The sequence below is a fragment of the Physella acuta genome, unplaced genomic scaffold, assembly GCF_028476545.2.
Source record: "Physella acuta isolate Inbredline_101_S28 unplaced genomic scaffold, ASM2847654v3 ptg000518l, whole genome shotgun sequence".
In the NCBI taxonomy this organism is placed as follows: Eukaryota; Metazoa; Mollusca; class Gastropoda; family Physidae; genus Physella; species Physella acuta.
Genome location: NW_026732037.1, coordinates 223,324 through 367,502, shown reverse-complemented (window position 1 = coordinate 367,502; position 144,179 = coordinate 223,324). Strand labels below are relative to the sequence as shown.

The 144,179-nt window shown below is 40.1% G+C and overlaps 7 protein-coding genes and 2 long non-coding RNA genes across 11 annotated transcripts in view; 5 read left to right on the top strand and 4 right to left on the bottom strand.

The window, feature by feature from the left end:
• Positions 1-9,464, top strand: part of LOC131945000 (b(0,+)-type amino acid transporter 1) — a 16,228-nt gene extending 6,764 nt beyond the window's left edge. The window contains exons 2-13 of the mRNA XM_059305930.1: positions 2,122-2,266; positions 2,429-2,530; positions 2,695-3,003; positions 3,334-3,459; positions 3,630-3,729; positions 4,087-4,131; positions 4,427-4,550; positions 4,739-4,842; positions 5,004-5,100; positions 5,449-5,598; positions 5,936-6,104; positions 6,337-9,464. Of these exons, the coding sequence (XP_059161913.1) occupies positions 2,122-2,266; positions 2,429-2,530; positions 2,695-3,003; positions 3,334-3,459; positions 3,630-3,729; positions 4,087-4,131; positions 4,427-4,550; positions 4,739-4,842; positions 5,004-5,100; positions 5,449-5,598; positions 5,936-6,104; positions 6,337-6,392 (1,527 nt within the window). The 3' untranslated portion in view covers positions 6,393-9,464. The remainder of the gene's footprint in view (positions 1-2,121; positions 2,267-2,428; positions 2,531-2,694; positions 3,004-3,333; positions 3,460-3,629; positions 3,730-4,086; positions 4,132-4,426; positions 4,551-4,738; positions 4,843-5,003; positions 5,101-5,448; positions 5,599-5,935; positions 6,105-6,336) is intronic.
• Positions 9,465-9,918: 454 nt separating this feature from the next.
• LOC131945003 (uncharacterized) lies at positions 9,919-18,130 on the bottom strand. Its single transcript, XM_059305936.1, has 8 exons — positions 18,064-18,130; positions 14,390-14,543; positions 13,693-13,838; positions 13,059-13,219; positions 12,490-12,718; positions 12,106-12,234; positions 11,319-11,464; positions 9,919-10,546 (listed from the first exon to the last, which is right to left on the bottom strand). Exons 1-8 carry the CDS (start codon positions 18,119-18,121, stop codon positions 10,397-10,399), a joined length of 1,173 nt encoding a protein of 390 aa, XP_059161919.1. The 5' UTR covers positions 18,122-18,130; the 3' UTR covers positions 9,919-10,396.
• Positions 18,131-22,735: 4,605 nt separating this feature from the next.
• LOC131944999 (uncharacterized) lies at positions 22,736-92,819 on the top strand. Its single transcript, XM_059305929.1, has 75 exons — positions 22,736-22,845; positions 23,006-23,248; positions 24,553-24,683; positions 25,027-25,121; positions 25,498-25,660; positions 25,826-26,018; positions 26,479-26,610; positions 26,864-26,971; positions 27,582-27,711; positions 28,129-28,313; positions 29,618-29,819; positions 35,111-35,247; positions 35,895-36,022; positions 37,767-37,894; positions 38,451-38,580; positions 38,678-38,861; positions 38,942-39,087; positions 39,636-39,732; positions 40,365-40,497; positions 40,784-40,968; positions 41,537-41,720; positions 41,827-41,972; positions 42,349-42,476; positions 42,675-42,792; positions 44,926-45,062; positions 45,155-45,338; positions 45,432-45,674; positions 45,944-46,067; positions 46,322-46,506; positions 47,272-47,446; positions 47,769-47,923; positions 48,990-49,162; positions 50,475-50,648; positions 51,042-51,122; positions 52,461-52,617; positions 52,892-53,104; positions 53,387-53,662; positions 53,945-54,151; positions 58,091-58,168; positions 58,373-58,573; positions 60,109-60,239; positions 60,530-60,624; positions 61,597-61,759; positions 62,464-62,656; positions 62,989-63,120; positions 63,310-63,417; positions 64,725-64,854; positions 66,615-66,799; positions 69,174-69,375; positions 69,759-69,895; positions 70,391-70,518; positions 73,643-73,770; positions 74,167-74,480; positions 74,653-74,798; positions 74,976-75,072; positions 75,243-75,375; positions 75,600-75,784; positions 76,259-76,442; positions 76,746-76,891; positions 77,407-77,534; positions 78,156-78,273; positions 81,539-81,675; positions 81,782-81,965; positions 83,428-83,670; positions 84,197-84,320; positions 84,498-84,682; positions 85,589-85,763; positions 87,118-87,272; positions 88,400-88,512; positions 88,621-88,794; positions 89,646-89,726; positions 89,825-89,981; positions 90,593-90,805; positions 91,133-91,408; positions 92,437-92,819. Exons 2-75 carry the CDS (start codon positions 23,041-23,043, stop codon positions 92,634-92,636), a joined length of 11,754 nt encoding a protein of 3,917 aa, XP_059161912.1. The 5' UTR covers positions 22,736-22,845; positions 23,006-23,040; the 3' UTR covers positions 92,637-92,819.
• Positions 92,820-93,268: 449 nt separating this feature from the next.
• LOC131944987 (girdin) lies at positions 93,269-111,690 on the top strand. The gene is made up of 17 exons (XM_059305912.1): positions 93,269-93,939; positions 96,525-96,617; positions 96,884-97,069; positions 98,052-98,176; positions 99,403-99,508; positions 100,027-100,118; positions 100,643-100,781; positions 101,773-101,856; positions 103,212-103,379; positions 104,046-104,234; positions 105,197-105,280; positions 105,641-105,721; positions 107,242-107,301; positions 109,156-109,287; positions 110,069-110,173; positions 110,608-110,682; positions 111,341-111,690. The coding sequence occupies exons 1-17, from the start codon at positions 93,847-93,849 to the stop codon at positions 111,476-111,478; spliced, it is 1,950 nt and encodes a 649-aa protein (XP_059161895.1). The 5' UTR covers positions 93,269-93,846; the 3' UTR covers positions 111,479-111,690.
• Positions 111,691-113,500: 1,810 nt separating this feature from the next.
• On the top strand, positions 113,501-124,303 carry LOC131944989 (eukaryotic translation initiation factor 2 subunit 2). The gene is made up of 9 exons (XM_059305914.1): positions 113,501-113,656; positions 114,449-114,635; positions 115,591-115,676; positions 117,019-117,160; positions 119,160-119,233; positions 119,372-119,520; positions 120,804-120,860; positions 122,335-122,420; positions 122,921-124,303. The coding sequence occupies exons 1-9, from the start codon at positions 113,639-113,641 to the stop codon at positions 123,094-123,096; spliced, it is 975 nt and encodes a 324-aa protein (XP_059161897.1). The 5' UTR covers positions 113,501-113,638; the 3' UTR covers positions 123,097-124,303.
• Positions 124,304-125,305: 1,002 nt separating this feature from the next.
• Positions 125,306-126,461, bottom strand: LOC131944993 (uncharacterized). Its single transcript, XR_009387103.1, has 2 exons — positions 126,277-126,461; positions 125,306-125,766 (listed from the first exon to the last, which is right to left on the bottom strand). It is a non-coding gene; the product is annotated as an uncharacterized LOC131944993 (long non-coding RNA).
• Positions 126,462-126,685: 224 nt separating this feature from the next.
• On the bottom strand, positions 126,686-132,540 carry LOC131944994 (uncharacterized). The gene is made up of 2 exons (XR_009387104.1): positions 132,266-132,540; positions 126,686-127,525 (listed from the first exon to the last, which is right to left on the bottom strand). It is a non-coding gene; the product is annotated as an uncharacterized LOC131944994 (long non-coding RNA).
• Positions 132,541-133,334: 794 nt separating this feature from the next.
• On the bottom strand, positions 133,335-136,106 carry LOC131944992 (uncharacterized). Its single transcript, XM_059305920.1, has 2 exons — positions 135,998-136,106; positions 133,335-133,874 (listed from the first exon to the last, which is right to left on the bottom strand). The coding sequence occupies exon 2, from the start codon at positions 133,841-133,843 to the stop codon at positions 133,433-133,435; it is 411 nt and encodes a 136-aa protein (XP_059161903.1). The 5' UTR covers positions 133,844-133,874; positions 135,998-136,106; the 3' UTR covers positions 133,335-133,432.
• A 4,055-nt stretch (positions 136,107-140,161) lies between these two features.
• On the top strand, positions 140,162-143,242 carry LOC131944990 (uncharacterized). 3 transcript variants are annotated; one of them, XM_059305917.1, is made up of 2 exons: positions 140,162-140,271; positions 141,862-143,242. In XM_059305917.1, the coding sequence occupies exon 2, from the start codon at positions 141,867-141,869 to the stop codon at positions 142,821-142,823; it is 957 nt and encodes a 318-aa protein (XP_059161900.1). In that variant the 5' UTR covers positions 140,162-140,271; positions 141,862-141,866; the 3' UTR covers positions 142,824-143,242. The 3 variants fall into 3 exon arrangements, with proteins under 3 accessions (XP_059161900.1, XP_059161899.1, XP_059161901.1); XM_059305916.1 differs by having other exon boundaries at positions 140,172-140,275; XM_059305918.1 differs by having other exon boundaries at positions 140,172-140,296.
• Positions 143,243-144,179: the final 937 nt, after the last annotated feature.

Sequence of the window (144,179 nt, the reverse complement as noted above, 5' to 3'; positions counted from 1 at the left end):
CGTATTACTCAATGAATGGGTTGTACCTTGTGTCTGTTGTTATGGGGGAGGGGGGTAAACTTTGATGTTAGAGGAATGCTCTGTTGTATTATAAGCTGTAAAGGAAGGGTAGAACAGTAAAATAGTCTTATTTTGTGTAGTATGCTCATGGTTGCTAATCTTTAACAGGAAGAAGACTACGATTTCTTATGAGACACACCGTTATGATTTTGCATTTTATTATCAGATATGGTCTTTAAAATGTTTGGGAGGGAAAGTTTACGACTTCAATTTTTGCCACGTCATTGTTGTTTTCCTTTGCTCAGATGTCAACTCTTAGATAACCTAGCGCTGGTCTTTAGTGAGGCCTCATAGATTTCCTGGTAAACCCACTAGTCACAGTGACAAAGCATAGATTCTACTTGGCCTGATTGACAAGTCACAGTGACAAAGCATAGATTCTACTTGGCCTGATTGGCTGACACCTGATTGTGATATGTCTTACTTATGTTAGGGTGACATCGCAGTTTGGTTACATCACATTTATACCATGGTGACACATCACATATGTTATGGTGACCCATCATACTTACATCATAGTGACATCATACTTATACTTTTACCATAGTACTATATGTAAAAAAAACAACTGAAGTTTTCCAAAATTTTTAAAATATGGTCTTGAGATGTCTGTTTCCTTTTAATATACTATAACTAGCGTAAATTTGGTCAGCTGATTACTATAATTTTAATTACACTCTCTGTGTAATTCAGGTATACCTGTTCCTTTTTTATTAAATTGTTTTAAAGAATTGTTTTGTTGATTTTTACCAAAGATTTGTTAAGCGCATCATTTGATTTAGGAGAAAGTAAGATGATGATTGAAATAAAATATTTTTTAATGCATTTCCCATGTCGCAAATTTAGATAGTAATTTAGTTTGAAGTGCTTCTCCTGATAATGGAGTTTTGTCACTTGACAAGTTTTGGAAAATGACTTAATCTATCATCAGAGTTAAAACTGAGAAACAACCATTATAGTCACATGATGTCAAGTACTTTTTCTTATCGTTATTCAATACTCCTCTCTAAAAATGTTCTTTAAAAACAAATTAGACTGTTAGCACTGTAGCCTACCACTTAAAGTAACATTAGTCTTGAAACTTGAAGTTATTAGTTGTTTTTTTAATTTAAAAAAGCTTATTACATAATTTGAAATTTTAACAGTTTAAAAAAAGAGAAAAATAAATTTGCCCTTAACACATTATTTTGGAGAGGGGTTATTGTTTTAATTTTATAGTTTTATTTTTAAATTAATTTTATTGTTTTTTTAAAAAAATGTAATTTATAGATATCTACTTTAGTGTAGAATCATATTTAAAAAAAATTTCTGTAGATCTACCTCAGGGACATTTTAAAGCAATAAATAGAAAAAACTGCTGAGGCTTCTTGGTTTGCAGTTCTTCACCATAGGCAATAAGAACATTCTAAATGATGCAGTTTATATAGGTTAATATAGGTCCCTGTTTATCTAGGGTGACGAATTGTGGATGATACCACTAGATTATGCATGCCCATATTTAATGAAGCAATGTTTTATTGCATTTATTTTTACATCAGCAAGCATCTTTGGTTCTCGGTAGAGTAATACATGCAGGTTTTGACTAAAGTGGCTATAATTTATTACACACTGTGTGCTTAATAATCAAAGTGGTTATAATGTTTTACTATGTTTTTTTGTATGATTGAGGTGTCAATAAATCATAATGTTATCTTTATGAATGAGTTGGCTATGGTTGACTATGTTGCTATTGTTTATTACTGCTAGCTTTATGATTCAAGTAGTTATAATTTATTACTTTGCTAGTTTTATGATTGAATGGGTTATAAATTATTACTATTACTTTGATGATTGAAGTGGGTATCATTTATTACTGTTAGCTTTATGATTGAAGTGGGTATCATTTATTACTGTTAGCTTTATGATTGAAGTGGGTATCATTTATTACTGCTAGCTTTATGATTAAAGTGGGTATCACTTATTACTGTGTTAGCTTTATGATTGAAGTGGCTATAATTTAGTTTTGTTAGCTTGATAATAGAAGTGACTATACTTTATTACTGTGTAATTGTGTATCAACAGGGGACTGGCTCAGTCACAGAAAAAGAGCTGTTGGAGAATGCAGATGATACTGTATCAAAGGCCAGCACCAACAAAACTGCTGTTGGACTCAAGAGGGATGTGGGTCTCATCTCAGGGATAGCCCTCATCATTGGCACTATGATAGGTACACTACAACAATTCTATCTTCTGTTTTATATTAGTTTTATGTTAAAATTTTTTTAACCAATTTCAAATTAAAATTTTAAAAGATGAGTATAAACTTTCATCAGTAAACATCCATATAAAATACTGTATTTATGGATTTATTTTTATATTTTATTTCTAGGGTCTGGTATTTTTATAAGTCCAAAAGGCATGATTGAAGGATGTGGCTCAGTGGGCTTAACATTGATCTTGTGGTGTCTTTGTGGACTTTTGACCACCATGGGTATGTTTTCTTCTGGTAGCTATTAGCCTAATATTTTACTGGTAGCTTAAAAAATAAATTTCACACTTTTATTTGTGTTCTACCACAGATGCATCTTCCATCATAATAATATAAAAATATTTGCTTCAGCCAAAACCTAATCAGGGTAATATGTTATTTTGTAGGTGCTCTGTCATACGCTGAGCTTGGCACAATGATCCCAGAGTCAGGTGGCGAACACGCCTACCTTATGTACACCTTCAACAAAGACCGTAAGGGCACAAAGTCCAAATACAAGCTCTTCAGCTCTCACGGCACACGTTCGTTTGCCAGGGTGCCTGCGTTTCTGTATGACTGGGTGGCGCTGTTTATCATTCGCCCGACCATGTTTGCTATAATGGCCATGGCGCTGGGGACGTACGCTGTGAAGCCTTTTTATCCTGACTGTGACCCTCCAGTGTTGGCTGTCAAACTGGTCACTGCTGTGGCTATGTGTGAGTATAAAAACTAATCTGCACATGTTTAAAGCTATTTGGGTCAGATTTGTAATAGGTCAGTCAGTCTAATTCTTTTGCACATTGGGCATAGATCAGTAAAGGTCTTGGACATCCATACAGGCAATTGGCTGGCCTCTTGGTACCTTCAGTGGCCAAGATAATAAAGTACCTAGTTTAATTATTTAAAAACTCTATTTACTTATTATTGACTGTGTTTATATTAATAGGTATTAAGCTATTTGCATTTTTATAAACAGCAAGTTGCATACCAAGTAATTAAGAATTAGCTAAATGAACAACATTCTGTTTTTTCTGTCCTCTCATTAGGTCTAATTGCGGCTATCAACAGTATTTCAGTCAAGGCTGCCACTTTAGTCCAGAATGTGACAACCTTTACCAAACTGATTGCTCTTGCTATCATTAGCATTGGTGGTTTGGTCATGATCTTTAAAGGTAGATAACTCACCTCATTTATACACAATCTGCCACGCAAACAAAATATTTTAAAGTTTACTGATTAAAGGTTTATGATTTGTTTTGTTTGTATTATTTATTAAAGGGATTATGTATAATATCTTAGTTTTAACTCATATCTGATTATCTATTTATATAAAATTAATTAGGAAATACTGAGAACCTTGCTGAAGGATTTGAAGATACAAGGAATGATGCACAGAAAGTTGCCATAGCATTTTACAATGGACTGTGGGCTTTTGATGGCTGGTGAGTGATTCTCATAGCTAAGTCTGTAAAGAAGATTCACAAAGGTTTGATCACTCTTATATTTCTCTACTGACACTATGCTAGTGTTTGTCTCCAGAAATACACAGATAACATTGACATCTCAGTCATCTCCTATGCACTATTCCATTTTCTTAAAACATCCACATTTCTTACCTATTTGTGCCGGGTACAATCTGTTTTGATAACTTACTTGTTGTAGCAGAAGTTATTGCTGTTATATTTAACGTTTCCTGTTTGTTTGTTTTTTACATATTTTTGTCACCATGAGTTAATTTAACTGTTATAACTATTGTCCTATGATACCTGAATTAAAATGTTATTCATATCTATTTTCAGGAACAGCTTAAACTTTATAACTGAAGAGCTAAAAGATCCAACTAAGTAAGAAATGTTTCTTGAAATATTTTGCGAAAAACTGAAAGCTAATAAATCTAGTACACTTTTTGGTTTCAATACGTCCTTTCAAATTATTATAAATAATTTCACAGAAACAAAAGATTCTTAATTTTTTTACAAATTGTTTTGAAAATGTAATTCTGTATAACCATTTTTAGGATATTTTGAGGCTATAGATTCATTTAAAAAATTAAACTTTTAAAAGCAGAAAATAGTTATGATTTTAGTAATGAGAGAGAAGTGATATGTAAATCATATGAACATATGTTTTGAATGACAGGAATCTTCCACGTGCCATCATGATTGGCATTCCCCTGACAACTGTCTGCTATGTCATGGCCAACATTGGCTATTTGGCCGTCATGTCTAAAGAAGAGATCATGATTTCCCATGCTGTTGCTGTGGTGAGCTGCCTAAATTAACTGACTCAGAAAATGTAGATTTATAAATTAAAGTTAATTAGATTTGTTAATTAAAGCATTAGCTGAGTTACTTGTTGGCAGTTAATATTTATCTCATACCATCATATACCTGGTGGTAACTGAAAACAGTTTTAGACATCTGCTTCAATTATTTCTATTTACTTCAACAGACTTGGGGTGAACGGATGCTGGGTGTCATGGCCTTTTTAATTCCTATTTTTGTAGTAGCCTCAACATTTGGTTCAGCCAATGGCTGCTTGTTTTCATCTGGAAGGTAAGTTTGGACCCCGTCTTATCAGCTTTTTAACCTTTTTTTTTAATATCCACATTTCTAATTTGGGTACCTTTTTATTAATAATAATATTGTTTAAGACCTACAACTTTGCAACTTTTTAATAATTTACTTGAGGTGTTCTAATTTTCTTGTAACTTCAGACTGAGTTATTCAGCTGGCAGAGATGGACACTTCCCTAGAGTTTTATCCTTTTTACAAATTGACAGAAATACACCAATGCCTGCAGTTTTGTTTACGGTAAGGATTGTTCTTTTTCTTCGGTTGTTTATACCATTTTTTTGACATAATAAATTACGTCTTTACTCTCAGTTGACAATTTCCATGTCTAATAAAATATTGTTTCATTTCTTTCAGTTGACAATTTCCATGTTTAATAAAAATATTGTTTCATTTCTTTCAGTTGACAATTTTGATTTTTAATAAAAATATTGTTTCATTTCTTTCAGTTGACAATTTCCATGTTTAATAAAAATATTGTTTCACTTCTTTCAGTTGACAATTTCCATGTTTAATAAAAATATTGTTTCATTTCTTTCAGTTGACTATTTCCATCTTAAATAAAAAATTTTGTTTCATTTCTTTCAGTTGACAATTTCCCTGTTTTTGATCATTCCTGGAGACCTGAGTTCTCTGATTGACTTCTTCAGCTTTGCTTCCTGGCTGTTCTATGGCATCACCACTGGCTCTTTGCTGATACTTCGTGTCATTGAACCCGACACAAAGCGACCGTACAAGGTAAAAATTATACCAACATTATTTTGTTGGTTAAACATGTCAAGACAGTTACAATTAGCATTGCCATGCATACTATAATCTGGTTTATTTGGTTTGTGATTATTTTCCTAGAGCACTTTTTATCTAACTTGAGTTTAGTCCATTATACTGAGACTCGCCATTGAACAATACCTGTGGTCATCTATATATAATATTTCACAGTATTAAATAAAGTGCAAATTTGATTAATATGCATACTGACATAAAATACTTAAACTATAACTATACTGTTATTAAATAATAATTTCTCACAAGTTTTTTGAAAACTTATTTACCAACATATTTTCCTCTCTTGCAGGTGCCCCTCCCTGTACCTATCATAGTCCTCCTTGCCTCCATCTACCTAGTCATCGCCCCCATCATTCAAAATCCAGGAGTTCAGTTCTTGTATGCTGTCATCTTCATACTTGCTGGACTGGTCATATATGTGCCTTTTATCTACATGGGATTTCACTTTAAATTCATGAGTAAGTTGTTTTCATTTGATATTTGTATTTTCATTCTGGATTCTGAAGTTGTCTCCATGTGTGTTATATAATTTAAAATATGTCTAAAAATGTGTTCATACATGAATTTAATTAATTTAATTCACCTTTTCTTAAGCATCAGCTTTTATGACCTTAATTGATAAAGTCTAGTTTGAATGTTATTTTTTCATATTATATAAAATTCAAAAGATAAAATTTCTTCTTTTCACAGATTCAGTTACTAGAGTGCTTCAAAAATTATTCCGTGTGGCGCCAACTAGCTCATGAGCTCATCCCCGTGGAACAACAGTTTGTTTAACTGATCCAGTGGCCATAAGAAGTAGTGAACATTTCCCTTAACTAACTCTGTTTTACACCTCCATATCTGCCATCCTACTTATATATTTCACCACTGTTCTATAGATGTGTAAATTATTGAACTGAATCTAGGTACACTATAACAAGGCATTATCTATGTATTTTTGTGTAAAAGTAACTTGTAAGTTAAAGTTTAAGGTGTATGATGATCTCAGCATTTCATATATCCAAATTTACAAACAAAACTTTATAAAATCCAGTACAGGTTTTATTTTAATTATTGTAATTTTGTTTAAAAGTTTTTACTTTATCAGTTGTTTTACACTGAAATTTCTGCCCGGAATTAAATTTGGTTATTCTGTAAAGGTATTGATAGAATAACATGAAAGAAATTTATAAATGTTTTAATTTGTTCTACATTGACTTATTATTGATTGTTGTATTGGACAAAATGTTGTATACATTTTACTGCTGGTGCAACCCTTTTGGTTTGAGGTTAAATTTGGTTTGGAAATTTTCAACCACATAGAAATTTATTTTTACAAGAGATCCACTTTGTATTTTTACTTTTGTTTTAAATTGAATGCACAATGTCTGATCTGGTAATAGGTTTAGAAATGTGTATAGATATAACTATACAGAAGACAAATATTCCAGTTTAAATAACTGGCTTCTGTTAAAGTTGGTCAGAAAGTGAACAAATGTGTCTGGACACGGAAAAAATCATTGAGTAAAATATACTGATTGTTTTTAATGGAGGGAAAGTCTTCACAATTTTAGAAAATAATTTCTATCAAGGTGTGAAATGTTTACTTAGCGTTGTACTGAAACCACTTTAATAATTTACAACTTAGCTCAAAAGTATGTTTATATACAATGATTGCGTCAAGGCTAAGCTTTTAAATTTTCTTTTTTGTTAACTTTATTCAGTTATAACATGTTATTTCGTAAGTTATTTGATGATAGTCTACACCTTTACCACAAACAACGCAATACATTTTTCTTGAAATGACACTAGCGTGTAATTGATTCTTTTAAAAACGTCTACATTTTTACTCTGAATTATTTGCCCCCAGATTTGCCCTTCTGTGTGTTGCCCTTCAGAGGGCTGTCAAGTACTCACATTTTACAGATTTTGTAAATTTAAATTTTACAAATTAAATCTGTCTCAAGTTTAATAAAAATCAAGAAATAATCAAAATATTAGCTGTACAAACATTTTAAAAAAAATATTTGTATTCAGCCTCTAAATCATCGAAAAAAACCAACCTTTTAAATTCAAATAAATCCAGTTAATTGTTTTTAAATATATACACTTATATTTGTAAAAAAAAAAACTGCCTCTGTTCCTGTATTTAAATTAACCAAGTGACTGTCAATAATAAACCCTGTGTGTTCATTCTAAAACTTGCCCTAAAGGGTTTATATTTGAAACCATAATCTTTTGCTATTTTACCCTTACATTTTACTTAAATGTGTTCCTTTAACAAAACTTTATGAATTTACATTTATGTGATAAGATTTCTTAAACTAACAAGATGCATACATTTTTTCAAGTTGATGTTGAGGTAGGAATAACTAGGAGATGTGTCAACTGTATATATCACATTCATCATATCTATTTAATTAATTTAACTATTTAAAATATTTAATTTAAAACATATCATTAAGTTATCTGCGTCTATGATACTTCAGTTTGTTTGTTTTTGTTGAGATCAGTTATGGTCAATGTTGCTGATAAATGTTAGTGTTTGTGTTCAGTTAATTCTCATAAAATATGCTAATTTGAACAGGTCATTCATATTGCTGCAGACGTAAAGCAGCAGTCAAGCAGAACAAATTTGCTTACATCTGTTTTGATATTCATTACTTTAGTCAGTCATTAGTCAGCCAATACTTTAGTCAGTCATTAGTCCAACATTACTTTAGTCATTCATTAGTTTAGTATTTCCAATATGTAAGATAAGCTTAAAAATATCTTGATCATATTTTATTTTCTGATGTATTGTCGCCGCTTTTTATTATCTATTATTTTATTTTATAGATAGGCACATGAACATTTGTTCATATTTTTGTCTGTGGTTCATGTGTCTCAGAAAGGTTGAGGTATGTTCAAATTTTAATGTTTTGTGATGTCTGAGGTAGGCAACTATATGTTCATATTTTAGTCTATCATGTGTCTTAGGTAGGTTTAGGGTGAAAACTTCCTCGTATTTGCCTGGTGCTTGTAACTGCATGATTCCCTGTGTGTTTTATTCAAGCTTTCTTCCTGTGAACTATTTAACCATGAGAACTATTGAAATTAACATGTGCCTATCTTTGGTTTCAAACAACAGATTTCATCACTGGGATTTCATCACATTTCCTGCTTGGCCATACCTCACTGTAGGCCAGGGTTAGGTTTAAGGCAAGGGTTTAGGGATAAATGTACTTAGTATTGGCTTTTAGTTTCTCCAGAAAGTCCAGTCTAGCTGTGATGACTTATGACTGATGTGGTACCACTGTGTGGTACTGGTATTGTTATGTAGCTTGATAAGTCCATGTCAAACACATTAGCAGTGACCACAAGCTTAAAGAAAATGTGGACAATTTCCTCTTGCCTGTTAGGATTAGCACCAAATGTTTCAAATTGCCCTACCTGAATCTTGGCCAGCAGGAAATCTGAAGAAATCACGAGACAAATACTCTCAGTACATTCAGCCAATGTAAAAGCTTGCTGGTTATCCACATGCATTCTTTGATTGCCAAACTTTTCCATGATTTATTTGTCTGCCATGGTTGATGTGTACATAACCGATTTTATTTTTTATTTTTATTCTGTGCCAACTTGTTTAGCTGAAGAAATTTTTTCTTCGCTTAAGTGATGTTCTATTTAAAGCACAAATTGAACTGCATGCATCTAGTGATGGTGAGGTTATACGATTATCATGGCATTTTGATTTGCTGTGTTCATGAGGTAAAGTGTGACTACGGCACTGTTCATTTGATTTCTTTTTCATTTTGTCATCTGATGGTGTATTGGGTAAATAAAAAACATGAAATTCTCGCTCAAAATTCTTTGTTTTATTTGTTGATCTATAAGTTAGCAACGATCATACAAAAACAAGTAATTGTTTGATTTAGAAATGGGGTCATCCATAAATGACGTCACACTCGTAAGGGGGAGGGGGGATCCGTAATTTTGTGACGATGTGTGATGAAGGGGAAGGGGGGGGGGGGGGGGGGTCAGATGTTGCGACGTCACATTTTTGCATTATAAAAAGCAATGTTAGAAAACGAATTTTAGACGTTATTTCGCGATTTAGATAACTGTTTTAATAAATTGTAATAGTTTAGACAAGATTTTGGAAAAATATCGATGTTTTTAATAAATTCAACTGCAATTTTGAGGGGGGTTGTAGGTTGAGGTGTGACGTCATTTTAGGGGGGGGGGGTCTGGCTTTTTGTGACGACTTGTGACGGAGGGGAGGGGGGGAGGTAAAAATCGTCAAAAAAAGCGTGACGTCATTTATGGATGACCCCAATAACTGTTTTTTTTTGTGAAAAATGTATTGTTTAAAAGTTGATAATCTTTTAGGCAATTGATTGAATGTCCTCTATTAAAACCAGGCGTTTTTATTAAGGGTCATCCATTATGATGTCTCAGTTCTGTGGAAGAGGGTTCGGACTTTTGTGTGGCTATTTGAGAGTTTTAAAACTTAATTTTAAGTTATTGCACAATTTTAGTGTTTGGGTAGTCGGAAAAGGGGGGGGGGGGTGTCTTCATTTGTTATGGGATGTAAAAATAGTTCAAAAGCGTGACGTCAATAATGGACGACCTCTGTCATATTTTTAACACCACTCTAAGGCTTTCAAATATTGCCATCTATCAGGGGACTCAACATGTTTATAATATGTACGACACCTATCCACCACAGCCATCCGTGTCAGTATTATCACTGTATCATCGTAGTGTCAGTCTCCAACACCTGTGTTTACACCAGCGTAAAGTACACGGCACCTGGCTCGGCACGTGTGGACTCGGCGACTCGTGAGTACAGAACACACCGTGTTGTGTTGGCCGTGTGCAGCACGGACGAGAAGGCTTTACATCCCTCGACACGAAGACACAGGCGGGAACACAGCTGAAACAGGGAGATGCTTTAATTTCAAGTCTTTTTTCTTTTGTCAACTCTTGTTTCGATTTATGACGGAGAGCTCTCTAATCTTAGAGTTAAAAAGGTTATTCTAGTTGTCACAGAAAAGGACAGGAAGTTAAAGGTCACGAACATTTGCAGTCTCTTTCCCGCAAGGTACCCGCCCCTCTGAAGCATGCCCACCGTCAGTGGCGTAGCGAGGTCGGGTGTCACCCGGTGCGGCACATAATGGTGTCACCCCCCAGAGGCGTAGCGACAAATTTTCGATTTGCACCCCCCCTCAGACTTTCGATTTACACCCCCCTCAACTTTTCGATTTGCACCCCCCCTCAAACTTTCGATTTGCACACCCCCTCAAGTTTTTCTCTATATATTTTGCTATTTTTTGCCTTGGTGTCACCCCTCTAAATGGTGTCATCCGGTGCGGTCCGCACCCCCGCCCCCCCCCCCCCTCGCTACACCCCTGCCCACCGTTTTTTTTTCAGACTTTTTCCTGGGGGGGGGGGGGTAGGAGAAAATTTGCAACAAGCAATGTGACCAATATTGTGTGGTCAATACTGCGTTGCTAATATTCGTATCAAGTATGCCGTGGTCACTGTCATGTGGTCAGTTTTGTGACGTCATTTGGTCAGTTTTGTTACGTGCTGAGCAGAACTGGACTAGGCATCCTCCAGGGTCAGGACCAGATCCGTCATTGAAAAAAAATTGTGAGAGAACTACAATCTGCTTATAACTTAACGTTCACACCCTGACCTCTGACCTTTTTATCGACTGTCATCACCTCCCCCAACACAAGGCCATCCGCAGGTGCTGGGACTACGCCCCTCTCTACCAGACGATAGTTGGCGCTGTCTTTAGCACTGGGCGTCCACTGGTGTTTCTTTAGGACTGACTTCCAGTTCAGACCTGTAGGACATTCAATAGGACAGTCAGTAGGACAGTCATCAGGACAATCAGTAGGACAGTCAGTAAAACAGTCAGTAGGACAGTCATTAGGACAGTCAGTAGGACAGTCAGTAGGACAGTCAGTAGGACAGTCAGTAGGACAGTCAGTAGGACAGTCAGCAGGACAGTCGGCAGGACAGTCAGTAGGACAGTCATTAGGACAGTCAGTAGGACAGTCAGTATGACAGTAATTAGGATAGTCAGTAAGACAGTAATTAGGATAGTCAGTAAGACAGTAATTAGGATAGTCAGTACCACAGTCAACAGGACAGTCAGTAGGATAGTCAGTAGGACAGTCAGTAGGACAGTCATTAGGGCAGTCAACAGGACAGTCAGTAGGACAGTCAGTAAAACAGTCAGTAGGACAGTCAGTAGGACAGTCAGTAGGACAGTCAGTAAGACAGTCAGCAGGACAGTCAGTAGGACATTCATCAGGACATTAGACGAGGCTTAATTTCAATTTAGAGGACAATAAAAAATTAGAGCTAACATAATCGAATCATAGGAATTTATTGATCGATAATCCACAGGAGAACCCAAAAATTAATTATCTGATCGTATATAAATACCGGATTAAAAAAAAAAAAAACAACCAACATTACCGGATGCAAGGCACGCCATGTTGATGACGTCACAAGGTTTGGGTTCTGGCTCGTCGTCCTCAAAAGGTGCAACATAGTTGCGTACACATTCTTTCTCAACACCGTTCACTAGCTTTGTTTCCATGGCAACTGACGTAAACAAAAAATACACTTGGATCATTAGTTAGAAAAAAGTATGTCCTAACACAATTTAAAACAAATGAAAAAAGTACTTTCAGTTTTTCACAAACACATAACAAATAAACGATACTAAAAAAATCTTATTTTTATAACATTACTCCGTTTATTTATGTTTTTGGTAACACATTTTGGTTGACAGATACAGGGAACAGACGTGACCAATAATCTCCAAACAAATCATCCCACACAGGAAGTAGCACTGACTCTGGGGGACGACCTTCCAGCGATCTGGCAAGCAGAAGTCTGCAGCGGCCTTGACCTCAGCCTCCGTGGGGTTGGTGGTGTAGAACTGGAAGCAGGCGAAGCGGCCCCTGAACCTGGCGTCTTCCTCCTTCTGGGAACTGCCCAGCCGGATGGACCCTCTGGTGGGAAGCCGGATCCGGTTGGGGAAATCGTCATCAATGTCCTCAACCATCGCTCCGTTGTGATAAACCTGAAAGGACAAAAAACTTCATGTACCAGATTCACCCAGAGCAAGTTATTTGTGTCCGTTTATGGTCGACGTGGTAGGGCGGTAGGGCGGTAGAGCGCCAGACTGCTAGCCCAAAAGTCTTGAGATCGGATCTCCTACTCGAGCCGGTAGGATGTCCATGAGCCTGACAGATACCTGGCAATGTGACAGTAACGGCAGTTCAGAATATTATTGTCCCGTGGTTACATAAACTGGTGAACTCTACTTCACCTGCCATATTGACCGTCAAATCCAGAAAGATAAATGAACTTTTTTTACATTTTAAGATAAAAAAACAACAACTTAAGATTGGTTGACTGACCTTGACCCTGCCAGTGTCGTAGTGCCTGGACACGAGGATGTGGCTCCAGGACTCCGAGGTGAGAAGGTCCGGTAGAGCCGTGGCACCCACAGAAACCCCGTACTCGTCCCAGAAGGAAACAAAGAGCAGACCCTCCAGCACAGCCAGCTTGATCACGTTACCTGGGGGGGGGGGGGGGGGGGGAGAAGAGACCTTCGACAGTCGTCATGGCTATTTACCTTATCTTATCCAGCTAATCACGATAACCTATACAGTTCGCATTATTGCGGGCTTATTTCATTTATTAAATACAGATGTGCATGTTTAAGTTTTTCGATAAACCATCAAAGAACGACGTCAGTACAAGCTATTTTTCTTGGCATATGGCCGGAAAGACTAGAGTCACTGCCGGATCATTAAAAGTGTTTCATGGTTATTATGGCAGAGCAGCTGGTCGGGCATAGTTTCTCTTAACAGCTTAAAACTTATAATATAGCACCCCATCACTCACCTGTGTGACAGAAATAATTCAGCACCGTTCACTCACCTGTGTGACACAAATAATTCAGCACCCCATTCACTCACCTGTGTGACATAATTCAGCACCCCATCACTCACCTGTGTGACACAAATAATTCAGCATCCCATCACTCACCTGTGTGACACAAATAATTCAGCAACGTTCCTTTCGGCTCCCCCAGAGGATAAACAAAAAGTGAAAGAGCGAAGTCGGTGAAATCCAGCTTCCCATCCAGGTAAAAATCCACAAAATCTCCATCCTCACCATCCAGGGTTAGAGATCTGTGGATAAAAACAGCACCAGCCGCTAAAGATAGATGTATTAGCCATAACCTCATCTGTAAATAAGGCGAAGGTAGTGTTTTACTCACCTTTTAGGCAATTCTCGGTAGCTCTAACCTCATCTGTAGGGTAATCGCCGGTAGCCATTTTCTTACCTGCAGGCCAGTCCCTACCTGACCTGTCCCGGGTAGCATTGCCCTTACCCGTAGCCCTAACCTCACCTGTAGTGCAGCCCTGGTAATTTTGACCTCACCTGTACGACAGCTCTTGGTAGCCTTGACCTCACCTGTAGTGCATCCCCCGGTAACCTTGACCTCACCTGTAGGGCAGCCCCCGGTAACCTTGACCTCACCTGTAGGGCAGCCCCCAGTAACCTTGACCTCACCTGTAGGGCAGTCTTCTGTAACCTTGACCTCACCTGTAGGGCAGCCCCCCAGTAACCTTGACCTCACCTGTAGGGCAGTCTTCTGTAACCTTGGCCTTACCTGTATGGCAGCCCCCGGTAGCCTTGACCTCACCTATAGGGCAGCCTCCTGTAACCTTGACCTCACCTGTAGGGCAGCCCCCGGTAACCTTGAGAGAACAGGAAACACTGGTTGTTGGCGGGAAGATGCGCGTCCCTGCCAACCATGACCTCCCTGTGGACCGTGGTGTTGCCCAGTGGCCAGACGTAAGATGGCGCCCGACTCGAGGCAGTCTGCTGGGCTGTAGGAAAACATGGCAAACATCTGCATTTGGTACACATACACACACACACACTTTTCTCTACCGTGTCCTATTTGTTTATTAGTAAATCTGGTCGCTATCCTATAGGACCCTACATTTTTTTAAAGAAAACACATGTGTCATTTATAGATGAGTTCAGGCATTTTACTCCAATCCACAGGAACACAATATTTGCTACGTCAAATCTCTCAACCTTCATAAATACAACATCGTCTCTGAGCCACTTCTGATTGAACCCTAACAATTAAAATTTAGTAACGTCTTTTTACAAGCGTCTACTCATTCGTCAAACATCTTCACAAAAAGTCAGACCCCAATGACGACCCCTCCCCCCACAGGATTATTTTTCTCAATAATTTTATTGTTGACATAGTTGGGTCACAACTGGGGGTAAAGATACACTTTTGTTATAGTTTACACGTGTCTATAACATAAAATATACTATTCAGTTGAAAGATAACCCGTCCCCCGCATCACACATTGGCACAAAAGTTCCAACCACATTTCCTCCCCTGAGTGTGATTTTTTAAAATGAGAATAAAACGGATAACTTGATCTAGTTTAGAATTTAGTTTTGAATAAAATTTCTAAAACAAAATTCTCCGAGGGGTGGAAACAACTCCAACATCGCCCAGCCGTGCCTCAGCCCTGAGTTTCAAACATTTTTTAATCTGATCGTTTCGCGCTTGACCCTAATCTCACCAACAGGTGGAGTGTTCTGTAGGGGAAGTCTCAATCTCACATCACGTGACTCATTTGTTATTGTTTACCTAGCAACACATTTGGGTTATGGTGATCAGTTCAGTGACCCGTAGACTGCATCAAGGTGTGTGGGGGGGGGGGGGGGGGGGGGAGGAGGGGGCAGTTCAGTAACCCGTATTCAGCTTCAAGGCGTGTGGTTGTGTGTGTGTGTGGGGGGGGGGGTGAGGAAGACAGCTTCAATGTGTGTGGGGTTGGGGTTGGGGCAGTTCAGTAACCCGTAGACATCAAAGTGTGTGTTTGTGTAGTGGGGTGGGGAAAAGGGGGCAGCTCAGTAATCCATAGAAAGCATCAATGTGTGTGGGGAGGGGAGGAGGGAGTTCAGTAACCCGTAGACAGCACCAATGTTTGTGTGAGGAGAGAAGGGGTGGGGGCAGTTAAGTAGACAGTAGATAAGGGAGAGGTCATGTCGATCCCTGACTTATTTAAATACATATTGTTTACCTTTAAAAGCCATTAACCGGATCTGAAATTCTTTTGTAATTAAACCCTGTTATTGATAACTGAACTGATCAAAATAGAGTTCGTATTCTGCGTTTTTTTTTGACGAAGGTATCAAAATAGAGTTTGTATTTTGGAGGGGTTTTTTAACGAAGGTATCAAAATAGAGTTTGTATTTTGGAGGGTTTTTTTTTTGACGAAGGTATCAAAACTGAGTTCCTATTCTGATATTCTGCTCTGGAGATTTTTTTAACGAACAGATCAAAACACAGATTTTGTTTTGGCGTGGACTTTTCATTACAACAAACTAATCAAATCAACGTAGACATTTTGGCAGTGAAATAACGAACTGATCAAAACAGAGTTCACCCTCTTGCTTGGAGTTTTTTGTTTACGATCGTATCAAAACTGATCAGATTCTGGCTTTAAAGTTTTGGTGTAACGAACTTTCGGCGTGGTGTTTCCACAAGGTAGGAACTATAGTTATAATTTACCTGCTATTTAGGGCAGCATCAGGTTTTACATGTGCTAGTGTCATGTCAGATGTGACAATAGTGACATACATGCCATATTTTATAAGTGTCATGTCAGATGTCAACAGTGACATACATACTAGATTTAACAAGTGTCATGTCAGATAAGGCATGTATGCAGAAAGTAGTGGCATCTTGACAGTTGTGACAACTCTCAATTGTGAGTGTCAGCAATGACAGATGTATGTGTGTCAGCAATGACAGATGTATAAAAAGTGACATCTAATGACATATTTGTATTTATATCTAACACTTAAAAATACACGCACTGTCAGATTTTGTAAATTTTGTTGTAGCCCATTTAATTAAATACAAATTTTAATAGTTACGTTTTTTTAAATACATAAAACTTTACTTCAAGTCTTGAACCACTTTACCACGGGGCAGAATTCATTCGCCCCCCCCCCCCCCCCCCCCCCACACCCTGTGTGTTAACTGAACACTAAACATGTTTGTTGAGTTTCTTGTTGTCTGACTGTACAGTTGATCAACTGATCATTGTCGAATCACGTGGTAACCCTTTATAGCGGATCTTTAGTTAATCATCCACAATCTGACCGTTCAAAATTTGCCATTCCACCATATGAACGCCCACAACCCGGCCGTCCACAGTCTGATCGTCCATTTTCTGGCCGTCCACGGTCTAACCGTCCATTTTCTGGCCGTCCACGGTCCAACCGTCCAGTTTCTGGCCGTCCAGAAACTGACCGTCCATTTTCTGGCCGTCCACAGTCTGACCGTCCATTTTCTGGCCGTCCAAAGCCTGGCTGTCCCCAGTCTGGCTCAGTCGATTCTAGTCGCCATGACATGACTGCCCTACATGTCCACACTAGATCACATGTCAAGTGAACATATCTAACAGACGGCCGCATCATATGGACACCCACACACCCTGACACCCTCCACCAATGGTCCCTGTGAACACATCTAACAGACGGCCGCATCATATGGACACCCACACACCCTGACACCCTCCACCAATGGTCCCTGTGAACACATCTAACAGACGGCCGCATCATATGGACACCCACACACCCTGACACCCTCCACCAATGGTCCCTGTGAACACATCTAACAGACGGCCGCATCATATGGACACCCACACACCCTGACACCCTCCACCAATGGTCCCTGTGAACACATCTAACAGACGGCCGCATCATATGGACACCCACACACCCTGACACCCTCCACCAATGGTCCCTGTGAACATATCTAACAGACGGCCGCATCATATCGACACCCACACACCCTCCACCAATGGTCCCTGTGAACACATCTAACAGACGGCCATTAACCGCAATACGCGGACACCCACACACCCACACACCCACCAATGGTCCCAACCACCTGTGTCACATCTGACGTTATCATGTACTTTTAAACCACGCGCTAAAGTACTACCCCTGTCAATATTTACGCTTGGACTGTTCACGTTTTTTTAGCGATAAATTAACTCAAAATAATCAAGGGGACATAATCCACTCGCTCTGAGAAATTAGTCTAATAGAGGGGCGGCAACCCTGTATAATGAAATGTGTACTTTCTAGCAGGGAGAGATAACATTAGAGAACATATTTATGAACCTATCCTGAAGTCTGTTCAATATTCCAAAATTATCGTTACCGGTCAAAGCTGCTACACCAGACAATGAAAATGTAAAATAAAAAATAAAATAAAAAACATGACGTATGGAATTCAATGAATTCTACTAAACAATGACACTGATTAACTAAAGCAATTTAAAAAATGGAACTAGAACTCACAGAATAGACAAGCATAGCAGAAGTACAGCAGACATCGCATCATCACATACTGTTCCATGGCGCTTCCTTCGTGGAATGTCGCATTCCTAAGGTGGCGTGTGACGTCACAAAGACCATAAGAGGATTTACTAATGACGCGATTTTCGAGGCGGAAATATTTTTGGCACTAGATAGGGCGCATGGTTATTGTTTTAAGAAATGAACTACCCCGCATCAATTTTTGCTACTGTAAAATTCAAACAATAACATTTCATTTACTTTTACTATAAAATTCTTGTTTTTCATTTTAGGACATACTTTTACTGAATAACAAATTACTCTTGTTTTGTAAATGAAATTATGTCAGAGATGCATAAAAAGGCCCTCATTTGTTAATTAAAAATAGACCTTAGAATAATACGGGCTGCTCATAAATGACGTCATACTTATTGAAAAAGGTGGCTGGGAAAGGATCAGACTTTTAATACAAGGTGGGGGATGGGGGGGGGGGGGTAATTTTTTATACTGAATATTAGTAGTTAATTGGAATTTTCAAGACACTTTTTTGGTAAAAGTAACACAAATGATCAAAATATCCAATCTTGACCAAAATTAGTTTATGTTTTAGAAATACATTGCTGTTTCTTGAAGGGAAAAAAATGTAGTGGTGAGGGAGACGTCCTCAGAGGCGTATCCAGGTTTTCGTTGTAGGGGGAGCGAAAAGAGCAAAAAAGGCGCCAAATATTTAACACGTTCTATATACGTGTATTATATATATATATATATATATATATATATATATATATATATATATATATATATATATATATATATATATATAATTAAGCTGTATGTCGTTACTTCGCTATGATGTAAAATAAATTGAAAGTAGCCCTCTGGAGAAATAAGAAAAAACACACAATGTAGGCCGACAAAACAAAAATTGTATCAATCTAAACAAAAAAAAAAATATATGTACACACACTACAACCAAAAACAATGAACGTAACACAATCTGTTTTGTAATTCTTGTAAAAAAATTTCTTACATAATAATTCCTGGGAAATTATTTAAGACAAGTGAAAAAGGGGAAATAATCACTCTCTTAATATAAATATGTATATATCTACACATTTAATTATAAATGTCAAAACAAATCAATAATTACTTTAGATTATAATGAAATTGTTTCACACTATTCGTGTTTACAAATTTTTTTTGTCTATAATCAGAATTTAATATATCGTCATCATAAATGCTAAAGTATTACAGCATAATGAAAGTTTTTAAAATCAGAGTTGGTATAAAACCACGCTTTTCGAAATATTAGTAAAACATAAGGAATAACAGCCTACTTTTAACTAAACATCGGTCTTTTAGTTCAGATCATATATTTTAGTTAACTACTTCTTCTTTGTGTTCTTGTAAAAATAATTTTTTAACATAGTGATAGGTATGGGTACGATCACTGTATTGATCACACAACTTTTTACTGGTAATTGCAAAAACAATATTCACAGAGTTTTACGTTTAAAAAGCTAATTTTCTGGCGGCATGGTACTTTGGTACATCATTACCCGTTTTTCTACATATACTTAACAGATCAGTTCGGGTTGGGTTGGGGGAGGGGGGGGGGGGGTGGGTTCAACTTCATTCACCACTGTCCGTTCACTTTTGGTCAATTATCCAACCCGGTGTATACCTAGGTGTGACATTAATGTCGCTCTACACAATTGTGGTGGTGAAGGGGGGGGGGGAGATAACCAACTCAGAGTGAACATAGCGTCAGTTTTTAGATGACTGTTCTAAACATACATATATATTACACAAATATATATTACACAAATATATATTACAGAAATAGATTTAAATAAGTAGCAGTGGTATTATGACAATATTTTTTTACAGAGGGGTCCATGGGGGAGGGGGTTGTAACTGTTTCATATAATTTGTAATCGTAATCACTATCGCCCACACTGTAAGAATACCACTACTTCATCGTGATGACGTCAAAATTTCCCCACCACTACGCAGTTTGCTCATAAGTAAATTTAAATAGAGGTGCCACATCAGTTGTATTTGTTCCTGTATTGTAATTTTAAAAAAAATTAATCACACGATTCAAACTGTATATATAAAGTAATTGTGTGTGAAGTTTTATGTATAACATTTTCTAATTCAATTATTCGTAAGCAAATACATTATACAGTTGCCTTAAACTTAACACCCCTCTTGCCAAGTGGTACTACCGTAGAGGTTTTTTAAACATTGCAATGCATCGTAATGGTTATTTTTAGAATGGCAAACTGATGCAGCTGTTAATACGTGTTGTAAACGTAGACACTACTAAACTAGTACAATAATGCTTAATTGTTGCATGAAAAGAAATCTTGTGATTTACATAGATGTGCCGACCAAAAATGTGTTAACAAATATCATTGTTTAAAACTTTGAGTTTAAAAAGTTTCCAAAAAGGCGCCACTTTGCTGAAAATGGCCAGAGGGGGAGCGGCCGCTCCCCCTGCTCCCCCCCTGCGTACGCTACTGGACGTCCTATAAATAGAACATTTCGTTTACACTAGTTTTTATTTTTTATTTTAAAAATGTTTGTGTATTGTTGTAGTTTGTTTTGACCAAGGACGATTTTAACTGATGTTTTGTCAAAACAAGGATCTAGAAATCGATTCGATCGTCAACCAATTTAAAAAAGAGCTACTAAAAATGTATCAGAGCTTTTAAATTGAGTGTGCTTAATTAAAACGTAACTACAATGATATTACGATTTAATTGGACCTGTATAATATTTTCCTGTACACTTGATTTAATTGTCGCCCCTCCTTAAAGATTTGGGAACCGCTGGTTTGCAGATGTTCCGTGCACTTTATTTCGATGTGTGTACCTAAAATACAGTTTTTATTCTTTGTATGATAAAGAAGTAAACCGGGCTATGTGTATTCATAACAAAACTGGTAAAATGAGAAACTCTTGAATATTTAAAACAAGAATGCTTTGGCATTCGATACAGGTTTACCTAAAGATATTCGTTGTCTCACTTATTCACCAGACCACTTGTCTCCCCTAATTCACCAGACCACTTGTCTCTTCTAATTCACCAGACCACTTGTCTCCCCTAGTTGACTTAACAAATCGTCTCACTAACAATGACAGAACGAACGTCCCACCCACAAGACACAGCCCTCAACATTCTCACGTTCCATGACAGAACGTCCCACCCCACAGAACGTCCCACCCCACAGAACGTCCCACCCCACATAACGTCCCACCCCACAGAACCTCCCACCCCACCCCACAGAACGTCCCACCCAACAGAACGTCCCACCCCACAGAACGTCCCACCCAACAGAACGTCCCACCCCACAGAACGTCCCACCCAACAGAACGTCCCACCCAACAGAACGTCCCACCCCACAGAACGTCCCAACCCACAGAACGTCCCACCCAACAGAACGTCCCACCCCACAGAACGTCCCACCCAACAGAACGTCCCACCCCACAGAACGTCCCACCCAACAGAACGTCCCACCCCACAGAACGTCCCACCCCACAGAACGTCCCACCCAACAGAACGTCCCACCCCACAGAACGTCCCAACCCACAGAACGTCCCACCCAACAGAACGTCCCACCCCACAGAACGTCCCACCCAACAGAACGTCCCACCCCACAGAACGTCCCACCCAACAGAACGTCCCACCCCACAGAACGTCCCACCCCACAGAACGTCCCACCCAACAGAACGTCCCACCCCACAGAACGTCCCACCCCACAGAACGTCCCACCCAACAGAACGTCCCACCCCACAGAACGTCCCACCCAACAGAACGTCCCACCCCACAAGACACACAGCCCTCAACATTCTGACGTTCCATGACAGAACGTCCCACCCCAAAGGCTTACAGCCCTCAACATTCTGACGTTCATCTGTACAGGAATTCAAAAGACGGGATTAACTTTTTCTGTTGGCCTTTTGTTTGACGGATACTAGTGGCTTTAGGGGAGGTAACTCATAGAATATCAGAGGGAGGTAACTCAGAGAATAACAGAGGGAGGTAGCTCAGAGAATATCAGAGGGAGGTAACTCAGAGAATAACAGAGGGAGGTAGCTCAGAGAATATCAGAGGGAGGTAACTCAGAGAATATAAGAGGGAAGTAACTCATAGAATATCAGAGGGAGGTAACTCAGAGAATAACAGAGGAAAGGTAACTCAGAGAATAACACAGGGAGGTAACTCAGAGAATAACACAGGGAGGTAACTCAGAGAATAACAGAGGGGGATGGAAATCGGTCAGTCAGAGTGTGTGTGTAGTTGAGGGGGGGGGGAGGAATTGTTAAGTCAGAGGATAACAGTGGTGGGGTCATAAGGCAGTTAACAAATTAGGCCTGTTTTTAACGATTAAGCTAATTAAACTTCGTAATTACATCATAAAAAAATTAGCAATGTTGTAACATCCAGTTCATTGAATCCAACAATCGATCAGTTTTTTTCAATGTACAGGCTTATAGTGTGACAAGAACTTTAACGTGTGTACAGATAGGTGTTCTTATACCAGGTGGTGTTGCTTGTGTGAACACCTTCCTTGTGTACAAGCTAATCTTATCTAAGAGCTAACCTTATCTCTCACTAAATGACTCGATGCTTCACTCTAGCTGTTGTTCTGGTCAGCTGCGAATAGACAAACGTCGTGTAGACAACAGGTTCCATCTAGTCAGTGATTGTGGTTTTGTTTTGTTTACTAATGACACGTTAGTTAACCGAGGTCAGACATTCTTCTTCACGAATTCTGTACGTATCCTGCTGTGGTGCTTGATCAATTTACATTTTAATAAGGTTTTAATAATAATTTTGCTTTTGAATTCTTTATATAGAGTTTAATGATGGTAGCATATTTTCAGTTGAAGATTTAGTTTTCTCCTATTGATTTAAATTATCTCAATTTTTAAAGCTTGAGTTACCTGGACTTGACCAAACAGTACCGCCATGGGGTGGTCAAACATACAGGTCATTGTCCTTGCGATACTCACAGTCGTCATGGCAACGACACAGGCAGACGATTACAACGGTCTGGACGTGAACAAAGACCTCCAGGACGGCGACAAGGACTTCCTGTTTGAGACTTTCCCAGAGGGCTTCGTCTGGGCTGCGGCAACGGCAGCCTACCAGGTGGAGGGGGCTTGGGATGTGGATGGTGAGAGGCTTTGTCTGTATAGAATATCACATCAGTTATAGGGGGCTTGGTATAGGATATCACATCAGTTGTAGGGGCTTGGTATAGAATATCACATCAGTTATAGGGTTTGGTATAGGATATCACATCAGTTGTAGGGGCTTTGTATAGAATATCACATCAGTTATACGGGGCTTGGTATAGAATTTCACATCAGTTATGGGGGGCTTGGTATAGAATATCACATCAGTTATAGGGGGCTTGGTATAGAATATCACATCAGTTATAGGGGGCTTGGTATAGAATATCACATCAGTTAATGGGGGCTTGGTATGTGGATAGTGAGATGCTTTATCGGTATCGCATCAGTTATAGTGGGGCTTGGTATATGATATCGCATCAGTTATAGGGGCTTTGTATAGAATATCACATCAGTTATAAGGGGCTTGGTATAGAATATCACATCAGTTATAAGGGGCTTGGTATAGAATATCACATCAGTTATAGGGGCTTTGTATAGAATATCACATCAGTTATAAGGGGCTTGGTATAGAATATCAGATCAGTTATAGGGGGCTTGGTATAGAATATCACATCAGTTATAGGGGGCTTGGTATAGGATATCGCATCAGTTATAGGGGGCTTGGGATGTGGATGGTGAGAGGCTTTATCTGTATAGGATATCACATCAGTTATAGGGGTTTGGTATAGAATATCACATCAGTTATAGGGTTTGGTATAGGATATCACATCAGTTATAGGGGCTTGGTATAGAATATCACATTAGTTATGGGGGGGGGCTTGGTATAGAATATCACATCAGTTGTAGGGGCTTGGTATAGGATATCACATCAGTTATGGGGGGGGGGCTTGGTATAGGATATCACATCAGTTATAGGGGGCTTGGAATGTGGATGGTGAGAGGCTTTATCTGTATAGGATATCACATCAGTTATAGGGGGCTTGGTATAGAATATCACATCAGTTATAGTGGGGCTTGGTATAGAATATCACATCAGTTATAGGGGGCTTGGTATAGAATATCACATCAGTTATAGTGGGGCTTGGTATAGAATATCACATCAGTTATAGGGGGCTTGGTATAGAATATCACATCAGTTATAGGGGGCTTGGTATAGAATATCACATCAGTTATAGGGGGCTTGGTATAGAATATCACATCAGTTATAGGGGGCTTGGTATAGAATATCACACCAGTTGTAGGGGGCTTGGTAGTATAGAATATCGCACCAGTTACAGGGGGCTTGGTATAGAATATCAAATCTGGGACGTTTGATAAAATTTGACGTCTTTGATAAACCCAGGTAAAGGTCCGAGTATCTGGGACGTGTTCACCAGCGAGCCTGGACGTGTAGAGGACAAACAGACAGGACGTGTGGCCTGTGACAGCTACCACAAGTACAAGGAAGACGTTCAGATGCTCAAACAGATGGGGGTAGGTCATAATATAGGCAGCTATCCAGATTTTCAACTGAACAAAACTAACATGAAAATGACAAGAAAAGTGTTTTTAAAGTTCAAAGGTCAAAGTCAACTAACTTAAGTACATAACTTTTTTTATTCCAATAATTTAATGTAAACAAAGGATCAAAGGTCTGACCATGAACAGTCTAATTTGACGTAATCTTTTCGCGTTACCAATATATAGTTAATCTTTTAGCTTTAGATCCGCACCAATGAAGACCATTCATCATAATTCATGTTTGTACTAAAACACATGAAGTATATTGTTAATTTTTCAACCAATCATATTTGTCCTTCTATAACTCCCCCAACAGTTCACTCACTACCGTTTTTCTATTGGCTGGTCTCGTGTCATGCCAGACGGCACTAACCGCACAATCAACAGGGCGGGGCTGGACTACTATCGCAGGTAAGACAGGTACAGTTAACATGGTACAGGTGAGACAGGTACAGTTAACATGGCACAGGTAAGACAGGTACAGTTAACAGGACACAGGTAAGACAGGTACAGTTAACAGGGCACAGGTAAGACAGGTTTAGTTAACATGGCACAGGTAAGACAGGCACAGTTAACATGGCACAGGTAAGACAGGTACAGTTAACATGGCACAGGTAAGACAGGTACAGTTAACATGGCACAGGTAAGACAGGTACAGTTAACAGGACACAGGTAAGACAATTACAGTCAAGTTACCATGCAAAGCACCTAATTTTAAAATCACATCCGATGTTATAAAACGAAGCAGTTAATGTATAATCTAATTAATGCTTTTTTAAAATCACAGGCTTATCACGGAGCTGAAGCAGAACGGCATCGAACCAATGATCACACTGTACCACTGGGACCTGCCTGAAGCTCTAGAACAGAAGGGCGGCTGGCTCAACGAGGACATTGTCGGCTACTTCAGGGACTATGCTGAGCTGGTTTTCAAAGAGTTCGCTCCCTTGGTAAATGAGCACTTCGTTTATTTAGATTCAAAACACGTATATTGTAAGTTGATGATGGACCAGGTTTTAAAGTGACAATATCATTACAAAAACATATACCGTGATCTATTTGTAATGTTTAGTTTCAAAACAAAAGTAAAACAAATCTGGAGTACCTGTTTGCAGGTAAATTACTGGATCACACTGAACGAGCCGTGGGTCGTGTCGAATCACGGCTACGGTACAGGTGAGAAGGCCCCGGGCAGGTGGGGTCCTGGCACCAACGTCTACCTCGTCGCACACAACCTGATCAAGGCTCACGTCGCCGTCTACAGGCTGTACAACGACACGTATAGGGCTCAAAGTCCAGGTGGTAAAGGTGAGTCACGGGGTTCAAGGTCAAGGCGGCATAGGTGAGTCACGAGGTTCAAGGTCAAGGTGACATAGGTGAGTCACGGGGTTCAAGGTCAAGATGGCAAAATTTATTCAAGGGATTCAAGGTCAAGGTGGCAAGGGTGAGGCACGGGGTTCAAGGTTCAGTGGCAAAGGTGAGTCAAGGGTTTAAGGGCAAGTTGGTAAAGGTCAGTCAAGGGCTCAAAGGTGTCAAAGGTGAGTCACAGGGTTCACTGTCAAATTAGCAAATGTGAGTGAAGAGTGTAAAGTCGGGGTGGTAAAGGTAAGTCTCGGGGTTCAAATGGCAAGTTGGCAAAGGTGAGTCACAGGATTGAAGGTCAAGGTGGCAAAGATGATTCACAGGGTTCAAGGTCAGGTGGCAAACATGGAAGTCTGAGGCTGCTATTTATAGTCACCAGTATTAAACGTCAAACAACATTCTCCAGGTCAGATCGGCATCACACTCAACACTGACAACTACCTGCCCAAGAACAGCACGGACCCAGGGGACATTGAGGCCTCAGAGAGGGGGAGACTTTTCAACTTTGGCTGGTTCGCTCATCCCATTTTCTTGACAGGTGGGCTCAACAATAATATAATATTAAATATTCCACAATGTTTAAAATAACTTCAGTTATACTGTAAAATCGGTTCTACGTGAGTCAACTATGATTGTAAATCCTATATATGTATATATATATATATATATATATATATATATATATATATATATTTCTCCCTCACTCAACAGTATGAATTCATCATCCATACAGTTATCTAATCACCTAGTCTCTCTCTATCTGAAACTCCACTATCCTTATGTCACACCAGGCGATTACCCCGAGGTTATGAAGACAAAGATCAAAGAAAAAAGTCAAAAACTTGGTCACCCATCTCGACTTCCAACTTTCACGGATGAAGAAATTCGTCTCAACAAAGGTAATAGCAATAATAAGCACCATTTTCTCACCTCGTGATCGAAGAATTGTTTGCTGACCTCGGTATCGTGTGGCCAGCACTGAATTTATAATTAAACGTCTGTCAAACAAAATTGATTCCTAAGTCACTTTAGGCAAACATCTCTTCAATCCTACCAGCGTTTCCTATATTCCCACATAGTGTTACTTCTAGACTTTTTTCTAGGGGGGGGGCGAACACTGTTAAAAGTATATATTTTCTATTTAATTTCCATTTCGTTGGGGGGGGGGGGGGAGGTGCTGCCCCCACCCTCAAAGAGATGCCTGAAGGAAACTCTGTTCCCACATATATTTCCCACAACAACCTCCGTAATTCCCACCAGGAAAACCGGGTGCAAACCTCCATCTTACTCCACCCAAGTCTCCAACATTCTCATCACATTCCTCACCACATTCCCCACCACATTCCCCACCACATTCCCCACCACATTCCCCACCACATTCCCCACCACATTCCCCACCACATTCCCCACCACATTCCCCACCACATTTCCCGCCACATTCCCCACCACATTCCCCACCACATTTGCCACCACATTTCCCACGACATTTCCCACCACAAATCCCACCAGGCACGTCAGATTTCATTGGCTTGAACTACTACACGTCACGATACGCCACACCAGCTGACCTGCCCTTTGACCCCCCATCTTTTGAAAACGACCAGGACATCTCGCGTGAAGTGGACCCGGCATGGCCAGGGTAAGATTTGATACTTTTTACTTTGTTGTATTCTTTTATAACATTCTATTTCTGCGAGCTAGTGTTGTGTGCAAACTCCAAGTAAGAAAAGTAAATGATTTTGATCTACTGTATTGACAATATCAACCCATCATCTTGATATATTGATGAATCAATCTATTCTGGGTGTGGTTGAAATGGTGCTATTGCAAGGAATCCTAACAGTCATAAGGAACTCAAAGTATGTCTTTAGAAAATCTGTCTTAACAAAAATACCTGACGTAGTTAAAATGACAGATACACAAAGATTCCAATCTTAAGATCTAAAACACCTTATCTTTATTTTTTACATTCAAGATAAGTATATTTAGAGCGTAGACCCCCTGTAATGAAATTTGAGAATGAAGAGTTTAAACCGTATCTTCTGTTTTATCCAAGGTCAGGGTCGTTTTGGCTGTTCAGCGTACCGTTAGGGTTCCGTGGGATCTTTAACTGGATCAAAACAACGTACAACAACATCCCGGTCTACGTCACTGAGAACGGCATCTCTGACAGGAACTCGACACTGAGAGATGCTCACAGGATAACGTACTACAGGCAACATATCAACCAGATGCTCAAGGGTGAGGTCAGGTGGGGGGGGGGGGGGGTGAGGTCAGGGGTGGGGTGGGGGGGGGGGGTGAGGACAGGGTGGGGTGGGGACAGGAACTCGACACTGAGAGATGCTCACAGGATAACGTACTACAGGCAGCATATCAACCAGATGCTCAAAGGTGAGGTCAGGGGGTGGGGGGTGGGGACAGGAACTCGACACTGAGAGATGCTCACAGGATAACGTACTACAGGCAGCATATCAACCAGATGCTCAAAGGTGAGGTCAGGGGGTGGGGGGTGGGGACAGGGTGGGTGGGGTGGGGACAGGGTGGGTGGGGGTGGGGACAGGGTGGGTGGGGGGTGGGAACAGGAACTCGACACTGAGAGATGCTCACAGGATAACGTACTACAGGCAGCATATCAACCAGATGCTTAAGGGTGAGGACAGGGGGTGGGGGTGGGGTGGGGGTGGGGTGGGGACAAGCTGGGTGGGGTGGGGACAGGAACTCGACACTGAGAGATGCTCACAGGATAACATACTACAGGCAGCATATCAACCAGATGCTTAAGGGTGAGGACAGGGGGGTGGGGGGGGGGGGGTGGGGACAGTGTGGGTGGGGTGGGGACAGGGTGGGTGGGGTGGGGACAGGAACTCGACACTGAGAGATGCTCACAGGATAACGTACTACAGGCAGCATATCAACCAGATGCTTAAGGGTGAGGTCAGGGGTGGGGAGTGGGGTGGGGGGTGGGGGTGGGGGACAGGGTGGGTGGGGTGGGGACAGGAACTCGACACTGAGAGATGCTCACAGGATAACGTACTACAGGCAGCATATCAACCAGATGCTTAAGGGTGAGGACAGGGGGTGGGGGTGGGGTGGGGGTGGGGTGGGGACAAGCTGGGTGGGGTGGGGACAGGAACTCGACACTGAGAGATGCTCACAGGATAACATACTACAGGCAGCATATCAACCAGATGCTTAAGGGTGAGGACAGGGGGGTGGGGGGGGGGGGGTGGGGACAGGAACTCGACACTGAGAGATGCTCACAGGATTACGTACTACAGGCAACATATCAACCAGGAGTAGTGGTGAGGGTAGTAAGGGGGACAGGGTGTGTGTGTAGGGGGGAATGGGATGAGGGTGGGGGAGACGGGGTGGGGGTGGCAGTGTGGGTCACAGGGTTGGGGAACAGGTGTGTGAGCTCATTATTTCAAGGCTTTACTTCACCCTCTCCGCTTACACCAAAGCTAAAGATACCCTACATATCCCAGTTATTAGCTTAATTTATAGCACGTTTGTCTAGCTGTAATAAGCTTCCCTGTCGTCTGCAGCGCTGCACCAAGACGGCTGCAACATTCGAGGCTACACCGCCTGGTCTCTGATGGACAACTTCGAGTGGCAGAGTGGCTACACGGAGAAGTTCGGCCTCTATCACGTGGACTTTAACCACCCCAACAGGACTCGAACCCCCAAGGCTTCGGCACAGTTCTTCGCTAACCTCATCAGAGACAACGGCTTCAAGAAAGGTTATAGGTCAGTGTTGGGGGAGGTTATAGGTCAGTGTTGGGGGAGGTTATAGGTCAGTGTTGGGGGAGGTTATAGGTCAGTGTTGGGGGAGGTTATAGGTCATTATTGGGGTGGACATGGGGAGGTTATAGGTCAGTGTTGGGGGAGGTTATAGGTCAGTGTTGGGAGAGGTTATAGGTCAGTAGCTTGGGGTGTGGGTGTGGGGAGGTTATAGGTCAGTGTTGGGGGAGGTTATAGGTCAGTGTTGGAGAGGTTATAGGTCAGTGTTGGGGGGAGGTTATAGGTCAGTGTTGGGGGAGGTTAGAGGTCAGTGTTGGGGGTGTGGGTGTGGGGAGGTTATAGGTCATTGTTGGGGGAGGTTAGAGGTCAGAGTTGGGGGAGGTTAGAGGTCAGTGTTGGGGGTGTGGGTGTGGGGAGGTTATAGGTCATTGTTGGGGGAGGTTAGAGGTCAGAGTTGGGGGAGGTTATAGGTCATTGTTGGGGGAGGTTAGAGGTCAGAGTTGTGGGAGGTTAGAGGTCAGTGTTGGGGGAGGTTATAGGTCATTGTTGGGGGAGGTTAGAGGTCAGTGTTGGGGGAGGTTATAGGTCAGTGTTGGGGGAGGTTATAGGTCAGTGTTGGGGGAGGTTAGAGGTCAGTGTTGGGGGAGGTTAGAGGTCAGTGTTGGGGGAGGTTATAGGTCAGTGTTGGGGGTGGACATGGGGAGGTTATAGATCAGTTGGGGGGACATGGGGAGGTTATAGATCAGTTGGGGGGACATGGGGAGGTTATAGGTCAGTTGGGGGGGGGGACATGGGGAGGTTATAGGTCAGTTGGGGGGACATGGGGAGGTTATAGGTCAGTTGGGGGGGGACATGGGGAGGTTATAGGTCAGTTGGGGGGACATGGGGAGGTTATAGGTCAGTTGGGGGGACATGGGGAGGTTATAGGTCAGTTGGGGGGACATGGGGAGGTTATAGGTCAGTTGGGGGGGACATGGGGAGGTTATAGATCAGTTGGGGGGACATGGGGAGGTTATAGGTCAGTTGGGGGGACATGGGGAGGTTATAGGTCAGTTGGGGGGACATGGGGAGGTTATAGATCAGTAGTTTGGGGAGGTTATAGATCAGTTGGGGGGACATGGGGAGGTTATAGGTCAGTTGGGGGGACATGGGGAGGTTATAGATCAGTAGTTTGGGGAGGTTATAGGTGTTGGGAGTGGGGAAGTTATGGAAGAACTTGACACTAGAAGAGATCACATGTTCGCATTCTCTTTTGGATAAAAACACCCTTGAATTGGGGCCACAAGATGCGTTTAAATAATGGCTGGAGAACTATGAACTGTAAGTCAAGCCTATAATATCATTCTAGTACCATTGTTTGATTGCGGAAGTGATTATATTTTATATTTTTTTAATTAAAAAAAAAAATTAAAAAAAAATCATTTGTTTTAAACATTTAAAATAGTAATATTAATTTATTTGATGGTTTTACACAGCATCAAAGACAAGAACATCAATTGCATATACAGTAATTAAATGGAGAACATAAAATGGCATAAAAACTAGACTAAAATAAAGTGTGCAAATTCGATTTCTCTTGACTGCTTAGTATACTGTGCTCCCAAGTCAAAAGTTCACATTATAATCCCATTTCTTTTTTTCAAAGAAAAAGAGTTTTATTGACACATAAAGCAAAAATTTATAAAATATTTGACAAAATAAATGCGATATAAACCTCAAGGTTCAAAGATCACATTCTTTCATTGAGATCATAAACTCACGTACACATTCAACGATACTTACAGACTTCAGATTTATTTGATGAGCATTCAAAATTCTTTTGTATACAATATTGCTTCAACACAGACAAAAAAAATATCACAAATTGTATATGAAAATAAAACATTAAAAAAAAAATTCCTTTTTAATAAGCACTGGATTAAATTTCAACATCAGTAAATTTAAATACATGTAATTTTTTTTTTCAATCAGCTATACACACATTATTATGTACATTATAATCCCATAATGATTTTTTTTTTTTTTTTTTTAAAACTTTTATTTGCAATTAAAACAAGTACATCAACATCAAATTTTTTAACATGATTTTGAACACCAAATGAAAACGAAAGGTTTTGCAAATGTACATAATGAATATTTACATGATGTCATGTATTTGATTATAAAAAAAATTGCAAAGGATGACAGTAAAAGGGGTGGAGGTCAAAAGAAAGTGTCAGAAATCTGGGTGGGGAGAGGAAAGGAATTTTTTCAGAGAGGGTCAATTGGACAGTGCCCATATGATTACAATAGCCTTCAATAATTCGATGTTGAAGTTAGATTGACATGTAATTATTTTATTTGATGTCTATAGCTTTACAACTATGTATAACAGACTCTAGTTTTTGCTCGTCAAATGTTACACGTAAATACTTAGATGTATAAAGAGTAAATAAAAGCCTTTTAATTTTTAGTATATATTTGTAAAGTAACAATTAATAATAAACCCATTTTGTATTTTGTAGGTAGAGAAATAAGTACTGAATTTCAATATATAAAACTATTTTTTTTCGATTAAATATTGAGATTGCCTCCCTTGAGTTATACCTAAACGTACTTAACAATGCTGCTTGTTATTTTTGTTAACTAATATTAGTAATAATATATATATATATATATATACATATATATATGTATATATATATATATATGTATATATATATATATATATATATATATATATATATATATATATATATACATATATATATATATATATATACATATATATATATATATATACATATATATATATATATATATATATATATATATATATATATATATATATATATATATATATATATATACATATATATATATATATACATATATATATATATATACATATATACATATATATATATATACATATATATATATATATATACATATATATATATATATATATATGTTGGCTGGTACCAAATTGTTGATTCTTAAGTAAGCATGTTGGCTTGTACTATATTGTTTATTTTTAAGTAAAATGGTAACTTGGGTGCTTATTAAAGGGGCTAAGGTGACTAGGACTAGTTACAGAAACCCAAGGGGTTAATCTAAGATATTGGGGATGAGCAGGCCGGGGATATCTAAAATTTAATTAAAGGTTATCGGCTCACTCTGGTCATTAAGGGCTGCGAGCTCTATGCAGGTGCATGAGTGGCACGTAATGCTGGGAAGACACCCGCGGTGATTTATGTCTAAAGTTGAGTTCGGGCACGCCGCTGGACGTCCCGGTAGAATCATTACTCAGGATCTCTGTTGTGGTCAGTTGTCAGGTGTGAAACGCGGCGGGAGTACCGCGTGGTCGTGCGTTAGCTCGAGCGGTGTATGACACGATCGTTAGCCCTGAGACAACGTGAAGATCTATAGCGGTCAGTTATCGGGTGTGCAACGCATGGGTGCATAGTGACCGGTGCTATCTCGAACGTCGAGAGATGGGACGGAGCCCAACTCGGGTTCTATAGCTCTAGGGAGATGATAAGGGGGGTGAGACTAACCTATATATGAGGAAGGGCGACTATGTTGAGGTCTCTTTCTCTGACAGACACATAGGCTAGACACCATGGTCTAGGCCTCGGATGGTGGCAGCCTTGAGGGCTGGCCACTAAGGCTGGATTATTGGCCCAGCCGATGTTTTGTTGCTGTACATATGTGTTTCGTTCCAGATATTTACATGTGTGACCTGATGTTTATACATGTGGCCAATGTTGTACCAGTGGCCAAACGTTTGCCGTGTAGATATGTTCTTCGTTCCAGTGGCCATTATCTTTGTGGCCCGATGTTTGTACTAGTGACCAGATGTTTTATTCTAGTGGCTGGAAATCTTCCTGCCGTGTAGATATGTTCTTCGTTCCAGTGGCCATTATCTTTGTGGCCCGATGTTTGTACCAGTGGCCCAATGTGTTATTCCAGTGGCTGGAAACTTCCTGCCGCTTGAGTGTCGAGCTAGATTGTTGTGAGTACTGATGAGTATTCATAGATGAACTTTAACCGTGTTTGATTAGTGGAATCAGAATTAGTGATGATAACATTTACCCGTGTGATTCTGGGATTACATAACAGTGCAAGTAGTAAAGTTAGAACTAGAGACGATGTCTTTTACGTTTTTGATTTTGAGATTACATAGCAGTACAAGTGAAATTAGGACTAGGAAGAATAACTTTGACAGGTGTGATTCTGAGATTACATAAGCAGTGCAAGTATTTAAGTTAGGACTAGAGGATATGACAAGTGTGAATTCTGAGTTGTGTAAATGTAGATTTGCTATTCACACTTATATATGTGTTTTCTATGAATTAATGTCAGTTACCACGGTGACTAATTCTGCATTGAAATGTAAGTTTGATTATTTTTGTCTTTTTTACTTGTATTAGAAATTCAAGTGGTGTTTTCTTGAATATGAAAGACTGGCCAGGTCTTATTTGTATTGTGTCTTTGCTTTTAACATATAAGCCCTTGTGACGTCAAACAAAGATAAATAAATGCATATTATGTGTGTTTACTATGTCTTATTTTTAGTGTAAAATTAATGTTGTATTGGTGTAAAGTAATTAGTTTTGCTCAGGTCTCTTAGACCCCTTTGTCACCACGCAAAGGTGCACGGATGAGTCAATAAGATCACCTCTTCGGTTTAAACCCCCCTGACATTTGGTGTCAGAAGTGGGATATAAGATATCCACCTCTCGAAGAACCCCTAACATATATATATACATATATATATATATATACATATATATATATATACATATATATATATATACATATATATATATATATATATATATATATATATATATATATATATATATATATATATATATGGGATCGTAAGCATTAGACCGTTTGACACCCCTAAGTCCATCCATCTGGGATGACTCACGTCTGACTATGTGAAGACGGACAGGCATAGAACTGACCACACAGAAACATCTGTCTTTATGTGTGTTTATATATATAAAGTGTCCATTACGACTCCCGAATCTCCCCACTATCAATATATGCATGACTGTTGAATCTTCCCACCATCAATAATTCCATGACTCCAAAATCTCCCTTTTATCAATATTCCATCTCCTAAATCTCACCTTTATCAATATTTCCATCTCCTAAATCTCACCTTTATCAATATTTCCATCTCCTAAATCTCACCTTTATCAATATTTCCATCTCCAAAATCTCACCTTTATCAATATTTCCATGACTCCAAAATCTCACCTTTATCAATAGTCTATGACTCCTGAATCTCCTCCCACCAGCGGCGATGCTGCCCAGCCTACTGGCATTGTTTACATGGAAGACGAGTTCCAGGTCCTGTACGACCAGTTCCCTGACGACTTCCTGTGGGCCACCGCTACAGCATCTTACCAGGTCGAAGGGGGGTGGGATGAGGATGGTGAGTTGATACATCTGTGATGTATGACGTGTAATGTATGGGCCACCGCTACTGCATCTTACCATGTGTGATGTGTGATGTATGACGTGTAACGTATGATGTGTGATGTATTGGCCACCGATACAGCATCTTACCAGGTCGAGGGCGGCTGGAATGAGGATGGTGAGTTGATACATCTGTGATGTGTGCTGTATGATGTGTGATGTATGATGTGTGGTGTATGATGTGTGATATATAACGTGTGATGTATTGGCCACCGCTACTGCATCTTACCTTGTGTGATGTATGACGTGTGATGTATGACGTGTGATGTATGACGTGTGATGTATGACGTGTGATGTATGACAGCATCTTACCATGTGTGATGTGGGGTATATGTCGTGTGATGTGTTCTGTGTGATGTGTGATGTGTAGTATTATCGTACCTTGCATGTGGGCTATGCTAATGTTCAGTATAAATTTATACTTCTACTTTTTGGTTGCATTAAATTTAAAACAGTTTAGTCGTGTTAAAATAAAATCTGAACTGCTATAGATATCTCGCCATATTTGAATAAACTAGACTAGGAGAACCGACTGTATCATTATGACTTAAAGAGCTTGATCAAACATTGACCACTAATGACGTCATATTTTGAACTGTCCAGGCAAGGGCCCGAGTATCTGGGACACCTGGGCCCACAGCAATAAAATCTCCCACAACGAGACTGGTGACGTGGCCTGTGACAGCTACCACAAGTACAAGGAAGATGTTCAGATGCTCAAGTACCTCGGGGTAAAATATCTTTAGCTCAATCTTTGGGGTCAAATATCTTAAGCTCAATCTTTGGGGTAAAATATCTTAAGCTCAATCTTTGGGGTAAAATATCTTTAGCTCATTCTTAGTAGTGAAACATTGTTAGCTCAATTATTGGGGTCAAATAAATTTAGCAAAATCTTTTTAGTAAAACATCGTTACCTCACTCTTGGGGGGGGGGGGGGGGGGGGAATTAATTCAAGGTTTTGGGAAAACATCTCTAGCTGTGTCATTAAGGAAAAAACGTTTGGTAATTCCTAAGGATTAAAAAACCCGTTTGTAAAAATGTAAACATATCACAGACTATCATTACATCTTACAAGTAAATGACTTGATCGCAAACAACTTCGGCTGGTTGAATGAAAGAAATGTTTTAAGTAAACACAAGCCAGAATAAACCCCTGGTGTCTGCCTCTAGGTCAACCATTACCGTTTCTCCCCTGGTGTCTGCCTCTAGGTCAACCATTACCGTTTCTCCCCTGGTTTCTGCCTCTAGGTCAACCATTACCGTTTCTCCCCCTCCCCTGGTGTCTGCCTCTAGGTCAACCATTACCGTTTCTCCCCTGGTGTCTGCCTCTAGGTCAACCATTACCGTTTCTCCCCTGGTGTCTGCCTCTAGGTCAACCATTACCGTTTCTCCCCTGGTGTCTGCCTCTAGGTCAACCATTACCGTTTCTCCCCCTCCCCTGGTGTCTGCCTCTAGGTCAACCATTACCGTTTCTCCCCTGGTGCCTGCCTCTAGGTCAACCATTACCGTTTCTCCCCTGTCTAGTTGAACCATTACCGTTTCTCCCCTGGTGCCTGCCTCTAGGTCAACCATTACCGTTTCTCCCCTGGTGTGTGCCTCTAGGTCAACCATTACCGTTTCTCCCCCTCCCCTGGTGTCTGCCTCTAGGTCAACCATTACCGTTTCTCCCCTGGTGCCTGCCTCTAGTTGAACCATTACCGTTTCTCCCCTGGTGCCTGCCTCTAGGTCAACCATTACCGTTTCTCCCCCTCCCCTGGTGTCTGCCTCTAGGTCAACCATTACCGTTTCTCCCCTGGTGTCTGCCTCTAGGTCAACCATTACCGTTTCTCCCCTGTCTAGTTGAACCATTACCGTTTCTCCCCTGCTGTCTGCCTCTAGGTCAACCATTACCGTTTCTCACCTGGTGTCTGCCTCTAGGTCAACCATTACCGTTTCTCCCCTGGTGTCTGCCTCTAGGTCAACCATTACCGTTTCTCCCCTGGTTTCTGCCTCTAGGTCAACCATTACCGTTTCTCCCCCTCCCCTGGTGTCTGCCTCTAGGTCAACCATTACCGTTTCTCCCCTGGTGTCTGCCTCTAGGTCAACCATTACCGTTTCTCCCCTGGTGTCTGCCTCTAGGTCAACCATTACCGTTTCTCCCCTGGTGTCTGCCTCTAGGTCAACCATTACCGTTTCTCCCCTGGTGTCTGCCTCTAGGTCAACCATTACCGTTTCTCCCCTGGTGCCTGCCTCTAGGTCAACCATTACCGTTTCTCCCCTGGTGTCTGCCTCTAGGTCAACCATTACCGTTTCTCCCCTGGTTTCTGCCTCTAGGTCAACCATTACCGTTTCTCCCCCTCCCCTGGTGTCTGCCTCTAGGTCAACCATTACCGTTTCTCCCCTGGTGTCTGCCTCTAGGTCAACCATTACCGTTTCTCCCCTGGTGTCTGCCTCTAGGTCAACCATTACCGTTTCTCCCCTGGTGTCTGCCTCTAGGTCAACCATTACCGTTTCTCCATCTCCTGGCCCCGAGTGATGGCTGACGGCACGCCAAACACCATCAATGAGCCGGGGATCCAGTACTACAACAACCTGATTGATGAACTCATACATAACAATATTCAGTAAGTCGACAGCATGTAACATATGACGTTAGTTTACTTGAACTCATACACAACAATATTCAGTAAGTCGTTAGCATGTAACATATGACGTTAGTTTACTTGAACTCATGCACAACAATATTCAGTAAGTCGACAGCAGGTAACATATGACGTTAGTTTACTTGAACTCATGCACAACAATATTCAGTAAGTCGACAGCAGGTAACATATTACGTTTGTTTACTTGAACTCATGCACAACAATATTCAGTAAGTCGACAGCAGGTAACATATTACGTTTGTTTACTTGAACATACTCAACAATATTCAGTAAGTCGACAGTAGGTAACATATGACGTTAGTTTACTTTAACAGTCGCTTTTTAAATGTTTGTCTGGGTACATCAGCATCAGAGTTGTTTCACTCCAAAACTCAGCCTACTTAGAAAACTTCTTGTAGTTTAACAATTAAACACGAACATACTTATTTTAATTAAACTTAACTCAGCTGAAATCTGTTATTTAAACCAAGACAATCCTGATAGTCTAGCAAAGAGATACCTATTTTTGCCTGTCTAGACCTATGGTGACGCTGTATCACTGGGACCTACCACAAACCCTGCAAGACAAAGGCGGCTGGCTCAACAGCAGCCTACAGGATGATTTTGTCGAGTACAGCAGACTCTGTTTCCAACGGTTCGGAGATCGGGTAAATCCTAATTAATTTAACCCTATATGAAAGCTGCGAGACATTATTAACGCATGCTTCTTCACTTCTTACACTGACATAAACCCCACCACAACAGGTGAAGAAATGGATCACATTTAACGAGCCCCCAATTGTCACCATCCTCGGTTACGGAGATGGTATTTTCCCCCCTGGGAACTTTGACCCCGCTAGAGGAGCTTATCAGGCGGGTCACAACCTGATCCTGGCCCACGCTAAAGCCTACAGGCTCTACGAGAGGGACTTTAAGCCTACCCAGAAAGGTGAGTGATTCGCATCCTTCTTCAACTGAATGGGCACAGTGTGATAGATGATTAGTTAATTAATTAATGTCCACAATTAGGAGAGGTTGGCATCACCATCAACCAGAACTGGGCCGAACCACGTGACCCGCTGAACCTATCAGACGTGAAGGCCGCCATGACCAGCTTAAGTTTCTACAGCGATTGGTTTGGACATCCGATCTTCATCGACGGCGACTACCCGCAGGTACTACTCAAACATTTGTCTAAATACTTCATCAAAATATCGATACTAAGGTTTGTGATACGATTTTCATCAGAGGCGACTACCCGCAGGTACTACTCAAACATTTGTCTAAATACTTCATCAAAATATCGATACTAAGGTTTGTGATACGATTTTCATCAGAGGCGACTACCCGCAGGTACTACTCAAACATTTGTCTAAATACTTCATCAAAATATCGATACTAAGGTTTGTGATACGATTTTCATCAGAGGCGACTACCCATATATTTGAATACAGAAATCGAAGTTTCGATCCTAAGGTTTTTGATTCGCTTTTGGATTATTAAGAACGTCCTAGAAAATGACAAATACACATAGGTTTTGTAGCCCATATTTCAATATCGTAAGTAACCACATTTGATACAGCTTTATAAAATATTGAAAGTGTGCTTTTGTTGACAAATTCTGAAAAAAAATTGTTTTATGTTTGACAGGTAATGAAAAAAATGTGTCTTAAAAAATGTGATGAAAAAAATATGTTTCTAGATATTTGTTTCACCTTGACAGATTATGAAAGCGAGAGTTGCCGAGAGAAGCCGAGAGCAGGGCCTTAATGAGAGTCGTCTGCCAGCTTTCACCGAAGACGAAAAACAGTTAATTAAAGGTCGCGATAATTATTTTGATTAATCTGTTGACAGTTAGCTTTGTTTTTTTCACACGATAGCCTCTACTCTCCTCTAAAAAAGTACTGATGTTTGTTTACTCTTGAATACATGGCAATAGGAAGATGATTTTTGTTGGTTTGTGCTACAAAATATTTGGGTCGTATTTGGTTTTATACACTTTAAAAGTACTTTTACGCTTAATCCTGGCTAAAATTACTTGAGTACATGAAATTCACTTTTTTTTCTTTTGAGTTAGATGGTGATAGGCTGGTTTTTACTACATGATTCTCAAATAGTGTGCCATCTGTTGCTTACAGGTGTTTTGTTCTGTCCAACCATTGACCTGTTAAATCGTGCTGGCTGTTTGTATCTAAGTATTAGGGCTCACACGTTTTCTTTAAGCTTCTTCTGCTTGCAGAAGTCGTCGTTGGAAACTTTAGGATTGAAACACAGTTCTAGTTTTTACACTAGTGGCCTATGCCCCACATTACCCCCCCACTAACTCGTGTTCTAGTACCTATACCAGTGGTCGATGCCCCACTGTCCCCCCCCTCCCCCACTAACTCGTGTTCTAGTATCTACACCAGTGGTCAATGCCCCAAGATACCAATGTCCCTCATGTTGTTGTCAGGTACTGCTGACTTCCTGGGCGCCAACCTCTACACCGCGACATACGACAGCAACGACCCACAACCCGCGTCCAATCCACCAAACTACTACAACGACAAGGCCACGTCATCAGAATACGACCCCAAATGGCTCGGGTAAGCTACATTGTTAGATAAAACTCAGATTATTATTAAATGTGGATTTAATGATTGTGAAAAACAACCGCCTAAAATACAAAATTATACAATACTAATAATCTAGACGAAGATTGTTGTTTTGGCCAAAAAAATCACACACAAAAACCAACTAGCTACACACGTTTTTAATCTTTTTTTTATAAAAAGTCTATATTTATAAAAAATAAATAAAACATCACTGTTATCATCCTAACATATTTGAATCAAACCTTGTTTAGTTGACCTAATGGCATATCCGCAACAGGTCGGGATCGTTTTGGCTGAAGGTGGCGCCCTTTTCCATCCGGAAGTTGATGAACTGGTACAAGTACCACTACAACAACGTGCCGGTCTACATCACAGAGAACGGCATCAGTGACCGGAACGGCAGCCTGCACGACTGGCACAGGATCCACTACTACAGGCTCTACCTGAGTGAAGTTTTGAAAGGTGAGCTCTGTCTGGGTCCTCATTAGGGCAGGTAAGGTAGAGTTGATCTGTTTCTATGACCTCCGTAAAGTATTTAAGAAACCAGATGTACTTTAGCTGAATTGACTTTCCCGGACGTCAGTCAGATACCCAACGGTTAATGTGCTCAAGCCCTTGATCTGAACATATGAATTCCAGACTAGCAGCCGAGCGTCCTACCACTAGACACGGCATCCTCCTTATGGCCATTGAAATATTTCTTAGATACAAAACTTTAGACGGTCTACTCTGATTTCAATTTACCTGTTGCAGTAAGGCAGCTTGAAGTTGCTGCCCATATCTCTAGAGCAGGCCAGACTTTGGTAGTGTTAACAACCAATATATGACTAAAAACTGTTCTAATCGAAGCTCCTCTACTTTTTATTTCTGAGCTATCACGCTTCTGGTCCATGATGTGTTACTAGCTTTGGGTACTTTAAATCTTAACTAACACTTGAGTTCTTTATATGCCCATGCCCTACACACCCACTGTAGTCCCCGTTGATGTATCGGTAAAAAAAACCCCCACATTTTGATGACGTCATTTCAGCCATTAAATTAGACGGCTGTAACGTGAAGGGCTACACGGCCTGGTCCCTGATGGACAACCTGGAGTGGCTGTGGGCGTTTGACGAGAAGTTCGGCCTCTACCACGTCAACTTTACTGACCCGGCCAGACCCAGGACACCCAAGGCATCGGCCCAGTTTTTCAAAACACTGGTGGCGGATAATGGGTGAGGAAATGTTTTACACTATGTAGGTGTAAAGTTGTAATCTACGAGTACACGTGTTTTGTGTCGCTGCTTGTAAACAATGTACAGTTGTGCTTGTCTCCACCAGCTTCAAACACGGCTACACACAGAAAGGTGGGTGGGGCACGGCTGTGGAAATGACTGACGACTTCCTGTACGGCAAATTTCCAGAGAATTTCGCCTGGGGCATGGCCACGTCTGCTTACCAGATAGAGGGCGCGTGGGATGCTGATGGTATGATGGGGTGGGTGATGGGGTGCTGATGGTAAGTTGGGGATGTGGGGGTGGGATGCTGATGGTAAGGTGGGGGTGGGGCATGTTGATGGTAAGATGGGGGTGGGGGATGGGGATGTTGATGTTAAGAAAGAGATGGCTCTACAAGGATGGTAAATACAGGGGTAAAAATTTGATGCTTACAACACTGGGACGGGGTGGGGTGGGGGGGGGGGTCATTGTGAGGACGGTCAGAAGATGTGAAGGGTGGGATGTTAATTGTAATAAATCAGTAGGGGGGATGAAATGAAATAAGCAAGGGTATTTGAAATTTGAATGTGCCTCAGTTGGGCTGAGCTTACAGTAAACCTCCTGTTTAAACAAACACCTGGTTCAGGTAAAGGAGAGAGTATCTGGGACCGACAGAGCCACCTGGGATTGATAAAAAACAACGACACGGGTGACGTGGCTTGTGACAGCTATAACAAAATGGACGAGGACATTCAGATCATCAAAGACCTGGGGGTACGTTTTATATCAAGGTCAACGTTTAATGGAATCAATTATATATTTGTCAATATTCATATGAGAATCGACTAAATGGGAGATAAAGTTATAGGATAATAGTCTTAAAATTCAGGACATATACGTTAGGCTTTCATACAAGTAGCCATTGAGCTTTGCCTGGAAATAACTGTTTGTGATTTGAAATGCGTTTATCAGATCAGCCACTACCGCTTCTCTCTGTCCTGGGCCCGTCTCCTACCCAACGGAACTCTGCCAGCTAACCAAGCCGGAATGGATCATTACAAAACATTCATCAGGAAACTCAGAGAAATAGGTTCGTTCTCATCATATCAATAAAATTAAACTTCTATCTCAACATTTGAAGACTAGTTTAGTAATAAGAACTTCGTAAAGCTTTTATAAAATACAGAAATTTAAGAGCAAAAAAATTGTTATTGTTTCCACTCCAACAGTACACTTTCTCGATAGCTTTGGTCAGTATTTTACCAGCAGTTGAGAACATTAGTTTACCTACTTGACTTGCTCTAATTCTACAGGGGTGGAGCCTCTAGGTACCATGTACCACTTTATATCTGACAGGGATGGAGCCTCTAGTGACCATGTACCACTTTATATCTGACAGGGGTGGAGCCTCTAGTGACCATGTACCACTTTATATCTGACAGGGATGGAGCCTCTAGTGACCATGTACCACTTTATATCTGACAGGGGTGGAGCCTCTAGTCACCATGTACCACTTTATATCTGACAGGGATGGAGCCTCTAGTCACCATGTACCACTTTATATCTGACAGGGATGGAGCCTCTAGTGACCATGTACCACTTTATATCTGACAGGGGTGGAGCCTCTAGTGACCATGTACCACTTTATATCTGACAGGGGTGGAGCCTCTAGTGGCAGGGGTGGAGCCTCTAGTGACCATGTACCACTTTATATCTGACAGGGATGGAGCCTCTAGTGACCATGTACCACTTTATATCTGACAGGGATGGAGCCTCTAGTCACCATGTACCACTTTATATCTGACAGGGGTGGAGCCTCTAGTGACCATGTACCACTTTATATCTGACAGGGATGGAGCCTCTAGTGACCATGTACCACTTTATATCTGACAGGGGTGGAGCCTCTAGTCACCATGTACCACTTTATATCTGACAGGGATGGAGCCTCTAGTCACCATGTACCACTTTATATCTGACAGGGGTGGAGCCTCTAGTCACCATGTACCACTTTATATCTGACAGGGGTGGAGCCTCTAGTGACCATGTACCACTTTATATCTGACAGGGATGGAGCCTCTAGTGACCATGTACCACTTTATATCTGACAGGGGTGGAGCCTCTAGTGACAGGGGTGGAGCCTCTAGTGACCATGTACCACTTTATATCTGACAGGGGTGGAGCCTCTAGTGACCATGTACCACTTTATATCTGACAGGGATGGAGCCTCTAGTGACCATGTACCACTTTATATCTGACAGGGGTGGAGCCTCTAGTCACCATGTACCACTTTATATCTGACAGGGGTGGAGCCTCTAGTGACCATGTACCACTTTATATCTGACAGGGGTGGAGCCTCTAGTGACCATGTACCACTTTATATCTGACAGGGGTGGAGCCTCTAGTGACAGGGGTGGAGCCTCTAGTGACCATGTACCACTTTATATCTGACAGGGGTGGAGCCTCTAGTGACAGGGGTGGAGCCTCTCGTGACCATGTACCACTTTATATCTGACAGGGGTGGAGCCTCTAGTCACCATGTACCACTTTATATCTGACAGGGGTGGAGCCTCTAGTGACCATGTACCACTTTATATCTGGCAGGGGTGGAGCCTCTAGTGACAGGGGTGGAGCCTCTAGTGACCATGTACCACTTTATATCTGACAGGGGTGGAGCCTCTAGTGACAGGGGTGGAGCCTCTAGTCACCATGTACCACTTTATATCTGACAGGGGTGGAGCCTCTAGTCACCATGTACCACTTTATATCTGACAGGGGTGGAGCCTCTAGTCACCATGTACCACTTTATATCTGACAGGGGTGGAGCCTCTAGTCACCATGTACCACTTTATATCTGGCAGGGGTGGAGCATCTAGTGACAGGGGTGGAGCCTCTAGTGACCATGTACCACTTTATATCTGACAGGGGTGGAGCCTCTAGTCACCATGTACCACTTTATATCTGACAGGGGTGGAGCCTCTAGTCACCATGTATCACTTTATATCTGACAGGGGTGGAGCCTCTAGTTACCATGTACCACTTTATATCTGACAGGGGTGGAGCCTCTAGTCACCATGTACCACTTTATATCTGACAGGGGTGGAGCCTCTAGTGACCATGTTCCACTTTATATCTGACAGGGGTGGAGCCTCTAGTCACCATGTACCACTTTATATCTGACAGGGGTGGAGCCTCTAGTCACCATGTATCACTTTATATCTGACAGGGGTGGAGCCTCTAGTCACCATGTACCACTGGGACCTACCCCAAGGCCTCCAAGACAAGGGCGGCTGGTTAAACCCAGACATTGTCGGCTGGTTCAAAGATTACGCTGAGCTTTGCTATACACAGTTTGGAGACCAGGTACCAGACCGTACGAGACGGGGTGATGGGGGGATACATACGTATTATATTCAACACAATTTATTTATTTGAAATTGCTATTCTAATCTCAGGTAAAAATGTGGATAACGTTTAACGAGCCTTGGGTCTTCACCCTGTTCGGCTACGGACAAGGCAACGACGCCCCTGGCATCAAAGACATCAGGAATAACCCGTACAAGGCGTCACATTACGTCATCAAAGCCCACGCTGAAGCTTATCATTTGTATCAAGATATGTTCAAGGATACACAAACAGGTTTTGTTGTGCTATTTCTTGGATACATTTTAAAAAAAATCATGGATTTTATAAGATCTTAAAATGTAAATGTTAGTGTTTGCCATGCACCAGGTCAGGTTGGCATCACCTTGAACTGCGAGTGGTTTGAACCACGTGACGTGACCGTGGAGCAGGACATCGAGGCGTCAGACCGGAAACTCCAGTTCTGGATGGGCTGGCACGCCCACCCCATCCTGGTCAGTGGCGACTACCCGGATGTGATGAAAGCCTACGTTCTAAACGCCAGTCTTGAAGAAGGTCTGGCCACCTCCAGGCTGCCGGAGTTTACACCGGAGGAAAAACTTAGAATCAAGGGTAAGGTCAAGGTTTTTGAATTACTCGAGGAAAATTCTATATATAATTTCAAATAGTTTTATCGCATGTTATATATTATATGGGGATTTTTAATTAAAAAAATGTAACACTAGATCTTTTTTTAGAAGAAAAAAAATGTTTTTTTAAGGAAATCACTAAATGATATCGTATATTTAGCAGTTGAAAATATTGTGTATAATAAACAACGATTAGTTTACTGACGATCTTTAAAATTAAAGATCAACTTTCGACAATACACCCTTCCCCAGGCACTGCCGACTTCCTAGGGTTAAACCACTACTCAAGTAACGTGGCCTACGAATCTATTGGAGGCGAGCCTGGCTATTTCGGCGACCAGAAAGTCAGCGATTATAAGGACCCGGCATGGCAGACGTAGGCACCAAAACCCACTACAATAATCAATAAATAATAATCATAGCGTATTTGATAACCGAGTTATAATGATAGAAAGTAAATCACTGATGCAATGATTAAATGTGAAGAAAATCATTGTGTTAAAAACTATGGTCAGACAACATAAAATTAGACGTAAGCTAGGGGTTTCTGTGTTCATAATTTGGATTAGGTTTTAAAACATTTAAAAGTAATGTATGATATAAAATTTCGTTCAATCTCTTTATTATCAGCCCGTACTGGCCATATGCCTGGGTCAACCCGATTGGCCTGAGGAAAGTCCTGAACTGGATAAGAAGGGAATATGGCGACATCCCCATCTACATCACAGAAAACGGTATCAGTGACGACAACGGCACGTTAGACGACCCCCATCGTGTGCTCTATTTACAGGATTATATCAACAACGTCCTCAAAGGTACGTCTACCTGTCTAAACTGTAAGTCTACCTGGGTCGCCTATGGTATAAGTCTACCTGTGTAGCCCATAAGTCTACCTGTGTAGCCTATGGTATAAGTCTACCTGTGTAGCCTATGATATAAGTCTACCTGTGTAGCCTATGGTATAAGTCTACCTGTCTAGCCTATAAGTCTACCTGTGTAGCCTATGGTATAAGTCTACCTGTGTAGTCTATGGTATAAGTCTACCTGTGTAGCCTATGGTATAAGTCTACCTGTGTAGCCTATGGTATAAGTCTACCTGTCTAGCCTATAAGTCTACCTGTGTAGCCTATGGTATAAGTCTACCTGTGTAGCCTATGGTATAAGTCTACCTGTCTAGCCTATAAGTCTACCTGTGTAAACTATGGCATAAGTCTACCTGTGTAAACTATGGCATAAGTCTACCTGTCTAGCCTGTAAGTCTACATGTGTAGTCTATGGTATAAGTCTACCTGTGTAGCCTGTAAGTCTACCTGTGTAGTCTATGGTATAAGTCTACCTGTGTAGCCTATGGTATAACTCTACCTGGGCATTGATGTTAAACTTATGAACGATAGTTTGAGCAGAATGTCTTTGACATCAAAGAATCTGAAATATAGCTTTGAAAATGTCTACATCATTAGTTATGCCGATACTATGATATCTTATAAGTTTGTGAATATTATGAATGTACACCGATATTTTGTCCATTGGTATCTTTTACTGTGCATGAAGATTGGTCTAAGTTGTGTTATATTGGACAGCTATCGTACTGGACAAAGTGAACGTGAAAGGCTACTTCACTTGGTCACTGCTGGACAACTTCGAGTGGTCGATTGGATACTCCGTCAAGTTTGGCGTCTATCAGGTGGATTTTAACCACCCCAACAGAACACGGAGACCCAAAACATCAGCTCGCTATTTGTATGAGCTTTACAGGTGAGTCTTAGTGTCTTTACAGGTGAGTCTTAGTGTCTTTACATGTGAGTCTTAGTGTCTTTACAGGTGAGTCTTAGTGTCTTTACAGGTTAGTCTTAGTGTCTTTACAGGTGAGTCTTAGTGTCTTTACAGGTTAGTCTTAGTGTCTTTACAGATGAGTATGCGCCATCGAATAATGAACTCACGTATTACTTATGTATGTTTACATGGCAATTAACTCATAACAAATATGTCACTATACACTATAACGTAAGCGTTTTAGTTCAACTTCAACATCCCGTAATACAAATTTCCAACGACTACATCCCCCCACTCTCTCCAGACAGAACGGCTTTATAGAAGGAACCCCAACCGACCCTAAGACAAGAGCTGCACCTCTCTATGAGAATGACGTCTACTACGGCCAGTTTCCTGATGCCTTTTCTTTTGGTGTGTCAGCAGTGGGGTTTGACGTACAAGGGGAGGTCAACAACCACGGTATGTTGATAGAACTGATACATCAGTAGTCTCAGTTGTATGTTGATAGAACTGATACATCAGTAGTCTCAGTTGTATGGGTATGTTGATAGAACTGAAACATCAGTAGTCTCAGTTGTATGTTGTACGACTGAAACATCAGTAGTCTCAGTTGTATGGGTATGTTGATAGAACTGATACATCAGTAGCCTCAGTTGTATGTTGATATAACTGAAACATCAGTAGCCTCAGTTGTATGTTGATAGAACTGATACATCAGTAGACTCAGTTGTATGTTGTAAGACTGATACATCAGTAGTCTCAGTTGTATGGGTATGTTGATAGAACTGAAACAACATTAGCCTCAGTTGTATGGCTATGTTGATAGAACTGATACATCAGTAGTCTCAGTTGTATGGCTATGTTGATAGAACTGAAACATCAGTAGCCTCAGTTGTATGGGTATGTTGATAGAACTGAAACATCAGTAGTCTCAGTTGTATGTTGTACGACTGAAACATCAGTAGCCTCAGTTGTATGGGTATGTTGATATTACTGAAACATCAGTAGACTCAGTTGTATGTTGTACGACTGAAACATCAGTAGCCTCAGTTGTATGGGTATGTTGATAGAACTGAAACATCAGTAGTCTCAGTTGTATGTTGTACGACTGAAACATCAGTAGCCTCAGTTGTATGTTGATAGAACTGAAACAACAGTAGCCTCAGTTGTATGGGTATGTTGATAGAACTGAAACATCAGTAGTCTCAGTTGTATGTTGTACGACTGAAACATCAGTAGCCTCAGTTGTATGGGTATGTTGATAGAACTGAAACATCAGTAGTCTCAGTTGTATGTTGTACGACTGAAACATCAGTAGCCTCAGTTGTATGGGTATGTTGATAGAACTGATACATCAGTAGTCTCAGTTGAATGGGTATGTTGATAGAACTGATACATCAGTATATGTAGGTGCATGTTGTAAAACTCAATCGCATCTGATCCATTTTTACAATATCTTTAAACAATGATCATTAGTAAACAAAAAGTTGTTGTCTTTCAACCTGTGCCTTTGTTGTGTTAAAAGATTCACCAGGAACTGAGCAATGGTGCTGGTTAAAGCAGGACCAAACGTTTTGTTCAACAGATCGTGGGTCCAGTGTCGTGGATCTGCTCCTCAACACGACAAGTCTGGTGCCTTCAGTCTTGGACGCCAGTGCTCAGATCTCGAGGGATATAATGTCGCTCAGGAGTATCCAGGTAATGTCAGGTGTATCCAGGTAATGCCAGGTGTATCCAGGTAATGCCAGGTGTATCCAGGTAATGTAAGTTGTATCCAGGTAATGTCAGCAGTAGATAGGTAATGTCAGATGTATCCAGGTAATGTCAGGTGTATCCAGGTAATGTCAGGTAAAGCCAGGAGTATCCAGGTAATGTCAGATGTATCCAGGTAATGTCAGATGTATCCAGGTAATGTCAGGTGTATCCAGGTAATGTCAGGTAAAGCCAGGAGTATCCAGGTAATGTCAGATGTATCCAGGTAATGTCAGGTGTATCCAGGTAATGTCAGGTGTATCCAGGTAATGTCAGATGTATCCAGGTAATGTCAGGTTATCCAGGTAATGTCAGATGTATCCAGGTAATGTCAGGTGTAGCCAGGTAATGTCAGGTGTATCCAGGTAATGTCAGGTGTATCCAGGTAATGTCAGGTGTATCCAGGTAATGGGAGGAGTATCCAGGTTATGTCAGGAGTATCCATGTAATGTCAGGAATATACCGGTAATCTCAGGAGTATCCAGGTAATATCAGGAGTATCCAGGTAATTTCAGGAGTGTCCAGGTAATATCAGGAGTATCCAGGTAATGTCAGATGTATCCAGGTAATGTCAGGAATATACCGGTAATCTCAGGAGTATCCAGGTAATATAAGGAGTATCCAGGTAATGCCAGGAGTATCCAGGTAATGCCAGGAGTATCCAGGTAATGCCAGGAGTATCCAGGTAATGCCAGGAGTATCCAGGTATTGCCAGGTAATTCCATGTGTGTTCAGATAATGCTAGGATGGCCAATTAATGTCACTACAGATTATTCACCTGCAAGCGAATCTTTTTCTATTCCTACAGGCCAACCACTTTTATTCACCTACAGGCCAACCACTTTTATTTGCCTACAGGCCAACCACTTTTATTTGCCTACAGACCAACCACTTTTATTTGCCTACAGGCCAACCACTTTTATTCACCTACAGGCCAACCACTTTTATTTGCCTACAGGCCAACCACTTTTATTTTCCTACAGGCCAACCACTTTTATTTGCCTACAGGCCAACCACTTTTATTCACCTACAGGCCAACCACTTTTATTTGCCTACAGGCCAACCACTTTTATTTTTCTACAGGCCAACCACTTTTATTTGCCTACAGGCCAACCACTTTTATTTGCCTACGGGCCAACCACTTTCATTTGCCTACAGGCCAACCACTTTTATTTGCCTACAGGCCAACCACTTTTATTTGCCTACGGACCAACCACTTTTATTTACCTACAGGCCAACCACTTTTATTCACCTACAGGCCAACCACTTTTACTTCCCAATCACCTGGTCACGTGTCCTGCCAACCGGAAGTGCTGGAGGTGTAAGCCAGTCTGGCATCAACTATTACCACACGCTCATTGACCAGTTGCTGGACGCTGGTCTAGTGCCTGCTGTCGTCATCAACCAATGGGATTACCCGGCTCTCTTTCAGGTCAGTCTAGCTCAAATAAAACCACGACTGGGGTCAAGGTCAGTCTAGCGATAATTTGATATTTTGATTAACATAAACATTTATTCCTTAAAAGTCACTTATTTAAAAATTGTACACATATTCCTAACATGAAACAGTACATTTAATGCTAACGTCAAACAGTACATATAATGCTTACATCAAACAGTACATATAATGCTTACATCATACTACATATAATCCCAATATGAAACAGTACATAAAATGCTAACGTCAAACAGTACATATAATCCTACCCTGAGAGAGCCTATCATGAAACACACAAGTCTAACCCACACACAATTCAATCAAATAATTCAACACAAATACCCAGTTATCGATCTTTAGTTAAACCCAAATTTGAATATTCCCCAGAAAACCGGCTGGTGGGAGCCTGCAATGGTCGATGAATATCTTTACCTAGCCCGGGTCTGTTTCGAACAGTTTGGGACGAAGGTACTCAAACGTCCTCATGGTGCATTGCATTAGTTTAATTTAGTTAAATACGATTTGATGAAGTAGGGGACTGAACTCGAGTGCAAATAAAAAAAACCGGATTGGTCTAATTATTATTTAAGAGAACGTTAAAATATTCATATTTATAAAGAATAAACACTTAACGAACATAAAATAAAACATCAGAATTTTAACAGTAAATTATTATTACGTAAATTTTAATCATAGTTTAAAACAGATTAACATTTTTTCTATTTAAATCATAAAATAAAACCAGTAAGTATATTTTATTAGCAAATTTAAACTCTGATGTTGCAATTTTATCCAAGTGATTATCGCATCGAAGTAAATATTACATGTCTGAGGCAAAAAAGAGAAAGAAAAAAAATTACCCCCGACACACAATTTACAATGTCTATCTATCTTGCCATTTTCGCTTTACTATTACCTTGTTATCATCGGCTTATAAGTACTAATTCAGATTTACAATGATAAACATCTTTCTGATAGGTTCTTTGGTTTATCCAAAGTGGTTTACTTATACATCATACAAAACGTCTAATTACAATTTTACTTTCAACGTGAAAATGCAAATATGTGATTAAATGTCGATTCAACTGTCTGGTTTTTTTTTTGGTTTAACCCCCCCCCCCCTTCCTTCTCTTTTTCTCCCTTTGGGCGAGGTGGGTTGATGGGGTATGGTCTAATAAGTGGAGCTGAAATAAATTTAGGGAATAAAAAAATAATATTAATAATATTGTTAAAGGTGTTGGCTTTTTTTGGGGTGGGAGGGGGTGGGTGTGGGTTGAAGGGATCTAAGCTTATAACTAGAGCTGAAATAAATTTGGGAGTAAGAAAAAAAAATTATAAATATTATTAGCAATCTGGATGCTATGTTGAGTACAATGAGACACATCAAATCAAACATTCGTCCCTTTCAAACATCTATAGCCATAGCTGTCATCACGCTGTTTTTTTTTCCGAAATTTATTTTAAACAGCTAATGTAACAATAATAATTTCTTTTGTAGTTTTATACAGTTTCAAAGACATGATCATAAAACTGTATATATTATAGTAATTAAATGAATAAAGTAAAATGGCATGAAAACTGACCAAAACAGGGGATGCTACTCTGTATCCTTAGCTGTGAAGCCAAAAGTTGACATTGTGGCCAATGATGGCCAAAAAAAAAAAGACGACCGTGGGTCGCTGTAATATTCATACTGATCTATCATTCCTAAATTTTTCATAACACAAAATTGACCCATGTGCGTTCGCTGGCTTTGTAATAATTGAAAAAAATGTTTGGGTAACTCCTTATTGTTTTGTCCGACAGGTATTTTACTGGTCGACCTTTTCCCTGCCAGAAAACCTGCCGTCCCTGTTACCTGCGGGTCAGGAGCAGGACAGGTACAAGGTCTACAAAAACGTCTTGCTCGCTCACGCACGTGCATACAGGCTGTACCAGACGGAGTTTAAAGCTGACCAAAAAGGTGATGGCTCTTTGGTTGTTGTCGTTTAGGTTAACACACGTAAGTAGTATTTGTTCTGTTTGGGTTCGAGTCCATATAAACGTACTTGAGTCCATTAATTCTGATCGGAACCTGGCTTTAAATGGGAAAGTAAATGCGACTGGGGGACTATCTGCACTATACTCTCAAATGCCGAGATCCCAGGAACACGTCAACTCTACTTCACCTGATGTCAGGCACAAAATAGCATCACTTTCTTTAAAAAAGTTTTTATTCTAGCTGATCTCCCCTCCAGGTTTTGTGGGCATCTCTCTGGCCCCAATACTGGCCAGTCCAAACAATCCCAGAGACCCCAGCCACGCCAGGTCAGCCGAGCGGGTCACAGAGTACAGCTTTGGGCTTTTTGCTGACCCCATCTTTGGCAGCGGCGACTTTTCTGATGAGGTCAAGGTCACAGCTGGACAAGACTTGGTTCCACTGTCGGCGTCAGAACAAGAGCTGATTCAAGGTGGGCGTTAGCTTTCTTCATTACAACTATGGTTCTTATAACAATAGTTACTCAGTTAATGTTCAAAATTACGATTAAACTTCTTGCAAATCGTAATCGGTGACAGTGATATTTAGCTACTGATAATATAGGAAACAAAGCTAGAACCCAAATCTGCAGAAGTACAAGTTAAAGAAATCAATGAATTCGGTATAGATATATATAATTACATTTAATAATGTTCTATGGCTGTTGTATGCATTCAATACAAGATAAACAAACAGATAACTTGGTATTTTACAGGGAGCGCCGACTTCTTTGGACTCGATTACTACAACACAAAATCTGTGGGCAGAGATGCTAACGTTACAGAGGAAGGAGTACTCGCTCTGACCGATTACCCCAGCCCTAACAGATCGAATCCTCAGGGACTGAGGGCTGTACTGGGCGTCATCAGACGACGGTACAACAACATCCAGGTCATGGTCACAGGAAATGGGGTCAAGGACGAGGCTGGGGATCTGAACGATAATTTCAGGTCTGATTTCATTAGTCATCATGTGGACGAGGTACTCAAAGGTGAGTTGAATGTTTATCGAATAGCTATGGATTTTTTCCCGATTCAAACACGTACATTTCATTAAAACCAAACAAAGTACTTGCTCCAATTTTAATAGAAATTTGTTTTATTAAAAAGAATGCGAAACCTGTCGATTTAAAAAGTACAAAGACGTTCTTTAGCAATTGTTGTAAACCAATCGGATTCTTGGTTTATCGTCATCACTGTATATGTTGTTTTTTTGTCAATACTCTGAAGGCATCAAATCCCAAGAAATGTCTGATTTTTGCTCAATATTTCAGCTGTTGTTATCGACGGAAGTGACGTCAAGGCCTACACCTATCGATCACTTGCCGACAGTTTTGAGTGGACCGCTGGCTACAGGCCCAAGTTCGGCTTGTTCAAGGTCGACTTCAGCGACCCTGTAAGGTCAAGGACGGCCAGGAACTCTACTGCAACCTTTACTAAAATTGTGACAGACCGTGGAGTTTTGAGGGGTCCTGGGACATAAAATGTGACGACGGTCTTGCTAAGTCTAGGGCGGCCGTGGTACCTGAGAGACAAAAAGAGATCTCTATTTTTGTTCACCCTGTTGTAACTAACTTTCTTTCACGTTCATGTACATATACTGTTTATGTTACAAATTGTATACTCATCAGGTCGGGATGACTTACATGTATATTTTTATAAGTATTTTTAATGGTTATGTATAAAAATGTCAGTGGATGATTCTTGTTACTCTGTTTTTCGTGATTAAAAAGTATAAACACATTCTAGTCTTGAAATATTGTCTAAATTTATCTAATTTTTTTTACATGTTTTTTTCTGAATCAAAGAAATATTTATATAGGTACTTGACACGTAGGGGCCTATATCTTTTAAATTTAACATTAAAACATAAAGAGAGTATAAAAAAACTAAACAACAGGGGATCTATAGATATAAAAATTAGCTTTTAAATGCACTAAAATGAGTAAATAAAAAGTACTTGCTTTCTTTAAAGCAACCAGTAACTTAAAAACCCTACCCGAGACCGTTGTAGGCTACTACTTGACTTGTGATCTCCCCTCTGGTTATTGAACTTTTAATAATCCTTTTAATGACTAATTTAATATGTAATTAGGTTGAAAGTTAGATATATCTGAAAGTGAATGAAATCGTGTCAAAATTTAGTTGAAACAATATCCGCAAACCCGCAAACAAACAACAATTTTGAATTAAATGCAAGCTTATACCAAGTATAACAATACATTTTTAAAATAATAAAGGTCAATGCGAAAGCCACTGCTTTTCAAGGGAATTTATTAGTCATTTAAGTTTTTCCCAGTATATTTAATACTTTGTCGAATAAAGCGAACCCCGAATGTGTTGTAGTTTCATGATGAATTGCTGCGACCTAGGAAACTGTTGAGTCGTTTTGCTGCCATAAAGCCGTCCATGATAGTTTTGTCTGACTCATGTATCAACACTAACATTAATAAACCGGGAGTGATCTCCCCAAAACTTTCTCGAATATTCTTATATAAAACAACAGGGGATGGGAACTCGGGCTATAGACATGATTTTTAATCCATTTTAAATACTTACAGTTTTAGAAATAGAATAAAATCTCGTAGACAAAAGAATTGCACACCAAGTGAACGCCAAATAAAAAAGTGCATAATAGTGCGCAATATTATTAGTTCTTTAAAAATTTACATTAGTTTTTTGAGAAATCGGAAGTAGCGTAAATTACTACTTCAGGCCAACGGAAATGACTCAAAATTTAACAGAAGGTAGAGAATTAGATCTTTTACTTAAATTTCATTTATCTATCTGAAGTAGTACTCAAGTTATAGGTTTTTGAAAAATTCAAAGTAGAAAAAGTACCACTTCCGGCTATCGGAAATCGCTCAAAAGTTGAACAGGATCTACGATTTTGATAAAATACTTATATATGAAATTTCATCAACCTAGCTGTAACGGTACTCAAGTTATCGTGTTTACACACAGACACACACACACAGACACACAGACATACGGACAGAATTGCAAAGCCCAGTTTTTCAGACTGGATTACGCATAAAACCTCTTAATTTTGATAAATCTGGATTGATAATTTTTGCCCGATTAAAATAAGTCCTCTATACTTCAAATGTGATGAAGGACTGAGGTGTAATACGGTGAAAATTGTTAAAATTTCAGTTGATTTTTGTGCACGATTACAATACTTTCTCTATACTTCGTATATACGAGAAAGTAAAAAAGAAACATAATAAATATCAACAACATTCTCTTTAGTCCAAATGAACAATGTGTGGCACGTTTATTCATATTTATAAATTGAAGAGATTCTGCTTGTAGGACACAACAAATATCATGTTTAGCATGATACATCATGAATATCATGGATAGCGGTCTTTGTTTAAATAAACCAACCCACTAATGCCTGACACTGCAACATACATCATAACATAAAGCTTGGTTTTCTTGCTACTACAAGAAGTTGTGTCATAAAGTTGAAAACGGTAGGTACTTGGTGATCTTACTTTTGGTGAACTCTCCCCAGTTTAAAGTTTATCAACTTTATTTAATCCAAAATAAATTGCTGACTTGACAAGCTCTTTTCTTACCCTCGCTCCCCCCCCCCCCCCCTTTTCCCCCTTACCACAACCTTGCACTAAACAAAATCAAAGTCCAACGTAGATTAGAGATTTAGATCAACTGTCAGCCTACAAGAGAACAAAGGGTAACACATCTTACCAAACCCGAGGACAACTACTTGGTTACCTTTTGTTATTCAAATCGTTAAAAATATAAACTTTGTCTTTTAAATGAAAATTAATATTCTTGCTTGCGTCGGCGATAGTTTTATATTTAAATCAACGTTTTATTAGCAATGGATATCACGAGTTGACTTGAGCACTTCTTGACTGACAGCAAACTGACACCAGACTTTGTAACACGATAAATAAAATCTTGTAAAATACTAAAACATACTAATTTTTTTTAACCTATAAAGTCACACATAGCTTTTAAAAAATTCTGAGGTCTCTCGTACTTAAACCATGACAATACAATATCAATATTCGCATTGAATTATATTTTTAACCTATATTAAAAAAGCTTAGGTCTCTCATACTTAAACCACGACAATAAGATATCAATATTTGCATTGAATTATATTTTTAACCTATATTAAAAAAGCTTAGGTCTCTCATACTTAAACCACGACAATAAGATATCAATATTTGCATTGAATTATATTTTTAACCTATATTAAAAAAGCTTAGGTCTCTCATACTTAAACCACGACAATAAGATATCAATATTTGCATTGAATTATATTTTTAACCTATATTAAAAAAGCTTAGGTCTCTCATACTTAAACCACGACAATAAGATATCGATATTTGCATTGAATTATATTTTTAACCTATATTAAAATAGCTTAGGTCTCTCATACTTAAACCACGACAATAAGATATCAATATTTGCATTGAATTATATTTTTAACCTATATTAAAAAAGCTTAGGTCTCTCATACTTAAACCACGACAATAAGATATCAATATTTGCATTGAATTATATTTTTAACCTATATTAAAAAAGCTTAGGTCTCTCATACTTAAACCACGACAATAAGATATCAATATTTGCATTGAATTATATTTTTAACCTATATTAAAAAAGTTTAGGTCTCTCATACTTAAACCACGACAATAAGATATCAATATTTGCATTGAATTATATTTTTAACCTATATTAAAAAAGCTTAGGTCTCTCATACTTAAACCACGACAATAAGATATCAATATTTGCATTGAATTATATTTTTAACCTATATTAAAAAAGCTTAGGTCTCTCATACTTAAACCACGACAATAAGATATCAATATTTGCATTGAATTATATTTTTAACCTATATTAAAAAAGCTTAGGTCTCTCATACTTAAACCACGACAATAAGATATCAATATTTGCATTGAATTATATTTTTAACCTATATTAAAAAAGCTTAGGTCTCTCATACTTAAACCCAGGGGCGTAGCGAGGGGGGGGCGGGGGGTGCGGACCGCACCGGGTGACACCATTTAGGGGGGTGACACCAAGGCAAAAAATAGCAAAATATATAGAGAAAAACTCGAGGGGGGGTGCAAATTGAAAGTTTGAGGGGGGGGGGTGCAAATCGAAAACTCGAGGGGGGGGTGCAAATCGAAAGTTTGAGGGGGGGGGGGTGCAAATCGAAAATTTGAAAGTTTGTCCCTGGGAAGGGTCTCTATGCCTCTGGGGGGGGGGGGGGTGACACCATTAAGTGCCGCACCGGGTGACACCCGACCTCGCTACGCCACTGCTTAAACCACGACAATAAGATATCAATATTTGAAATGAATTATCTTTTATCTGACAACTGTCATTGTATTTATTTTTTGAATGCAGGACGAAGTACGCAGTGTTGTTAGTTTGATCTTCCAGCTATCAGAGCCGAGGAGATAAGACACCATTCTGTAGACAGCCAACGCTACGGAATACACTGGATAAGACAGGTGGTGTTTTCATTTTCTTTTGTTTATTTCTGAAATCTGAATTTTTAAATAATAAAACGTGTAAATTATCTGTACTGAACACAAGATTATTTGTTTTCCTCTAAATGATTGATTCTATCCTATAGTGCTGTTTAACTCAAATCCTGCTGCTAAAATATTTGTATAAATTTTGCTAATTCTACGTTTTTGTTCGCAAATTACCAGAAAACTCAGTCATGGCTGCTGTGTTCTTACTTCTCACGGTCGTCATGGCAACGGTCCAGGCTAACGATTACAACGGTCTGGACGTGAACAAAGACCTCCAGGACGGGGACAAGGACTTCCTGTTTGAGACTTTCCCAGAGGGCTTCGTCTGGGCTGCGGCAACGGCAGCCTACCAGGTGGAGGGGGCTTGGGATGTGGATGGTGAGAGGCTTTATCACATCAGTTATAGGGGCTTGGTATAGGATATCACATCAGTTATAGGGGGCTTGGTATAGAATATCATATCAGTTATAGGGGGCTTGGTATAGAATATCACATCAGTTGTAGGGGGCTTGGTATAGAATATCACATCAGTTATAGGGGGCTTGGTATAGGATATCACATCAGTTATAGGGGCTTGGTATAGGATATCACATCAGTTGTAGGGGGCTTGGTATAGAATATCACATCAGTTATAGGGGGCTTGGGATGTGAATGGTGAGAGGCTTTATCTGTATCACATCAGTTATAGGGGACTTTGTATAGAATATCACATCAGTTATAGGGGGCTTGATAAAGAATATCGCATCAGTTGTAGGGCCTTGGTATAGTATATCACATCAGTTATAGGTGGCTTGTGATGTGGATAGTAAGATGCTGTATCACATCAGTTATAGGGGCTTGGTATAGAATATCGCATCAGTTATAGGGGGCTTGGGATGTGGATGGTGAGAGGCTTTATCTGTATCACATCAGTTATACGGGGCTTGGTATAGAATATCACATCAGTTATAGGGGGCTTGTTATAGAATATCACATCAGTTGTAGGGGCTTGGTATAGAATATTACATCAGTTATAGGGGGCTTGGTATAGGATATCGCATCAGTTATAGGGGGCTTGGTATAGGATAACACATCAGTTATAGGGGGCTTGGTATAGAATATCGCATCAGTTGTAGGGGCTCGGTATAGAATATTACATCAGTTATAATAGGGGCTTGGTATAGGATATCACATCAGTTATTGGGGGCTTGGTATAGGATATCACATCAGTTATAATAGGGGCTTGGTATAGGATATCACATCAGTTATAATTAGGGCTTGGTATAGGATATCACATCAGTTATTGGGGGCTTGGTATAGGATATCACATCAGTTATAATAGGGGCTTGGTATAGGATATCACATCAGTTTGGGACTTATGATATGGATGAAGTGTTGATTTGATGACGGTCGATCACGTCGATAAGTGGGTCTTTTTTATGTCAGAAAGATTTTAACAAAACCCAGGTAAAGGTCCGAGTATCTGGGACGTTTGATAAAATCTGACGTCTTTGATAAAACCAGGTAAAGGTCAAAGTATCTAGGACGTTTGATAAAATCTGACGTCTTTGATAAACCCAGGTAAAGGACCGAGTATCTGGGACGTTTGATAAAATCTGACGTCTGAGTTTGATAAACCCAGGTAAAGGTCCAAGTATCTGGGACGTTTGATAAAATCATCTGACGTCTGAGTATGATAAACCCAGGTAAAGGTCCGAGTATCCGGGACGTTTGATAAAATCTGACGTCTTTGATAAACCCAGGTAAAGGTCCGAGTATCTGTGACGTTTGATAAAATCTGACGTCTTTGATAAACCCAGGTAAAGGTCCGAGTATCTGGGACGTTTGATAAAATCTGACGTCTTTGATAAACCCAGGTAAAGGTCCGAGTATTTGGGACGTTTGATAAAATCTGTCGTCTTTGATAAACCCAGGTAAAGGCCAGAGTATCTGGGACGTGTTCACCAGCGAGCCTGGACGTGTAGAGGACAAACAGACAGGACGTGTGGCCTGTGACAGCTACCACAAGTACAAGGAAGATGTTCAGATGCTCAAACAGATGGGGGTAGGTCCTTTTATAGGTAGCCATTTGTATTTTCAAATGTAAACAAAAATTAAATTGCCAATAAAAGTACATATCATATTTGATTTCAATACTTTAATGTAAACAAAGGATCAAAGGTCTGGCTTGACCAGTCTAATTTGACCTAATCTTTTCGCGTTGCCGATATATCGTTACGCTTTTAGCTTTAGATCCGCACCAATGAAGACCATTCATGTTTGTACTAAAGCACATGAAGTATATTGTTAATGTTTCAACCAATCATGTTTGGCCTTCTATGACTCCCCCAACAGTTCACTCACTACCGTTTTTCTATTGGCTGGTCTCGTGTCATGCCAGATGGTACTAACCGCACAATCAACAGGGCAGGGCTGGACTACTATCGCAGGTAAGACAGGTACAGTCCATCTAGGACAGGTAAGACAGGTACAGTTAACATGCCACAGGTAAGACAGGTACAGTTAACAGGGCACAGGTAAGACAGGTACAGTTAACAGGGCACAGGTAAGACAGGTACAGTTAACATGGCACAGGTAAGACAGGTACAGTTAACAGGACACAGGTAAGACAATGGAGACAAGCGAGTTGATGAGATTCCTTCCATAGTGTTGTTGACATGGAATAAAAACGTGCTCTGCTTTTTAGATTTAGACCGTAAAAAAAAAAAAAAAAAAACTTAGGCCCTAAGCCTAAAATTAATTTAGAAATTTTATATTTTTAGAATAAATGCTATAAAAGTTGCAAATCCAGAGAACTTGAAAATAATTTGTTGAGTTTAAGGCTACATTTCTATTTATTTTCATCAAGCCTAAGTTATAACCGGATGTTTCACTTTCGTAAGACAAATATTGATTGGCTGTACAGTAACTTAGTGATCGATAACTATTTGTTTACAAAACTTTGCAGATCAAGTTTTTAAATAACAATGCAAATTTAAAACCCCATGACCTAGTTTTCTATTTTTAGCTTACAATGTGTACAATAAAATTTATGTCGGCCTATCCAATAGCAGTTTGCCATTGTTTATGTCGCCATTACACGTGAAAACCAAATTGTTTTTGCTTTTTTTTTACATTTTTATTTAGTTACCGAAAATATTAAAAACATCAAATACGTCCAATCTTTAGTAAAGTCCGAAAAAAACCAGACAGACAGAATTTTATAACCATATTTATTGTAACTACGCCGTGCAAGATTTTTAAATTAATTTATGCACCTCTCAAATACCTTTGAGACTTTTCTCGCTGGTGTCCATTACAGTCAAGTTACCATGCAAAGCACCTAATTTTAAAATCACATTCGATGTTATAAAACGAAGCAGTTAATGTATAATCTAATTATTGCTTTTTTAAAATCACAGGCTTATCACGGAGCTGAAGCAGAACGGCATCGAGCCAATGATCACACTGTACCACTGGGACCTGCCTGAAGCTCTAGAACAGAAGGGCGGCTGGCTCAACGAGGACATTGTCGGCTACTTCAGGGACTATGCTGAGCTGGTTTTCAAAGAGTTCGGTCCCTTGGTAAACTCAACGCTCCTAGTTTTATTAACATTAACGAACCGACCCGCGGCATATCATACGCCGCTATTTAGTTGTTGTTTTTTCTACTTTTCAGTTATTCATAATTTGTGAATTCGACACTACCAACGCTGCCACTGAAAATATTTCTTTAAAAAAATATAAGTAGCTCGTTAAGGACGATATTCCCCCCCCCCCCTCTCCGTTAAAGTAAAATCCACTTAGTTATCCCCCCCCCCCATGCTTAAAATCGTTTCAAACTAAATTATCTGCCCCTATTAGTCGTCACTAAACCCGGCTCTGCTTGTAAACATTTAGAGTGAACCGCAGCTCACCAGACCATGTAGGGGTGGGGGTGGTAGGGAGCGCGTTTACAGCTTGTTTTCTAGCGTCTCCCAGAAGAGAATTATATATATAGATAGATTATCATGAAAATGATTGTTTTATTAAAGTAAAGATATAAAGGGCTGCGTACTAAAGCGGCTTTGCTTGTTACATTTTAAAACACTAATGTTTACAAAAAAATCTTCTCACACATTATTGAGAAGTAATTAATAAAGAAAACTAAAAATATAAAATACTTTATTTAATGAAGGTAAACAAATGTCGATTAATTCTTATTTCGGGGCACTGGGGAGTGTAAATCACCTTCTACATTTCCCTAGTTGTGCCCATAAAACCTGTGAATTACTAACGATTTCATGCAGGTGAATTACTGGATCACACTGAACGAACCGTGGGTCGTGTCGAATCACGGCTACGGTACAGGTGAGAAGGCACCGGGCAGGTGGGGTCCTGGCACCAACGTCTACATCGTCGCACACAACCTGATCAAGGCTCACGTCGCCGTCTACAGGCTGTACAACGACACGTATAGGGCTCAAAGTCCAGGTGGTAAAGGTGAGTCATGGTAAAGGTGAGTCACGGGGTTCAAGGTTAATTGGGCAAATGTGAGTCACGAGGTTCAAGGTCAAGGTGGTAAAGGTGAGTCACGGGGTTCAAGGTCAATATGGCAAAGGTGAGGCATGGGGTTCAAGGTCAAGATGGCAAAAGTGAGTCACGAGGTTCAAGTTCAAGGTGGCAAAGGTGAGTCACGGTAAAGTTGAGTCACGGGGTTCAAGGTCAATTTGGCAAATGTGAGTCACGGGGCTCAAGGTCAGGGTTATAAACGGAGTCAGGGCTTTAGCTACGATTCATAGTAGCCAGTAAGTAACCTAAGCAACTTTCTCCAGGTCAGATCGGCATCACACTCAACACTGACAACTACCTGCCCAAGAACAGCACGGACCCAGGGGACATTGAGGCCTCAGAGAGGGGGAGACTTTTCAACTTTGGCTGGTTCGCTCATCCCATTTTCTTGACAGGTGGGTTCAAGTAAATACCCCACAAGGTCTAAAATAGCTTGAGCCGTACCTGTAAAATAGGTTCCGCGTTAGTCAAATATACTGTAAATCGAATATATATCTGTCACTGAACTCTATGAATTCAGCATCCGTACAGTTATCACCTAATCTCTCTCTATCTGAAACTCCACTGTCCTTATGTCTCACCAGGCGATTACCCCGAGGTCATGAAGACAAAGATCAAAGAAAAAAGTCAAAAACTTAGTCAACCATCCCGACTTCCAACTTTCACGGATGAAGAAATTCGACTCAACAAAGGTAATATGGGAAAAATTAAACTCAGTTTTTTTAATAAATAAGTTCAGCTGTTTTTCTGACCTCGTTAAAATCTTGTCATCATTCGTAAATGAAGGTAATCAGCCCTTGACTAAATCTGTCTTTTTAAAGCTTTTTGTAACTTCATGTTTCAGTTCAAAATTTATAATTTAAAGGCTTTCCTACACAATTGATTTAAAAGTCAACTTATGGCAAACCTCCGTCCAACTCCACCAAAGTCTCCAACAGCCCCATGACACAATTGATCCCAAAGTTACTTTATGCAAACACACCTTCGACCCTACCACATATTTATATTTCCCCACCACATTCCCCACCACATTCCCCACCACATTCCCCACCACATTCCCCACCACATTCCCCACCACATTCCCACCACTTTCCCCACCACATTCCCCACCACATTCCCCACCACATTTCCCACCACATTCCCCACAACATTTCTCACCACATTCCCCACAACATTTCTCACCACATTTCCCACCACATTCCCCACCACATTCCCCACCACATTCCCCACCACATTTCCCACCACATTCTCCACCACATTTCCCACCACATTCCCCACCACATTCCCCACCACATTCCCCACCACATTTCCCACCACATTCCCCACTACATTTCTCACCACATTCCCCACCACATTTCCCACCATAAATCCCACCACATTTCCCACCACATTCCCCACCACATTCCCCACCACATTTCCCACCACATTCCCCACCACATTCCCCACCACATTCCCCACCACATTCCCCACCACATTTCCCATCACATTCCCCACCACATTTCCCATCACATTCCCCACCACATTCCCCACCACATTCCCCGCCACATTTCCCACCACATTTCCCACCACATTTCCCACCACATTTCCCACCACATTTCCAGCACATTTCTCTCCACATTCCCCACCACATTCCCCACCACATTCGCCACCACATTTCCCACCACATTCCCCACCACATTCTCCACTACATTTCCCACCACATTCCCCACCACATTTCCCACCACATTTCCCACCACATTTCCCCACCACATTTCCCACCACATTTCCAGCACATTTCCAGCACATTTCTCTCCACATTCCCCACAACATTCCCCACCACATTTCCCACCACATTCCCCACCACATTTCCCACCACATTCCCCACCACATTTCCCACCACATTTCCCACCATATTCCCCACCACATTCCCCACAACATTCCCCACAACATTCCCCACCACATTCCCCACCACATTCCCCACCACATTTCCCAAAACATTTCCCACCATACATCCCACCAGGCACGTCAGATTTTATTGGCTTGAACTACTACACGTCACGATACGCCACACCAGCTGACCTGCCCTTTGACCCCCCATCTTTTGAAAACGACCAGGACATCTCGCGAGAAGTGGACCCGGCATGGCCAGGGTAAGATCTGGCATAAATTTCTTTTTATCAACAGAGAAAATACTTTTAAAGTAACTCGTGGAATTTCTCTTAACAAATTAACCCATTCTTAACAAATTAACCCATTCTTAACAAATTAACCCATTCTTAACAAATTAACACATTCTTAACAAACTTTGGTTACGTTTTTAAAGTTGAAACATTATTGCTCCCAATTTTTGTATAACACATCGAACAAACACGTGCTGCATCAACACGGAACTAATGATTTTTTTGGCTTGCAGATTTATATGGATCCTGGCAGTGCCGGCACCAGGTTATTTTTCGCCCTAGGCAAAACTTATTAAAACGCCCCTTTTCACGCAAATTAGTTACTAAAACATATGTATAAGAAAACAATTAATCAAAAGGTACATATTAATTTATTATCAATTGCATACACGTTATAAGTACACATAAAAATCAAATTTTACTTCCCTCCTTCGTCGCAAAAAGTTTGTACTAATTCCAGCTTGCAATCGTAATCACATGCTATTGTAGTAGTTGCTGAGTCCACGAGTCTACTTTGTACTTTACAAAATAGCCCCCCCCTCCCCCGTCCCGGAAAAAAAAACACTGGAAAAAAACAACACAGTTCTTCTAGTGTTAGGCTCTAAGCAGACTTCCCAAGGTGAGTTCCAGAACGGAACTGACCTGTTTTCAGCTTGACTGTCTTTAGTTATAATTGTAAAATGTCTATAGCGTGTGATTATGTAACGATGTTTTGTTTTTGAAAAATAACAGGTTATAAAAGTTATAGATTCCAGCCTACAATTGCTATATATGAATCCTTTAGATGAGGGTGAAAAATATGAAAAAGACAATTAATTAGATGATTAAAATTTGCGATTAAGACGATTTTAGACGCATTTGTTGCACTATCTCAGTCATGATGTGTGTCTACTAACATTAAGTATTGCAATCTACAACGGCTACTTATGTATTTGTTTTTTAACCTGATAATGCTAAAAAAAAATCTACCTAACTATTTTGTTTAGAACTTCTGCTCTATATAATTTTTACAATAGCAAATAATAACTTAAAAGTTGTATTTATAAATATGTGTAAGCTGTCAACCTAAGGTGCATGAATTTGAAATGAATGTAAAGTTAAGCAACGAATTATCTCCCATTTTGAAATCCCAAGTTTTTTCAAGGGAAATAACTTTCACAAGAATAGCTATATTAACCAAGTGTAATTAAGACATTCTTAATAAAACACAATAAAACGCTCTAAATTTCATCAGGTAATAATTAAAAGAAATCTTTTATATTAGCTATGTAGTCATGTCAACAGAATATATTTTACTCATTTACTACTTAAGTGTAGGTTTTATTTTAAAGTCTAAACATTATAGCTTTATTATAACATACTTCTAGTCAATTTTGTGACATACACTTACTTGTTGGTTGCTTTTAAGAAGTTTATCGGACAAATTTTGGATCCCCTTTATGACGCTTTCAAAAAATTACTACGATAGTTTCTTATCGGCTTTACTAATTTTATTCGTATATATAATTTAAGCGCTTATTGCCAAATTAATTATAATTTGGCATTGCGGTGTTTGTGTGTAAGAATTTCGATTTAGACACTCGATTAAAAGTGTTAAAAGATTAAAAGATTAAGAGCTAAAATATTTTATACTTGAAACAAGTCCAGAATAACACATTTATAGCGTCTACTTTATTGTAATCAAATGTTTAAGAAACCAATTTTCAAACCGTGTTTTGTTTTATTCAAAGGTCAGGGTCCTTTTGGCTGTTCAGCGTACCGTTGGGGTTCCGTGGGATCTTTAACTGGATCAAAACAACGTACAACAACATCCCGGTCTACGTCACTGAGAACGGCATCTCTGACAGGAACTCGACACTGAGAGATGCTCACAGGATAACGTACTACAGGCAGCATATCAACCAGATGCTCAAAGGTGAGGTCAGGGGGGTGGGGGGGTGGGGACAGGGTGGGTGGGGGGTGGGGACAGGGTGGGTGGGGGGTGGGGACAAGGTGGGTGGGTTGGGGACAGGAACTCGACACTGAGAGATGCTCACAGGATAACTTACTACAGGCAGCATATCAACCAGATGCTGAAGGGTGAGGACAGGGGGGTGGGGGGGGGGGGGGGTGGGGACAGTGTGGGTGGGGTGGGGACAGGGTGGGTGGGGTGGGGACAGGGTGGGTGGGGTGGGGACGGGAACTCGACACTGAGAGATGCTCACAGGATAACTTACTACAGGCAGCATATCAACCAGATGCTGAAGGGTGAGGACAGGGGGGTGGGGGGGGGGTGGGGACAGTGTGGGTGGGGTGGGGACAGGGTGGGTGGGGTGGGGACAGGAACTCGACACTGAGAGATGCTCACAGGATAACGTACTACAGGCAGCATATCAACCAGATGCTCAAAGGTGAGGTCAGGGGGTGGGGGTGGGGTGGGGGTGGGGTGGGGGTGGGGTGGGGACAAGCTGGGTGGGGTGGGGACAGGAACTCGACACTGAGAGATGCTCACAGGATAACGTACTACAGGCAGCATATCAACCAGATGCTTAAGGGTGAGGTCAGGGGGTGGGGGTGGGGTGGGGACAGGGTGGGGGGGGTGGAGACAGGAACTCGACACTGAGAGATGCTCACAGGATAACGTACTACAGGCAGCATATCAACCAGATGCTTAAGGGTGAGGTCAGGGGGTGGGGACAGAATGGGTGGGGTGGGGACAGGGTGGGTGGGGTGGGGACAGAAACTCGACACTGAGAAATGCTCACAGGATAACGTACTACAGGCAACATATCAACCAGATGCTTAAGGGTGAGGTCAGGGGGTGGGGGGTGGGGTGGGGGGTGGGGACAGGGTGAGTGGGGTGGGGACAGGAACTCGACACTGAGAGATGCTCACAGGATAACGTATTACAGGCAGCATATCAACCAGATGCTTAAGGGTGAGGTCAGGGGTGGGGGTGGGGGTGAGGGGTGGGGACAGGGTGAGTGGGGTGGGGACAGGAACTCGACACTGAGAGATGCTCACAGGATAACATACTACAGGCAGCATATCAACCAGATGCTTAAGGGTGAGGTCAGGGGGTGGGGACAGAATGGGTGGGGTGGGGACAGGGTGGGTGGGGTGGGGACAGAAACTCGACACTGAGAAATGCTCACAGGATAACGTACTACAGGCAACATATCAACCAGATGCTTAAGGGTGAGGTCAGGGGGTGGGGGGTGGGGTGGGGGGTGGGGACAGGGTGAGTGGGGTGGGGACAGGAACTCGACACTGAGAGATGCTCACAGGATAACGTATTACAGGCAGCATATCAACCAGATGCTTAAGGGTGAGGTCAGGGGTGGGGGTGGGGGTGAGGGGTGGGGACAGGGTGAGTGGGGTGGGGACAGGAACTCGACACTGAGAGATGCTCACAGGATAACGTATTACAGGCAACATATCAACCAGATGCTAAAGGGTGAGGTCAGGGGGTGGGGGGTGGGGGACAGGGTGGGTGGGGTGGGGACAGTGTGGGTGGGGTGGGGACAGGTGGGGTGGGGACAGGAACTCGACACTGGGAGATGCTCACAGGATAACGTACTACAGGCAACATATCAATCAGATGCTCAATGGTGAGGACAGGGGGGGCAGGGGTAGGGCGATGGGGAATGGTGGGGTGATGGGGGATGGACACGTTAGGTTTGGGGACGGGAACTCAACACTGACAGATGCCCACAGGATCGCAATTTAGTGTGTAGCATTAGTTGCTCATAAAATCAATAAAATCTCCAACATGTTTTGGGGATCAATGTTTTTACTATGGAAAACAAATTTTCATTTTCAAATTTTCAGTGTATATACAAGCTTATATATTGGCTTTCTTATGATATCTGTTTTATTTGTTATTGAACAGTTTAAATTAATGTTTAATGACTAATTATTAATGCATTGTCATCCATAACAAACATATTTAAGGAAAATTTGGACGAAATCACTGCATTTTAAGTGGGTTGAAATTGAGTTACAAGATTTGTCACAAACCAATAAACAGACTAGGTGAACTAAATAAAAAGTTTACAAAATGTCTTAAAATCCCGAAAGTTACACTTTTAGACATGATGGTCAAGATGACAGAGGAAGTAGAGTTCTCCAGTTTCTTGCATGTCAAGACACAACATTGTTATTTCTAAACGTTACTGCGTTTAATGTGTCTACACCAAAATATTCCTTCACAAACATAGACGTAAAAATTTGTGGTCATATTTACTTGAGGTATAAGATATATTAGAGTAGCTACCAATAGCTTGAACAGAAAGTTCTGTCGTCTGCAGCGCTGCACCAAGACGGCTGCAACATTCGAGGCTACACCGCCTGGTCGCTGATGGACAACTTCGAGTGGCAGAGTGGCTACACGGAGAAGTTCGGCCTCTATCACGTGGACTTTAACCACCCCAACAGGACTCGAACCCCCAAGGCTTCGGCACAGTTCTTCGCTAACCTCATCAGAGACAACGGCTTCAAGAAAGGTTATAGGTCAGTGTTGGGGGAGGTTAGAGGTCAGTGTTGGGGGAGGTTATAGGTCAGTGTTGGGGGTGTGGGTGTGGGGAGGTTATAGGTCATTTTTGAGGGAGGGGGACATGGGGAGGTTATATGTCAGTGGTTTGGGGAGGTTATATGTCAGTGGTTTGGGGAGGTTATAGGTCATTGTTGGGGGAGGGGGGACATAAGGAGGTTATAGGTCATTGAGGTATATATTGGAGAGTTTAAACATAGTAAAACTAAGGATTAGGTCAAGAGTTGAATAGGTCAAACCAACTAAATGTATACATTTTATTTTTTTTATTTCGTTTGTTGGACATATGAAAGCTAGTGTGGGTAAATAAACATATTCTTTTAATCCCCCCCCCCCACTCTAGTGGTCAAGGTGGTCTGGCGACAGGTGTTGTGTACATGGAGAATGATTTCCAGGTCTTTTATGACCAGTTCCCTGGAGACTTTGCATGGTCAACAGCAACAGCTTCTTACCAGATAGAGGGGGCCTGGAATACTGACGGTAAGGGGTGGGGATTAGCAGAGGTAAAGGGTGGGGATTAGCAGAGGTAAGGGGTGGGGATTAGCAGATGTAATCGGTGGGGATTAGCAGAGGTAAGGGGTGGTGGTTAGCAGAGGTAAGGGGTGGTAATTAGCAGAGGTAAGGGGTGGTGATTAGCAGAGGTAAGGGGTGGTGGTTAGCAGAGGTAAGGGGTGGGGATTAGCTGAGGTAAGTAACGTGGGTTACTGTAAGTAAGAAGTATGGTGTAGTGTAATGATGTTGATGGCAGGTATTGCTCATAGTAAGGTGTCAAGCGATATTGTAATAACGAGTTGTAAAATTTGAATCAAATGTTAACCCTCATGGGCCACGAAGACCAGTGTAGTACAGTTAACCCTCATGGGCCACGAAGACCAGTGTAGTACAGTTAACCCTCATGGGCCACGAACACCAGTGTAGTACAGTTAACCCTCATGGGCCACGAAGACCAGTGTAGTACACAGATGATGTTTGCAGGCAAGGGCCCGAGCATCTGGGACACCTGGGCCCACGCAGGGAAGATTGACCACAACGAGACAGGTGACGTGGCGTGTGACAGCTACCACAAGTACAAGGAAGATGTCCAGCTTCTCAAGAACCTCGGGGTAATCTGAGTCGTCATGACGTGTAGTAATCTCGTAATTATATTTCATGGACTTTTAAAATATATTCATTGATTTTTAAAATAGGATATTCTTGCATTGTCATTTAGAATTCTCTAGTGCAGGGGTCGGCAACCTTTTGATGCGCAAGAGCCAAAAGTTACAATTTACAAAATTTCCCAGTTTTTAAAGAGCCACAACATTTTTATTTCAATATTTGGTATTCAGAGTTTATTCCAGGCATCTCTTCGGAAGAGAAAGTCTACCGCCCCCTCCCCCCCCCTTGAACGAAATGGAATTTATATAGAAAATATATACTTTTAACAGTGTCCGCCCCCCCCCCTCCGGAGATTTTAGTCCCCCCCCCCCCTTAAAATATGAAATTATATTTATTCTTATAAAAACATAGACATGTTTCGCCAGAATAATAACATTAGTAGTCAAATAATATAATTCTAGGACCATCTCAATCCACTTTAGAAGCTGTTAATTTTAATTTTATATTTTCTTTACGGATAACACCGGCTCAGAAGGTGTCTCCCATTAGCCAGGCAGGCCTCAACACGGCAAACTCCGACTAACTGGCTTGGATTCCGGTTTGAATAACTTGCATCGTTCGCTTCTGTCCTTTGGTTCTCACTAAGCTTATCTTCCATCCCACTGAACGCAGGGTAAAGTCGTACCCCACCGTCCAGTACAAATGAATTTATATAACCATTAATATTTGTGCAGTGAGCTGGAGAGGCATCTGCACGTCAAAAGAGCCGCACGCAGCTCGCGAGCCACAGGTTGCCGACCCCTGTATTAGAAGATTTGTGTAAGCTTGGGTAATGACAACGAAGTATCTCCCGTTCTTTAAACTAGAAATAAAATTTGATTTAAGGGAGACAACCTATAAATGATTTACTAAAGGCTAAACAGAAATGAAGATATGCATAAATAACTTAGTAAAATATGATGATAACTATTTTATTAGATATTTTAATATTAGTATTACTTTTATTGTAAATTTATGTGGAAAAAGTTCGTTTTTATTAAATTGCTATTTAAAATTTTTTTGTATTCAAAAATAACAAAAACCGTTAACATCATTTCAATGTTGTTCAATAAAAGCGAGAGTATTTATAATTACAGCATAGGTTAAAAAAAACTTTTAAAAATATTTTGACTCCCCATTAAAAGGGACAATAATAAACCAAAAATAAGTTGGTATTCCCGGTCAACGGAAATTACTCAAAATTTGACAGAAGGTAGAGATTTAGATCTTTTACTTACATGTGAAATTTCGTTTATCTATCCTAAATAGTACTCAAGTTAAAGGCTTTTGAAAAATTCAAAGTAGAAAAAGTACCACTTCCGGTTATCGGAAATCGCACAAAAGTTGATATGGATCTACGATTTTGATAAAATACTTATATATGAAATTTCATCAACCTAGCTGTAACGGTACTCAAGTTATCGTGTTTACACACAGACAGACAGACAGACAGACAGACAGACAGACAGACAGACAGACAGACAGACAGACAGACAGACAGACAGACAGACAGACAGACAGACAGACAGACACACACACACACACACACAGACATACGGACAAGATTGCAAAATTATGTTTTTCCGTATCAGTGAGGTGTAAAACGTCGAGATTTGTAAAAATCTCCGTCGAGATTTGTAAAAATCTCCGTCGAGATTTGTAAAAATCTCGATTTTTTTTGCACGATTACAAGACTTTCTCTATACTTCGTATATACGAGAAAGTAAAAAAAAGTATCTGTTCTAAAATATTAAAAAATGAACCGGGAGTGATCTCTGCTAAACTTTCTCGAATATTCTTATATGAAACAACAGGAGATGGCAATTCGGGATATAGACATGATTTTTAAACCATTTTAAATACTTAAACTTTTAAAAATAGAATAAAATCTCGTAGAAAAAAGAATAGCACAATAATATTTTTAATGATTTTTTAAATAAAGTAATATTAATAATAATATTTGCGCATGGAACTCGAGAGCCGCATCTTGACATAAAAAGAGCCTCATGCGGCTCGCGAGCCACAGGTTGCCGATCTCTGCTCTAGTGTAATAAATTTGAAACAAATTACACAATAAGGTTTTAAGTTAAGGAAAAGTTTGTAAAAACGGAAACGGATACGATTGTTTACTTTCTGTGGTTAGGTTAATCGTTTGACCATAGACAGCTGACCCATTACCATTTGTCCATTGACAGCTGACCCATTACCGTTTGTCCATCGACAGGTGACCCATTGCCATTTGTCCATTGACAGGTGACCTATTACCGTTTGTCCATCGACAGGTGACCCATTACCATTTGTCTATTGACAGGTGACACATTACCGCTTGTCTATTGACAGGTGAACCATTACCGTTTGTCTATTGACAGGTGACCCATTACTCTATGTCTATTGACAGGTGACACATTACCGTTTGTCTATTGACAGGTGACCCATTACCGTTTGTCTATTGACAGGTGACATATTACCGTTTGTCTATTGTCAGGTGACACATTACCGTTTGTCTATTGACAGGTGACACATTACCGTTTGTCTATTGACAGGTGACCAATTACCGTTTGTCCATTGACAGGTGACACATTACCGTTTGTCTATTGACAGGTGCACCATTACCGTTTGTCTATTGACAGGTGCACCATTACCGTTTGTCTATTGACAGGTGACACATTACCGTTTGTCTATTGACAGGTGACACATTACCGTTTGTCTATTGACAGGTGACCCATTACCGTTTGTCTATTGACTGGTGACACATTACCGTTTGTCTATTGACAGGTCACCCATTACCGTTTGTCTATTGACAGGTGACCCATTACCGTTTGTCTATTGACAGGTGACACATTACCGTTTGTCCATTGACAGGTGACCCATTACCGTTTGTCTATTGACAGGTGACACATTACCGTTTGTCTATTGACAGGTGACACTACCGTTTGTCTATTGACAGGTGACACATTACCGTTTGTCTATTGACAGGTGACACATTACCGTTTGTCTATTGACAGGTGACACTACCGTTTGTCTATTGACAGGTGACCCATTACCGTTTGTCCATTGACAGGTGACCCATTACCGTTTGTCTATTGACAGGTGACCCATTACCGTTTCTCCATCTCCTGGCCTCGCGTGATGTCTGATGGTACCCTGAACACGGTCAACGAACCAGGCATACAGTACTACAACAACGTCATTGATGAGCTTCTGGCGAATAACATACAGTAAGTCTATTCATTGCTAGTGATTCGCGTGGTGCCGTTGGTACAACTAACAATATAAAGCCTACACAAAGCTAGATAATAGCGTCAAGGTGGTGGGGTTAAATGCGAGCCACATCAGACGCCAGGCACAAGTTGCGGGTGAAGGGCATCATGTTCTTTTTTTTTTAAATTAGAAGGCATCAGCGTTCTTTGACTAAACAACTACGATTGATCAATTTTAACGAATACAAAATTGGATGACAACAAATTATATCACTGTTTATCCTATAGGCCTACAGTATAATTTTAAGGTTTAGCTATAGTTTACTAAGACAGAGAAAAAAATCACTGTTTATTCTATACAGTATTTTAAGGATTAGATATAGTTTACTAAGACAGAGAAAACATTTTGTCCAGACCTATGGTGACCTTATACCACTGGGACCTCCCCCAAGCCCTAGAAGACAAGGGCGGCTGGCTGAACAAGTCCATACAAGACGACTTCGCCGAGTACAGCAGGCTCTGCTTCCAAAGGTTTGGAGACCGAGTCAAGAAGTGGATCACATTTAACGAGCCCCCAATCGTTACCATCATGGGGTACGGGGATGGGACGAGTGCCCCCGGACACAGGGACCCGGGTAGGGGCGGCTACATTAGTGGGTACAACTTAATCGTGGCCCACGCTAAAGCATACAGACTGTATCAGCAGGAGTTTAAAGCAACTCAAAAAGGTGAGAGCTGATTCTATGCAATCTGCAGCACGTATAAATCCTTGTTTTGTTTTCATAACAGTCTTTCATGCACGCCTACACAACTTTATCAATCTATTTGAACTAAATAGTCAATAAACCATGTTTGATATCGACGTTTTACTGACCAATGAAACACGACTTTCATTCCCAGGCGAGGTTGGCATCACAATCAACCAAGGTTGGCCAGAACCGCTCGACCCACTGAGTCTGGACGACATCAAGGCGTCAGAGCGGAGCATCAGCTTCTATGGAGGCTGGTTCGCTCACCCGATATTTGTAGATGGCGACTATCCTCCGGTACTGACACCAAACTCTCTTCCACATTTGTTTTATATCGATGATAAGAAAGAAATTTCAATTGGATATTAGTAAAAAACAATAAATTGAATTTAACAGCAAGAGCGAAAAAAAATGTGCCCATTAAAAACCGATCGCTTGTATTTCAGTCTACATTTTTGGTGTATGTTTTTTCAGGAAATGAAGCGGAGAGTTCTAGAAAGAAGTCTGGCACAGGGCCTCAGTGAGAGCAGGTTGCCAGAGTTTACAGACCAGGAGAAGCAAATTATTAACGGTAAACAGTAACTACTTCTCGGCTCTTTACAGGATTTCAACAGATAAAAACTACTAACGAGTATATTGGGGATGTATAAACAAAAGAAAATTTCAACGAATATTCCACAACCGTTGAATACGTAACCACTAGTTAGCGTTGCTATAGTAACGCGGGCTGTTGTCTTCCAGGTTCTTCTGATTTCTTCGGAATAAATTTTTATTCTGCCGGCCTGACGACCAACGACCCCCAGCCTCCGTCTAACCCACCCAACTACTACAACGACCAGGAGACTAGGGGGGAAACAAACCCATCCTGGGTGGGGTAAGTTCAGGCTTCAAATTAGCCACAACTTTTCTGTAACTCATTCATTGTGGGCAATAGGGCTTGTAAGTAGGTCAAAACTTCTCGTTCTCGTACTTGCCAGCTAGTAGATTTCGAGACCGTCGACTTACAAGCCCTATTGTTTGATGGGTCGTCGACGCTTGCACCGGTCCGCCCCTATTGTTTGATGGGTCGTTGACACTTGCACCTGTCCCCTCCCTCAGGTCAGGTTCCGATTGGCTGAAGGTGACGCCGTTTGGTATCCGGAAGGTGTTGAACTGGCTGAAGAACAACTACAACAACGTGCCGGTCTACATCACAGAGAACGGCATCAGTGACCGGAACGGCAGCCTGCACGACTGGCACAGGGTCCACTACTACAGGCTCTACCTGAGCGAAATTTTGAAAGGTGAGCTTTGTCTGGGTCCTCATTAGGGCAGGTGAAGTAGAGTTGATCTGTTTATCTGAACTCCGTATATATAAGGTATGTGAGGTTAGAAATCTCTTGGCAGAATTGATTTTCCTCTGGTTGACGGTAGACCTGGAAACAAACTCATGAGCTTCAGGTTAGCGGTCAAAACATCTAATAAGAGAGATCAATACTTAGCATAGTTTTGAAATAGTTACAAATGCAATAGGGCTGGTAAGTAGGTCACCAACCAGTTCTACGGCTCAATAACACATGCATGAGCCATAGAACTAGTTGGTGACCTACTTACCAGCCCTATTGCAAAAATTTCCTTTAATTGAAAAATATCGAGAAAGATTTTAAAAGGTCAACCGGACATTTCAAACTACACCATCCAACAGCTATCTTTCTTTTTATTACTTTACGACATGTTTTACCTTTGAAACTTTTATCAATGTCCTCCACTTAAACCAGCCATCAAATTGGACGGCTGTAACGTGAAGGGCTACACGGCCTGGTCGTTGATGGACAACCTGGAGTGGACGAGAGCCTATGACGAGAGATTCGGACTTCATTACGTCAACTTTACTGACCCGGCTAGACCCAGAACACCCAAGGCATCGGCTCGGTTTATCAAAACCTTAATCGCAGATGGAGGGTAGGTGCCAGTCTAGGGCAGATGTAGGGTAGGTGTAAGCTTAGGGCAGATGGTGGGTAGGGCAGATGGAGGGTAGGGCAGATGGCGGGTAGGTGTAATTTAGGGCACATGGAGGGTAGGTGTAAGTTTAGGGCAGATGGCGGGTAGGTGTAAGTTTAGGGCAGATGGAGGGTAGGTGTAAGTTTAGGGCAGATGGCGGGTAGGTGTCAGGCTAGGGAAGAGGGTGGTTAGGTAAGCATCAGTACTATTTTAAAGCCCGTCTCTGTTGGTAAACAATGTAGAAATCTATTTTTGATCCACCAGCTTCAAACACGGCTACACACAGAAAGGTGGGTGGGGCACGGCTGTGGAGATGACTGACGACTTCCTGTACGGCAAATTTCCAGAGAATTTCGCCTGGGGCATGGCCACGTCTGCTTACCAGATAGAGGGCGCCTGGGATGCTGATGGTAAGATGGGTGTGGGGGTGTGGGGGTGGGATGCTGATGGTAAGATGGGGATGGGGGTTGTGGGGGTGGAATGCTGATGGTAAGATGGGGGTGGGGGGTGTGGGGGTGGAATGCTGATGGTAAGATGGGGGTGGGGGTGGGGGTGGGATGCTGATGGTAAGATGGGGGTGGGGGGTGTGGGGGTGGAATGCTGATGGTAAGATGGGGGTGGGGGTGGGGGTGGGATGCTGATGGTAAGTTGGGGGTGGGGGATGCTGATGGTACGATTGGGGTGGGTGATGGGGTGCTGATGAGGATGGGGGATGTTGATGGTAAGATGGGGTGGGGGATGTGGGGATGGGATGCTGATGGTAAGATGTGGGTGAGGGTTGTTGATTGGCAAATGGGGACTGAGAGGGGTCTTGGGTGAAAACAATAGGTGTTAGCTATATTCATGTAAACTATTACTGAATGTGACAATTTAATGGTGCTAACATTTAACCACACGCACATCATTTAACGATAATTATTCACAGGTAAAGGTGAGAGTATCTGGGACCGACAGAGCCACCTGGGATTGATAAAAAACAACGACACGGGTGACGTGGCTTGTGACAGCTATAACAAAATGGACGAGGACATTCAGATCATCAAAGACCTGGGGGTACGTTTTATACGCTAAACAAGGGGTCGGCAACCTGCGGCTTGCGAGCCGCATGCAGCTCCTTTGACGTCCAGATGCGGCTCTCCAGCTCCTTGCACAAACATTAATAGTTATATAATTTCATTTTTACTGGACGGTGGGGTACGAATTTACCCTGCGTTCAATGGGATGGAAGATAAGCCTGGTGAGAACCACAGGATAGAAGCGAACGATGCAAGTTATTCAAACCGATATCCAAGCCAGTTAGTCGGCGTTTGCCGTGTTGAGGCCTGACTGGCTAATAGGAGACACCTCCTGAGCCGGTGATATCCGTAAAGTCAAAAATATTTTAAAAAATTAACAGCTTCTAAAGTGGATTGAGATAGTCCTAGAATATTATTATTTGATTACTAATTTTACTATTCTGGCGAAAAGATCTATCTATATTTTTTTTAAAAGCTGCTAGAAAACAATTACTGAAAAAAAATCTTTAAACTAATACATTAAACACACCAAAGTTTTCCTGCCCACAGACTTATATGGTTAGTTTGTGTATGTTGAAGAAAACTGAGTTGATATAATGTAAGTATATTTGTGCCAATAATAAACGATGTGTCGTTCATTTTGTTCCCCATTCATTAGATCAGCCACTACCGCTTCTCTCTGTCATGGGCCCGTCTCCTACCCAACGGAACTCTGCCAGCTAACCAAGCCGGAATCGATCATTACAAAACATTCATCAGGAAACTCAGAGAAATAGGTAGGTCATTCAAAAAGTTTCATTCGATAATAATGAGCTTTCTGAACTCACATATGTGGTGTTTGCAGGATTTTCTCATGGGTGTGGGGTGTGGTCAAGTTATTTATGTGTGTATATTCCATAACGTCTTTGAGAATGTAAAAGTGTGGTTCTGCGATATTGAAGATTTGAAATTAAAAAAATAGAAATCGACGCGAATCGCCCTCGCTCATTCTTGTAAATTAACTACTTATAACTGACAGGGATGGAGCTTCTAGTGACCATGTACCACTTTATATCTGACAGGGGTGGAGCCTCTAGTCACCATGTACCACTTTATATCTGACAGGGGTGGAGCCTCTAGTGACAGGGGTGGAGCCTCTAGTCACCATGTACCACTTTATATCTGACAGGGGTGGAGCCTCTAGTGACCATGTACCACTTTATATCTGACAGGGGTGGAGCCTCTAGTCACCATGTACCACTTTATATCTGACAGGGGTGGAGCCTCTAGTGACCATGTACCACTTTATATCTGACAGGGGTGGAGCCTCTAGTGACAGGGGTGGAGCCTCTAGTGACAGGGGTGGAGCCTCTAGTGACAGGGGTGGAGCCTCTAGTGACAGGGGTGGAGCCTCTAGTGACAGGGGTGGAGCCTCTAGTTACCATGTACCACTTTATATCTGACAGGGGTGGAGCCTCTAGTCTCCATGTACCACTTTATATCTGACAGGGGTGGAGCCTCTAGTCACCATGTACCACTTTATATCTGACAGGGGTGGAGCCTCTAGTCACCATATACCACTTTATATCTGACAGGGGTGGAGCCTCTAGTGACCATGTACCACTTTATATCTGACAGGGGTGGAGCCTCTAGTGACCATGTACCACTTTATATCTGACAGGGGTGGAGCCTCTAGTCACCATGTACCACTTTATATCTGACAGGGGTGGAGCCTCTAGTCACCATGTACCACTTTATATCTGACAGGGGTGGAGCCTCTAGTCACCATGTACCACTTTATATCTGACAGGGGTGGAGCCTCTAGTGACAGGGGTGGAGCCTCTAGTCACCATGTACCACTTTATATCTGACAGGGGTGGAGCCTCTAGTGACCATGTACCACTTTATATCTGACAGGGGTGGAGCCTCTAGTCACCATGTACCACTTTATATCTGACAGGGGTGGAGCCTCTAGTGACCATGTACCACTTTATATCTGACAGGGGTGGAGCCTCTAGTGACCATGTACCACTTTATATCTGACAGGGGTGGAGCCTCTAGTCACCATGTACCACTTTATATCTGACAGGGGTGGAGCCTCTAGTGACCATGTACCACTTTATATCTGACAGGGGTGGAGCCTCTAGAGACAGGGGTGGAGCCTCTAGTCACCATGTACCACTTTATATCTGACAGGGGTGGAGCCTCTAGTGACCATGTACCACTTTATATCTGACAGGGGTGGAGCCTCTAGAGACCATGTACCACTTTATATCTGACAGGGGTGGAGCCTCTAGTGACCATGTACCACTTTATATCTGACAGGGGTGGAGCCTCTAGTCACCATGTACCACTTTATATCTGACAGGGGTGGAGCCTCTAGTGACCATGTACCACTTTATATCTGACAGGGGTGGAGCCTCTAGTCACCATGTACCACTTTATATCTGACAGGGGTGGAGCCTCTAGTGACAGGGGTGGAGCCTCTAGTCACCATGTACCACTTTATATCTGACAGGGGTGGAGCCTCTAGTGACAGGGGTGGAGCCTCTAGTCACCATGTACCACTTTATATCTGAGAGGGGTGGAGCCTCTAGTGACCATGTACCACTTTATATCTGACAGGGGTGGAGTCTCTAGTCACCATGTACCACTTTATATCTGACAGGGGTGGAGCCTCTAGTGACCATGTACCACTTTATATCTGACAGGGGTGGAGCCTCTAGTGACCATGTACCACTTTATATCTGACAGGGGTGGAGCCTCTAGAGACCGTGTACCACTTTATATCTGACAGGGGTGGAACCTCTAGTCACCATGTACCACTTTATATCTGACAGGGGTGGAGCCTGTAGTCACCATGTACCACTTTATATCTGACAGGGGTGGAGCCTCTAGTCACCATGTACCACTTTATATCTGACAGGGGTGGAGCCTCTAGTGACCATGTACCACTTTATATCTGACAGGGGTGGAGCCTCTAGTCACCATGTACCACTTTATATCTGACAGGGGTGGAGCCTCTAGTGACCATGTACCACTTTATATCTGACAGGGGTGGAACCTCTAGTGACCATGTACCACTTTATATCTGACAGGGGTGGAGCCTCTAGTCACCATGTACCACTTTATATCTGACAGGGGTGGAGCCTCTAGTCACCATGTACCACTTTATATCTGACAGGGGTGGAGCCTCTGGTGACCATGTACCACTTTATATCTGACAGGGGTGGAGCCTCTAGTGACCATGTACCACTTTATATCTGACAGGGGTGGAGCCTCTAGTGACCATGTACCACTTTATATGTGACAGGGGTGGAGCCTCTAGAGACAGGGGTGGAGCCTCTAGTCACCATGTACCACTTTATATCTGACAGGGGTGGAGCCTCTGGTGACAGGGGTGGAGCCTCTAGTCACCATGTACCACTTTATATCTGACAGGGGTGGAGCCTCTAGTGACAGGGGTGGAGCCTCTAGTCACCATGTACCACTTTATATCTGACAGGGGTGGAGCCTCTAGTGACCATGTACCACTTTATATCTGACAGGGGTGGAGCCTCTAGTGACCATGTACCACTTTATATCTGACAGGGGTGGAGCCTCTAGTCACCATGTACCACTTTATATCTGACAGGGGTGGAGCCTCTAGTGACAGGGGTGGAGCCTCTAGTCACCATGTACCACTTTATATCTGACAGGGGTGGAGCCTCTAGTGACCATGTACCACTTTATATCTGACAGGGGTGGAGCCTCTAGTCACCATGTACCACTATATATCTGACAGGGGTGGAGCCTCTAGTGACAGGGGTGGAGCCTCTAGTCACCATGTACCACTTTATATCTGACAGGGGTGGAGCCTCTGGTGACAGGGGTGGAGCCTCTGGTCACCATGTACCACTTTATATCTGACAGGGGTGGAGCCTCTAGTGACAGGGGTGGAGCCTCTAGTCACCATGTACCACTTTATATCTGACAGGGGTGGAGACTCTAGTCACCATGTACCACTTTATATCTGACAGGGGTGGAGCCTGTAGTGACCATGTACCACTTTATATCTGACAGGGGTGGAGCCTCTAGTCACCATGTACCACTGGGACCTACCCCAAGGCCTCCAAGACAAAGGCGGATGGTTAAACCCAGACGTTGTCGGCTGGTTCAAAGATTACGCTGAGCTCTGCTACACACAGTTTGGAGACCAGGTACCAGACCATACGAGACGGGGAAATGGGGGGGGGGGGATACATAACGCAGGAATTTATATTAGGAGAACTGATATTGATCATTTTGCGATTTTGATTTCTCTAGGTAAAAATGTGGATAACGTTTAACGAGCCTTGGGTCTTCACCCTGTTCGGCTACGGACAAGGCAACGACGCCCCTGGCATTAAAGACATCAGGAACAACCCGTACAAGGCGTCACATTACGTAATCAAAGCCCACGCTGAAGCTTATCATTTGTATCAAGATAAGTTCAAGGATACACAGAAAGGTTTGTTGCCACTATCTGACAAATTTGTATCATAATTTTGTGTCATAGTTATACCAACAGAGCAGATCCTTGTGTATGCGTCGCAGTTGTGTGGATATTCCTTCCGCACACCCCTTTTGTTTTTGATTGATTGGGAGACAAAACCAGTAATTCATTTTATCTGAATAATTATGAGGGGGGTTTCTTTCTAGCGCGAACCTCATAGGGATAATAAATAAATAGATTAGTAAACAAAGCGTTAAAAAATAGCAATGCTTTAAAGCCATTCGCATTCTTTTAGATTTCCCTCTGTCTACTGTCTGGGTAGAAACCTTAAAACAAAACAAAATTGACAATGACTGCTTAGGTTCCTTCCCCATACAAACTGAGTGATTAGATTGGCTAGGAACTCTCATATCAATTGGTTAAAATATTTTGTACGGGCCGACCCGCGGCATATCATACGCCGCTTTTTAGTTGTTTTATTTTCTACTTTTCAGTAATTCATAATTTGTGAATTCGACAGTACCAACGCTGCCACTGAATATATTTGCTTTAAAACACTATCAGTGGGTCGTTAAGGACGATACTAACCCCACCCTTCTTTCCCCCAACCCCTACCCTACACCCCGTGAAAGCAGCCTCCTCTTAATTACCTCCCCTAAGTCTAAAGTAGTTTCAAACTAAATTATCTGCCCCTAATTGGCGTCACTAATCCCGGCTGTAAGTTTGTAAACATTTAGCGTGAACCACAGCTCACCAGACCATGTAGGGGTGGGGGAGGTTGATTTATGCCTAGTGAAGAAGATAGGGGACTGCAAGGCGCGCTTACGGCTTGTTTTCTAGGGTCTCCAAGAAGAGAATTATATATATAGATTATTTAGCATACTCTTTACACTGACCCACCAACTGGGTTTAAGTTCAATTCGGCTTTATTCTTACGGTTACTTTGAATCTTATAAGCTGTCTTTACATACATAATTTCTTCCAGGCATCCCAGAGAGGGCTAAGCGCCCCCCCCCCCCCCACCGTGAAAGAAGTCAACCGCTCCCCACCCGAACGATATGGTATTTACATCGAAAATGTATACTTTTATCAGTGTCCGCCCCGAAAATATCAAGTGCCCATCCTCAGTGGCGTAGCGGGGTCGGGTGTCACCCTGTGCGGCACTTAATGGTGTCACCCCCCCCCCCCCAGAGGCGTAGCGACCCTTCCCGGGGACAAACTTTCAAATTTTCGATTTGCACCCCCCCCCCCCTCAAGTTTTTCTCTATATATTTTGCTATTTTTTACCTTGGTGTCACCCCCCTAAATGGTGTCACCCGGTGCGGTCCGCACCCCCGCCCCCCCTTCTCGCTACGCCCCTGCCCATCCCCCACCCCCACGGAGAAAAAAGTCTGGAAGAAACACTGTTTATATAAGTAGACACTTGATGTGATCTCTAAACTTAATTGTAATTGTGTAAGTGTTTGCCATGCACTAGGTCAGGTTGGCATCACCTTGAACTGCGAGTGGTTTGAACCACGTGACGTGACCGTGGAGCAGGACATCGAGGCGTCAGACCGGAAACTCCAGTTCTGGATGGGCTGGCACGCCCACCCCATCCTGGTCAGTGGCGACTACCCGGATGTGATGAAAGCCTACGTTCTAAACGCCAGTCTTGAAGAAGGTCTGGCCACCTCCAGGCTGCCGGAGTTCACACCGGAGGAAAAACTTAGAATCAAGGGTAAGGTCAAGGTTATTTAGTACCTGTTTTTTGTGGAATGTTCCAGAGGAACTAATTGACAGCAGATTTTTCAGGAAAATTAAGCTCTTTTAAAAATAATATTTACTGTTGTTAAGCTCTTAAAGTTGTATTGCCAACAGATTTTTCAGGAAAATTAAGCTCTTTTAAAAAATAATATTTACTTTGTTAAGCTCTTGATGTTCTATTAAAAGAAAATCTCAAGTTAAATCTGAATCGAAAAATGATTAACTTGTTTTAATTTTATTGAATACTTGCAGTTATAAGTGTTAGGTTAATAATTTTATACAATACTTGTAGTAGTAATGTTATAAGGGTTAGGTTAATAATTTTATTCAATACTTGTAGTAGTAATGTTATAAGGGTTAGGTTAAATAGACCCAAGCTCTGTTAGAAAGTTTATTTTTTTTCTTGTCAGAGTTTCTAGTGTGCTCCAGCCATTTAGTGTTTTTGTTTTATAAAATATCAATGCCAATTGAAACACAAGTAACCCAGCACCCTTCCCCAGGTACGTCCGACTTCCTAGGGTTAAACCACTACTCCAGTAACGTGGCCTACGAATCTACTGGCGGCGAGCCTGGCTATTTCGGCGACCAGAAAGTCAGCGATTATAAGAACCCAGCATGGCAGACGTACGCTCACGTTTGCTTTCTTTGATTATTAGCTAGAGAACTTGCAGTATCAAAAAGTAACTAGTGACTTTTTTTTTTTAAATTGCAGATCCGATGATAGATATAATTGATTGCAGATTTCTATTCACAAATTACATTCGATAACAATCTGAAAGTTTTGATTTGTTTTATTTTCAGTCCGTACTGGCCATATGCCTGGGTCAACCCGATTGGCCTGAGGAAAGTTCTGAACTGGATAAGAAGGGAATACGGCGACATCCCCATCTACATCACAGAAAACGGTATCAGTGACGATAACGGCACGTTAGACGACCCCCATCGTGTGCTCTATTTACAGGATTATATCAACAACGTTCTCAAAGGTAAGTCAATATGTGCAGCTCATAAGTCTATCTGTCTAGCCCATAAGTCGTGTGCTCTATTTACAGGATTATATCAACAACGTTCTCAAAGGTACGTCTATATGTCTAGCCCATAAGTCTATCTGTGTAGCCTATGGTATAAGTCTACCTATCTAGCCCCTTAGTCTACCTGTGTAGCCCATAAGTCTACCTGTGTAGTCTATAGTATAAGTCTACCCGTGTAGCCTATGGTATAAGTCTACCTGTGTAGCCTGTAAGTCTACCTGTGTAGTCTATGGTATAAGTCTACCTGTCTAGCCCATAAGTCTACCTGTCTAGCCCATAAGTCTACCTGTGTAGCCCATAAGTCTACCTGTGTAGCCTATGGTATAAGTCTACCTATGTGGCCCATAAGTCTACCTGTGCAGCTTATGGTATAAGTCTACCTGTCTAGCCCATAAGTCTACCTGTCTAGCCCATACGTCTACCTGTGCAGCTTATGGTATAAGTCTACATGTGTAGCCTATGGTATAAGTCTACCTATGTGGCCCATAAGTCTACCTGTGCAGCTTATGGTATAAGTCTACCTGTAGCCTATGTTATAAGTCTACCTGTGTATCCCATAAGTCTACCAGTGTTTGTGTCTCTATCTACCTAGCAATATTAGAGATAGTGTTTTTGACGCCATAGGTAGGCAAAGGTTCAGAAAGTAGTCATTATAAAGACAGAACAGTAGAGCCAAACGGGATCCGGGTGTACTTCTCCGCCTCTCAGTTACTTTATTGTCTAACAATAGTAGAATATGATTACTTACATTGATATTACGGACACATATTATAAGCACTATATTCTAATTCATAGACTATAAGAAATATTTACAGTATAAGTGTCATAATATACATAATGTATTGATTGTGTTCTGTTCAGCTATCGTACTGGACAAAGTAAACGTGAAAGGCTACTTCACTTGGTCACTTCTGGACAACTTCGAGTGGTCGATTGGATACTCCGTCAAGTTTGGCGTCTATCAGGTGGATTTTAACCACCCCAACAGAACACGGAGACCCAAAACATCAGCTCGCTATTTGTATGAGCTTTACAGGTGAGTCTTAGTGTCTTTACAGGTGAGTCTTAGTGTCTTTACAGGTGAGTCTTAGTGTCTGTACAGGTGAGTCTTAGTGTCTCTATAGGTGAGTCTTAGTGTCTTTACAGGTGAGTCTTAGTGTCTTTACAGGTGAGTCTTAGTGTCTTTACAGGTGAGTCTTAGTGTCTTTATAGGTGAGTCTTAGTGTCTTTACAGGTGAGTCTTAGTGTCGTTACAGGTGAGTCTTAGTGTCTGTACAGGTGAGTCTTAGTGTCTCTATAGGTGAGTCTTAGTGTCTTTACAGGTGAGTCTTAGTGTCTTTACAGGTGAGTCTTGGTGTCTTTACAGGTGAGTCTTAGTGTCTTTACAGGTGAGTCTTTGTTTCTTTACGGGTGAGTCTTTGTTTCTTTACAGGTGAGTCTTAGTGTCTTTACAGTTGAGTCTTTTTCACTTTACAGGTGAGTCTTGTTTCTTTACAGGTGAGTTAGTGTCTTTACAGGTGAGTTAGTGTCTTTACAGGTAAGTTAGTGTCTTTACAGGTGAGTTAGTGTCTTTACAGGTAAGTTAGTGTCTTTACAGGTAAGTTAGTGTCTTTACAGGTAAGTTAGTGTCTTTACAGGTGAGTTAGTGTCTGTACAGGTGAGTTAGTGTCTGTACAGGTGAGTTAGTGTCTGTACAGGTGAGTTAGTGTCTGTACAGGTAAGTTAGTGTCTTTACAGGTGAGTTAGTGTCTGTACAGGTGAGTTAGTGTCTGTACAGGTGAGTTAGTGTCTGTACAGGTGAGTTAGTGTCTGTACAGGTGAGTTAGTGTCTGTACAGGTAAGTTAGTGTCTTTACAGGTAAGTTAGTGTCTTTACAGGTAAGTTAGTGTCTGTACAGGTGAGTTAGTGTCTGTACAGGTGAGTTAGTGTCTGTACAGGTGAGTTAGTGTCTGTACAGGTGATGTACTGCCTGTATAAATTAGTCTCAATGTCTTATGGATGAATGCCAGTGACTTGATAGGTGAGTAATTTATTAATGTAGAGGTTAGTCTGTGTTCACACAGACCAGTTAGCCGGACGAAACAGGTGTCTCTATAACTGTCAAGTAACTTTTTACTCGTGTATAAATTAGCTTTTATAATTGAATTCTCATAACTGTAGAGATGATTTTGTAACGCAGTTCTAATGAGTTCATCCATATGTTTCATTTACTGCTCCACAGGCAAACGTTAATAGCTGCATATTCTTTTCCCATTGTTCTTCTTTCATATAACAGTTCGAAAAGTTATCTAACAGACATTCTATTTCTGAAGCTTTTTTTCTTTACCGTGAACAAGTTTAGGCCATTCATGTTTAAAATCTCCACTTTCCATTGCTGTAACCCCCTCCAGACAGAACGGCTTTATAGAAGGAACCCCAACCGACCCTAAGACTAGAGCTGGACCTCTCTATGAGAATGACGTCTACTACGGCCAGTTTCCTGATGCCTTTTCTTTTGGTGTGTCAGCAGTGGGGTTTGACGTACAAGGGGAGATCAACAACCACGGTATGTTGATACAACTGATACATCAGTAGTCTCAGTTGTATGTTGTACGACTGATACATCAGTAGTCTCAGTTGTATGTTGATAGAACTGATACATCAGTAGTCTCAGTTGTATGTTGATAGAACTGAAACATCAGTAGACTCAGTTGTATGTTGATAGAACTGATACATCAGTAGTCTCAGTTGTATGTTGATAGAACTGATACATTAGTAGCCTCAGTTGTATGATGATAGAACTGATACATCAGTAGACTCAGTTGTATGTTGTAAGACTGATACATCAGTAGCCTCAGTTGTATGGGTATGTTGATACAACTGATACATCAGTAGTCTCAGTTGTATGTTGATAGAACTGAAACACCAGTAGACTCAGTTGTATGTTGTAAGACTGAGACATCAGTAGATTCAGTTGTATGTTGTACGACTGATACATCAGTAGCCTCAGTTTTATGGGTATGTTGATAGAACTGATACATCAGTAGACTCAGTTGTATGTTGTACGACTGATACATCAGTAGCCTCAGTTGTATATTGTAAAACTTGACCTACAAGGTATGTGACATTCACACTTCCCGAAATCCGCTTACTTCAGCCCACACCCGTGAATTACAATCTTCTTGAACAAGTACATTTTCTTCTAAAATGTCAATTCGGTTTTTGTCTTTAAATGTTTAAAATATCAATAAACCTGTAAAATAATTAGACGCTTTTTAAAATAGACAACACTAGTGTCTATCTATTTACTTTTACTTGTACATTAGAAGTTTAAGTTAAGGTAGAGGCCAACGCTGTAGGTTTGGTTTACGCTAGCCGTGGTGTTAAGGTTATTAATTAAGCCCCTAAATAATTAATAGTCTGTACACAATTTTACACGAGGCCGAAACTATTAAGTGGGCTTCAGATGTGAGCGTGTGATAGGTTTCACTAACGCCTCTTTATAGGATTAAGTTTTAGTTGGGGGTTAATTTGATTGTTTAGTTTGTGTTTTCTGATTATCATTTGAATAAGTTGTCAACATGTTTAGGTGAGTTTTCATTTAGATTCAGACGAGGTGAACAAGTGACCAGACTAAAGGCTAGTGTGAACTTATTTTTAAAAGTTTGCTGAATTATATTATTTCTCCAACAGATCGTGGGACCAGTGTCGTGGATCTTCTCCTCAACACGACAAGTCTGGTGCCTTCAGTCTTGGACGTCAGTGCTCAGATCTCCAGGGATATAATGTCGCTCAGGAGTATTCAGGTAATGCCTGGTGTATCCAGGTAATGTCAGATGTATCCAGGTAATGTCAGGTGTATCCAACTAATGTCCCTCAAGAGTATTCTCACAGCCACTTTTACTTCCCTACAGGCCAACCACTTTTACTTCCCAATCACCTGGTCACGTGTCCTGCCAACCGGAAGTGCTGGAGGTGTAAGCCAGTCTGGCATCAACTATTACCACACGCTCATTGACCAGCTGCTGGACGCTGGTCTAGTGCCTGCTGTCGTCATCAACCAATGGGATTACCCGGCTCTCTTCCAGGTCAGTCCAGCTAAAATAAAACCACGACTGGGGTCAAGGTCAGTCTAGCTAAAATTAAACCACGACTGGGGTCAAGGCCAGCCCAGCTAAAATAAAACCACGACTGAGGTCAAGGTCAGTCTAGCTAAAATAAAACCACGACTGAGGTCAAGGTCAGTCTAGCTAAAATAAAACCACGACTGGGGGTCAAGGTCAATCTAGCTCAAATAAAACCACGACTGAGGTCAAGGGCAGTCCAGCTAAAATAAACCACGATTGGGGTCAAGGTCAGTCCAGCAAAAAACTTCCTCAGGCAGCTCAATGTCAGTCAAGCGAAACTATTAAATCACCGCTGAGGTCAAGGTCAGTCTAGCGATAATTCTTTTTGTGTTAAGTGCGAAAAACTTCAAATAATCAAGGTTTAATTATTAAAGTAAAAAAATAGCATTTATATATGCTTAAAATTACTCTTAAAATTAGTGCTTTAATATTATGTTAAAACACCATTTTCCCTTAAAATTAGTGCTTTGATATTATGTTTAAACACCATATATGTGAGTGAAGTCTATTCCAAACATCGACAAGAAAATCCAGGTTGACAATTCACCTAGTGACCAGAAGATTTGGTAAAATCAGCAATAACGCTATAATATCGGTACGGTCAGCTTGTTTCAAGGACTCGAGGTCCTCTGTGGTCTACGTGTAGACAGCCATAGCTGAATCAATGCTTTATTTATTGCTACTATAGTCAATCCCCAAAAAAATCATCTTGTTAGAAATATTACTTCAACACATTAGAGAAATATTCGATTGTCATCCAACTTTGCCAATCTATGAAGAATGTATTTTACCTCACAACTTAACATCCCCAGAAAACCGGCTGGTGGGAGCCTGCAATGGTCGATGAATATCTTTACCTAGCCCGGGTCTGTTTCGAACAGTTTGGGACGAAGGTAAATCAATAATTTAACATCGACCTTTTTTTCATTATCTTCACTAGATTACAACATCCAATTCGTGAAATTTTTATTTTAATATTTTTGTCCGACAGGTATTTTACTGGTCGACCTTTTCCCTGCCAGAAAACCTGCCGTCCCTGTTACCTGCGGGTCAGGAGCAGGACAGGTACAAGGTCTACAAAAACGTCTTGCTCGCTCACGCACGTGCATACAGGCTGTACGAGACGGAGTTTAAAGCTGAGCAAAAAGGTGATGGTCCTTTGGTATCACGACTGCTCACTTGAATGATACAGATATAAATAGACATTTTGTTTGTATATCCGTTTATACAAAAACGTTAGATTGTGTATCTATATATATATAATTCTCTACGTGGGGACCATGCGAGACACCAGCAAGACGTAAGCTCAACGGACCATATCGCTACCACCCCCACCAGTCTGGTGAGCTGTTGACAATAGTAGTTACGGCTATTAGGGACAGATAATTTAGTTTTTAAACGATTTGAAATTAAGGGGAGGTAATAACATGTTCTGCTTGACCTTTTCATTGTCGTCTGTAAACTGTCGTCACATACGGCTGCTTTGACGGTGGCGAAGGGGGGGGGGGTAGGAAGAGGATGAAAAGTGAGGGTGAGGATAATCGTCCTTTACTAGCTACTGATAGTGTTTTAAAGCAAAATACTTACAGTCACAGCATTGGTAGTGTCGAATTCACAAGTTATGAATTACTAAAAATAGGAATTAAACTCAATAGCGGCGTATGCTACGTCGCGGGTCAGCTCGTACAAGATGATCAGTTAGGTAGAAAAACAATTAAACGAATAAGACTGAGATCTTCTTTCATACCTGTACCCCCAGGATTTGTGGGCATCTCTCTGGCACCAATACTGGCCAGTCCAAACAATCCCAGAGACCCCAGCCACGCCCGGTCAGCCGAGCGGGTCACAGAGTACAGCTTTGGGCTTTTTGCTGACCCCATCTTTGGCAGCGGCGACTTTTCTGATGAGGTCAAAGTCACAGCTGGACAAGACTTGGTTCCATTGTCGGCGTCAGAACAAGAGCTTGTTCAAGGTGGGTTGTGTGGTCTAATATCTAAAGAAGTGGTTGTGTTGTCTAATTGTCTAATAAGGTGAGCTTCTGTTGTCTAATATTCAAGGTAGTCGTTTGCTGTTTGCACCAGAATGTTCAAACATTGCTTGTTGAAGTTCAACACAATTCTATAGCAATATAAATACACTCATTACATTAGTGGTAGAAAATCACATAAAAAATATTGTAATACGACTAATTTTAAAGATTTATACTCATCAATAAAATACACACATTTATAAAGTAAATCTCCATTCGATAAACGACATTCCTAACCTTAGGGTTGCCTTTTATTTTACTTTAACATAGGGAGCGCCGACTTCTTCGGACTCGATTACTACAATACAAAATCTGTGGGCAGAGATGCTAACGTTACAGAGGAAGGAGTACTCGCTCTGACCGATTACCCCAGCCCTAACAGATCGAATCCACAGGGACTGCGGGCTGTACTGGGCGCCATCAGACGACGGTACAACAACATCCAGGTCATGGTCACAGGAAATGGGGTCAAGGACGAGGCTGGGGATCTGAACGACAGTTTCAGGTCTGATTTCATACGTCAGCACGTGGACGAGGTACTCAAAGGTGAGTTGATGTTTCGTCTGACTAGTCAAGACGTATACTCGTCTTCAAGCTTGTCTTAGGTCGCAATGGTGGCCACTTAGTTTAGACCATTTTTTTATTGAGCGATTTCTTTCAAACTGTATGGATAAGCAACCAATATCTCCGCTGGCAATGCGAGAATAGCTAATTTTTAATCTAACTAAATTACTCTTCAAAAAATAAATTTTAATTTAACTATTTTCATTTACAAATGAGAAATGACTAGAGCTAATAGCTGACTCTCGATAAGTCAGGTGAGCTGGTGATCACCATTTATGTTTACAACTCGAGTGAGAAGCTCAGATTTTGAAGATAATTGTTGGTTAGTTATAATATATCTTAAACTACACATCCGTTTTTAAAGCAAGGTTTTTTGTCGTGGGCGGTGTCGACTTTATTAAAAACGAGTGGAATGGAAAATGTATTTATTTTATGGCGCCGACTTTTCTCCCCACAAATAGTTTTTGCCTTGGATTTTTGCAAAATCTCTCTGACAACAACGAAACAATGAATTTAGTCTTAGCTATTAAGAAAGAAAACTTCTTTTTTTTTTTTTTGGGGGGGGGGGGGGGGGGGCAAATTTAAGCTTGCCATTATAAAACTTACTGAAATAAATTTTTTAAAATTTTAAAGTTTAAAACGAACGTAGGCTACATTCACTTTTGTAACTTCAAAATATATATTAATTATTTTTCTACTTACTGATAGTCTACATTAACTTTTAGATTTTATAATCGTACCTTAAATTTGAGATTTTATAACATTATTCAGCTTACAGGACAAGACTTTACAGAAGTTTGTTTTTTAAATTTAACTTTATCAATTAGAAAATACATGATATATCACATTGGATTCGCCTAAAAACAAATTATGCTACCAAGTCATAAACGGATAACCTATGCAATGTTTTCTGAAGACTTAATTTTTACTCAGTTTTAATGAGGTAACATTAATCTTTAGGTAAGATGTTCGTCCAAATGTTAACCCATTAGCAACCACTTTTATTCCAGCCGTCCGTCTAGACGGAAGTGACGTCAAGGCCTACACCTATCGATCACTTACCGACAGTTTTGAGTGGACCGCTGGCTACAGGCCCAAGTTCGGCTTGTTCAAGGTCGACTTCAGCGACCCTGCACGGTCAAGGACGACGAGGAACTCTACTGCTACCTTTACTAAAATTGTGGCAGACCGTGGAATTTTGAGGGGTTGATAACATTTTATTGTACACTTCGATAAAAAGCAGCTAACAGTTGTGTTTCTATAATTAATGAAGTCTGATCATCATTATCTATTGTAATTTGAGTTTATATTTGTGTATGTAGTGGAAATTATATAGCCTTGATCATTATTTTTTTAAAATTACTCTGTTAACTCGTGCTAATTACACTTATAATTATTTAAAAAATATTCTAATTTGTTTTTATTTTGATTTATTGTATTTGAAAAACAAACAGCGTTATTTACAAATAAATGAAAACGGTCACGAATAGAAGAACAATACTATAAGATCTAGCAAGAAAGTTACGGCAGTAAGGACAGTTTCTGCTATTACAGAAATACATTTAGGGCTTAAACAATAAACTGATACTCTCGCTTGCAATTTCTCTAGTACAATGACTGACATTTTCCAGTGAGTAGAACAACATTGACTACCTTAAAAATCTGATTTTTAAATCAGACGAAATTATTTGGTTGAAACATTTACAATAAATAAGAGTTTAAACCTGTATTTTAAATAAGTAACAAGAAAAATTTACATTCACTGCAAGTCGGGAAGATCCTGAAAACATTTCGCGCCAGAGTACGCGTTCATTATGGGATGTGTAGCACTTCCTGTGAACACACCCAAGTCACTTTGCGGATTGTCATTATCCTGGCATCTCAGAACTGGCTTTGACATCACAACACTCCGGAGTTTGCGTTTAATTTCTTTCAAGCGTCAGCCTCAAACATCCAATGGTTTTCAAATTCCACCCCACAAACCTGAAAGTGACCGAAAATGTCACTTTTCAGTTTGGTTTTCTCTCAACACGCGCATGCTAGGTCAAGGGAGGGTTGTTCCTCTAGTTCAGCCAATGTTATGACTACCCTCGAATATTTTGAACCTGACTAGCTTCAGCAATAGGCTCGAAGCTAATGTAGAGGCCAAAATATTAAACACATTTAAAACTTAGATATTTAGAAGGTTGGCGTATTTTCTTTTTAGGTGTTAATTAAAATTTCGTGTAATTAACCTTCCAATAGTTAAAGTTGGGTATAATTTTAAACGCAATATAACATTGGCCATTCAAATAAACTCGTTTTTTGTGAAGTGTTTAAAAAAGTGAAATGTGTAGATTGCCTAGTTTCTGGGGGTAAGCGTTAAATATTTCAAAAATTGTAAACCCAATTTTGGAATACTTGTACAAACTACACACAAAATGGAGAGCTTAAGAGGGGAGTTAACCTCCCTCTACAAGAAACAGTTCATGAAGCTCGACGCCGCGGACTGCGCAGGCAAGGACACAACTAGGGTAAGATGGTGACATCCAGTGCTGGGACTTGTATGATAGATGTTGTCACAGGGTGCTGGGACTTGTATGATAGCCGTAGTCACAGGGTGCTGGGACTTGTATGATAGCCGTAGTCACAGGGTGCTGGGACTTGTATGATAGCCGTAGTCACAGGGTGCTGGGACTTGTATGATAGCCGTAGTCACAGGGTGCTGGGACTTGTATCATAGCCGTAGTCACAGGGTGCTGGGACTTGTATGATAGCCGTAGTCACAGGGTGCTGGGACTTGTATGATAGCCGTAGTCACAGGGTGCTGGGACTTGTATGATAGCCGTAGTCACAGGGTGCTGGGACTTGAATGATAGCCTTAGTCAATTGCTGGGACTTGTATGATAGCCGTAGTCACAGGGTGCTGGAAGGGTGCTGGGACTTGTATGATAGCCGTAGTTACAGGGTGCTGGGACTTGTAAGATAGCCGTAGTCACAGGGTGCTGGGACTTGTATGATAGCCGTAGTCACAGGGTGCTGGGACTTGTATGATAGCCGTAGTCACAGGGTGCTGGGACTTGTATGATAGCCGTAGTCACAGGGTGCTGGGACTTGTATGATAGCCGTAGTCACAGGGTGCTGGGACTTGTATGATAGCCGTAGTCACAGGGTGCTGGGACTTGTAAGATAGCCGTAGTCACAGGGTGCTGGGACTTGTATGATAGCCGTAGTCACAGGGTGCTGGGACTTGAATGATAGCCTTAGTCAATTGCTGGGACTTGTATGATAGCCGTAGTCACAGGGTGCTGGGACTTGTATGATAGCCGTAGTCACAGGGTGCTGGGACTTGTATGATAGCCGTAGTCACAGGGTGCTGGGACTTGTATGATAGCCGTAGTCACAGGGTGCTGGGACTTGAATGATAGCCTTAGTCAATTGCTGGGACTTGTATGATAGCCGTAGTCACAGGGTGCTGGGACTTGTATGATAGCCTTAGTCAATTGCTGGGACTTGTATGATAGCCGTAGTCACAGGGTGCTGGGACTTGTATGATAGCCGTAGTCAATTGCTGGGACTTGTATGATAGCCGTAGTCACAGGGTGCTGGGACTTGAATGATAGCCTTAGTCAATTGCTGGGACTTGTATGATAGCCGTAGTCACAGGGTGCTGGGACTTGTATGATAGCCTTAGTCAATTGCTGGGACTTGTATGATAGCCGTAGTCACAGGGTGCTGGGACTTGTATGATAGCCTTAGTCAATTGCTGGGACTTGTATGATAGCCGTAGTCACAGGGTGCTGGGACTTGTATGATAGCCTTAGTCAATTGCTGGGACTTGTATGATAGCCGTAGTCACAGGGTGCTGGGACTTGTATGATAGCCTTAGTCAATTGCTGGGACTTGTATGATAGCCGTAGTCACAGGGTGCTGGGACTTGTATGATAGCCGTAGTCACAGGGTGCTGGGACTTGTATGATAGCGTAGTTGATAGGGCTTTATGTACAGCAGATCGCCTTTTGGCGATCATGGAACTGTTTAGCGTTAGGGGAATGTGAGGGAGGTGTGGTCTAATTTATATGGGGAACTTGAATGTGGTGTTGTATGCTGTGCTGTGTGTGTGCGCTCGTAAACCAGTCTTATGTTTATCTGAACGTAACTATGAATCTTAACCTAAGTGATTTCACTACACATCAAAAGAAATTATAATAAAAGATAATGGTGTTAGCAGTTTCCATCTCTGTTGATTTATCTCTATTGTATATTTACAGAGCAGCATCAGCAGATGCTAAAATGCTGAGTAGCCAATTACGGTTAATTAAAATTTATTAAATTAATAATAGCATTAATTACACTACTGATAAATAATCAAAGTTTTATACATAGTTAGGTAGTACTGTTAGATAAGAGAAAGTTTTTTTTTTTTTTACATAAAAAGCGATTTCAGTCTAGATAGTAGAAAAAATTGTGTGACAAAAATGCTGAAAGATTGTCGATTCGTTAACATACGTCACAAGTTGTACATGTTTGTTATACTTGATGACATGTTTGTTATACTTGTTGACATGTTTGTTATACTTGTTGACATGTTTTGTCATACTTGTTGACATGTTTGTTATACTTGTTGACATGTTTTGTCATACTTGTTGACATGTTTGTTATACTTGTTGACATGTTTGTTATACTTGCTGACATGTTTGTTATACTTGTTGACATGTTTGTTATACTTGCTGACATGTTTGTTATACTTGTTGACATGTTTTGTCATACTTGTTGACATGTTTTGTCATACTTGTTGACATGTTTGTTATACTTGTTGACATGTTTGTCATACTTGTTGACATGTTTGTTATACTTGTTGACATGTCTGTTATACTTTTGACATGTTTGTTATACTTGTTGACATGTTTTGTCATACTTGTTGACATGTTTGTTATACTTGTTGACATGTTTTGTCATACTTGTTGACATGTTTGTTATACTTGTTGACATGTTTGTTATACTTGCTGACATGTTTGTTATACTTGTTGACATGTTTGTTATACTTGCTGACATGTTTGTTATACTTGTTGACATGTTTGTTATACTTGTTGACACCTGTGACCCGGTATTTGAACAGATGCGCATCCAACTACTGGAGGCGTACGTCAAGGACCTAAATGAGCAGAACGAGATGTTGATACAGATGGTGGAGGAGGTTACGCAAGCAAAGGTAACGCCCCTTCCGGTTCTTTCCAAACGTGTTTCCTACACGTCTAGGTTGTTTAGTTTCTAGGTCTATACATCTTTGCCTTAATTCGTTTAGCCAAGTGCTTGTTAATGAAAATAGTGACGTTATAAAAATGTTGTCCTTTCTAGGTAATATTTTAAAAACCACTCAAACGTTTGAATAATAAGTGGGTCAATTAGAATGAACAATTGATCTAGTGAAGGTAGTGTTATGTACAGAAGTTGTACCAGTTTCCCTCTATCCCACAGGAAGACCTGAATTACAGAGAGAGACAGAAGATTCAGCAGATTCAGAAGCTGAAGGAGTCCTACAACCAAGCATCAGAGGAACTGGACATAGAACGCGAGAACAACACGGCTTTTAATTGTGAAATTTCTGCCCTAAGAAACGAAATCTGCCGAGTCCAGAGACTCTACGAGGAGATACAGAAAGAGGTAACTTGAGTTTTTCCCTTCATTGTTGTCTACATTTTGTTCTATTCTTCGCGTCTGTATTTTTGTTATTTTCTTCATTTTGATAAACTTTTAGTTATATTCTTTACATGTCTAGAATTTAGTCATAAATCTTGAGTGAGTCTGTCTGTCTGTCTTACAGAACCGTATCTTGAGCGAGTCTGTCTGTCTGTCTGTCTACAGAACCGTATCTTGAGCGAGTCAGTCTGTCTGTCTGTCTTACAGAACCGTATCTTGAGTCTGTCTTACAGAACCGTATCTTGAGTCTGTCTGTTTGTCTGTCTGTCTTACAGAACCGTATCTTGAGTCTGTCTTACAGAACCGTATCTTGAGTCTGTCTGTCTGTCTGTCTTACAGAGCCGTATCTTGAGTCAGTCTGTCTGTCTGTCTGTCTGTCTGTCTTACAGAACCGTATCTTGAGTCTGTCTGTCTGTACGTCTGTCTGTCTGTCTGGTTACAGAACCGTATCTTGAGTCTGTCTGTCTGTCTTACAGAACCGTATCTTGAGTCTGTCTGTCTGTCTTACAGAACCGTATCTTGAGTGAGTCTGTCTGTACGTCTGTCTGTCTGTCTGTCTTACAGAACCGTATCTTGAGTGAGTCTGTCTGTCTGTATGTCTGTCTGTCTCTCTTACAGATCCTTATCTTGAGTCTGTCTGTCTGTCTGTCTGTCTTACAGAACCGTATCTTGAGTGAGTCTGTATGTCTGTCTGTCTGTCTGTCTGTCTTACAGAACCGTATCTTGAGTGAGTCTGTCTGTACGTCTGTCTGTCTGTCTGTCTTACAGAACCGTATCTTGAGTGAATCTGTCTGTCTGTCTGTCTGTATGTCTGTCTGTCTGTCTAACAGAACCGTATCTTGAGTGAGTCTGTCTGCCTGTCTGTCTGTCTGTATGTCTGTCTGTCTGTCTTACAGAACCGTATCTTGAGTGAGTCTGTCTGTATGTCTGTCTGTCTGTCTAACAGAACCGTATCTTGAGCGAGTCTGTGACGGAGCAGCAGTGTCTAATCAACAAGGCCCACACCAAGATCTGCCAGCTGGAGGAGCAACTCAAGTGCTGCTCGTGTGAGAATGAGCAGTACGAGAAACTGTAAGCAATTACATGCTTTTGGTAATAGAACATGTAAGCAATTACACGCCTTTTGGTACTATAATCTGTAAGCATTTATACGCGGTTTTTATATTAGAAAATGTAAGCAATTACACGCCTTTTATTCATAGAGCATGTAAGCAGTTACATGCCTTTTGTTTATAGAACATCTAAGCAATTGCACGCCTTTTAGTAATAGAACATGTAAGCAATTTCACGTGGTTTTTATTTTAGAACATGTACGCAATTACATATGTTTTCTAATAGAACACGTAAACGCTGAATTAGTACCACCAAATATGAGAACATGGGCTTGGTTAAAAGAAAACAGTATACAAATCAATACTTAAGGACAACTGCATACACTGTTAACACGAACAGATGTCTTGAACCCATCATTACATCGTACTGGTGTTTTAGACTAAACAAATTCCTGTCTTTAACCCATCACGTACTGGTGTTTGAGACTAAACAAGGGGTCGGCGTGGTCGAGTCGGTAAAGCTCATGGTTGCTAAACCGAAAAGTCTCGAGTTCGAACCCTCGGGCAGATGAGGCTCGTTAGCTGGGGACAACCACTCTTCTAGGAAAGACAACTCCAAAAATCAAAACAACTGCTGCCTTGTAGTTTGTTCTTGGTTGGACAAAGGCTATGGAAGTAAATTCAAAAAGAAAAGCAGGCTGAAATCAGAGTCAATGGTCTCAATGGCGCATAACCAGTTGACACGTAATCCTTAATTGTGATGGAAGCATGGTCGAGTCGGCAAAGCTCATGGTTGATAAATTCGAAAAAAAAGTCTCGAGTTCAAACCCACTTGCAGATAAGGCTGGATCCTTCCCAACACTAAAAATTAAGAACGAAGAAGAAGAAGAAGACTAAACACATTCCTGTCTTTAACCCACCATGTACTGGTGTTTTAGACTAAACAAATTCCTGTCTTTAACCCACCACGTACCGGTGTTTTAGACTAAACAAATTCCTGTCTTTAACCCACCACGTACCGGTGTTTTAGACTAAACAAATTCCTGTCTTTAACCCACCACTTACTGGTGTTTTAGACTAAACAAACTCCTGTCTTTAACCCACCGTGTACTGGTGTTTTAGACTAAACAAATTCCTGTCTTTAACCCACCGTGTACTGGTGTTTTAGACTAAACAAATTCCTGTCTTTAACCCACCATGTACTGGTGTTTTAGACTAAACAAACTCCTGTCTTTAACCCACCAGACTCCAGACCACGCGCACAGAATACGAGATCTGTAAAACCAACGTGAGAAATATGGAGTGCACGATTGAACACATGAAAGATGAACTGGGTCGATTGGAAGAAAAGGTATGGTACACCTGCACGAGAGGTTGGTCAATGGAAAAGCTTGTCTGATTCACAGATACTGGCTGGTTTATTGACTTGACGGGCACTTTCGTGGTGCGTATTGCAGGCAGTTTTAGGGTGACTATTGAAGGTACGTTTAGGGCGCCTATTGCATGCACTTTCATGGTGTCTATTGCAGGATATTCGAGGTTTTATTATTTTCTATTTGTATTTATCAGTGTGTGAGTTGTATGCTGAGAATATTGGTGGATGTCTTATACCATGTGCCCATGAGAGTATCGACGTGTCTTATGCCCTGTGCCCATGGTAGTATTGGTGCCCTGTACCCCAGTATTGAGAGGTGCCTTATGCCCTGTGCCCATGAGAGTATTGAGGTGTCTTATGTCCTGTGCCCATGAGAGTATTAAGATGTGCCTTATGCCCCTGTGAACATAAAAGTATTGAGGTGCCTTATGCCCTGTGCCCATGAGAGTATTGGTGCCCTGTGCCCCAGTATTGAGAGGTGCCTAATGTTTCAGGAAGAATGTTTAGAGAGAAACAACCAGCGACTCATGAGGGACTTGGAATGTGTCAACTCGGCCCTGGACCAGAAGTGTACGGACTGTTTGAAGTAGGTGGGGGTGGGGGTGGGGGGGGGGGGGTGGAGTACACGAACTGTTTGAAGTAGGTGGGGGGTGGGGGTGGGTGGTGGTGGTGGGTGGAGTAAACGGACTGTTTGAAGTAGGTGGGGGTGGGGGTGGGTGGAGTACACGGACTGTTTGAAGTAGGTGGGGGGGGGGGGGTGGTGGTGATGGTGGGTGGAGTACACGGACTGTTTGAAGTAGGTGGGGGTGGGGGTGGGTGGAGTACACGGACTGTTTGAAGTAGGTGGAGTCATAGGTAGTATAAGTGGGGGGTGGGGGGGGGTGAAGTTCACGGAGTGAAGTGGAGAGGGAAGTGGAGGAAGGTGTAGCACACTGTTTGAAGTAGGTGGGGACATTAGATAGAACTACTGGCGGCGGGTGGGATGCGTGTAAGCTGCTACTAATGAAGCCACTAACTGTGTGAAGTAGGTGGGGACATTAGAACTACTGGCGGGGTGGGATGTAGCTGCTACTAATGAAGCCACTAACTGTGTCCGGCTGTGTCCGGCAGCCTGGAGGCCCAGCTGAGTGACGTCACCAGAGAGCTGGAGAACACGGAGAAAAAACTCTGCAACTGTCACGAGGACGTCGAGGCGCTCAAGTGTAAGATGGGCTGCTGCATGGAGAAACTCAGGTGCACGGAGGAGAATGTGAGTCCTTCATGTGTGTTCAGGTGTGTGTCCAGGTGTGTGTCCAGGTGTGTGTCCAGGTGTGTGTCCAGGTGTGTGTCCAGGTGTGTATTGTCCAGGTGTGTATTGTCCAGGTGTGTATTGTCCAGGTGTGTATTGTCCAGGTGTGTATTGTCCAGGTGTGTATTGTCCAGGTGTGTATTGTCCAGGTGTGTATTGTCCAGGTGTGTATTGTCCAGGTGTGTATTGTCCAGGTGTGTATTGTCCAGGTGTGTATTGTCCAGGTGTGTATTGTCCAGGTGTGTATTGTCCAGGTGTGTATTGTCCAGGTGTGTATTGTCCAGGTGTGTATTGTCCAGGTGTGTATTGTCCAGGTGTGTATTGTCCAGGTGTGTATTGTCCAGGTGTGTATTGTCCAGGTGTGTATTGTCCAGGTGTGTATTGTCCAGGTGTGTATTGTCCAGGTGTGTATTGTCCAGGTGTGTATTGTCCAGGTGTGTATTGTCCAGGTGTGTATTGTCCAGGTGTGTGTCCAGGTGTGTGTCCAGGTGTGTGTCCAGGTGTGTATTGTCCAGGTGTGTACAACTGTTTGTCCAGGTGTGTGTCAAGGTGTGTGTCCGGGTGTGTGTCCGGGTGTGTGTCCAGGTGTGTGTCCAGGTGTGTGTCCAGGTGTGTGTCCAGGTGTGTGTCCAGGTGTGTGTCCAGGTGTGTATTGTCCAGGTGTGTACAACTGTTTGTCCAGGTGTGTGTCAAGGTGTGTGTCCAGGTGTGTCTCCAGGTGTGTGTCCAGGTGTGTGTCCAGGTGTGTACAAGTGTGTCCAGGTGTGTCCAGGTGTGTCCAGGTGTGTGTCCAGGTGTGTGTCCAGGTGTGTGTCCAGGTGTGTGTCCAGGTGTGTGTCCAGGTGTGTGTCCAGGTGTCTACAAGTGTGTGTCCAGGTGTGTGTCCAGGTGCGTATCCAGGTGTGTGTCCATTTAAAGTATCTGCCGTTACATCTGTTCCCCTCTCTACCAGCTAGCCAACGTGGAGGCTGAAAAAAGGGAGCTGGAGAACTGCTTCAAGCGTTACCAGGACTGTCATAGTTACACTGATACTGAGGTAAACAACTCGCATAGTTACACTGATACTGAGGTAAACATTGTAGGACTCGCATAGTTACACTGATACTGAGGTAAACATTGTAGCATAGTTACACTGATACTGAGGTAAACAACTCGCATAGTTACACTGAGGTAAACATTGGAGGACTCGCATAGTTACACTGAGGTAAACATTGTAGCATAGTTACACTGATACTGAGGTAAACAACTCGCATAATTACACTTATACTGAGGTAAAACTTGTAGGACTCACATAGTTACATTGAAACTGAGGTAAACATTGTATGACTCGCATAGTTACACTGAGGTAAACATTATAGGACTCGCATAGTTACACTTATACTGAGGTAAGCGACTCGCATAGTTACACTGAGGTAAACATTGTAGGACTCGCATAGTTACACTTATACTGAGGTAAGCGACTCGTATAGTTACACTGATACTGAGGTAAAGGACTCGCATAGTTACACTGAGGTAAACATTGTAGGACTCGCATAGTTACACTTATACTGAGGTAAACGACTCGCATAGTTACACTGATACTGAGGTAAACATTGTAGCATAGTTACACTTATACTGAGGTAAACCTTGTAGGACTCGCATAGTTACACTTATACCGAGGTTAACGACTCGCATAGTTACACTTATACTGAGGTAAACAACTCGCATAATTACACTGATACTGAGGTAAACAACTCGCATAATTACACTGATACTGAGGTAAGCGACTCGCATAGTTACACTGATACTGAGGTAAACGACTCGCATAGTTACACTTACACTGAGGTAAACCTTGTAGGACTCGTAGTTACATCAGCATACAACATCATCATACAACGGCACAACATCGTGTCTCACCCACCACTTCATCCATTAACTTGTATGCAACACAGAGCGCATTCTCTTTAATTCTTAAGGCTTTCCTTTTTCACGCATGGTCCATTCTTTTATTGGTCTGTCCCATGTTAACTTGATGCATCTCTATCCCCCCCCCCCCCAACCGTCCGCATCTCCTCGAACACTATCCATCACGTGACACCACACTTCAAGTGACACCACCCATCACGTGACACCAACTATCACGTGACACCACCCATCACGTGACACCACCCATCACTTGACACCACCCATCACGTGCCATCACCCATCACGTGCCATCACCCATCACGTGCCACCACCCACCACGTGACACCACCCACCACGTGACACTACCCATCTTGTGCCACCACCCACCACGTGACACCACCCACCACGTGACACCACCCACCACGTGACACTACCCATCACGTGACAGCACCCACCACGTGACACCACCCATCACGTGACATGACCACGCCCCTTCTCCCCCTCCAGTACAACTGTCTGGAAGATGACTTAGCCAACACCTGTGCGAAGCTCAAAGACTGCAAGTGTGCCTTCGAGGAGAAGTGTCAACACGTCACCGACTTGAACAACGAACTTTGCTATACCAAGGAGGATTTGGCTGAGACGGAGGAGAAACTTCGTTGTGCCAACAATGAGGTTAGTAAGTCATACAGCTTCGGGCTTTATACGTGAAGGCATCAACGTGTCCCTAACCTGTATTTAGGTCCGAACACCCCCGTCCTCACGGTCAAGCTGGATACTAGGTGTTAGTACAGGGTGCCCCGCGCCTGGTGGGCGGGGAAGATAAGCCTGGTGAGAACCTACGGATGAAACGCGACCAACGTGTAGTGATCAAACCGACATCTTCAAAAACCAGTTGAAAAAACAATTTAGCCAAAAAGTTAGCAAAAATGTGTAAATCTTGAAGTTATGTGTTCTTGATGTTTCTTCTTATCGTTTATTTGTATAGCTGTGGACGGATTGCGAATCTGTACAAACATAACAACACACTATGACATCTATGTTCTCTTTTAGGTCAGATTGGTTGAATCAACATTCAGTAACAAATAGGAGTTTTTATTATACTTAGGCATATATATATATATATATATATATATATATATATATATATATATATATATATATATATATATATATATATATATATATATATAAACTTAACTTTATTTCAATGTATGGAAATTGGTGCTTTGGAAAAAAATTCCTTTATCCAAACTATAAAGAGATTATTTAAATGAGCACTGATCGTGTTGTTCTATCAAACCGTTTTTGACTATGGTAAATGCTGAGATGTTGATGTAGATCTGCGGTCTTAAAATGCGGATAAGCGACATGGAGCACGAAATCTGCAACCTGAAAGACGAGAACTTCATGTTGAACGACGACCTACGTCAAGCCCACGCCAGGATCAACGTGTTGGAGAACAACAACCAGTGTTTGGAGAACGAGTGCAAGACAAACTGTCAGGCACTGGCTGAGCGGGAGGCAGAGGTAACAGCGGCAGGGAGGCAACTCTCGTGTCATTACATCTGTGTTTCTAGCATTACATCGGTGTTTCTAGCATTAAATCTTTGTTTCTAGCATTACATCTGTGTTTCTAGCATTACATCTGTGTTTCTAGTATTACATCTGTGTTTCTAGCGTTACATCTGTGTTTCTAGCATTACATCTGTGTTTCTAGCGTTACATCTGTGTTTCTAGCGTTACATCTGTGTTTCTAGCGTTACATCTGTGTTTCTAGCATTGCATCTGTGTTTCTAGCATTACATCTGTGTTTCTAGCATTACATCTGTGTTTCTAGCATTACATCTGTGTTTCTAGCATTACATCTGTGTTTCTAGCATTACATCTTTGTTTCTAACATTACTTCTTTGTTTCTAGCATTACATCTGTGTTTCTAGCATTACATCTTTGTTTCTAGCATTGCATCTGTGTTTCTAGCATTACATCATTGTTTCTAGCATTACATCATTGTTTCTAGCATTACATCTTTGTTTCTAGCATTACATCTGTGTTTCTAGCATTACATCTGTGTTTCTAGCATTACATCTTTGTTTCTAGCGTTAAATCTGTGTTTCTAGCATTACATCTTTGTTTCTAGCATTACATCTTTGTTTCTAGCATTACATCTGTGTTTCTAGCATTACATCTTTGTTTCTAGCATTACATCTTTGTTTCTAGCATTACATCATTGTTTCTAGCATTACATCTTTGTTTCTAGCATTACCTTCTCATTGTAGTCACATGTAGATGTACATAGCTAGCTAGCCATTACAATTGTTGACGATGTCGCTATATCAGTTCAACGCCGGTGAAATTTATAGGCATTTTTTTTAAGTAGGCTAGTTTAATATTTATGAATTTAAAATCCAACATGTTGAATTTTTTTTTTGAGTCTAGATATATTTTAAGATTTTGTACCATTATTAATGTTGTGGTTGATCTATTTATAGGTCAACGCGCTAAAAGCTGACCTCCGTGACGCCACGTCTGAAATTTATCAACTCAAAGCCATGAATCAAAATTGTGAGCGAGAGGTAAATTATGTCAACATCACGAACTGGCTACAAATTGGCCTTGCAGACGGCTGTCAAACTTGTGCTCAACTATTGAGGCCAATTTATCAAATTTTACATCGATAAGATCGAAATATGAGAGAAAATTATTGTTAAAAAAGTTCAAGGGCATAATTTAATTTTAATTCAACTCTTTTCTTATTTCAACACACACACAAATGTGTGTGTAAAAAAAAATATTAAGAAAAAAATATTTCACAACAAACCAAAAGGGAAACAACTTCAAACCCCAATATGCATCTATTTAAAAACACAGTTAACTCCCTTTGAACACTTACAAAAGCAGCAATGTTGGTTTTTAAAGCGTATTTTTTTTTTAAGGTGAATCAACTAACACTGGACAACGAGAAACTCAAGTCCGATCTGTGTGAGGCATGCACTATGTATAACACGTTAGCTAAGGTAGGGCATAACTGAGGCTTCCCCCTCCAATCCATTCCACCCTCAGACATGCAAAATCTGCAACAGCTTAGATAAAGTAGAATTCTAACTACAGCCTCTCCATATCCACCCAATTTTCTTTATAAATCCTATCATGGTATCCCCCCCCCCCCCCCGTTTAATGCTGTAAACCTTATCTTGGTATAATGTTTAATGATGTAAACCTTGTCTTGGTATACTCCCCCCCCCCCCCTAACCGTTTAGTGATGTAAACCTTGTCTTGGTATACTCCCCCCCCCCCCCCTAACCGTTTAATGCTGTAAATCTTATCTTGGTATACTCCCCCCCCCTAACCGTTTAATGATGTAAACCTTATCTTGGTATACTCCCCCCCCCCCCTAACCGTTTAATGCTATAAATCTTATCTTGGTATACTTCCCCCCCCCCCCTAACCGTTTAATGATGTAAACCTTATCTTGGTATAATGTTTAATACTGTAAACCTTATCTTGGTATAATGTTTAATGATGTAAACCTTATCTTGGTATAATGTTTAATACTGTAAACCTTATCTTGGTATAATGTTTAATGAAGTAAACCTTATCTTGGTATAATGTTTAATGATGTAAACCTTATCTTGGTATAATGTTTAATGATGTAAACCTTATCTTGGTATACCCCCCCCCCCCCCCGTTTAATACTGTAAATCTTATCTTGGTATAATGTTTAATGATGTAAACCTTATCTTGGTATACCCCCCCCCCCTAACCGTTTAATGATGTAAATCTTATCTTGGTATACTCCCCCCCCCCCCCGAACCGTTTAATGATGTAAATCTTATCTTGGTATACCCCCTCCCCATTTAATACTGTAAACCTTATCTTGGTATAATGTTTAATACTGTAAACCCTATCTTGGTATAATGTTTAATGATGTAAACCTTATCTTGGTATAATGTTTAATGATGTAAACCTTATCTTGGTATAATGTTTAATACAGTAAACCTTATCTTGGTATAATGTTTAATGCTGTAAACCATGTCTTGATATACCCCCCCCCCCCTACCGTTTAATGATGTAAACCTTATCTTGGTATAATGTTTAATACGGTAAACCTTATCTTGGTATAATGTTTAATGATGTAAACCTTATCTTGGTATAATGTTTAATGATGTAAACCTTATCTTGGTATAATGTTTAATGCTGTAAACCATGTCTTGATATACCCCCCCCTACCGTTTAATGATGTAAACCTTATCTTGGTATAATGTTTAATACGGTAAACCTTATCTTGGTATAATGTTTAATGATGTAAACCTTATCTTGGTATAATGTTTAATGATGTAAACCTTATCTTGGTATAATGTTTAATGATGTAAACCTTATCTTGGTATAATGTTTAATGCTGTAAACCATGTCTTGGTATACCCCCCCCCCCCATTTAATACAGTAAACCTTATCTTGGTATAATGTTTAATGCTGTAAACCATGTCTTGGTATACCCCCCCCCCCCCATTTAATGCTGTAAACCTTGTCTTGGCAGCGTGCTGAATGTCTGGAACGAGAAGTTTCTGTTTCACAGAAGAGAAATCAAGAACTTGAGGTAAAGTCAAGGCCAAGTTAGTGCTCACAATGTACACGCATGTTGCGCTTACATTTTTTTTTACATGAGACGAAGAAGTGGGTGGGGACAGAGGCGCCGACCTTAGGGGGCGTCAAAATGGGTTTGAAAAATTAATTGAAAGGTTGATGGGGGGTGCAAATCGAAAGTTTGAGAGGGGGGTGCAAATCGAAATATTGAGGGGGGGGGGTGTAAATAGAAAGTTTGAGGGGGTTGTAAATAGAAAGTTTGAGGGGGGGGGGGTGCAAATCGAAAGCTTGAGGGGGGGGGGGAGGTGCAAATCAAAAGTTTGTCCCCGGGTGCCGGGAAGGGTCGCTACGCCTCTGGGTGGGGAATGTTAACAGTCCTCGTACTAATGTACCATTGTTTGTGTAGTGAGTGATCTCAACTGCCAATAACTGTTGAAGTAATACGCCTATTGTCATGTATGCTTTAATCTGCCAATAATTGTTGTACTAATGCCCCTATCGTCATTTACAGAGTGATCTGCCAACTATAGCTGTACTAATGCCCCTATTAACATGTACAGTGTATTGTTGTACTAATGCCCTTATTATCATGTACAGTGTATTGTTGTACTAATGCCCTTATCGCCATGTACAGTGTGATCAGTCAACTATTGTTATACTACTGCCCCTATCGCCATGTACAGAGTATTGTTGTACTAATGCCCCTACTGTCATACACAGTGTATTGTTGTACTATTGCCCCTATCGCCATGTACAGTGTATTGTTGTACTAATGCCCCTACTGTCATACACGGTGTATTGTTGTACTAATGCCCCTACTGTCATACACAGTGTATTGTTGTACTAATGCCCCTACTGTCATACACAGTGTATTGTTGTACTAATGCCCCTACTGTCATACACAGTGTATTGTTGTACTAATACCCCTATCGCCATGTACAGTGTATTGTTGTACTAATGCCCCTACTGTCATACACAGTGTATTGTTGTACTAATGCCCCTATCGCCATGTACAGTGTATTGTTGTACTAATGCCCCTGCTGTCTTACACAGTGTATTGTTGTACTAATGCCCCTACTGTCATACACAGTGTATTGTTGTACTAATACCCCTATCGCCATGTACAGTGTATTGTTGTACTAATGCCCCTACTGTCATACACAGTGTACTGTTGTACTAATACCCCTATCGCCATGTACAGTGTATTGTTGTACTAATGCCCCTGCTGTCATACACAGTGTGTTGTTGTACTAATGCCCCTGCTGTCATACACAGTGTATTGTTGTACTAATGCCCCTACTGTCATACACAGTGTATTGTTGTACTAATGCCCCTGCTGTCATACACAGTGTATTGTTGTACTAATGCCCCTGCTGTCATACACAGTGTATTGTTATACTAATGCCCCTGCTGTCATACACAGTGTATTGTTGTACTAATGCCCCTACTGTCATACACAGTGTATTGTTGTACTAATGCCCCTGCTATCATACACAGTGTATTGTTGTACTAATGCCCCTGCTGTCATACACAGTGTATTGTTGTACTAATGCCCCTACTGTCATACACAGTGTATTGTTGTACTAATACCCCTATCGCCATGTACAGTGTATTGTTGTACTAATGCCCCTACTGTCATACACAGTGTATTGTTGTACTAATACCCCTATCGCCATGTACAGTGTATTGTTGTACTAATGCTCCTACTGTCATACACAGTGTATTGTTGTACTAATGCCCCTATCGCCATGTACAGTGTATTGTTGAACTGATGCCCCTGCTGTCATACACAGTGTATTGTTGTACTAATGCCCCTGCTGTCATACACAGTGTATTGTTGTACTAATGCCCCTACTGTCATACACAGTGTGATCTCAAAGATTTGAACAATCAACTGGAACAAGTGTGCGGCGACAAATCCTATTGCCTACAGCAAGTCAACAAACTAGAGGTCGACCTGAACGCGGCTTGTAACGAAATTCGTGACTTAAACAACCAGGTAACTTTGGGCCTGCAATTTTCAAAAATAAACTGTGGTTTTTGTTACGTTAAGCTTGCTTTAAATCACCTGTTTATATTGGAAAATAACATATTATGGTGTGGTTTTTTTTAGAAGGCTTACATCCTTCATTGTTAATGGTAGGTTTTAAACATACAAAGAGCCTAACAATATTGCTTTTGATTCAAGAGGCACATCCATTAATGACGTCACTAATTCAAGAGAGAAGTGCTGACTATTTGTTGACAATTTGCAATAATAAATTTTATATTCCTGATAAATTAAAATGACGAAAAAAGTTATTTAAAAATAATTAGACAACATTTGTTCTTTTAAATCCTACACACCAACAGTAGTTAAAAATGTTTTGGATTATGAAAACTCATTAAAAACATCAATTTGCTTAATGAAATTATAATTTTGGTGTTATAAATAGTAGTTCTATCATCTCTAGTTGGAAAAGTTGTTTCTTCCAGACTTTTTTCTCGGGGGGGGGGGGGGGCACTTGAAATTTTCGGGGGGGGGGGGGGGGCGGTAGACTTTCTTCTGGGGGGGGCGGACACTGTTAAAAGTATATTATATTTTCTATATAAATTATATAAATTTCATTTCGTTCGGGGGGGGGGGGGGGGCGGTAAAAGAGAAGAGATGCCTGGAAGAAACTCTGGTTACTAGTTAATCTATTAACTAGCTACATACAGATTCATTATCGTTTTTTAATATTATTTTAGTCGCTACATTTAAATACAACGTCGTCATTTATCTCCTTGTTTGACCCTAGGTTGATGAATATAAAAACCGTTTGTGTAGAAAAGAAGACGACTACAGAGATTGTGAGACAGAACTTAGGAACTTGGACTGTCAGAATCAGAAACTAGAATGCAAGGTAATTAGACATGTTAAGATTGGCTAAGATAATCTTACTTACAAATATGAGACTCGTTTAGCTTAGCTAGAATAATCTGACTGCAAATATGACTCGTTTAGCTTAGCTAGAATAATCTGACTGCCAATATGACTCGTTTAGCTTAGCTAGAATAATCTGACTGCAAATACGACTCGTTTAGCTTAACTAGGAAAATTCCCATTGACTTCATAATTATTTTTTTTTACTTTTCTAACAAGCGTTTGTGTCAATGTTCATTGAAATGTTACATGTATTAGCAGCAACTAGAATGTATTTCTCATCATGCCTCCCACTCTGTCAGCTCCCAAACACACATGACAAACTGCTGCAGTGTTGTGTTCTGTTAGTTCTTTTACATCAGGTATCAGTTTTGGTGCCAGTTGATTTTCTAAAACTTATTCTCTATACATCAGCTCAAAGAACTTGAAGAACATAATTGCTGTTTGAAGGACCACATTCAAAATGTTCAACAAAGTGCTGCATTAGAGGTGCTTTTCATTTCATGTCTAAGAATATCCATATATATATATATACATATATATATATATATATATATATATATATATATATATATATATATATATATATATATATATATATATATATATATATATATATATATATATATATATATATATGCCTAAGTATAATAAAAACTACTATTTGTTACTGAATGTTGATTCAACCAATCTGAACTAAAAGAGAACATAGATGTCATAGCGTGTTGTTATGTTTGTACAGATTCGCAATCCGTCCACAGCTATACAAATAAACGATAAGAAGAAACATCAAGAACATATAACTTCAAGATTTACACATGTTTCCTAACTTTTTGGCTAAATTTTTTTTTCTTGTTTAAACGTACCCATAACCACATTGTTTCCATACGATTAGTTTAAGGTTGCGCTGTTTTACTTTTCAGATCAGGGTAATTCAGTGTTTCTTCCAGACTTTTTTCTCCGGAAGGGGGGGGGGGGGGCACTTAAAATTTACGGGGGGGGGGGGGGGGGGGGGCGGACTAAAATTTTCGGGGGGGGAGGGGGGGGGGAACTGTTAAAAGTATATATTTTCTATATAAATTCCATTTGATTCGGGGGCGGGGGGCGGTAGACTTTAGTCTAAATTAGATTCGTCATCCACTTGCAGGACTCGCGGTACCAACAAGAGCTCCGCAGGTTAAAGGGTGAGCTGGAACAAGAATGTCGTTGTCGTCGCGACCTGGAGTACCAGATAGCAAGCAAGGACCAGCTGATCAACTCACTCCGCTATAAGTGTGGATGCTAACTCACCAGTCCAACCAATGTCCTATTCTCTGTGCACACAGCGACACAGAGATGAAAAAAAAATAACTACCCAAGCCAACAAGCTTAATAAAGTCTTAAAATAATAAACCTATAAAGAGAAAAAATACAAGAAATAAAATATGTTTTTGAAGACAGTAGAGATTCGCCAGGATTTTGAACAAAGTGGCTATTAATTTTTATTAAACGTATAATTTAAATTAAAATATGATTTTTATTTGTGTTTGAAAAAAGAGAAATTGTGTTTCTAAAAATGTTCAAAGACCAAACATTTCATTTGTCGTTTGATTTAATTTAATTTTTTTTTTTTTATGTTTCAATGTAAATCTACGTCCCAACACAGCCGAGAAACATTCTGTAGGTATATTTAAATAACGAACTTATTTTTTTCGTTGAAAACCGCTCGTTTTGCGAGACAAAACAAAAAGGCGAAAAGTTCTTTGAATATGCTGATTTATGATAAAATGATACAATTTTTTTTAAAGAAATCAGTTTGAGTTATTGAGCATATTACATCTCCCGGGTACCGAAAATCGCTGAAAAGTTTATAGGAACCTACGTATATAATTTAATAGTATTTAAATCAGTATTTTAGAAACAGAAATAGAGTAGAACCTAAGTAGCACTTAGTATATTTGAAAATATTTTAAAAAATTAATAAGTAAGAACCCAAGAAAAAGATTTAATAGGTCTATGTGGGGGTCATCCATAAATGACGTCACGCCTTTTTGGACGATTTTTACCCCCCTCCCCTCCGTCACACATCGTCACAAAAAGCCAGACCCCCTCCCCATAAAATGACGTCACATCAGTCTTCGTTTTCTAACATTGCTTTTTTATAATGCCGAAAGTGTGACGTCGCACGATCTGAACCCCCCCCCCCCTCCCCCTCATCACACACCGTCACAAAATTACGGACCCCCCTCTCCCTACGAGTCATTTATGGACGACCCCTGTAAGCTATATTTTGAATTTCGTCAACTTAACTGAATTTTAACTGATACAAATTATCGTGTTCACACGCAGACTAAGAGAGATGATTGCAAAACTTTTTTTTTTAATCAGGAAGGTATAAAACGTCGATATTACAAATCTCGATCTCTAATCAGCAAACGCGAAAGGAAAGAAGTTGCTGACAAAATAAAAATAAAATAAAAAAGAATAATTTAAAAATAACCGACACACAACTTCGCAAGCGTGAATACAATTAGAGACGATCATCAAGCGCACATGTAGAACCATAGCATCACTCCTTTTTTAAAAAAAATGACATCACACGGCAGAGGCGTCACGTGGCGGGGACGGGAGGGGGGGGGGTGCGGATCGCACCGGGTGACACCATTTAGGGGGTTGGGGGTGACACCATGGCGAAAGTTGCAAAATATATTGAAGAAATAAGCCTTTTGCCAGTTCAATTAATGATTAGAGTTAATCCACCTATATTAATAACTGACTATAGATAAAAAAAATTACTATGAACTATGCAGACTTTTAAAACTATCACCCGAGGGTCCAGGAGGGTAATACCAACTATAAACTTTACAGAAGAAAAAAGGTTTTGCTGAGTATTTTGAATAACTGATAAGTCAATCTACGACAGGTGAGGGGGTGACACCGAAATCTAATAATTTACGAAGAAATGGTGCTTTTTCCGTATTAATTGGCGGATTAATAATAATAATTAATATAATGTGCGCACAAATTGACGCCATATGGCAAAATGGTACGGAGTGGCAACTATAATTTGCCTATGTAGACCTTATATATATATATATATATATATATATATATATATATATATATATATATATATATATATATATATATAGGCCTATAGGCCTATATATATATATATATATATATATATGTCAAAGTATGTGTATGTTTGTGTGTGTGTTTGTCAGAGATGCCTGGAAGGAACTCTGTAGTGTAGGCCTATCAACTGGTATGTTAGAGCTGTGTAGGTATAAGTTTTTGCAGAAAATGGCACTCTTCAGTTTTAAAAAGTAACATTTACTACAAACCGGAAATTCAGTGATCTGATGCAAGATAGAGTGCGAAGCGTGCGATAATCGGTTTCTCTGAAATTCAACGCATTAACAGATTTTTTTGTGACCCTTTGTTTTAACAAATTACATAAGTCATGGCAGACGAAGACCTAGTAAGTAATGGTCGAAGAGGAAAATTATACGTTTTGAAAATCAACTTAGAATCTAGATCTAAGTCTAGATTCTAATCTAGGTCCAAGTGCCGGCCCGGATATTCCGCATTTTTACTTGAAAATTGAGTCGAAATCTGTTTGTCTAGCCTACTATTCTACGCCGCACGACATGACGCTCGAGTATATTATGATCTTTACATGAACTTTAAATGTGTAGCGCAGGGCTTAGTTTAGTTAGGTCTATACATTGGCCTAATATCTAGTCTAGATCCCCATCTTTATTCAATCCATATTTTAATGAATGACCAGCTGTAGAATTTTTTTTTAAATTCTAGATCTAAGTTTCAATTAGTTTGTCTTGCTAAATCTAAAATTTACTCAATTTTCACTTTTAACATGACTACTAAATAGGCCTAGGCCTAATAGACATCCATATTATTTAGGCCAATGCTAGCTGAAAAAAGATACACATGCGAAATGGAGAGAAACTACGGCTTGCCATCGCAGCGATGTTTTCCTAAAATACTTTGAAAGTAGTTTTATAACTATACACATAAATTCTACATTTTTCTTTTTGAATTATTTTTCTCCGATTAACCAAGTAGCATTTGCTAATTTGTTCTTCTTTTACTTTGAATACCACTTTTTATGTATAGACTGTCCCTACTTCTAGGTTGTGTAACTTAATAAATGGCTAATTGTCTCCAAGATAGACTTTGTAATAAACTGATTAATGAATACTTACTTAAGCATTCTTTCTTATTTCACTGATATAACCTTGTGCTTTTTTAGATGGCTTTTGACCCCACTATGAAGAAAAAAAAGAAGAAGAAGAAGACTGGATTTGACTTGGATGCAGCTATGGGAGAAGACAGTGGTTCAGCTGCTGATGTACAACCCACACCTGCCCCAGCTCCAGTAGAGGAGGAGGAGGAAGAGATGCCAGCAACACTGTCAGCACCAGAGAAAGTACCTGATGGTAAACAATTTGTTAAAGTGTCGACAGTCTAGAAAGTCATCTGATGGGGATAGATGGGTCAAGTAATCATTTTGAATGATCTCAACAATTAATTAGACTTCCACTGTCACAAACCACATATCTTCTATATATATAATTCTCTTCTGGGAGCCGTTAGAAAACAAGCTGCAAGCGCCTCCTTGCAGTCCCCTCTCTTTCTCACTATCACTACCACCCCCACATTGTCTGGTAAGTTGTGGTCACGCTAAATGTTTACAAAGCTATATGTTTACAAATCTTGGAGCCGGGTTTCTATTAGGGGCAGATAATTTAGTTCGATTTTAATCTTACAGGAGGTAACTAAGAAATAACTAAGAGGAGGCTGCTTTCACAGGGGGGGGGGGGGTGTAGGGCCGGGGTTAGGGGAAAGAGGGGGGGGGGTTAGTGTTTTAAAGCAAATATTTTCAGTGGCAGCATTGGTACTGTCGAATTCACAAATTATGAATTGCTGAAAAGTAGAAAATAAAACAACTAAATAGCGGCGTATGATACGCTGCGGGTCGGCTCGTTTTATGAATTTAAACAACTGATAACATTAGTATCTGTGTTAGGTATGGAGACTTTTCATTTAAGTTCATCTTGAAATTTAAATTTTAAAAAATGGAACTCTAGATAATGTGTACAGTGCAAAAATAATTTACTGTGAAGACCTGATAGTTAAATGTGTACCAAAATGTTCAAAGCTAAATCAAACTTTGATTAAATTTTAAATCGATATGAACATTATTTGTGGTTATGGGTTAACAGATATGGGCAGGTTGATACACATTCAATTTGTATGGCACAGCTACTTTATAATATTAATTTGTTACACATCACTGTTTAAAGTATTAGTTGTAGCTATTTTATTAATTGACATTAAATACAGTTGTAAACCTTTGTTTTGCAGCATTTAATTACTCAGTATTTTTTACAGATTTCTCTATGGATTTTACAAGTATGAAGAAAAAAAAGAAGAAGAAGAAGGCTTTTGAGTTAGACGAAGTGGGAGATGCTTTACCTGTGAGTTTAATTTTATTACTTCAAGATTTTTTCACTTTTATCCATCTGATATTTTTGGGATCTGGACAAAAGGCCGACAAGTTTTATAAAAAAACAAAACTACAATTACAGACATGTTTACTATCTAAAATTTGTAATTATATACGACTGTTTAAGTTTCTCATTAATATTCTTAGGTACATAGAATAGGATAAAATAAAACACACGTTGTAACCGATGATTTGTTGCTGATATATGTTTGTCCATATATAGGGAAATCACAAGTTTACACAAAAAAAACAAAAAATAACTTATTAATTTTGGCACACTTGTATCACAATGACAACAGAATTAATGAATCCAGCGAATATAGTATACAACTTTTTTTTCACGCAATTCGCAAATATAATTCAAAGTTTGTCTGTACTTAACAGGTGGTCAAGGCACGTGATTGGTCCACTTCATTCGGTTTCTTTGATTTCTTTGCGAAATATGGTGGTAACACCACCTATCTGTTTATCCTTTGTACACTCCCGTCATCTCCATTGTCCCCCTTATAAGGTAACGCCACCTATCTGTTTATCCTTTGTACACTCCCATCATCTCCATTGTCCACCTTATAAGGATCTCAACTAGCATTGTCTCTTCGCGTTCCACCTTGTTGCATGTGGGCGATGATGCCGGCGGCTTTTGACTTGGTTCTTTTATGATTATCTCTCATCGTTGACATAGAAGGAGCTATGAAAGACAGCAGTGACAGCATTTTGCTATATCTAGGTGTTAATCCTTTGTGTTTAAGACACTCCCATAATCTCCAGTTGTTTGACCTGATGGTTCACCTTTTAAGGATAGCAACTAGCACCATCTCTTCTCTTGAACGTTTCACCTCATTTCATGCCTTATTTCGATGGTTGTCAAGATAGGAGCTATGCAGTAACACATATTTTGCGATATTAGTATTTTTTATGCTTGTAGGCCTTACGGCATGTCAGCCTTTTGTCCTACACCTGATATTTTTATCTTGTTTGTAGTTGTTTTGATTTAAAAATTTTCTTTCCTGGAAGCCATATAGTACTAGACTACATACAATCAACAGTTATAGTTAAAGCTGCCCTTCCAGACTTTTCAATACAGCAGATGAAGGTATAGTGGTCATTTCCATGACCACTGTCTTTACCTACCCTTTACGGAAGTGCAGGGTAGTTTCAGGAACATACTGACTGTCATGAAACCTGACTTCCGGTTAAGTCATATGCCTTAATGATCACCTACATCATCCCAAACAGGATGTAATGAGTTTTATGTTGAGGTAATTTATAACTTTTTGTGGATATCTTGAAATGAGATTTTTAAATATTTTCAGGAAACCACAGAATCTGAGACTATACAATCAACAGTAGGTGAAGCAGAGTTTAATGTTGAAGACTTGGAATTTACGAAAAAGAAGAAGAAAAAGAAGAAGCCAGTTAATATTGATGGAGGGGCAGAGGATGGCCAAGATGATGGTAATTATGGCAGTCATATAACTTTTCGGAATTTTGTGGGTATCTGAATTTTTCAGAATTTGAATTTTCAGTCCGAATTTTAAAATTCTGACATGCATGGTAGTGTAGTCTAGGTATAATTTATCTACTAGTATTTCAAATTTACCCTTGCTCATACAACCTATTGCATTTGGAGGGGTTCCACTTTTCCAGGATATCCCAAATTTCCGGATTTAAAAATGTTTTTTTCCCTTTCAGGATTTGTAAGATCTGAGTTTGAAGTTTCAGAGTTTGCTGTTTTTAAAAAAAAAGATTAAGATCGTTTTAAGCTTGAAAACTTTGGCATTGTAGAAATCGTTTTTATCACCAAGACTCACGCTAATAGCCCTCTCCGCCTTTTGGAGATGGTACAATATTATCCACTGCTGTATAAACCTAGAATTAACATTGTTACGCCGTCGCTTTCATGGCCTTTGTCTACCTGACATCAGCAGATGTTTTGGTCACTGCGACCTTAGGTTTTCTTCTAGGTCTATGCTAACTTACCGTGACCTCGCAGTATAGTATAGTGCTGGACCTAAATCTGTAACTATTAACCAACAAGATTTCCTAATGCTAGCAGGCCTATTTATTACATTAGTGGAAAAAAAAACTAATAGCAAATGACGTCATCCACAATTCTGTATTTCCAACAGAAGACACTGTGACTATCACTATTAACAAAGTATTAGTAACATAAACAGTTGTTTTATATTGTGTTTATTGTGGTTTACATCCATGGGGGGGGGGGGGGCGGTGAGTTATAGAATAACACATTATGGGGTAGGCCTAGAGAAGGGACTAACATTGTAAACTAATTTTGTTGTATGCACAACCTTTAATGTTAATTTTTATTTCAAGCTTGTTACAAAGAAATTAAAGGAATGTAGGCCTATATTGAACATGATATGAATCAAATGTCTCAAAAATTAATGAAATTTTGAAATAGGCCTAATAGTCCAATTTTTTTAAAAATTCTGTGCCGAATTAAGTTTGAGGGTTTTAAAAATTTCAAATTTTAGTTTCAGGATTGGTATAATTTTGCGATAGATTTTCAGGATTCACTAAAAAATGAGCGGCACCCCGGCATTTGTTGTTGCTTTCCTTTTAATTTTGGAACTTCACACTAATTTTGAATCCTTGCAAAACATGACTATGTTAAATTACCTGATTTCTAAACTTAGTTGAACTCTGAGTTCATTTGATACTGTTTGATTTGGAGAAAAAAGTAAAGACTCTAGTAATCTCAAAAGGCAGTTTTTCATACTATATTGTGTGCTATACTGAGAAATTTTTTTTTTTATTAGATGTCTATGGCTATATAAAGAGCATAAATATAACCAATGATTATTTTTGACTTTAATGTTTTATTTTTGTAAATATTGTTTCAAAATCATTTATTCACAATAAATAGAAGGCATCAAATTTTCTATTCAAGTCAACCTAATTGTTCACCACATAAACTAAAAAGTTACAATTACAACTAGGCTCTTATTCTGTTGAAGATTTACATTTAAAAATGTATGTACATCTTTAAAAGGATCAGACATTATCATTAATTTCAAACAAACGTGCAAATTATTACAGTATTGAAAAAAAACTTTCAATCCCATTTTCTAGATTGTAAAATTAAAACAATGTGTATAAGGCAAAGTTTGCATTTAAATATTTTATTTAATATATCAGCTGTATTAGTTTGTACAATAATAGTGTATGTTTTTAATGAGATACATTAAAGTTGCAAAAATATTTAGTCTGGTCAGAAAATGATAATGTCTAAGAGCACGCTGCCGTAGTTTCATACCAACAGTCTGTTTTTCTCTTTAATTTTCTGTCTCGGTGGTACAAATTTCAACACACTTTCGAATTACATTTTGTTACTTGGTTTAAAAATCTATAAATAAAAAACTTCAACACAGCCTTATTATTGCCATATGTTTGTGCTCAGATTGTAACTTGCTATGTTTTTAACTGCCAACAGAAGAACAGATTGGTGACGATTCTGGATCACACACTGCTTGGGTTGGTTCTGACAGAGACTATACATATGATGAGGTATGGGTGCAATAATTTTAAATCAAACTTATTAACATGCTCATGTTTTACATTTTTTTACCATTGCCTAAAACAAGTTGTAAATGTCTTATGTTCTGTGACTAAATATTACTGTAATAATTACCTTTCTTTTTGCAGCTTCTAACAAGATTTTTTGACAAAATGAGAGAGAAGAACCCAGACATGATAGCTGGAGAAAAGAAAAAGTTTGTTATGAGACCCCCTCAAGTGCTTAGAGTTGGTACCCGAAAAACTTCTTTTGCAAATTTTGCAGATATTTGTAGATTGTAAGTTGTGGTTACTACTAATTTTCACAGTAGTGTATTTAATATGTTGTAGAAACATGTTGGGGTCCACTTCTGAAGGATATTCTGGATTTGTGAATAATTTTTATTTACTTTCCGAAGTCGCAATATTTGAGTTTTTAAATTTGTGGGTTTGCAGTTATAAAAAATAATCAATACCGTTTTAAATTTTAAAAATTTTGGCATTCTAAAAATAGTTTTTATCATCAAGACTATTTCTAGCATTAGCCCATGTGTCGGTGGTATACAATCTACTGCTAAGCAAGACTCTGAGTGTTTTATACACACTTTTGGCCCTTCACGCCTTTTGCGCATGTGTAGATGGTACAATGTCCACTGCTGTGAAGGCTAAGCTAGTAATCAACTGGGGCTTGACGTCATTTTTACGATGCTACTCTCATGTTCTAATCTTAGCCGACGCTAAAAAAACTTAATATAATATTAATAGACAATCAGATTGGTACAAAATATTTAAGTTCAAATGCAGTTGTCTTTATTCAATAGACAGTAATTTTTAGCAGGAAACCATTTTGCGGGACTAAACTAACATTTATAAATGCGTCTTTAACCATTACTAGCCTTTAGTCTACCTGACATCAACCGAACATCTCGGTTATTGCAATCTGTGCTTTTTTAACATAGCCCAATGTGACCCATACCGTGATCTCGCAGTATAGTCAAGTGATAGATCTGATAAATTTCTTAGATGATACTAGTATTGTGCGTAAAGCAGTTTTTTATATTATTTTTCTTTAATATTTAGATCTCGCTCTTATTGTAAGCAAGGATAACTATTAGCCTCTACCTATTAACTTTGCAATTAACGTTGAAGTAAAATCCCAACAAAATTAGCTAATGCCAGTTATTTATTGCGTTCATGAAGAAAATTTTTAAGTAATGATGTCACCGATAATCTCAACATTTTTATTTACTTTCCATAAAACTATTTTTTTAAATTTGCAAATGCTTACTGTTAGGGCAAGACTAACCTGTCTCTCCATGTAACTAATATATCTAAACTTGTGTGAACTCACCTTGACTGCAAGTGTGTAGTTGGTACTGTTTGGCTGGAGTCGGAGGGAATACAAGTTACGGTACAGGTCATGCTATGATGTATGAGGCCTGCTGATGTCCTGACTAGTGTGACCTCACAGTGACCCCTCGTGTTAAAATAACACATTATGGGTAGAGATGGGTCTGAGATATTGTAAACTAATTTTATTACTTAGTCACACATATCTAGTAGCACTTTTATTTTTTAACAGGTTACACAGACAGCCTAAACACGTCCTCGCTTTCTTGTTAGCTGAGTTGGGTACAAGGTAGGTGCTAATTTTTGCTTGGTCCGCCCATTACTATCATAAGCTGTCTAAACAAATTTTTGTGTAGAGCTATTTCACGTGCCTAATCTCTGCTCAGTACATTAGTTTCTACAAATTAAGTAAAAACAAGTCAATGGTAATTATATTTTGAAGATTCTGTCGAGAAACAGGAATTAAGTTTTTCTATCACTGAGGATTAAATTTTTGAAGTTAATTTCTTTAGTGGAGTCACTGTCAATATAATGAATGAAAATAATATCAATATGGCTCTGACATTTCATTTTAAATTATTTTTATTAATAAAATGTTTTTTTTTAAAAATTATACTAGCGTACCTGTCCCCCGCGCGTTGCCACGGGGATAGAAGAAAGTCTGACGAAATATATTAGAATGATATCACCAATGCATTACCAATCATATGTTCTTAGACGCGTGACCTTGTTTTTTAAAACTGTTATTTAAATGTAAACAATGCCTGCGCTTGGATTATAATTATCGGGACACGGGTTTTCCTACACTACCGCGTGAAAACCTTGAGTGTACATTAATCACTCACCGAAAAAATGCGGTAGAACACACGTGTCAGGGATGTAGAGGGGCGCTCTCAGGAGAACCCCCACCCCCCGATTACACTACCGCATAGGCGCAGCGTACGGCCCCTGGCTCCTGAAAACTAACAGGCACCAGCGTGCCAAATAGCATCCTGTAAACAATGATGCAGATTCCGTCATTCACTAAAGTGATTCGCTAAAATTCGTCCTTGTGAAATTAAAAATGATTTTTTTACAGAACCCTTCCTTAAAGTGTTCTAATGAACTCACCAAAGTTTGATAGCGATCAGATGAATGGTGTCAAACCAAAATCGACTTTTATTTTTATATACAGTATTTAGAGAAAAACAAATCGCGCCCTGCCGGGGCGCCACCCCTTCGAATTTGAAATTTTTTTTCCGCAGGAATATTCTCAAAATCTTCCCAAAGTTGCACGTCGATGTGATGAGAGGTGTAGTAATGCATAAAGGACAGACACATACACACACACACAAACATACATTGCTTTTTATATATATAGAGATCTATTTAATTATTATTACTGGAAATATACTGATTTTTTCAGTCCTTATCTGATAATTCTGAAGATTTTTCCATATTTTGTAGAATGTATCATGCACACATTAGGGCACTAAACATTTGTTTTACTAAAACTTAGTGTTGAATTTATAATCTTATTTAGACATTACTTTTGTGATATGTACTTTTCTACTTTTATTTCTGTAATCAAAACTCATAACCTTCCATCTCTGAATCTAAAAAACAAAAATTACAAATTACAGCTGATTCTTCTTTCACTTATATAATATTCATTAAATGTTCAAACGTCCTTTTACAGTTCGCTAAAAATGTTTGGTTTAAAAGTTTAATCAAATGTGTATGAAAGCTAAAGCATCAAATAACTCAAAATATCTTTTTTGCAGTGGCTCTGTTGACGGTAATAACCAACTTATAATTAGAGGCAAATACACCCAAAAGCAAATAGAAAATGTTCTCAGAAGATATATCAGTAAGTGTTGTTTTAATTATGAATGACTTAATTGTTAACCAATATTTATTAGTTTGGGATAAAACTGTTACTATATTCCATACTCACAACCCTTAAATATTTCTGTACATGTACTTCTGATTCCATAAATGCCAAAAGATAGTGTTTGTGAGAATTTTCACTACTTCCTAGGCTATTAAAGATCTGTTTATATTTTAATTAAAAATGGAATGCTGTTATTAGAATTTAAGTGGTATTTGTATTATTTGTTTCTATACTGGAAATAAGAAAAGTATACATTTTCACACATTTCATGTTTAAAGTACAACATGGATAGTGGACTCAATAATACAGTATTTTTTTCAACATAAATACTTTTTATTTTACATACATGCTAGTTTTATCCACACTTCAATACATTTTTAACATTAGTGCACATTGTGTAAATGTATTTTAAATTAAAAAATTGAATTAACACGTAAGCACACTATTAAATATTTTCAAATAATTTCTCTCCACAGAGGAGTACGTAACTTGTCATACCTGCAGATCTCGAGACACCTTACTGCAGAAAGACACACGTCTCTTCTTCCTTCAGTGTGAGACATGTGGCAGTCGATGTTCTGTTGCTAGTATCAAAACAGGTTTTCAGGCAGTTACAGGCAAAAGAGCAGCCATTCGTGCAAAGACGGCTTAGAAGATTGGTTTTATATAGTGTTTTATATGTAAATTTGACTGCGTGTTTGAATGGTTTAGGCTGTTGTTTTTTTATTTCACTAGTTACTTTCTCTCAGTGTCTGCTGCGAGCCGTGAGAGTCTACAAGCCACATATACCCGAGTGCAATTTTGCTCAGTTGGTTGATTGTTTCTCTTCATCGCCTGGTGGGCAAGTGAAGTTTTTTTTTACCATAGGAGTGTTTCTTTTTGTTTAGTTTGGTACATGATCTGTGAACCATGGGTGTTTAAAGGTAAACACAAGAGATGTGCACTCAGCTTGTGAGAGTTTTATTATCAAATGAAACTGTGAAAGTAACTTGTTCCTGTGATAGTGTACCATAGCTAAGCTCATGCTCTAATGTATGTAAGAACTAGTTGGTTCATTGTAAATTGGTTGATGCAGTACTATTTAAAGAATATTGGAAATGGCAACTTTCATTGTAAATTTAGTTATTTTGAAACCTTTTAGGGTTAAGCAAAGATTCTTACAACATGTTTTATGCAGAGATGGCTATTGCATTTAGACCAGTATATGTTGTGACCCACTGATGAAAGTTTGGATCAGTCATAAAAACAGTATGAATGAAGTCTTGTTTGTATGTAAAGTTATTTGTAAAATAGGATGATGGAACTGGAATGTCATACATTTTTCTAATTTTATTTTTCTAATTTTTTCAACAATGTTAGTAAGGGAGGCTAGAAATGTGTTGGTTTGTGCTGGATGACTTCTTAAAGTGATGGGTGTATTTATTTCTGTATTTTATTACTCTATTCACTGACTGCAAGACATGTTTAGTGTATAAATCTAAGTTTGGTGCTGTTCACCTTGACTTGGTTGGATATAGATACTGATAGATGCTTGTATCCAAGTTACACTTTGTCCTCAAGTTGAAGACTTGGTTGGATATAGATACTGATAGATGCTTGTATCCAAGTTACACTTTGTCCTCAAGTTGAAGACAGGTATGTCCACAAGTGTGTTGCCATGTGAAGGCAGGGCAACAAGAGAACTCATTTCCCCAGTAGTATTTTAAGATTTTCAACAACAGATTTTTAAGGTTTGGGTGAAAATCTTTATATTAAAAAATCATTTTCATGTCTGTGTGAATGATGCAGTGTACTTTTCTTTTTGGTTGGGGGGAAATGATTTGTCTAATGATGTATATTAAATGCTATCAAATTATTTCGTTTGGTATTGTGTTTGATGTATGGTATCAGAATGGGAGTCGGTCAGTTGCCCATCATAGGCAGACTTCAGCTTGTAAAGAAATTTCTCTCTGTAACCTGTGATCAGTACTGAGTGACAAAGGACAAGTCACTGTGATAAGTTTATTATAATGACTGGATGTCATCAAAGGAAACTTCTTAGTTTTTAAAAGGTCAATAGACCACTATATTTCTATGGGGGGAGGTGATTGGTTTATAAAATCCAGTGCTTATGTTCCTCTTACTGTCACACAAATTGATAGCGTTGAGGCTGACAAGGAGAAAGAAATCCGTTCCTTTACACTTCTTGTTACCAAAGTACAAACTTATCTTACTGTTAAATTCTTTAGACGTATGAATCTTGTCACTGTACAGTAATCTATTACCAAACTATGGCGGTGTAAATCTTGTACTGGCCCTACCAAGGGGTCATCCATAAATGACGTCACGCTTTTTTGACCATTTTTGCCTCCTCCCCTCCGTCACACGTCTTTACAAAAGCCAGACCCCCCCTAAAATGACGTCACACCTCAACCTACCCCCCCCCCCCCCCCTCAAAATTGCAGTTGAATTTTTTTTAAACATCGATATTTTTTCTAAAATCTTGTCTAAACTATTACAATTTATTAAAACAGTTATCTAAAACGCGAAATAACGTTTAAAATTCGTTTTTTAACATTGCTTTTTTATAATGCAAAAATGTGACGTCGCAACATCTGAACCCCCCCTCATCCCCTCATCACACATCGTCACAAAATTACGGACCCCCCCCTCCCCCTACGAGTGTGACGTCATTTGTGGATGACCACCAAGGAAAACATTCTAAGGGACAAATTTATCTGGTAGCCCACCGGCAATTTTAGATGGTGTTTCTTAAGATATCGTGGCACACCCGGGTGCTGTTGATACTAATTGTACTTGGATGCTAGTTAGCTATCACAAACGTATTGCTTAACTGTGGAAGTTAAGAAAAAAATCCGGTTAATAATTAACATAATTTATTTTCTGTGTACAAAGTATATCAAGCCGATATATAGACACAAGAGCTATGAACAAAGAAATCAGTTTCTTATTGCACACAGTGTGAGAGTAACAGCGGACAGGATCACAGCTAGTGACGTCAGCACTGACCCTGCAGCACTACATTCAGCGGCCATCTTGTCGTATTCTCCCTGCGTGCAGGATTCAGGCTTGACCAGACAGTCTTGTTTCAGTGCCAGGATGTGGCAGATGTGCACTTTCTGTTTGATCTTTACAGCTTCCGGTTCAGTGCTGGGTAGCACGCATCGTGTCAAGGCGAGTAGGCAGGTTTTGGTGACGTCAGTCGCGAGCCATGATGACCTTGCTGTCACGAGACAGGTTTCATGTCCAATGAGAACGAGGAAAATCAAGCCCAAAAGTATACTTTTTCTGTAAACCATCTTGCTTTAAATCTTTGTTTTTTCTGTGAATCGATAAAATACTGTGTAGCATTTAAAACTAAATGTCTGACATTAGACACTTCCAAACATGGGGTTGTTACAAGTATTTAGTTAAGAGCTAGAATTAAGGCGAGGGCTATGGTTTGCACTGTAACATTTGTTGTAATGATAGTAACCTACAGTAAGCTAGTAACAGCCCTTTCGGAAGAATACTCTATTATTGTGGCATTTTCGGACACCGGTATAGATCACACACCACGAGCATGTATCAATTCATGGGACGCGAACCTTAAACTACAGGTTCTTTCACCATAAGGGATTGACAACACTTGACATGTCCCAGTGGGGGTGGGGGGGGGGGGGGGGCTTTGGCCACTGATTTAGGCCTATATTCATAGAAACTTTAGTTTCTTCATTATTATAAAATACCCTCATGCCCAATAGGCAGAGTCTACCTTAAATCTACAAAAATATAAACAACTAAAAAAAAAAATCCGCCTAAAAACGTCTGGAAATAAATGTGTTATGTCTACCTCAACAAGACCTAACCTTGTACCTATGTGCAAGATCTCGACGTAATCTCTTCAGTAAATCCTTTGCTGGTACTGTAACAGCTGAAACATCAGAGCTGGGTGTCCATAACCTTTAGGGCATCCACAGAACTGCTTGGTCTAGCTGGACAACTAACACATCCAAGGTATAGAACTCAAAGCTTGACACTATTCACAGCTACACACGTGAACAGTCGTGTTGATGTGTGTGATTTAACTTGGTTAAACGTGTCCAAACGGTAAAACAAGAGAACACAGCTCACGGGGGGGGGGGGGGGGGGAAAATCAGGCCATACGGTTTTACAAGCACACTACACAGCACCCCCTACTTGCAAACAACATACTACAACACATAACAGTTTGATTTAAAACTCTAAACGCTTTGAAATCAAATTTGTAATTGTTCCATTTTAATGTGATGTCAAAGAAATAAGAGGAAAGTATTTAATCTCCTACCATGCGGCATGATATTTACTGTACGGCGTGGTCAGGTGGTCTGCCGTTTGTTGTACGGCATAGGAATGTTGTATGTATTTGCTGTAAGGTAATCTTATTTGACGTGACGTTCATTGTACGTCATGGCCATGGGGCATGACGTTTGCTGTATGTATGGCGTGGCCATATGACATGTTGGCGAGTCACTGGTTATGTAATTTTATATTTAAAGTTGTACGTGTTTATGTATGTCTTTGATGGTGACTGGGGTGGGGGTGAGGCGGGGGACACGTTACTGAAACACACAGCCACAACTAAAGCACAGAGCCATCACAACCATAGAGAGAGCCATGAAAACCACAGACAGAGCCAACACACCCGTAGAGAGAGTCACCACACCCGTAGACAGAGCCAACACAAACATAGACTTGGCACCACTACAAGCAGCGGCCTTGATCACGTTAAACTCACTCTGTGTGCAGGCATACACCTGAGTCAGACATTGGCGTATAACTACACCTTCGGAAGTCAGGTTTATGACGTCACAGTATCGTTCCTTGGCCATCAGGTATCGGACTTGAGACGTCGCATTCAAACATGTCCGGACGGCGAACTGGCACAGGTCGGTACAAGACATGATGGCGTCGTGGAACCTTTTAGTTTTGGCGTCAGGGGTCGCTGTTGTCGACGACTGGGACGCGGCTAGGTTGAAGGATTGTCCAATCAGATACAAGACAACAAGTTTCACGGCTGTTAACTTTTTGAAGTCGGTCATCTTGTTTTAAAACTGCTGTTTCTGTCGGAGGGTAGATTATATTTATTAAATAAATTAATTAGCTTATAAACTAAGTGTACAATTATGATGAGAGACAATGGTTTACCAGAACGTTAAATAAATGTATAAGTTAGATCGATTTAAGTTTTGAGACGACGCATTGGTTTTTAGTTTGGACTTGATTTACAAACTCGATCAAAGTTGTGTAAGTATTTGCTTGTAGGAGGTAGAGTACTGATACGCCAGCTACGACAAAACCTTGGTTTCATCTCTCAATTTAAAAAGAAAAACACGATTCACAATATTTTCTTTTGACAGCCAGCGTACTGTAGTGTAGAAAAGCTAAATTCTCGTTATCTTTATTCATGCTTTGCACAGTTCTTTAAACAGACAAGTGTTTAGGGCTCCAGATTTAATATAATGTACGACTTTTATTAGCAATGGAGTCGTAAGAGTCTTGCTGGCGAGGGCATAACGGTGAATCATGCGGTGGATTCCCATTGGTTAGGGAGCTACATCTTTTTCTGAAAGCCCGATTTTGACCCAAACATATATGGCGCACTATCTTATCAACTCACAGCCGTTTTCCCATTTTAATCATCCAGTTTCAAATAAACGTATTTATTTTCTCCAAAAATATCTTCACAAAATAGCAACTCTTCTTTGCTATCATCTGAATGAATATATTTCACAAAAATAAGCAACTGCGAACACGAAATAATGTCTGTTGATTCATCAACTTGAAAAGCAAACAATGCTGAAGGTTAATTTCATTCAAAATTTGTCCTTTAACATCTACGGATATATTATTATTAGACAGAGCTATTTGTTGCATCTTTACTGCGCCGGAATCCCCAAGAATTAATTTCACTATCTTCAACATGCAGGGTTTGATGAGATGTTCTCCTATTGTGTTGTTTTTGCTTGGAAATTTCTAAAGCGACTTCTTTTGATGCTTACACTAATGCTCTATTTCATTGAAGAAAATTTCGTGTTCGATTAAGTCTCTGACGTTTGCAACTAGCTTCATGCCGACGAAAGAATTCCATACCTTTTGTGTTCCGAATGATTCGTCTCAAAATGAGTTTTGAAGATTTCATAGACTCATGACTGAGTAAAACTTTGCACAGTAGGCTTTGTTTTTCTCTATTTCATTTCCTGTGATGTTAGTAAAGCCAAATTTCAGATATTCTTCTAAATATTTTTTTTTCATTGCTAGGGTTTAGTCTACCAGTTCGTGACCCCCTCCCCCAGAAACCCTTCGCGACCCCTAGTTTGGGAACCCAAGCTTGGTCTAGCTGGACAACTAACACATCCAAGGTATAAAACTCAAAGCTTGACACTATTCACAGCTACACGTGTGTACCGATGTGTGTGTGTGATTTAACTTGGTTAAACGTGTCCAAACGGTAAAACAAGAGAACACATCTCACGGGGGGGGGGGGGGGGGGGATCAGGCCATACGGTTTTATAAGCACACCACACAGCACCCCCTACTTGCAAACAACATACTACAACACATAACAGTTTGATTTAAAACTCGAAAGGCTTTGAAATCAAATTTGTAATTGTTCCATTTTAATGTGATGTCAAACAAATAAGAGGAAAGTTTTTAATCTCAGGCATAGGTATGCTGTATGTCGTTTGCTGGTAGGTAATAGTATGTGATGTGGCGTTTTTTTGTACGTCATGGCCATGCGGCATGACGTTTGCTGTAAGGTAATAGTATGTGATGTGGCGTTTTTTTGTACGTCATGGCCATGCGGCATGACGTTTGCTGTAAGGTAATAGTATGTGATGTGGCGTTTTTTTGTACGTCATGGCCATGCGGCATGACGTTTGCTGTAAGGTAATAGTATGTGATGTGGCGTTTTTTTGTACGTCATGGCCATGCGGCATGACGTTTGCTGTAAGGTAATAGTATGTGATGTGGCGTTTTTTGTACGTCATGGCCATGCGGCATGACGTTTGCTGTAAGGTAATAGTATGTGACGTGGCGTTTTTTGTACGTCATGGCCATGCGGCATGACGTTTGCTGTAAGGTAATAGTATGTGATGTGGCGTTTTTTTGTACGTCATGGCCATGCGGCATGACGTTTGCTGTATGGAGTGGCCCTATGACATGTTGCCAGAGGCGTAGCGAGGGGGGGGGGCGGGGGGTGCGGACCTCACCGGGTGACACCATTTAGGGGGGTGACACCAAGGCAAAAAATAGCAAAATATATAGAGAAAAACTTGAGGGGGGTGCAAATCGATCGAAAGTTTGAGGGGGTGGGGTGCAAATCGAAAATTTGAAAATTTGTCCCCGGGAAGGGTCGCTACGCCTCTGGGGGGGGGGGGGGGTGACACCATTAAATGCCGCACCGGGTGACACCCGACCTCGCTACGCCACTGCATGTTGCCGAGTCAATGGTCATGTAATTTTATATTTACAGATATATGTGTTTCTGTATGTCTTTGATGGTGACTGGGGTGGGGGTGAGGCGGGGGACACGTTACTGAAACACACAGCCACAACTAAAGCATAGAGCCATCACAACCATAGAGAGAGCCATCAAAACCATAGACGGAGCCACACCAACCGAGTTCGCACTACTACAAGCAGCGGCCTTGATCACGTGGAACTCATGCTGTGTGCAGTCATGAGACTGAGTCAGACATTGGCGTATAACTACACCTCCGGAAGTCAGGTTTATGACGTCACAGTATCGTTCCTTGGCCATCAGGTTTTGGGCTTGTGACGTCGCATTCAGACATGAATGGACTCTGCGCTGGCACTGGCTAGTACAAGACATGATGGCGTCGTGGAACCTTTTAGTTTTGGCGTCAGGGGTCGCTGTTGTCGACGACTGGGACGCGGCCAGGTTGAAGGATTGTCCAATCAGATACAATACTAGAAGTTTCACGGCTGTTAACTTTGTGAAGTCGGCCATCTTGTTTTAATACTGCTGTTTCTGTCGGAGGGTAGATTATATTTATTATATAAAGTAACTAGCTTATAAAGTAGGTCTAAAATTTCGGTGAGAGACAATGGTTTACCAGAACGTTAAATAAAGTTATAAATTAGATCTATTTAAGTTTTGAGACGACGCATTGGTTTTTAGTTTGGACTTGATTTACAAACTCGATCAAAGTTGTGACGTATGTGCTTGTAGAATGTGCTTGTCGTGGAACCACGACATAACAGTCCAGGTATCGAGTGATTGTGGAACCACGACATAACAGTCCAGGTAGCGAGTGATTGTGGAACCACGACATAACAGTCCAGGTAGCGAGTGATTGTGGAACCACGACGTAACAGTCCAGGTAGCGAGTGATTGTGGAACCACGACATAACAGTCCAGGTAAAGAGTGATTGTGGAACCACGACATAACAGTCCAGGAAGCGCGTTAAACAAAAAAAAAACAATCGAAACTAATAAAACAATGTGGTACATCTAGATATAAAATAAAGACTTTGTAGGAGATTCAAGGCAAGTAGCGAACAGGATGTGGCAGGCACAATGACATTAAAATAACACTGACATTAGCACAATGACATTAAAATAACACTGACACAATGACATTAAAATAACACTGACATAATGACATTAAAATAACGCTGACAAAATGCACAATGACATTAAAATAACACAGGCACAATGACATTAAAATACCAATGACATTAGCACAATGACATTAAAATAACACTGACATTAGCGCAATGACATTAAAATAACACTGACATTACCACAATGACATTAAAATAACACAGGCACAATGACATTAAAATACCAATGAAATTAGCACAATGACATTAAAATAACACTGACATTAGCACAATGACATTAAAATAACACTGACAAAATGCACAAAGACATTAATGATTAAATAACACTGACATGCTATCAATATTATAGACAGTGCCAGTTTAAAACACCGACGCAATAAAATTTAAATAAACCGGGAGTGATCTCCCCTAAACTTTCTCGAATATTCTTATATAAAACAACAGGGGATGGGAACTCGGGCTATTGACATGATTTTTAATCCATTTTAAATACTTAAAGTTTTAAAAATAGAATAAAATCTCGTAGACAAAATAATTGCACGCCAAGTGAACTAGTGAACGCCAAATAAAAAGTGCACAATAGCGCGCAATATTATTAGTACTTTAAAAATTTACATTAGTTTTTTGAGAAATCGGAAGTAGCGTAAATTACTACTTCCGGTCAACGGAAATTACTCAAAATTTAACAGAAGGTAGAGAATTAGATCTTTTACTTACATGTGAAATTTCATTTATCTATCTGAAATAGTACTCAAGTTATAGGCTTTTGAAAAATTCAAAGTAGGAAAAGTACCACTTCCGGTTATCGGAAATCGCTCAAAAGTTGATACGGATCTACGATTTTGATAAAATACTTATATATGAAATTTCATCAACCTAGCTATAACGGTACTCAAGTAATCGTGTTTACACACAGACACACACACAGACACACAGACATACGGACAGAATTGCAAAGCCCAGTTTTTCAGACTGGATTACGCATAAAACCTCTTAATTTTGATAAATCTGGATTGATAATTTTTGCCCGATTAAAATAAGTCCTCTATACTTCGGATGTGATGAAGGACTGAGATGTAATACGGTGAAAATTGTTAAAATTTCAAGTGATTTTTGTGCACGATTACAATACTTTCTCTATACTTCGTATATACGAGAAAGTAAAAAAATACTGACATAGACGCTATGACGAAAAATAAAACTTTCCTTACCTTAATACACTTAGGAACTAAAGTTCTAAAAGTTCTAATAGTTACATTCAACAGGTGAAGTTGATAAATAACTGATTCAAACATCAATACATACACACTATTTAAAGATTAAAAAATAGATAAATGTCAATTCAATTGTGGATTTCTTTAAATTTGCCCCGTGCAAAGTTCACCGTTGTGCTTAGTTAATTAAACTGGATCAGACTTCTTAAACGTAGATTAGCAGTAGCTCGAGGTGCATCCTTAATTGAGAGATAATGGAAAAAAAAAAACGAAATTACTACGGATAGCATTAGATTAACGTTAGCCAGATTTGCAGACAGCATGGGCGGTGAAAAATCCGTCGTGTCAAAAATAAAAAAAAAACTGTTTAAAATATAAATAATGAACAACAACTTGATTATTGCTAGAATAGTGTTTAATTTACGGGTGGTGTCACTTTTAAAGTCATTTTCTTGGAGTGGGTCTAAAGATTTGAGTGCTTGACGTTATTTATAGAAGACACCTTGAATCAGGTTTAATTTCTGCAAGGACGCCCGTAACCCATTTTTATATTGGGTTTTCTACAGAGGGTCAAATAGTAATACGTCGGGATGGTTGACCTAGTCCAACAAGCTCTGAAGAAGAAAGTGGATGGGGATGGGCATACTGCTGATCACACTATCATTTCGGTGACCGGAAAGATGCACAATGGAAACTGCGCACAAAAAGTGAAGTAGAGCTTTTTTGTTATCTTAACTCGAGCATTTATAGACATTAATAAAGTACATTGTAGCATGATAAACATATTTCCATGAAGTATGACCAATTTAAAGAATATTAGTATAATTAGTTTGTATATGCGCATTTTTCTGTTTTCCGTTGCGCAGTTTTCCGATTGCTCGTTTTTCTGGAAACCTATCCTTTCATATGCCGAGGTCACTGAAAATGATGCACTAGGTACTTTACTGACGACCCTGCAAAGAAATGCAAAGATACGATTCGAAATGTGCTTTTTTTGTGTGAGACTCCCTATATTAGTTCTTTAGTCAATCGATGGAATCGTGGCATAGAATACTCAACAAAAAAATTGTGTAGATCTAGATTAATTTATTGACAATTTCAAAAGTCAACACACCACGCAAGACCTAAAAAGAACAAAGAATAAAATCAATGGTACAACAGTTTTTATTGTCTGCTGAGGAACAGGGCAACAGCAGACAAGAGCAGGGTGAATGACGTCACAACGAGTGAGGCGGCCCCGCCGCAGGCCGCGGTCTTGACCTTGTCAAACTCCCCCTGCGTGCAGGCATGGGACTTGACCAGGCAGTCGTAGGTCGAGACACCACCGTCATTCAGGTTCATGACGTTACAGTACTGCTCCTTGGCCATCAGTTCTTGAGCCTTTGGGGAAGCTGACAGGCAGGCGGCGCTGGCCATCTGGCATTGTAGTGAACACGATTGGATGGCGTCCTGGAATCGTTTGGTCTTCGCGTCTGGCCCCACGGTTGACGTCTGAGCCGACACGAGGCTGACCTCTAACCCCAGAACGTACAGGGCGAGCAGGCAAAGAGCTGTGAGTCTTCTGTAGTCGGCCATCTTGGTTTATACGTCAGTGGGTGAGTTCTTTCTGGGAAACATGAGTTCAAATTTAAATTGTTGCCCTCAACGAAATAAAACAACAAACAAGCATTCCTCAATGACTAGGATAATCACGTGACAAACATAAACAACGCAGTACACCCAGAGCGGAACGGTAGGCTGTACATCGAGCTGTCAGGCGACAGTATTAGCCATTCATTCTGACAGTATTAGCCATTGATTCTGACAGTATTAGCCACTCATTCTGACAGTATTAGCCACTCATTCTGATAGTATTAGCCACTCATTCTGATAGTATTAGCCATTCATTCTGACAGTATTAGCCACTCATTCTGATAGTATTAGCCATTCATTCTGACAGTATTAGCCATTCATTCTGACAGTATTAGCCATTCATTCTAACAGTATTAGCCACTCATTCTGACAGTATTAGCCATTCATTCTGATAGTATTAGACTTTCATTCTGACAGTATTAGCCATTCATTCCTACACTATGACAATATTAGCCATTCATTCCTACACTATGACAATATTAGCCATTCATTCCTACATTTTGACAATATTAGCCATTCAATTCATTCCTACACTATAAAGTGAAAGCAAATAAAGGTTAAAATCGCCATTCTTGGATATTTAAAAATGATTAAAACTAAAACTATTTAACTACTTGGCTTTAAGTTTTAGCTCAATAAATAATTCTACTGAAATTAAAACTATCATATTTTGATTGTTTTGATAAAGCGACATTTAGCTCCCCTAAACTTTTAAAAATGTAGCAGTACAGTATGAGCTAAGATAAGCCCTTCCAGTGAAATCGGGCTGTATGAATTTAGAAATTAACAAAAACTCTCGTTTTTTACTTTCTCGTATATACAGAGTATAGAGAGAGTATTGTAATCGTGCATAAAAAATAAAAAAATAAATAAAAATCGAGATTTTTTGCAAATCTCGACGTTTTACACCTCATTGAGTCGGAAAAACATAATTTTGCAATCTTGTCCGTATGCCTCTGTGTGTATGTGTGTGTGTATTTGTGTGTATATATGATTGTCTGTAAACACGATAACTTGAGTACCGTTACAGCTAGGTTGTTGAAATTTCATATATTAGTATTATATCAAATTTGTAGATCCGTATTAAGTTTTCAGCGATTTTCGATAACCGAAAGTGGAACTTTTTCTACTTTCAATTTTCCAAAAGCCTTTAACTTGATTACTATTTCAGATAAATAAATGCAATTTCAAATATAAGTAAAAGATTTAATTCTCTGCCTTCTATCAAATTTTGAGTAATTTCCGTTGAACGGAAGTAGTAATTTATGCTAATTCCGATTTGTCAAAAAAACGCGTGTGAATTTATAAAGTACTAACAATATCCCGCAATATTATGCACATTTTATTTGGCGTTCACTTGGTGTGCAATTCTTTTTTCTACGAGATTCTATTCTAATAAAAAGTTTAAGTAATTAAAAATGGATTAAAAATATTGTCTATGTCCCAAGTTGACATCCCCCGTAGTGTTATATAAGAATATTCGAGAAAGTTTAGGGGAGATCACTTCCGGTTTATTTCTCTCGAAAAAACACACACACAACGGCGAAACGTTCTTAAAATATGCTTAATAAAAATGACATTTTTTTTCAAATTCCAAAAGTTTAGTGAAGTATTTATTCATATTACCGGAAATCGTTCAAAAGTTTATATACTGGAGCTAATGTATGAAACTTTTTCAATCTGTTTTAGAAACCGGAAATAGAGCAAACTACCATTCTAGATATTGGAGTTAAAATAATTTTAAGTATAAAATCTTATACTTAAACATGAAATTTATCTACCTAACTTAAAAAGTACTCAAGTTATTTTGTAAAAACGGAAATAGAGCATAGTTTATGTTTAACTGAAAAATTGAAACGTTGATAGAAATCTTAGCATACAATCTAGTACGCATTTGCGAAATTTCCTCCGAGATTTGTGAAAATCTCGATTTCAACTTTTTGCACGGTTGCAATACTTCCTGTAATACAAAAACTTATAAACCAAAACAAAATAAAATATTCGGTCATTGTTTATAAAGTTATTCTTGTTAAAAGACTAAGCTATGACAAAAATCATTCATTAAAATTTATTCGCATGAATACAATGAATTCCTACCTGATCGCAAGGTGTTTCTTAGTGAGGTTCGGGGGGTGTGTAGTAGACCTGTAGAACAATTAGGGATCCTTATATACAAGTGATGGCCCAATATGGGGCCAAGGTAGTGGTCACACATCGCGGATCATGTCAAATTTCTTATCAATCCAACAACAATGGGAATTGTTTCAAACAATAGAGGGTTTATCTGCAAGTGATAACTTTCTTTAAACACACACGTCAATATAAAGTAATTTATCAATTAAACATCTTCTGCTTGAAAACAGTGACAACAGTATGTGTCTATATATCGATCTGTCTAAGAGATGACCCGCCCACACTATGGTCGATATGTGATCGATCTTTTAAGACAATAAACTGTCTGCACAAAATCTTGTTTGTTCATTGACATATCAATATAATATTTTTAAATAATGAATCTTTTCAATGACCGATCTATATATTATTTTATTATAATATTATTTGACTTGTCAAATATTTAAGTTTTCTTTAATATAAAATGTGTTCTTCCGTTCTTCAAATATAAGTATAATTTAACGCGACTGTAAGATTTTGCATCTTTTTGATCTAAAGCAGGGGTCTCCAAACTGCGGCCCGCGAGGTCCTCTCATCCGGCCCTCGGAGATAGTTTTGTCAACTGAAAAAGAAATGTTTGTTGGAGGTGGCTGAGGAAAAAATTCTAAACAAATTGAAAAATTAGCATTGGGTTCAAATGCCACTGAAGTAAATGTGGCCAGTTGCCCAGCAAATGACCTCCTTATAGAGCGGGTGGGTTGGTTTAATAAGTATTTGCCCAAGGAAAACTTTCCTAATATTACAACTTTTGCATCAAAGTACCTTTCAATGTTCGGAACAACATACAAACATTTTCAAGAATGAAGTAAGCCTGCATGAAGAACAATTTGAGAACAATCTCGAGTGTATTGTCAATCCCCGAAAGTGATTCTCTGACTTTTTTCTCGGGGGGGGGGGGGGCACTTGAAATTTATATATATATTTCTAAATAAAAGGGGGTGGGGGTCTCTGTCATCCAGAACAGATGTCTGGAAGAAATTCTGGCCCCCGAACTGATATTTGATAGTCAATACGGTCATCGGGATGAAAAGTTTGGAGACCCCTGATCTAAAGAATACTCTAAACTTATCGGAAGCAAAAATCGTTTTTTTCATGTTATCTGCACATATTAACAAACCACAAACCTATGGTACACCAACCACACTACACATCACACAACCACTACACATCACACAACCACTACATATTACACAACTTACACATACACAACCACTACACATCACACAACCACTACACATCACACAACCGCTACATATTACACAACTTACACATACACAACCACTACACATCACACAACCACTACACATCACACAACCACTACACAACACGTAACCATTACACATCACACAACCGCTACATATTACACAACCATTACATATCACACAGCCATTACACATCACACAACCGCTACATATCACACAACCATTACACATCACACAACCACTACACATCACACAACGACTACACATCACACAACCACCACACATCACACAACGACTACACATCACACAACTTACACAACACACAACTTACACATCACACAACGACTACACATCACACAATCACCACACTTCACACAACGACTACACATCACACAACCACCACACATCAAACAACGACTACACATCACACAATTTACACAACACACAACTTACACATCACACAACCACTACACATCACACAACCGCTACATATTACACAACTTACACATTCACAACCACTACACATCACACAACCATTACACATCACACAACCGCTACATATTACACAACCACTACACATCACAAAACATAAACATCACACATCACACAACCACTACACATCACACAACCATTACACATCACACAATCACTACACATCACACAACCACCACACATCACACAACTTACACAACACACAACTTACACATCACACAACCACTACACATCACATAACCGCTACGTATTACACAACCACTACACATCACAAAACATAAACATCACACATCACACAACCACTACACATCACACAACCATTACACATCACACAACGACTACACATCACACAACTTACACATCACACAACCACTACACATCACATAACCGCTACATATTACACGACTACTACACATCACAAAACATAAACATCACACATCACACAACCACTACACATCACACAACTTACACATCACACAATCACTACACATCATACAACTTACACATCACACAACTTCCACATCACACAACCATTACACACCACCCAACATTCACACTCCACACAAACAGCACATATCACACAACACAAACCAACCACACAACCATTAATCTTTTACAAAACCATCACAAAACTATAACCCAACCAGATAAAGAGTAATTTGTTATGTATGTTTCTTTTTGTTTTCATTTATAAAATGTAAGCCAGTCTACTATTGTATAACACGTGTAATAGCGGCAATGCCCAAACAGTCACTGTATCCTACCCGTGGAAAAAACAATACCTTCCCTAATCTTAGCAAAGTGACGTCACTGCTATTGTTATAGGATGTATGTTATCAGCTGTCAAGAGGTTTTCAATGAGGTCTTTCGTCTCACGCCACTCCCCCTAGGGTTTCTTTTTTACAGGTCACATGATAGGCTGTTTCAGGAAAGCCTAGTCACGGAAATAAAATGTCACAGGAAAACCAACAAGAAGTGCTGGGTGATAAGAAAAAAGTCACTGTAAAAAAATATTTAAAAAAAAATAATTAAAGAATAAAAAATGGATAAAAAGCACAGGGAACAAAATCACAGGGACAAGTAATCAAAATTACTCATGGGAATAAAGTCATTCATTTTTTTACAAAGCCACACATACACATGCAGGATTTTAGTAAAGAGAAAAGTGTCAGTTAAAAGGAACGCATTAATACATCATATGGAAATACATTTATTTTAGAAAAGTTGATTTTTGCGAAATTAATATTATTACGTTCCTAACAAAATCAAATGTCATCTATCATGAAATAAAAACAACGACAATAACTGAATAATGCGATATTTAAAAAGGAAGATAAAAGTAATTAACATAAAAATATAACAGGAGTAATCTCCGTAAACTATCTCGTATATTATTACCCATGATTAACAAAAAGGAATGGACCGTGGACGGCACGTCCAGTGCAATCGGGGTATGGAGACATGGAAATTTCTGATAAGACCGCTTGTTTTTCGTAAAAAGGCAAAATGTTCGTAGAATGTGATGCTCTAAAAACTGTGATATAAAGTTATCAAATCCTTATGGTCTTTTTTTTAGAAATAGGGAATATCTTAAATTACTATTCAGGTCAACCGTAAATAGTCCAAAATTCGGAAGAAACCAGCACATAAAATGTTATACCTTTTCGTCCAAACAATCTAAAGGATGCTCAAGTCATCGACTTTTGAGGAGCCGGAATTAGAGAATGTACACTTCCGGTTACCGACAACTCTGTAAAGTTGTAAAGTTATCCCCTTTACAGACATACACACAGATATACAGACATACACACAGACATACACACAGACATACACACAGACATACACAGACTGTGTCTGACTCTGGAAATCACAACACGATGAGATATATCAAAATCTCGATATATCAAAATCTCGATATATCAAAATCTCGATATATCAAAATCTCGATATATCAAAATCTCGATACATAAAAATCTCGATGTATCAAAATCTCGATATATCAAAATCTCGATACAAATAATTTAGCACGATTACACTAATGTCTTCTGTGCTCTGATAAAGTAAGGAAGGGTAAAACGGCGGTGCTGTCGAAATTATCTGTTTTTTTATTTGTACGATACAATCCTTGCTCTACACTCTGTAGGCCTATAGGGCTGGTAAGTAGGTCACCAACCAGTTCTACGGCTCAATAAAACCTGCATGAGCCATAGAACTGGTTGTTGACTTAATTACCAGTCCTATACGAGAAAGTAAAGGCGGAAATGTCAAGGTTTGTCTAAATGTTTATTAGTCTCGTGAAGACGAGAAAGTTAAACCTGACTCCAGAGTTGCACACCAAGTTAAAACTCGCGTTTAGCGCTAGTGCAGATTGTTCTTGAACTCCCAACCTACTAATTAGACCCATTTAATGGGTCTAACTAAACAAATCAGAACAAAAGTCTGGATTCTAAAGTGCCTTCTACATCTGACTGATCAAAATTGTTTGAAAAAAGTGTAACCCTAAAGGCAGGTATAGATCTAGATCTAATAGGTACAGCTCTGAAGAAGTGTAAATGTAATTTGAGTATCTTGGTGTTTTCTTTCGCATGGGCGTTTAGCCCCGTATACATTTGATAAGGTTTCTGTACAACTGGGAATTTATGAGGGGGTATGGTAGTAGATAGGGATGGTAGTAGACAGGGATGGTAGTAGACATGGATGGTAGTAGACATGGTTATAGACAGGGATGGTAGTAGATAGGGATGGTAGTAGATAGGGATGGTAGTACACATGGTTATAGACAGGGATGGTAGTAGATAGGGATGGTAGTAGACAGGGATGGTAGTAGATAGGGATGGTAGTAGACAGGGATGGTAGTAGATAGGGATGGTAGTAGACAGGGATGGTAGTAGATAGGGATGGTAGTAGACAGGGATGGTAGTAGACAGGGATGGTAGCAGATAGGGATGGTAGTAGACAGGGATGGTAGTAGATAGGGATGGTAGTAGATAGGGATGGTAGCAGATAGGGATGGTAGTAGACAGGGATGGTAGTAGATAGGGATGGTAGTAGATAGGGATGGTAGTAGATAGGGATGGTAGTAGATAGGGATGATAGTAGACATGGATGGTAGTAGACAGGGATGGTAGCAGATAGGGATGGTAGTAGACAGGGATGGTAGTAGATAGGGATGGTAGTAGATAGGGATGGTAGTAGATAGGGATGGTAGTAGATAGGGATGATAGTAGACATGGATGGTAGTAGACAGGGATGGTAGCAGATAGGGATGGTAGTAGACAGGGATGGTAGTAGATAGGGATGGTAGTAGATAGGGATGGTAGTAGATAGAGATGGTAGTAGACATGGATGGTAGTAGACAGGGATGGTAGCAGATAGGGATGGTAGTAGACAGGGATGGTAGTAGATAGGGATGGTAGTAGATAGGGATGGTAGTAGATAGAGATGGTAGTAGACAGGGATGGTAGTAGACAGGGATGGTAGTAGATAGAGATGGTAGTAGATAGGGATGGTAGTAGATAGGGATGGTAGTAGATAGGGATGGTAGTAGATAGGGATGATAGTAGATAGAGATGGTAGTAGATAGGGATGGTAGTAGACATGGTTATAGACAGGGATGGTAGTAGATAGGGATGGTAGTAGACAGGGATGGTAGTAGATAGGGATGGTAGTAGACAGGGATGGTAGTAGACTGGGATGGTAGTAGACATGGATGGTTATAGACAGGGATGGTAGTAGACAGGGATGGTTATAGACAGGGATGGTAGTAGACAGGGAAGGTAATGTGATGGGGATGGTTGTGGATGAGTATGGTAGTGAGACATGTAAGGTAGTGGGATGGGGATGGTAGTGGGATGGGGATAGTAGTGGGATGGAGATGGTCAATATAATAACGTTATAGCACATACCACAACGAAGCACAACACCTCTGTTCTGTTAATAGCTGCGTTCTTTACAATCAGCGTACTAGGGTATATATATAGTCGCCTTTCAAGCCCACTAAATAAGGTGAAGTAGAAATAACCCTTTCGCGTGAAGGGATAGTGTATTTAGATCTATTAATACAGTGTGTGATACTGTTTTGATCTCTCCAAGCAGGACCGATGGTCTTCTGTAAGCCTGTGGCGTTTGCCCTGCTCGTGTGTGTGGTACTGACAGAAGCTATAACCTTTAGCCCAGCAACAGAAGCTGTAACCTCTAGCCTAGCAACAGGAGCTGTAACCGTTAGACCATCAATAGAAGCTGTAACCTCTAGCCCAGAAACAGAATCTGTAGCCCCTACAGAATCTGTAACCCCGAGGCTAGCAACAGATGCTGTACTTCCTGGCCCAGCCACTAACGCCACTATATCAAAGGCATGTAAAGTGTCCTATGCTATTGCAAAAGGCCACACCGCAGTCGATGACTGCAAGATCATGGAACAAATACAGCTGGGAATGACGTTTTACAGACTAGTGGTCAGCATTATGTATTGCACGGAAAAAGAGTTCAATCTAATGAAAATAAATCTGTGCGGCCAACCGTCAGACAACTTGAACCAATCAAGTCCTTCGACAGTCCAGTTTTACAAGCAACTCAGCATATTAGAAGAGCGCTGTATTCTGACCAGTCTAAGATGTATAGTCTTTAACCCGTTAGCAATAATCTTTAAACAGTTAGAACTATATTGTGAGGTGCTGACCACGGCTATGAATTGTTCAGGGATGGAAAACTGCTATTTTCATCGGCAGCTGCTCACGGCTGCGTGTAGGTCGACACATTCCAAACCTTTTGCAACCGCCATCATCACTCGTAAGCTGAAGTGCCGGAATTCGCTGCGGGAGTGCTTGAAGGTCAGCAAAGGTCAGCTGAGCCCACAGTTCCGCTTAATGACCGAGCAGAAGTACTGTGACATGATGCTGCTGACCGGACCTAACGCCACCCAGACCTGCTTGTTGGACCATGGGTGCACTGCCCAAGACGTAAACGCCTTGAAAACATTCGCCTGCAATGGCTCACGTCATCTGGTGTCTGTTGTCATCCTGCTTGTAATGTTGCTCTATTCGCTTCAAGCGGAATAGTCAATGTGGTACTCACTTTTAACATTTATTGACATTTTCCTATATTTTAAGTCGGTCTATATTTGACCTCATAAATATATTTGACCTTGTCTTATATTTGACCTTGTCTTATATTTGACCTTGTCCCATATTTGACATTTTCCTATACTTTACGTCGTTCTTTATTCGATCTCATAAACATATTTGACCTTGTCCTATATTTGACCTTATCCTTTATTTGACCTTGTCCTTTATTTGACCTTGTCCTATATTTGCAAAGGTGTAGAGATTGGTAATTTTTTTCAGGGTATCAAAGTTTTTATTAGATATTTTTCTACAATATAGATTAATTTTGCAATGTTTGTGATAATCACGACGATTTATTTATAAAACAAAATTGTGAAAACTAAAACTGTTTTTATAATAAACTTTTATTTACTTTACAATGTATGTGTGCTTGTAAGCTTGTTAGTTGGTTTGGTTTTATGTTCCTTTGTTTGTGGTGAATCATGGAATTCAGTTTTAACCCACTTTTAGTGCATTGATTTCATTCAAACATTCCTGACGATTAATGTCCGATCATTGTACAAAAATGTCTATTTAAAAAAATGTAATTAGACATTTGGTAAATCATTAAAATTTAATTATACGATTACTAAATCTAATATATAAAGCTCAATTCTGTATGTAAAACTAAGTTTGTTTGTTTGTCGTTGACATACTTCGATGGATTTAAGTGTTAGACTATTATCGTGCTCATAGTCTACATTTATGAGTTAACAAATTACTATTGAAAGTGTTGGGAAATAATTTTCATTTTTCAAACTGATAGTAATAATTGTCGGCATGTTCATTAAACATAATTTAAAAAAAAATAACAAAAATTCTAATTATGTCTGAAAATTATTTATATTTAGTCCTTTAGCACTTACTTCCCTTTGATAAATTAGGAAAACACAATTACTTCCCTTTATAAAGCATTGCATTAGTGGAAAAGAATTTACTTTTTATAATTTTGTTTTGGAGTTGGGAGAAAAATAATTACATAATTAGCGGGGATTGATCAAGTGCAAATGTTGTAGGTATTTTACGGATAAGCTTGGAGTATTATAATTGTTCATTTGGTTTGTTTTGGCACCTACGTTCGTTTAAGTGAGTGCAAAAGACTATGAATAAGTTGGGGTACTGTAGTCGATTATTAAGCTGAAACAGGCGATTCTGCCCCGGGCTAGACTGTGAGCACTTTGCGTTTATGTTCGCGTTAGTGTTTTCTTTGTGTTTAGGTTGGGTTTGCGTTAGTTTTTGCGTTTTGATTTGGTTCGTTTTTGTTCTTTCTTTTTTCGTTTTCGTTTGTGTTTTTTTCTTTGGGTTTGTGTT

Bases quoted from the DNA above. Each gene is read 5' to 3' on its own strand.
- LOC131944992 (XM_059305920.1), bottom strand. From the start codon at position 133,843: ATGGCCGACTACAGAAGACTCACAGCTCTTTGCCTGCTCGCCCTGTAC.
- LOC131944989 (XM_059305914.1), top strand. The intron at 115,677-117,018 runs GTGAGTTTAATT...AAATATTTTCAG, and splicing joins AAGTGGGAGATGCTTTACCT to GAAACCACAGAATCTGAGAC. The intron at 122,421-122,920 runs GTAAGTGTTGTT...TTCTCTCCACAG, and splicing joins TGTTCTCAGAAGATATATCA to AGGAGTACGTAACTTGTCAT.
- LOC131944999 (XM_059305929.1), top strand. From the start codon at position 23,041: ATGGGGTGGTCAAACATACAGGTCATTGTCCTTGCGATACTCACAGTC. The intron at 53,663-53,944 runs GTGAGTTGAATG...TCAATATTTCAG, and splicing joins TGTGGACGAGGTACTCAAAG to CTGTTGTTATCGACGGAAGT. The intron at 84,683-85,588 runs GTAAGTCAATAT...TGTTCTGTTCAG, and splicing joins TATCAACAACGTTCTCAAAG to CTATCGTACTGGACAAAGTA.
- LOC131944987 (XM_059305912.1), top strand. From the start codon at position 93,847: ATGGAGAGCTTAAGAGGGGAGTTAACCTCCCTCTACAAGAAACAGTTC. The intron at 93,940-96,524 runs GTAAGATGGTGA...GTATTTGAACAG, and splicing joins CAGGCAAGGACACAACTAGG to ATGCGCATCCAACTACTGGA. The intron at 109,288-110,068 runs GTAACTTTGGGC...GTTTGACCCTAG, and splicing joins TTCGTGACTTAAACAACCAG to GTTGATGAATATAAAAACCG.
- LOC131945003 (XM_059305936.1), bottom strand. From the start codon at position 18,121: ATGGAACAGTATGTGATGATGCGATGTCTGCTGTACTTCTGCTATGCT. The intron at 13,839-14,389 runs GTGAGGTCAAGG...TTTTATCCACAG, and splicing joins TACCGGGGGCTGCCCTACAG to ATCTCTAACCCTGGATGGTG. The intron at 12,235-12,489 runs GTCAGTGCTACT...TGTTTACGTCAG, and splicing joins CTGGAAGGTCGTCCCCCAGA to TTGCCATGGAAACAAAGCTA.
- LOC131944990 (XM_059305917.1), top strand. From the start codon at position 141,867: ATGGTCTTCTGTAAGCCTGTGGCGTTTGCCCTGCTCGTGTGTGTGGTA.